This window comes from Ambystoma mexicanum, chromosome 10 (assembly GCF_040938575.1).
Source record: "Ambystoma mexicanum isolate Mex_15411 chromosome 10, UKY_AmexF1_1, whole genome shotgun sequence".
In the NCBI taxonomy this organism is placed as follows: domain Eukaryota; kingdom Metazoa; phylum Chordata; class Amphibia; order Caudata; family Ambystomatidae; genus Ambystoma; species Ambystoma mexicanum.
This window is the reverse complement of record NC_090932.1, coordinates 443,133,044-443,277,222: the sequence shown is the minus strand read 5'-3', so window position 1 is coordinate 443,277,222 and position 144,179 is coordinate 443,133,044.

The following is a 144,179-nucleotide window of genomic DNA, read 5'->3' as shown; positions in this document are numbered from 1 at the left end:
GAGCACCACAGGTCCCAAGGAACTAGGCCCCCACATTCTGCCAGCCATTCCCAAGCTCGCATAATCCAGGAGATACTAGAAGACCACACAGCCACCTCTGGTAGCAGTGCCTCTGAGTCAGAGGATGAGTGGACCAGGGTGACCCGAACAAAAAAACCCAACAAAGTCAAGAGGGCTTTACTCAAGGATCCCCTAAAACAAATAAAAGCTATTAGGAGTGTCATTACGCCCAACCACAAGAATGCTAAATATTTGGTTTGGGAGCACATTGAGTTATTTGAACAGATGATGGAAACTTTACATCTGAAGGACAGCCAAAGCTGTATGCAGTATGTAAAGTGAACATTTTCTCCTGAGTACTCCAGCTTCTTTGCAGGGCTGGAGGATCAGATCCATTCCAGATGGTCCACCTACAAGGAGGCCATCCTAAAACATGTTTCCATTCATAGGAACCCTCAAAAGGCTTGCAAGGAAGCCTACAACTTACAATGTGGGGAAGACCAGGCCCCAAAAGAATATGTTCAGGAATTAAAACGCGCCTTTGCGTAGACTACTAGAAGGGTGCACACTGACAGTAAAGAATTTGTGAACACCTTCTTTCATGCTCTCCCTAAGTATATTATGACCCAGCTAGTGAGGGACTTTCATGAGAAAAGATCACTAGACTGGGTCATTGAACAAGCAACGCGCATCTATGAAGTGCAGAAGCCGTTGGAAAATAAAAATAGTAGCAAAAGCCCCAAAACAACCAACACCCCTGCTGCTGCTAAGGTGTCAGAGGTGAAGGTTGCCCCCATTTTAGATCTGGAGATGAGGGGGCATAAAAACCTTCCCACACAGAATCCAAAAAACTCCAAACCCAGAAGGCCCCCCTCGGGCCAATCCCAAACAGGGAGCCAGGGGGGCAACCCCACAAATGGGACCCCTAACTTCCCTGAATACATCAGCCACACTACAAGGGAAATAGACCCATCCTGGGTTGTGTGTGGACTCCTCCAGCCCAAGGGGAGGGGATCCAACAAGACAGCAGGAAACCCAGCGAACTTCCCTCCTTACTTTCCCCAGGAGGGCAGTAATCCCCCAAATGCCAGACCATATTTCTTTCCCACGTACCTGCCAAATTTCAACCCCCAAAACAACCCATCCTTCTTTCCCCACTTTCCTGAGCCTAGAGAGCCCAATCCAGGAGAGGGGTTGCCAAGGGTGGAGGGGTACCAAAACTTCCCTAACCAGGGGTATTTTGTAAGAAGGGATAGTTACCCTTCCCAGGAACAACCCAGGGGAGACTTGAGGACCCCGTACCAGCCAGAGCGGGTGTCCCAACTAGAGCACCAGGTCCAGAACATGGCACAGGATCTGGGTCGCATGCTGAGGGCTCAACCGAACCCTCAGATGCGCATGGCAACTCAGAATGCCTCCAATCCAGGGTCTGGTGTTCCAGAACAATGACGGGGGAAGAAACCCGACAACCCACCGGTTCCCGTGGAGGAGGCACAAGGGGAAGCGGGGCGTAAAGTCTTGGAGGAAGCTTCCTTCCCCACTTGTGGAAAGCCCCTTGAAACCCAGGAACCGGAACCAAAATCTCCTGCCCCCGAAAGTCTGCCACCCAAGGAGCAGAGGGCGGGTAGGAGAAATAAAGAGCCCAAAAAGACCCATTTTGAGGAGGAGGTACACATCTTCCAATTTGAAGGAGAGGGATCCTTAGAGGATCCTGGGAAAAGGATCTTCTCCTTCAGGGATGGGGGAACTGCCAAAGAAAAATGGGTCCCAAAGGATCCAAATCCAGACTGGGTAGATGTGGGGACCGAGTTAGAACCGCCCATCATCAGTACCCAGAATGACCAGCATGAAAATTCCCTTCTTCAAACCCATCCTGGTGACGACCTCCAAAAAGGGTGGGGTAGCCTAGAATCAGAACCAGGAGAACTCAAACCTTCCCCCATATCTAGCTGTCACCTTTTTCTTACAGATTCCCAAGATCCCAGACAGAATCCTGCCCAAATCACCTCTCTGTCAGTCTCCAAAGAAAGGAAATTAACCCACCAGTTGGCCAAAAATGTGCATTATCTTTGCCCCCTTAAGGAAAAGGAGGGAACATATTATGCCCCGGTCCAAAGACAGGGCGAATGTACAATGTTGGCACCGGTAGACACTTGATCCCAAGCTACCCTTCTGTCAAAAATGGCATTTGATCAACTGAATTCAGGAAGGGGGGAGAGACACCAAATTTATCTCACCCCTATTCCTGCACAACTTCAGAACTTCGACGGGAAGGAAATTCCCATTGAGGGGACTGCGGATTTGGACATTAAAATTGGGCAACACAAGATGAAGCACCCGGTCATAGTTGTGACTCCAGAGGGCACACCTTGTTAACTAGGGAATGACATCCTGCGTAGGTTGTCTCCCCTCATAGATTGTGTAAACAAGGTCCTCTGCACCCAGACTAACTGACCAATAAAATTGAAACATAGGGCCTCATCACAAGTTGGGCGGTAACGCCCGCGGTATTATCGCCGGTGGTATTAGCCCTACCGCCAAACCCCCCAGCGCTATTAGCGCCAGATCACGGGTTTGGCGGTAATGGAATGCCCCATTCCCCATTGGGCTCAATGGGGAATTTTCACGCTCTTACCACCGGCGGATTTCCCTCCTCCTTTACCTCATGGGGTTCCATTGCCTCATTTGGCACTGAGTTAGGCAGGCTATTACAGACAGGAGGATGAGTAGGTGATGAAGGATTGACATGAGCCAGTCAGTACAGAAGAGGCAAGGCAGGCACAAGTGTCCCTGGTGAGAGCAAACCATGTGGTGGAAAGACCTGATAGCCCATAAAGTCCTTGGATCTGCCAATGTAAAAGACAGTTATAGGTGAGCAATGTGTGGTCATCTGAGTGGTGGACTGCTGTGATAAGAGGGTGAAGCAAAGAAACTCAAGCAAAGGCTGTGACCTGGAAATAACAGAAATGCAGAATCACATTGCCAGTGACACGCAGACATTTTGAGGGTGCATGAATCCCTGACCATCACTCACCCCACCATTGACTGTGATGCCACAAACCCTCCTACCAGTGGTCACAATATGGGTGCTAGCACCTCATGCAAACAATAAATTCAACGCCATACCTGCCAACCCTGCCAACCGTGACCAATAATTGTCAGAAGAATACATATTTATGGGCACCAGCAACCATTTGATGCCAAAACCACCACAGAACCGGCTGGTGGTAACATGCCACTGACAGCACACCATTTGGGCAGAATCCATGCAACCAGCTCATGAGGTATGCTGTGTGATGAATCATAGGTATTCGTCCATTCTCACCAAGCGGGAGACCCCTCTGTGGGGCTAGAGAGGTGAGCCTGCACCGCAAGACACTCTAACCAGAGGCATGTACTTAACTGCTATGAGTCAGAGCAGAAAGCGAGAAGAAGAGTACCATGTGCAGGGAAAGCCCCCGACATCATCATTCTGTGTGAAGGTGGAGTCAAGCCAGGTTGCATAGTCTCTGACTTTCAAAGAGCGAGAGAAAAATAGTGGGATATGCTGGAGACCCGGCATATGCAACCACAAAGGAATGAGAAGGAACACAGAGGAGAGTTAACTGGTAAAGGCTTGACTACACTTGCAGATTGGTGGGCAGGAGGCCTGAGGAAAAACACAGACTGCTGAGAAGGGAAACCTGAACAGCATCCATCTACCAGCGTGTGTCGAAGGAAGGCACCCAAAAGGGAACCGAGATTGAGACCCCGAGCAGTGAGATGAGAGAAAATCAGTACCCAATTTTGAGCCAATCCCGGCAACCCTTTTCAGCCCAACAATCATTATGTGCATGAAGGAACTTTTGGAACGAAAGTGTACAGATGAGTAATTGCAAATGTAAAAACCTGAGAAAGCAAATAACAAACAAGCCAGTTGGGGAAGACCAGTGTCACTTGAAGGGAGAGACTCGTCCCAGTCCCGGAGACGAGATAGTATTGAAGAAAGGGATGTGATGCGTATTTCAACAAGAGGATTAATCAACTCAGCTGGGGAGCCAACAGAGACTGGGAACTAAAACCCTTGGAGGAGGAGCAGGAACCCTATATCTTCAGAGTTGAAGGTTGCAGAAAGTACAAGCCAGAACTGCACAAGGAGAAAGTCGAGCTAAAGCTCACCAGTGAACACGATACGAAAGTAGACAACCTCAGAGAGAGGAACCTTGGAAAAGAATTCCAAAAAGAGAATCAATCAAACATAGTTTAGGAAGGCCTGCGCAAAGGGACTAAGAAGAACATATATGGGGTAACAAGTGTGTTAGGAACTACTGGAAGGAGAACGACTTAAAAGCTAAGACCACAGAAAGCACAAGACACAAGAGTCATTTTGAAGAACCAATGGAAGTGATAAGAAAGACAATCCAATGAGATTATGTTAAGACGTAGATGAGCCAAAAAGAAACTTGTATATAAAAAGACTATCCAAGAAGAAGAAAAGATATGGGGAAGGAGAGTCCATTTTATATTTAGTGGTAGGGTCAGATAGAGTTCGTTTGGACAAAGGACATACTTTCATTGGACTTCCTGACATCTGAGGCACACCTTTAGTTCCTTTAAATAGACAAAGTCCCTTTACAAATATGGAGACATAGGCATTAGTCTTATAATTTTCATTAAAGTGAGTGCAAATGTCCTCAACGTGTCCCACTGCTTCCTCCAAAAGATGTTACAAACTCTGCCGCATGGCATCCTTGCATACTTTGAAAGAGCCTCCTCGTGATTTTTTGCAAATATTCCTCCCCTGAGATTGGATGACTAAAAGTCCCCACTTATACCTTGAAACATGGGTCCAAAATGGAAGCTAGCAGGTACTGGATGTTTCCTTTCATTCCGGCTACCCATGGAACACCGTCTATGGTTGTAAGCAGATCCTACACTAGCTGTGCTGCCTTGTCATCACCTTTCAAGTTACTGGCCTTTTCCATGTTGGAGAGATTAAGATCAAGCAGGTATAACAGAGGGGCAATCTCACAGAGTGAGGAACTGTGGTGGCTAACCCATTTGCCAGCCTCCTCAAAAGGTCATAGTACAGAGCAGATATTGGACAGCAACTGCCACTCACTAGGTGAAAGAAATCCCTACCTAGTGTTCTGCTGTGTGTGTTTAAATGGTGTGAGAAGTAATGTCACTAGCCTATCAGTCTCCACAATAAGTGAAAAGTGGAGTTGCAACTAGTGGCCACTGAGGTCTTCATGTTATACTGAAGCAACTTGTGGTGCACTTGTAATTGGTTCAGGGCATTTTTCATATGATAAGCCCAGTTGAAATGGGATCTGATCTTCATGCCACTGTGAAAATGTTATTTACAGGCTGAAAGTTAGCAAATCGTGTGATGGCGAGGTGAAGTACATGTGCAAAACAGGGGATGTGTATAGTATCGACAATTCTTAAGGCGGCAATGACATTCTATTCATTGGGCCTCATTACGAGTATAGCGGTAAGGCAACAACGACGCCGGTATCACTACTGGCACCATTGCTACCGTACCGCCATACTAGGCGTGCTGCTCGCGGGTGTCCGTGCAGCCACCAGGTCTGACCTGGTGGCCGTACCGGCACCCACGAGCAGAACATGATGGTAGCACTGGTGGTACCACCCTCCCCATTCCCATTGATCCCTATGGGGCTCAAATGAGAATGGGGATATAATAGGAATGGGGATGTTCATGGCCTGGCACCCACAAAATGGTAATACCGGGTCCGGCTGGGCGGAGCCCGGTAATTGCCCATTCGCGGGTGCCGGACACGGATGTGAGTTTGGACGTAGCCTTGCCGGTACTCCAACCTCGTAATGAGGCCCATTGTCTACCGTGATAAAGCCCAACTACAAATTGGGCAGAATGAGACATTTTCCACCTTCTCACAGATATCAACTATCTGTGGCTTTTGCCTTGAAAACCTTGCAGGCTAAGGGCCTCATTACACGGACGGCGGTAGGGGTTAACGGTCACCGCTAATGGTACCGGTGACCGTTAACCCTTATGCCTTACTAGGAGGTCCCTTTGCAGGTTGGAGAATTTAATGCCTGCTTTTTGCAGGCGTTAAAAACCAACACGCAAAGGGACCAGGGAGCTAATTACGGTACCGCAATTTGCGGTGCCGTAATTAGCTCCTTCCCCATTCTCATTATGCCCTATGGGGCAAAAATGGGAATGGGGAAGGGCAATGGGGGAAGGGGGAATTACCGCCCCACCAACCTTGGAATAGGGCGGTAATTCCCCTTTCCACCAAGGCGGTGCCGGTATTTTACCGGCATGGACCAAGGTGCTATTAGCACCTTGGTCCACCGCCATCCGTGTAATGAGGCCCTAAGTGTTGTCTGGTGTCAGACAATCATGTGCTGCTCCCTTAATTTATTCTGGGATGCCTCGTGCATGTAAGAGAATGGAAAAGCCACTTAATGTGCAGTGATGGCCATGAAGTCAATTCTCTGACCACTGTTCCACATGTTGGTTGTAAGATATACGTTAAACCCTCAAACTGCCGTACCCATCCCAGTGTAGCAATAATGACATTGTGCAATTCACTTACCTCCTTGCACGAAAATGAACAGTAGCTGGGAATTTCCCAGCAACTAACAGTTCTTCCCAAAAGCCACTGGAATACAGTATTCACATCAAAAGAGTTTGGCAGAAAATATGTCACCAAAATAAAGGCAAAATTTGCAGTGAGCAGGCGCTCTCTGTCATGTGACTGGTGATATTTCTATCCATGCTGAAATGCTTCCACAGCATTGAACTGATTCGGTGGGGGCTACTTGAATGCATTGATGGTATGCTAGGGGACAGGCTTTGTGTTCCAAGCAAAGCAAGAGCGGAATATTTTTCAGGAGTTACTGTACGGAGTGGTGCTGGTATGCTGTTTGCCATTTGGTATGGTGTAGAAGGTACTTTGGGGCTTTTAACATTGTCCATGTCTATGCATGGTGCCACGTGAAATGGATCCACAAAGATATTTTGCCTAAGCTGGTCCCTACCTTTCCTCGGCACATAATTTGCAAATGGACAGATTCAGTTGCTTTTCATTCTGTGTGAAGTGCTGCCAAACCTTGCTGATAGTTTTGATGCTGGGAGTCATTTTGGTGTTCTTTTAGGTGGCATCTGATGATGCCTTCCACTGTTTGATTTGTGACAGGATGCCTATTATATTAAAGAGACTGTACACAGGTTCAGGCAAGCTCCTACGTCTTTTGACTCTGTGTCTGTAGACACATTCTCCTCCTGCTATTCACCACTAGTCGAATTTTCTTTCAGCAGCAATGCATGTTCCTGTCCAGACTCTGATGGATCATAATCTTTATCTTGATCATCATCATTCGTCATGCCTCTGTCTATTCCAAACATATTATTTGTCGTCAGACTCCAAGTCATTGGATCGGAGTTGGAGAAACAGAGGTCTGGAACTTGCGATTGCAACCTGCAGTTCAAGTGCACTGTGTATTCTTCAGATCTGCTTTTTCTCCCCTGGAATAATTGTTGGAATTGAAAGTGCCACCTCCTCTGAAAGTCTGGGTTCAACATTCTTGTGTTGCCCTAACTGTGTATGTATGTGTACTGCAATCCCCTCAGAATAACTTGAGGGGATTGGGATGGGATGTTGAGTTGGTGATTCTGTTGGGAAGGGGAAACGATCATCCCAGGCCCCCCAGTGCTTTTGGATGAAACCGAGGTCTGTGTATGTGCAGTAGGGGCTAGGGAGGTTACATGGGGAGGGGGTGTCGCTAGAGGACATAGTATGGAAAGGGAGGTGCATGTTTTTGCCCCAGTATACATGGGGAATCAGATACAATTTTAGATAGTCGTCCCGGGAGGATAGCTCAGCGGCAACATGCTTGCCTTGGAAGCAAGACGACATGAAGCAACACAGGTTCGATCAGTGGGTCAGCGCTTAGAAACCTCTGTGTATTTAAGCGCATTAAAAAATACGCAACTAAGACAAACAACTACGCAACTAAAAACAAACAATTCCTGTAACAGAGCCTCGAATCCCGCGGGCTGTGTGAGCGCTTTCAAAAAATGCAAAAGATAAAAAAATAAATAGCAGTAGCCATATTGGAATCGAGGCCTAGTCTTGCGATGAAGCCAGAGCCTCAGGCCCTAACCACACACATAGAAATAAAGTGTACGCAGACGGGAATAAGTTGTAGCTCGGGCACCAATGAGAAAGGTCAGAGCTGCAGAGATTCAGAGACCCTTCATTGTCTCACGTTGCCAACATCTCATATCACAAAAGGAATGTGCCCTGCAAGGCCACAAGGAGATTGAGAGGTCACTGTGAAAAGCGATCCCACGAGAATGAGGGCACAAAACTCTGATGCTTCCTGTCCCAGCTCTAAGTGATAGCACCTAAAATCCACAGCACCAAGACCACCAGCATTCCAAGATACAAGTCAGACCCAGTCTACCAACCATAAAACTGTTAAAGCCCCAATCGATCAGAAAAGATCTTGAAAGAGGGATTAGTTGCCTTCACCATAGGTTGTGTGATTTGTGCTGCGAGGTGCCGGGAGGAATAAAACAACATAGCTAAAACAAGGGTGGGGAACTTTGGTTGGGCGCCAACATGTCTGGAATCGAGTTGTAGTTTGTTAGAAGCAATGGCTTTGAAGTATACTCTTAGGCCATGTCTGCAGTACCAGGTGCACATCAGGTTAGAGATAGAGCCAGTATTGTTTCCTCTATATAATTGCAAATTAGTTACAGCTTTATGACTGAAGACGTGCAAGGAGGAGCCCATGTGGAAGAAGATGGACAGACAGGGCTGGGCCCAATGCCCTGGCAAACCTTATGGAGCAGGTAGCCTATGTTTAGGGTCTCGATGACCAACCAGCTACGTGGGTTTGCACATTATGTCATTTATGTCACTGATGACGCTGTATGCCTTGATAAAGTGTTTTTTTTATTCATTTCACCAGAACATTTTGTGGCAGCAGAATCCTTTGCTGGTGCATTTCTACTTTTGCATAAAGAAAACATTGTTTTCCTTGTGTGAGGTGGTCGAAGAGGCAACAGAATCAAGGGAGGATCCTATTCTAGTAATGAGACCCAGCCAACAAAAGGTTTACACAGCAAATCAAAAGAAAACTACATGTCCCAGAAACCACCACGAGAAACGAAACCAAGGAGGGGGCAGAGACAGAATTAAAAAGGGAAAACGGCATAGGTACAACCCAATCATACAGCATGGAAATAGGTGTACCAGAGATTGGCACTGGTATAATACAGTCAGCCCGCATGTAGATCGGTGGCCCCAGAGACATACAGGGTGGGGTGAAACAGTGCATGAAACTGGGTGGACTGAGGAAACAAAACGCCCTGCAGGTGTGGGGAATGGGAGGGAAAACTGGCTGGGGACTGAAGGGAGGGGAGGAGCAGAGAGGGGCTTAAATGCAGCAACAGAGAGCTCACCAGGTGTTTCTGATTACAGCTGCAAGCCGAGCCGGAGACCAGAGAGGAATGGAAAGGTGATTGTGACTGGGCGTACTAGAAGGCTCACTGAGAGGCACAGGGGAGATCCCTATCAGAGGCGGACTCGCTGAGGAGAAGCGCCAGCCGTCAACCATTAATCAAGGACTGTGCCTTCCATGTGGATTTTTGTCTTTTTTTGTTTTCTTAACCCAGTGAACAGAGGGTGAGTCAGTCCGTGGAGAAAAAGAATTAAGTTGACTTTATTTTCCCTTTTAAAGATGCGAGAAGCCAAGTGGAGCTTCTTTTGAACTCTGGACTGCATTAACCCTTTCACGGAAACCAAACCTCATGAAAACTAATACTGTTTGATGTGCACAAGGAGAGCTGTTGTTTAAGTTAACACCGCAATAAATCTTAAAATTGCTAAACCTACATACGACTACAGCCTACTATTTTACAGTGGTGGCAGCGGTGGGATTCAAGAGAATGCCCAAGCAGAAGACATGGAAGCTGTGGTAAAGGCACTCGCAGAAGGGCAACAGCAGCTGCAGCAACTTTTACAAGTGCAAAGTCACCAGGCGCAGGCGGACAGACAAGCCCTCCAACAGGCCATACAAGTGCAAAGTGCTGCCCAAGAGCAAGGACGGGAAGCTTTAAGAATACTGGGAGAAGCAGTGGCCACGAACCGGACGCATCCAGTAATACCGCCTACGGTATTACAAAAATACCAAGTAGGAGAAGACCCCAGTTTTTTCTTCGTAAATTTTGAGAGAATAGCTAGAGCAGCCCAATGGCCACAGGACAGATGGGCTTTCTATCTGGCTCCCTTGCTCACAGGGGTAATGCAGGGGGCATACCAAGCGGCTAACCCCACCGGAGACACTCCTTATACCGAGATTAAAAAAACTGTTTTGGAAAGACTCGGCATGGATGAAGAATCCTACAGGCTCAAGTTTCGAGAAACCCGATTGAAACCAGGTGAAAGTCCAAGACAATTGTTCTACAGAGTACAAGATTTGGCGGAAAAATGGCTGCAAACAGGCACAGCCACAATAGGACAGATTAAGGATAAAGTAATGATGGAACAGTTCATTGATGCCTTACCAGGACCAATTCAGAGGTGGGTGAGGCAACATCACCATCTATCACTGGCCGAGGCAATAGACGTGGCAACAGCATATCAGAAGGCAGGGAGCACCCGACCTTTCCCGACCACCCAATTGAGACCAAGTGTGGAAGCTTCCCAAGTACGTATCGGAACCTATAAAGGACCAGGAACCGAACCCAGGAACAAGGCCGAAACCCGACCCACTAATGGGGCTGGCTTAAGCAAAGGACAGGCACCCCAATGTTTTGAGTGTGGTGAGTGGGGGCATATTGCGCGTTTCTGTTCCAAAAAACCAAAAATTGAACCAATGGAAATCGGATCCATACAAGCACAAGAATACCGAAGGAAACGACTGCCTTACGTGATAGAGGTCACAGTCGATGGACATCCCCGTCAAGCAATGATGGACAGCGGAAGCCGACAGACGGCCATACAGCCCCATGTGAGCAAGCAAGATAGCGAACAGGTGAGAACCATTGACATAAAGTGCGTGCATGGGGATGTAAAAGGGTATCCATCTAAAGACATTGTGTTGGGAATACAGGGGCAGGAGATGCCAATCAAAGCCGCCGTTATTCCTACCTTGCCCGCTCCGGTGCTAATAGGAACAGATCGACCTGAATTAGATAGATGGTTGAGAGAAGCCCCGTTTTCAAAAACAGAACTATTGGGGGCATGTAGTCGGGAAAAATTATCTAAGGCCCAGAAAAGGAGAAACCGAGTGAATCAGGAAGCGTATAAAGACATTTCCATTATAGACTGGAAGGTGGGGGACCATATGCCTTCATTTCGAACAGAAACAGGGCTGGATGAAACATTAAAAAGGGCCAGGGAACAAGCTCTAGACACTAGTGGGGTCCAACCTCCTACTCCCTACTTTAAAGAGAAACAGGGGTTAATCTATCGAGTAACCCAAGGATCTGATACGATAATGAAGGAGCAATTGTTGGTTCCCCAGTCCTACAGGAAAGGGCTGATTCAGTTGGCACATGACCACACCACAGGGGGACATCTAGCTGAGAACAAGACCATAAAACGGGTGTTGCAAAATTTCTATTGGCCCGGAGTTTACGCTGAGATAACCAAATATTGCCAAGAGTGTGATATATGTCAGAAAACAAGCCCCCATATTCCAGCACGAGCACCTTTACAAAGAATGCCATTGATCAAAGAGCCATTTCAGAGGATAGGGCTAGACATTGTGGGTCCAATGGAGCCTACCAGCCGAGGATACCGGTTCATACTAGTGGTAGTGGACTATGCCACTAGATATCCAGAAGCATTTCCATTAAAAGGAATGTCTGCCAAACAAGTATGTGATGTACTTTTACCCTATTTCGCTAGAGTGGGGATTCCCCTGGAGATTGTAACAGACCAAGGACGTAATTTTATGTCGAACGTTATGAAAGAAGTATGCAAGACCCTTGGCATCAACCATTTAAGGACCTCGGTGTACCATCCACAGACTGATGGGCTGGTGGAAAGATATAACAAAACCATCAAACAAATGATAAACAGAGCAACCAGCCCCACTGGTCTGGGGTGGGAGAAAGTACTGCCATGGGTATTGATGGTTTTACGTGATACACCTCAATCCTCAACAGGGTATTCCCCATTTGAATTATTATTTGGGAGACAGCCAAAATCTATCTTGGGATTACTAAAGGACACTTGGGAACAGCAGGAAGAAACAACCCTAACGGAATATGTGAATGAACTAAGGGATCACCTGGGAAAACTCAAAGACTATGCTCAGGAAAACCTGGGGCGAGCTCAAGAAACGCAAGAGAAGTATTACGACAAAGAAAGCAGACCTAGGACGCTTAAAATAGGAGACAAAGTGCTGGTGTTATTACCCACTCACACGAACAAAATGCTCGCCCAATGGAAAGGCCCATATAGTATAACAAAGGTGTTGGGTCCAGTTAATTATGAGGTGGAGCAACCAGATAGACAAAACAAACATCAGAACTATCACATTAATTTACTCAAATTGTGGAAAGAAAGAGACTCAGCAATATTGTGTACGTCTCTAGTAGAGATGTCGGTCCCGGAACAAATGGTCACACATTCGGCTGGTAACCTACGAGATGTGGGCTTGGGGGAACAATTAAGCGACACCCAAAGAATTGAATTATTTGACACCCTGGGCCCTGTAGCAAAGACATTCTCGAGTCTACCTGGAAGGACTCATATGGCTACTCACTCAATCCCAACCGAGGCAGGCAAGATTATACGCCTCCGACCCTATAGAATCCCTGAAGCAAAAAGAGGGGAAATAGCACAAGAAATAGAGAGCATGCTGAAACTAGGTACCATTATTCCCTCCAAGAGCGCATGGTGTTCACCGGTGGTACTAGTACCCAAACCATATGGTACCACCCGGTTCTGTATGGACTTTAGGCAACTAAACGCCATTTCCAGATATGAAGCCTACCCTATGCCCCGAATAGATGAGCTAATAGAGAAACTGGGGGCTGCATCCTTTTTGAGTACATTGGACCTAACCAAAGGATATTGGCAGATACCGCTCAACCCAGCGGATCAGGAGAAAACAGCCTTTGCAACACCTCAAGGTCTATTTCAGTTTACGGTGTTACCATTTGGGTTGCACGGGGCTCCTGCCACTTTTCAGGCCTTAATGGATAAGGTACTAAAACCTCATGAACTATACGCAGCTGCCTATTTGGATGACATAGTGATTTTTAGTAAAACCTGGAAGGAACATTTAGAACATCTAATCAAAGTAATTACGTCCTTACAAGAGGCAGGACTGCATATCAACCCCAAGAAAACCAAGCTGGCAGCCAAAACTACCAAGTATCTGGGTTATTCTGTAGGAGGTGGAGTAATCACACCGTTGGTGGACAAAATACAGGCTTTGAAAAAATTACGAATACCGGAAACCCGGAAAGAGATCTGAGCCTTCCTAGTGTTCGTAGGGTATTATAGAAGATTCATACCGCATTTTTCTACCATAGCAGCACCACTGACAGACGCCTTAAAAACCACCGGCCACTTCAAATCAAGCCAGAAGCTGTGCAAGCTTTTCACCACTTAATTCAACTAATATCAACCCAACCGGTTCTACACTGCCCAGATTTCTCAAAAGCCTTCTATTTACAGGCTGATGCATCAGGATGTGGTCTAGGTGCCGTGCTATCCCAAGGATCAGAACAAGACCTCTGCCCAATAGCCTTCATCAGTATAAAACTCCTCCCACACGAGATACCATACTCCACCTTAGAAAAAGAATGTTTAGCGATAAAATAGGCTGTTGATCTCTTCGTTATTATTTACTAGGTCGAAAGTTTACCATCTTTACAGATCATGCCCCTCTTCGATGGCTAGCCACCCAGAAAGACTCAAACCATAGGGTCCTTAGGTGGTTTTTAACCCTTCAACCCTATCATTTTGTTACAGTACATAAACCCGGAAAATATCAGCTAGTAGCTGATTACTTGTCCAGGGCCTTGAACATGCCCGAACGGCCTAGTTTATTTATTTATTTATTTATTTACATTTATATAGCGCACAAGCAGCCCAGGGGCATTGAGGCGCTGTTACTTGCAGTGAACTTAGTTACATGGTACAGGTAAGATAGCGGATGTTGACACATTGTAAATGTTGCAGGATGACGTACTATTGTTACAAGTATTGCTTTTGATCATATGATACAGTATACATGGGGTAATCGTGCTAGTATGTCAAGCCTTAAGTGAACAGGGTAGTCTTCAGCGTTTTGCGGAAGGTGGTGAGGGAGGCCTCTCCACGGATAGTGTGTGGTAGGGCATTCCAGTGCGAGGGCGCAAGGTAAGGGAAGCTGGATCCGCCCGCTTTTGCTTTTTTTACTAGAGGCACTGAGAGCATGTTGGTGTAGGGTGATCTGGTTGGCCTGGTGGAGGAGACAGGGTGTATCCTTTGTGAGAGTTATGCAGGCGCAGTGAGGTGGATGCACTTGTGGGTCAATGTCAGGGCTTTGAATAATATCCTTTCTTTTATTGGGAGCCAGTGGGCTAGTTTTCTGGCCTCAGAGATGTGTTCTCTTTTTGCAATACCTTGGGCTGCCCGGAGCGCGTTGTTCTGTATTACTTGTAGTCTCTCTAGGTTTTTTTTAGAGGTTCCTAGAAAGAGTACGTTACAGTAGTCTAGCCTAGAGCCGGTGATGGCTCTGGCTATGTTAGTGCAGTTCTCTTTGGAGAGAAATGGTCTGACTGCATTGATGAGTTTGGCATGATATGCCGCTGCAGAAGCAATTGCATTGATTTGTCTGTCCATGGATAGGCTAGAATCCAGATAAACTCCCAGGGTTTTGACAGATTCGGAGACTGGAATTTTAATGGAATCAATGGTGAAGTGACTGAATTGGGCATCTAGATTCTTTAGGGTGTCGGGAGAGCCTACCAGTAGGAGTTCCGTCTTGTCAGAGTTGAGACATAGACCGATTTCTGCCATCCAGGCTTGGATGGTAATCTAAAGGTTGTTGAGGGCCAGGGAGTCAGTGTTGTAGTTGCCTGTGAGAGTGATGAGGATTTGTGTGTCGTCGGCGTAGTTGGTGTATGAGATGCCCATGGCGTCGAGGAGGAGGAAGAGGGGGCGTGTAAAAATGTTGTATAGCGTGGGGGAGAGGCAGGAGCCTTGGGGCACCCCACAGAGTATAGTGGTTGGTGATGCGGCGGCTAAGTCGGAGAATACTTGCATGGTTTTGTCTTGTAGGAAGAAGGTGATCCATGCTGTAGCCTCTGGGGAGAATTTGGCCGTGGTGGTGAGGTGGTGGCATAGGACGCCATGATCCACAAGGTCGAAGGCCGCTGAGAGGTCTAGGAGTAGGAGGAGTGCAGGTTTGCCCAAGTCTCTCGCATCGTCCATCTGGTTTTTCAAGTCAAGTAGGGCGGTTTCTGTTCCGTGTCTGGGGCGGAAGCCGGATTGGCGGAGACCAAGGAGTTTGTTCTCTTCAAGGAAGTGTTGAACCTGCAGGTAGGCTGTTTTGTCCAATATTTTGAGGAGGAATGGGACGGTGGTTATGGGTCTGTAGTTATTGGGGGAGGTAGGATCGAGCGTTGGTTTCTTTAGAAGAGGGCGGACCCAGGCTTCCTTGAGCGAAGCAGGGACTATCCCTGTGGTAAGAGAGGCATTTACAAAGGCTGTTAGGAAGGGAGCTAGTGGTTCTGCGCAGTCTCTGATAATGGAAGCTGGGCAAGCATCACCTTTGCAGTTAGAGGGTTTAATGTTCCTCATTAAGTTGATGACATCTTTTTCCTGAATGGGTTTGAAGGAGAAGGGTACGGGGGGATGAGGGGAAGGTGGTGGGACTGGGATGTGTTTACTCGGTAGGGCTTGTTTAGTGGCTAATATTTTGTTTTTGAGGAGGCTAATTTTAGATTGCATGGCCTTCTGTATTCCGTCACACCAGTCCTTGTCTTTGGTGAAATTCTGGGGGGCGGGAGTGGGTGTTTCGAGTTCTCTGAAAATGGCGAATATTTCTTTAGTACTGGATTGGGCTTCCAAGATTCTGGATTCAAAGGATTTGGCTTTGGCTTGGGAGATTGCCTTTTTGTATTTGGTGGAGAGGGCTTTGAAGATCATCTTATCTTTTTCAGAGTGGGACTTTTGCCACTGTGTGAGTGTGGCTTTTTTCTCGTTGCGGAGTGAGAGGAGGTCAGGCGTGAACCAAGAATTGGAATGTGCAGTGGGTTTGGATTTTCGAGGTTTGAGTGGGGCAATGGTGTTGATGGCTGCTTTGATGGCAGTATCATAGGTTGATGCGAGTGTTTCAGGGTCTGAAGAGAAAGGTGGTCTGAAGGCTGGGCCTTGGAGGAAGGGCAGTAATCTCTCCTTAGTGAGTTGGCGGGAGCTTCTGGCGAGGCAGGGAGGGAGTGGTTGGGGTGAAGGGGTAGCAGGGGAACTAGCGGTGGGGATGCTGAAGGTGATGGTGTGGTGATCAGACCATGGGGTAGGAGTGTTTCCAGTGATGGTGAGTGGACAGTTGTGCTGTGCTATCCAGTCCAGCGTTCTGCCTTGGGTGTGAGTTGGGTTAAGTATGGTGTTCTTGTACCCTAGCGCCTTGAGGGCAGAGTCGAGGGATTTTGCTGCTACGTCCTTACTATCCCGGAGCCCTAGGTTGACATCCCCCAGGAGAATGGCTTTAGACTGCTTTTTGAGGTTGTCCGAGAGGAGGTGGATGAGAGAGGCTTGAAAGTCTCCTGTTGGGCCTGGTGGGCGGTATACGGTGTGCACAGTGATTGTGCAGTGGGGGGAGAGGGTTATTTTGACTTGGAGATAGTCACTGTTGTTGTTCAGGGATTTCTCTACCTTTCTGACAGAGAGGTAGTCTTTGGCGATAATTGCTACACCTCCACCTTTGGAGAGGCGGTCTTGTCTAGTAATGGAATAGCCAGGAGGTAGGGCAAGTGAGAGCGCCGGGCCACAGGCCTCATGTAGCCAAGTTTCTGAGATCATAAGTAGATCTAGGTCTTGGGAGGTTAGGAGGTCGTGGATGTCTAGGGCATGGGCATTGACGGATCTAGCGTTAATCATGGCGCATTTCAGGTGGGGTTCAGTAGTGGCTGTGGGGGAGCTCGTGATGAGAGGTGGTGGTATGGAGGGGCTAGGTGCATCGAGCGTGTTGTGGGCGGTGCCCATCACAGGTTTTACAGTGAGCGGTTCATTTTCATGGGTGGTGGACACAGGTGGCATAGCATTTGGCACAATAGAATTCAAAATGGTCGTAGTAGATTTGCATAACACAGATTTTACACCGGGGGGCTCATTTTCATGGGTGGTGGACACAGGTGGCATAGCATTTGGCACAATAGAATTCAAAATGGTGGTAGTAGATTTGCATAACACAGATTTTACACCGGGGGGCTCATTTTCATGGGTGGTGGACACAGGTGGCATAGCATTTGGCAAAATAGAATTCAGAATGGTGGTAGAAGATTTGCATAACACAGATTTTACACCGGGGGGCTCATTTTCATGGGTGGTGGACACAGGTGGCATAGCATTTGGCACAATAGAATTCAGAATGGTGGTAGAAGATTTGCATAACACAGATTTTACACCGGGGGGCTCATTTTCATGGGTGGTGGACACAGGTGGCATAGCATTTGGCACAATAGAATTCAAAATGGTGGTAGAAGATTTGCATAACACAGATTTTACACTGGGGGTGGTGGTGGGCGCAGGATTAATTGAATTTGTAATGTGGGTATGACAGTTGTGATGCGGGTGAAGTACTTTGTTGGTTGCTGTAATTGTAATATCGTTGGAGGATACAGCCTTCAAGGTTGTGCGCTGGGGTCTGACCTTATCGGCACATATAGGGGTTTTTGCAGTACGCAAGCATAGCCGTGTATTACGGGTGCTCGTGGGGGTGGGGTGAGAGCTGCGGGCTGCTTCTTGAGTACGGGTGCGCAACCTGAGAAGTCTTAAGGCGAGACATGGTTCAGAAAGAAGCTTGCTAGAGTAGTGCTTCTTACCTTGTAGGTGCTGCAAGGGCATTGGGCAGACGGCAGACGAGCAGCGAAGAGCTGCAAAGAGCACCGGAGGCCTTTCCTTACGGCCTTCCCTGCTCGGCTTCGCCTCTCGGCCCTCTCCCCCTCCATTTAAAGCAGGAGGGGAGGGGCGGGCGGGGTGAGGCAGCGAATCGGGACACGGGCCCGCGGCAGTGATTTCTAAAGCACATTTAGTTGATTGTGCTGCCATGGAGACGGGGGCCATCTTGTCTGGGGCTTCGGTGCACGCGGCCTGCAGCGTGGGTGAAAGGGAGCACGCGGCCGCTCCGAAGTGGATCAAAGCAGCTGATCGGGCCCACAGCTGGTCGGGGATGCTTTGTGCTCGCAGCGGAGCTGCAAAGAGCACCGGAGGCCTTTCCTTACGGCCTTCCCTGCTCGGGGGAGTATGTGAGGTGGTCAAAGAGGCAACAGAATCAAGGGAGGATCCTATTCTAGTAATGAGATCCAGCCAACAAAAGGTTTACAGAGCAAATCAAAAGAAAACTACATGTCCCAGAAACCACCACGAGAAACGGAACCAAGGAGGGGGCAGAGACAGAATTAAAAAGGGAAAACGGCATAGGTACAACCCAATCATACAGCATGGAAATAGGTGTACCAGAGATTGGCACTGGTATAATACAGTCAGCCCGCATGTAGATCGGTGGCCCCAGAGACATACAGGGTGGGGTGAAACAGTGCATGAAACTGGGTGGACTGAGGAAAGAAAACGCCCTGCAGGTGTGGGGAATGGGAGGGAAAACTGGCTGGAGACTGAAGGGAGGGGAGGAGCAGAGAGGGGCTTAAATGCAGCAACAGAGAGCTCACCAGGTGTTTCTGATTACAGCTGCAAGCCGAGCCGGAGAACAGAGAGGAATGGAAAGGTGATTGTGACTGGGCGTACTAGAAGGCTCACTGAGAGGCACAGGGGAGATCCCTATCAGAGGCGGACTCGCTGAGGAGAAGCGCCAGCCGTCAACCATTAATCAAGGACTGTGCCTTCCATGTGGATTTTTGTCTTTTTTTGTTTTCTTAACCCAGTGAACAGAGGGTGAGTCAGTCCGTGGAGAAAAAGAATTAAGTTGACTTTATTTTCCCTTTTAAAGATGCGAGAAGCCAAGTGGAGCTTCTTTTGAACTCTGGACTGCATTAACCCTTTCACGGAAACCAAACCTCATGAAAACTAATACTGTTTGATGTGCACAAGGAGAGCTGTTGTTTAAGTTAACACCACAATAAATCTTAAAATTGCTAAACCTACATCCGACTACAGCCTACTATTTTACACCTTGCAAGAGGTGTGCTGGGCCTTTTTCCCCAGTTGGTTGTATTTTTTCTGGTGTGGTCATTGAGCGGCTTCTCTACATTTTTGGTGACCCCAATGTGATCCCAGCGACCCCAGTGAAGATGGAGTCTTCCAGGCCAAATCTCTGAAGGGGCCGTGCCCACATAAGTAACCAGTCCAGAGAGAGCAACCAGCTGTTTTCATAGTATTCCTGTCTGCTTTTTGAGGTGGGCGTGGCTCCTAGGAGAGTGCAGGCTTGTATGAACACGCAAACATAAATAAACCACTTGCCAGCAAGAACAAAAGGGTAAGAGTGAGTGGGGAAGTGAAGTGTCTGTGTGCGGGTGACAGGAGAGTGTGAAAAAGTCACATGGTGGGTTTTGTATTTTCTTATTACTATTATTATTATTATTATTATTATTATTATTATTATTATTATTATTATTATTATTAAGGAGAGTACAAGGACGAAAAAATGAGTGTCGGATCTTCTCTGAATAAGGGAGACGATGGTCTCATTTTCTTTTTACTGTGAAAAGGAGGATATAAAGGTAGGAGCTCCGTATAATTAGAGGACTCAGCTTCCTTTGCCCAATATATTTCAGGTGAGGAAAAGAGGAAAAATAGTGGCCCTGCTTAGAGAGGGTCTCTATCCAATCACCGTCCGCCCAGCCACAGACTGCACCAATCCAACATATGTGCCCTGACAGCCACTTCTCCACCCACATGTCAACCAACCCGAAATAGCATAACACAGCGGGAGACCAAATCACAGAGGGAGTTAGAGGCGGCATTGGAGGCAACGCAAGCAGAGTTGACCCAGTTAAGGGCAATAAAATGAAGGATTATAAACAAGGGTGTGGGTTGGACGAGTGGAGGGCTGGGGACATTGTGTTCAGACTGGATAGTACTGCCCAAAAGGATTTGCATGTCAAGAAGAATGGGAGTAAAGATTATGGGCCAGAAAGTGCAGGTTATGGGACAGTGAAGTCGGACATGGAGGTGCACCCAGAGGGACAAGAAGGAGAATGGGACAGTGTGAAAGAGTTCAAATACATGGGAGGTGAAGCACACGGTGCTCCAGAAATGATGGCTAAGGTAGAACGTTTGTGGGGCGAGTGATTGAGGAGCAGGATTGGGCGGGTAGTAGTGGCAAGGAAAAAGGGAAGTGGCGAGCGGGGCGAGGACTATGAAAGGAAATGCTCTTAATACACAAGGGACCTGGGATGGCAAACTAGGTGTCATGGGTGCAGACGGATACAAATAATTTGATGAAGGCGCTCCCGGCCCTTAATACTAGGATTGGGAAGTGAATATACACCTTTGAGAAACAGACAGCAGGGGTTCCTTTGGTGGTAGGAGATATGAAAAGCCTACTTGTTGCAATTGTGGGGGACCGATCTGGGGACATGTGGGTCCAAGCAGGGTACCCTAGAGTGAAAATGGATGATGATACGCACGATGGGGCACCTTTTAATATTAAGTGTGGGACGCACTGCAGCGGGCATACCCTGACACACCTCACTTACAGTCCATAATGCAGTATACTATGAAGAACGATGAATATGCCACTCAATATATTTTAAAAGTGCAGGAGATGTGGCCTGCAGAGACGTGTAACCAGTGGGATTAATCAGTTACTCTTTTTATTTCGTTATCAAAAGGGGGTTGCCCAAGGAAGTTCAGAAAACGCTTGACAAGATAGCGGGCATCGAGGTTGGCTGAGATTCAGTCTATAATAATAGAGCATTGCAAAAGAATTAAAGAACGAGAAAAGGAACAGCTCAGAGGTTGCAGGCAGAGGAAGCAAAACTAGTACAGAAGAAGTTATTATTTATTGTGCATTTGTAAGGCGCTTATACATCAAGTAAATTGTGTTTCAAAGTGCCCACAGGGCAACAGTTAGGGGACATGGGGATGAAGAACAAATGCAAAAGTGAAAGATAGAGGCAGGCCTACTAGGCCTTATGAGCATTCAGAATGTGCAAGTGCAGGGAGAGAGAGGGATGAGGGAGTTGGGGGGGAGCACGTGCTCGGTGATTCAAGAGCTAGGTACTGAGCAACTGTAGGTGCCTAGGTGGAGTGGTCAACAGCAAATAAATAAGTGCAGGCCTGTGGTGGCATAGGCCAATGGGTGCCAAGGCAAAGGTGAGAAAGGCCAGAGATTCATAGACCCTAAACTGTCACATGTTGCCAACATCTCGTATCCCAGAAGGAATGTGACCTGCAAGGCCACAAGGGGGTTGAGAGCTCACTGTGAAAAGCGATCCCATGAGCAGCGCCCAATAGAAAAGTAACACCCTACCGAGGGGTCAGTGTCATGGGAGGAAACCCCTTCACGTTACCAGGTACCAACACATATCCTGGTTACAACAGCCCACAGAGAGCTCTTGCGTGCCCAGTCTTGTTCATGACTACTCACCGTGATGAGGAACCCATGGTGGGTGCTGAGATAGGTAATAAGTGTTCACCTTTATGGTTGATAGAGGTGCAACTAAATCATGCATTAGTGGAGGAAACTTCCCACTATCAGCTGAAACGCTCTACACACGCTCTACACACAGTGATTCTCTGTGGCTGTCTCTACGGTTCCCAATACAGAAGAGATAGCTTTCAAAATAGGAGGGACAGTGATGTGTGCGCCCTTACTATACTAAGAGGCCTCCCCCATAAATCCGTTAGGACAGGATTTATTGAGCAAGCTAAACATTACCATTTTCTTTAGAGACCACAGAGTGGTATGCCCTATCCCAGGTATGTGTGCTTTAGCGGCAAGGGTCATCATTCAGGCTGAAGGAAGAGAGGTGGTGGTCCATGGCATCCCCTTAGACCTAGGCATGTGCGTCTATGAAATAACGGTGTTACTTGATGCAGTGCCCCAGATTGGCAAGGCGTGTTGGCGGGTACAATCATGTTTCATTTTCCAAACTGTGGTAACTCCAGAGCTCGTGGCAGGTACAATACTGTCGCTAGATCTGCAGGGCCTGTCATGTTGGCCACAAGGATTGCTTTGGTTGGGGCAGATTGTCAAGGGTACGAGTGGCAGACAGTGCTATGAATTGACCCAACATTGCCCCTCAAGGAATTGATAGATGCAGAGTTGTTTCAGGACAGGGATGACGATGGAGAAATTGTGTTAGCAAATTGTATCCCTTGTGACATTATGGTACAATACCAGAAGGTACAATGTTCCTTGATGGCCCTTGTCACCCCGCCCCTATTTACTGAGAGTGACTTAGAGCAAGTACCAGAAAGGTTATGGACAACCAGCGCCCACATTGTAGGGCTTTTGCAGGGGTGGCAGTGGCTAGAATTACTCTGAAGCCAGGTGCAGTTCTGCCCCTAGTTAAACATTACTTGCTGTCCAAAGAAGCAGAGGAAGGCATACAGGATTACATTGTGACACTCCTAAATCGGGGGATAATAATGACCTTTATCTCTCCATGTAACTCACTGACCCGTCTGTTAAAAAAGGCAAAAGGGGGAAGTTGCAGGATGATCCAGGACCTTCGTCCCATAAACTACATTATCCAGGCAGAATTTCCTGTATTACTGAAACCTGCGCCAATACTATGCAGCATCCCTAATGATGGGACCCACTTCACTGTGGTAGATCTTAAAAACTGCTTTTTCTCCATACCGCTGCAAACCAATTTGCAGTACCTCACTGTGTTTACACATGGGGGAATGCATTTCATGCACACAAGATTGCCTCAGGGGTACTGTGATTCCCCCAACATTTTCAACAGGAACTTACATGCTGACTTAGGAAACACCCAAGTGCCCAGTACTATCATTCAGTATGTTGATGATTTGCTGGTGTGCAGCTACAGGGAGCAGCAGTGCAGGAAGGATTCCAACACCCTCCTGAAGCTACTGGCGTACAATGGGTACAAAGTAGATAAGGGTGAAGCAGCAATATTGTCTCCAAGAAGTGCACTATTTGGAACAGCTAATATCTGTACATGGGGAGGGAATTATAAATGATCACATTGCTTCAATGCGCAGCACCCCAGAGCCCACAAATGTGAAAGAGATGTTTTAGTGTTGCATAATTATTGATGGGCATTGATCCTGGATTACGCAGCGTAAACCAGGCCCCTGCTACAGGGCCTTAAAGTGGCCCAAAAGAATGACCATAAGATTACCCAGACAGAGGATATGCTCACCAATTGTAATGCTCTAAAAGAAGTGATCAGGAGCTGGCCACCCCAGATTACCTGCAAGAGTTCAATCTCTTTTCCCATTCAAATGGCCAATTGATGACAACAGTACTGACACAAACGTGTACGATGGGCAGGGGTGGACTGGGAACTAAAAGAGGCCCTGGAATTAATTACTGGGGACCAAAAGAGGCCCTGGAAATAAGGTTCAAAGTGGCCCCATTTAACACATTTTCAGCAACCCCAATGCTTTTCCTATGAGAAAATTTGGAAATATCACACAAAAGAGGCCCAGGGTGCAGAGGCCCACCGGGAAATCTCCAGAGTTCCCTATAGGCCAGTCCACCCCTGACGATGGGCCACAAGCTAATGGCCTACTACAGCGGACTGATATATTCTGTAATGCACGGCCAGTTCCCATGTGAACAAGCGCTTGATGCAGATGTTTTTGCAATTGAAAAGAGCTCCACAATTGTTATGGGGTGTTTTGTAACCCTATATGTGGAGCATGCAGTGTTTGCCATTCCGAATGGTCCAAATCAAATGTGACTACGCAGTGGGCATCCGTGTATGAAATCATCATTTCCAGCCCCAACATTCACATCCCAAGGTGTAAAACTGGGAATCCAGTTACCTTCCTAAGAGGGCAATGCACCGAGGAAGATCTGGTAACACATGATTGTGTGTTGTTTGAAGGGGAGGAGGATGATTACCCGAAGGTTAGGGATATCCCTGTTGAAGGGCGGGAAGTACTTTCCGTTAATGGGTCAGCAACCATCGACCAGAGTACCAGTTTGAGGCATACTGGGGCAGTGGTAGTACACCTGGTGGATGGAGTATATGAGGTATTGGTGCAGAAGAGATTACCTATGCACTATTTGGGCCAAGCAGCAGAACTTGTAGTGATCATTGAGGCAATTTTAGTGTTTCAAGGGTGCTGTGTCACCATCTATTATGATTTGGTTTACGTCACCACCACAGCGCATGCATGCCTGATGCAGGGGAAGAGGAGGGGATTTAGGAGAGCTGACCATCCCAAGTACAACATGCATCACAGCTAGACAAATGAATTGACGCTCTATCCCAACCATCCTTGACATAGGTGGTGAAATTAACAGCCCATACTAACGATACAGACAAGGTCTCACTTGGCAACGCTGCTTCGGATGCGGCAGCCAAGCAAGCAGCGTGTTGACTGCTGCACAGTGTCCCTTAGTACCCAGTGGTAGCGCAGAGCAGGGAGCAATTGCCGACTCCTACAATTCCTTAACAATTGCCCGACTAATAGAATTGCAGGGACGGGCCGAACAGGAAGAGAAAGAATTGTGTTTAAAAAGAAGATGTAAGCAATCCCCAACTGATTTATTGTGGTGACAAAAATCATTGGGCAAAGGAGTTATGCCGTACCAGTTGCTGCGTGGTCCTGTTTGAATAACTATATCACCCATCCCATGTATCGAAGCAACACATCACCACAGATATACAGGAGGACTGGGTTGTCCCCAATCTGCAGGAGGCATTTACTAAAATGGCTGCCAACTGTACCATGTGTCAGAGTTACAGTACTGGTCTTACTTTAAAAACTACCTGAGGTACACTGCCCCGCCCAATTGGGCCATTCCGCGAGTTGCACATTGGCTACCTGATAGTGGTTGTATGTACTGCCTCACAGTACGTGAAGGCTGGTCCTTGTGCACATCCTGATGTGAAATGTGCAGCCACATTTTTGGTGAGAGTAGTCTTTCCTTGATGGGACGTGTCTGACGTTTTAAGGTCCGGTAATGGCATACACTTTTTCAATTAGTTTTTTAAGAAAGTTAAGGCATTAATGGGCATCAAGCATCGACCACCCTTAGGCCAATGGAGCATAAATGGTCTTCTCAAGAGTAAACTTTCCGAACTTTGCACCACCCTAAAAAGAATTGGGTGCACTGTTTGCCTCTTGCTTGTTCAGCATGCACACGCAGCCCTGTAAGGATCTTTATTTATCACCCAACGAGGTGGTAATGGGTGCCACATGCCTACATCTCCAATCAGGAGAGCATCCAATGCTCACAGAGCTGGGTCCATTCCAGGGGACGAATTTTGTAGCTTCTTGTGTGCCCTAACAAAAGCAAAATAAAATGTGTCTCTCAACTGATCGTACCACTAAGGACTGAAAAAACAACCAGCGCTGCATCTGATACTCCAGCCACATCGCCTCCTCTTCAGCTTTTCCCTGGTGACCAAATCTTTATTAAAAACATTGCCCATCAGTGGAACGAGAACAGATATAACAGCCCCTTTGAAGTGGTCAATGCTACCCCTCTTGCAGTAAATAATAGTGAATTCTGGTACTGGGTGCATTTATCTGATTTTCGCAAAGCACCCCAGGCCGCACCCCCGCCCAAACTCAATAAAGTACTAAACGGTGCACGTTAGGTGCCTGCCAAATAATATCTCGGCCCCAGTTGAAAAAACTATAAAGTAATGGTCAACTGCAGATTGATGGCTGGTCTCATTTTCTTTTTACTGTGAAAAGGAGGATATAAAGGTAGGAGCTCTGTATAATTAGAGGACTCAGCTTCCTTTGCCCAATATATTTCAGGTGAGGAAAAGAGGAAAAATAGTGGCCCTGCTTAGAGAGGGTCTCTATCCAATCACCGTCCGCCCAGCCACAGACTGCACCAATCCAACATATGTGCCCTGACAGCCACTTCTCCACCCACATGTCAACCAACCCGAAATAGCATAACACAGCGGGAGACCAAATCACAGAGGGAGTTAGAGGCAGCATTGGAGGCAACGCAAGCAGAGTTGACCCAGTTAAGGGCAATAAAATGAAGGATTATAAACAAGGGTGTGGGTTGGACGAGTGGAGGGCTGGGGACATTGTGTTCAGACTGGATAGTACTGCCAAAAAGGATTTGCATGTCAAGAAGAATGGGAGTAAAGATTATGGGCCAGAAAGTGCAGGTTATGGGACAGTGAAGTCGGACACGGAGGTGCACCCAGAGGGACAAGAAGGAGAATGGGACAGTGTGGAAGAGTTCAAATACATGGGAGGTGAAGCACACGGTGCTCCAGAAATGATGGCTAAGGTAGAACGTTTGTGGGGCGAGTGATTGAGGAGCAGGATTGGGCGGGTAGCAGTGGCAAGGAAAAAGGGAAGTGGCGAGCGGGGCGAGGACTATGAAAGGAAATGCTCTTAATACACAAGGGACCCGGGATGGCAAACTAGGTGCCATGGGTGCAGACGGATACAAATATTTTGATGAAGGCGCTCCCGGCCCTTAATACTAGGAGTGGGAAGTGAATATACACCTTTGAGAAACAGACAGCAGGGGTTCCTTTGGTGGTAGGAGATATGAAAAGCCTACTTGTTGCAATTGTGGGGGACCGATCTGGGGACATGTGGGTCCAAGCAGGGTACCCTAGAGTGAAAATGGATGATGATACGCACGATGGGGCACCTTTTAATATTAAGTGTGGGACGCACTGCAGCGGGCATACCCTGACACACCTCACTTACAGTCCATAATGCAGTATACTATGAAGAACGATGAATATGCCACTCAATACATTTTAAAAGTGCAGGAGATGTGGCCTGCAGAGACGTGTAGCCAGTGGGATTAATCAGTTACTCTTTTTATTTCGTTATCAAAAGGGGGTTGCCCAAGGAAGTTCAGAAAATGTTCGACAAGATAGCGGGCATCGAGGTTGGCTGAGATTCAGTCTATAATAATAGAGCATTGCAAAAGAATTAAAGAACGAGAAAAGGAACAGCTCAGAGGTTGCAGGCAGAGGAAGCAAAACTAGTACAGAAGAAGTTATTATTTATTGTGCATTTGTAAGGCGCTTATACATCAAGTAAATTGTGTTTCAAAGTGCCCACAGGGCAACAGTTAGGGGACATGGGGATGAAGAACAAATGCAAAAGTGAAAGATAGAGGCAGGCCTACTAGGCCTTGTGAGCATTCAGAATGTGCAAGTGCAGGGAGAGAGAGGGATGAGGGAGTTGGGGGGGAGCACGTGCTCGGTGATTCAAGAGCTAGGTACTGAGCAACTGTAGGTGCCTAGGTGGAGTGGTCAACAGCAAATAAATAGGTGCAGGCCTGTGGTGGCATAGGCCAATGGGTGCCAAGGCAAAGGTGAGAAAGGCCAGAGATTCATAGACCCTAAATTGTCACATGTTGCCAACATCTCGTATCCCAGAAGGAATTTGACCTGCAAGGCCACAAGGGGGTTGAGAGCTCACTGTGAAAAGCGATCCCATGAGCAGCGCCCAATAGAAAAGTAACACCCTACCGAGGGGTCAGTGTCATGGGAGGAAACCCCTTCACGTTACCAGGTACCAACACATATCCTGGTTACAACAGCCCACAGAGAGCTCTTGCATGCCCAGTCTTGTTCATGACTACTCACCCTGATGAGGAACCCATGGTGGGTGCTGAGATAGGTAATAAGTGTTCACCTTTATGGTTGATAGAGGTGCAACTAAATCATGCATTAGTGGAGGAAACTTCCCACTATCAGCTGAAACGCTCTACACACGCTCTACACACAGTGATTCTCTGTGGCTGTCTCTACGGTTCCCAATACAGAAGAGATAGCTTTCAAAATAGGAGGGACAGTGATGTGTGCACCCTTACTATACTAAGAGGCCTCCCCCATAAATCCGTTAGGACAGGATTTGTTGAGCAAGCTAAACATTACCATTTTCTTTAGAGACCACAGGGTGGTATGCCCTATCCCAGGTATGTGTGCTTTAGCGGCAAGGGTCATCATTCAGGCTGAAGGAAGAGAGGTGGTGGTCCATGGCATCCCCTTAGACCTAGGCATGTGCGTCTATGAAATAACGGTGTTACTTGATGCAGTGCCCCAGATTGGCAAGGCGTGTTGGCGGGTACAATCATGTTTCATTTTCCAAACTGTGGTAACTCCATAGCTCGTGGCAGGTACAATACTGTCGCTAGATCTGCAGGGCCTGTCATGTTGGCCACAAGGATTGCTTTGGTTGGGGCAGATTGTCAAGGGTACGAGTGGCAGACAATGCTATGAATTGACCCAACATTGCCCCTCAAGGAATTGATAGACGCAGAGTGGTTTCAGGACAGGGATGACGATGGAGAAATTGTGTTAGCAAATTGTATCCCTTGTGACATTATGGTACAATACCAGAAGGTACAATGTTCCTTGATGGCCCTTGTCACCCCGCCCCTATTTACTGAGAGTGACTTAGAGCAAGTACCAGAAAGGTTATGGACAACCAGCGCCCACATTGTAGGGCTTTTGCAGGGGTGGCAGTGGCTAGAATTACTCTGAAGCCAGGTGCAGTTCTGCCCCTAGTTAAACATTACTTGCTGTCCAAAGAAGCAGAGGAAGGCATACAGGATTACATTGTGACACTCCTAAATCGGGGGATAATAATGACCTTTATCTCTCCATGTAACTCACTGACCCGTCTGTTAAAAAAGGCAAAAGGGGGAAGTTGCAGGATGATCCAGGACCTTCGTCCCATAAACAACATTATCCAGGCAAAATTTCCTGTATTACTGAAACCTGCGCCAATACTATGCAGCATCCCTAATGATGGGACCCACTTCACTGTGGTAGATCTTAAAAACTGCTTTTTCTCCATACCGCTGCAAACCAATTTGCAGTACCTCACTGTGTTTACACATGGGGGAATGCATTTCATGCACACAAGATTGCCTCAGGGGTACTGTGATTCCCCCAACATTTTCAACAGGAACTTACATGCTGACTTAGGAAACACCCAAGTGCCCAGTACTATCATTCAGTATGTTGATGATTTGCTGGTGTGCAGCTACAGGGAGCAGCAGTGCAGGAAGGATTCCAACACCCTCCTGAAGCTACTGGCGTACAATGGGTACAAAGTAGATAAGGGTGAAGCAGCAATATTGTCTCCAAGAAGTGCACTATTTGGAACAGCTAATATCTGTACATGGGGAGGGAATTATAAATGATCACATTGCTTCAATGCGCAGCACCCCAGAGCCCACAAATGTGAAAGAGATGTTTTAGTGTTGCATAATTATTGATGGGCATTGATCCTGGATTACGCAGCGTAAACCAGGCCCCTGCTACAGGGCCTTAAAGTGGCCCAAAAGAATGACCATAAGATTACCCAGACGGAGGATATGCTAACCAATTGTAATGCTCTAAAAGAAGTGATCAGGAGCTGGCCACCCCTGATTACCTGCAAGAGTTCAATCTCTTTTCCCATTCAAATGGCCAATTGATGACAACAGTACTGACACAAACGTGTACGATGGGCAGGGGTGGACTGGGAACTAAAAGAGGCCCTGGAATTAATTACTGGGGACCAAAAGAGGCCCTGGAAATAAGGTTCAAAGTGGCCCCATTTAACACATTTTCAGCAACCCCAATGCTTTTCCTATGAGAAAATTTGGAAATATCACACAAAAGAGGCCCAGGGTGCAGAGGCCCACCGGGAAATCTCCAGAGTTCCCTATAGGCCAGTCCACCCCTGACGATGGGCCACAAGCTAATGGCCTTCTACAGCGGACTGATATATTCTGTAATGCACGGCCAATTCCCATGTGAAAAAGCGCTTGATGCAGATGTTTTTGCAATTGAAAAGAACTCCACAATTGTTATGGGGTGTTTTGTAACCCTATATGTGGAGCATGCAGTGTTTGCCATTCCGAATGGTCCAAATCAAATGTGACTACGCAGTGGGCATCCGTGTATGAAATCATCATTTCCAGCCCCAACATTCACATCCCAAGGTGTAAAACTGGGAATCCAGTTACCTTCCTAAGAGGGCAATGCACCGAGGAAGATCTGGTAACACATGATTGTGTGTTGTTTGAAGGGGAGGAGGATGATTACCCGAAGGCTATGGATATCCCTGTTGAAGGGCGGGAAGTACTTTTCGTTAATGGGTCAGCAACCATCGACCAGAGTACCAGTTTGAGGCATACTGGGGCAGTGGTAGTACACCTGGTGGATGGAGTATATGAGGTATTGGTGCAGAAGAGATTACCTATGCACTATTTGGGCCAAGCAGCAGAACTTGTAGTGGTCATTGAGGCAATTTTAGTGTTTCAAGGGTGCCGTGTCACCATCTATTATGATTTGGCTTACGTCACCACCACAGTGCATGCATGCCTGGTGCAGGGGAAGAGGAGGGGATTTAGGAGAGCTGACGAGTCCCAAGTACAACATGCATCACAGCTAGACAAATGAATTGACGCTCTATCCCAACCATCCTTGACATAGGTGGTGAAATTAACAGCCCATACTAACGATACAGACAAGGTCTCACTTGGCAACGCTGCTTCGGATGCGGCAGCCAAGCAAGCAGCGTGTTGACTGCTGCACAGTGTCCCTTAGTACCCAGTGGTAGCGCAGAGCAGGGAGCAATTGCCGACTCCTACAATTCCTTAACAATTGCCCGACTAATAGAATTGCAGGGACGGGCCGAACAGGAAGAGAAAGAATTGTGTTTAAAAAGAAGATGTAAGCAATCCCCAACTGATTTATTGTGGTGACAAGAAACATTGGGCAAAGGAGTTATGCCGTACCAGTTGCTGTGTGGTCCTGTTTGACTAACTATATCACCCATCCCATGTATCGAAGCAACACATCACCACAGATATACAGGAGGACTGGGTTGTCCCCAATCTGCAGGAGGCATTTACTAAAATGGTTGCCAACTGTACCATGTGTCAGAGTTACAGTACTGGTCTTACTTTAAAAACTATCTGAGGTACACTGCCCCGCCCAATTGGGCCATTCCGCGAGTTGCACATTGGCTACCTGATAGTGGTTGTATGTACTGCCTCACAGTACGTGAAGGCTGGTCCTTGTGCACATCCTGATGTGAAATGTGCAGCCACATTTTTGGTGAGAGTAGTCTTTCCTTGATGGGACGTGTCTGACGTTTTAAGGTCCGGTAATGGCATACACTTTTTCAATTAGTTTTTTAAGAAAGTTAAGGCATTAATGGGCATCAAGCATCGACCACCCTTAGACCAATGGAGCATAAATGGTCTTCTCAAGAGTAAACTTTCCGAACTTTGCACCACCCTAAAAAGAATTGGGTGCACTGTTTGCCTCTTGCTTGTTCAGCATGCACACGCAGCCCTGTAAGGATCATTATTTATCACCCAACGAGGTGGTAATGGGTGCCACATGCCTACATCTCCAATCAGGAGAGCATCCAATGCTCACAGAGCTGGGTCCATTCCAGGGGATGAATTTTGTAGCTTCTTGTGTGCCCTAACAAAAGCAAAATAAAATGTGTCTCTCAACTGATCGTACCACCAAGGACTGAAGAAACAACCAGCGCTGCATCTGATACTCCAGCCACATCGCCTCCTCTTCAGCTTTTCCCTGGTGACCAAATCTTTATTAAAAACATTGCCCATCAGTGGAACGAGAACAGATATAACAGCCCCTTTGAAGTCGTCAATGCTACCCCTCTTGCAGTAAATAATAGTGAATTCTGGTACTGGGTGCATTTATCTGATTTTCGCAAAGCACCCCAGGCCGCACCCCCGCCCAAACTCAATAAAGTACTAAACGGTGCACGTTAGGTGCCTGCCAAATAATATCTCGGCCCCAGTTGAAAAAACTATAAAGTAATGGTCAACTGCAGATTGATGGCTGGTTTCTCCCTGAAGTATTTTTAATTTTCATGAAAAAAAGGAAGAAACAAATATATATCACAGCAAGCATACCTCTTTGATAAATAAGAATCTGCTATGCATTATTTGCACTGAGAGTGCTCTCTTGTTCTTGCTATCTCCCCCCTCCCCCTCTCTCTCTCTCTCTCTCTCTCTATTGTTTTGTCTCCATTTATTTAGCTAGCAATCAATGTGCATGGCTCCGACAACTCTGTTTATAAGAAAGAATGTTTTCATTTTCAGCAAGCTCCTTTTGTAACTGTGTTTTCCCCACTGTACATATGTGTAATGCAATGGGTAGCAAGTATATTTGCTATTTCCAATTTTGGATTAGGAATATATTTAGGATGTAGTTTTATATGGAGTAGTGATATAAAAGTTGGGGGAGATAGGAAATGCAACTAGCACTAAAAGATTGCTTGCTAAGGGCTATCTGGGGTATCTAACACTTGACAATGATGCAACTGCAATTGCGAATAGTACTGACATAAATAATGCTGCAGCCACAGACCATGAGAAAAAAATGTGATGTATTTCTAGATAATACTCTTGTCACCCAACAACGTACAAGGAATGTTGCAAATTTGCTCATGATACCATTATTTCCTAATGTGTTCTCTAACATACGTGGGAATTACATTTTCTTTTCTAGTGGATTGAAACATCTTAAGATACAAATCAGAAGGGTTAAATAAGATCATTACCAATGACTTGGGTTAGATGCAATAGAAGATGTGCACCATCCACAGTTAAGTAATAGTTGGTACGCAGACATGAGCCCAGTGGGTAAAATGAAAGTGAATGGTAGTTTTATGTGTGCTCATTGATTCCACACATGTCAGGAGCCCCCAAAGTGTTAATGCCACATGAAATTCCAATTGTGGTTGCCCAATGTTTACTGCGGCTGACATTGTACAGGCTGTGAAGCACTTTGAAGCTGCAAAGCATACAATTAGAAGTGGCGGAGCCTGATCAACTGCAAAGTGCTCAAATCCCCAGGAGTGTGCAGTGCTTGCAACGGCCATATCTAAAACTGGAAGGTGTCAAGTTTGTGCCAAACAGATGGCAAGAAACAACAATGAGCTGCATGGCAGGAGGACTAGTAGGGTTTGGAGAAGAAGTGATAGATAAAGTGAACAGTGTGTGCGGCAGATACTACAATGAGCAAGTGGCAAAACTCACATGGATTGAGGCAATGGAAAAAACAGTCAAAGTGCAAAAGCAGGATGAATACGAAATGTGCTTTTACAACAAATAGAGTGTCCTCGTGGGGGTCAGTAGTAGATGCAACAACACGTTATACATTCAGGATCTCAAAAAAGGGACAGCTGCAGTTATGTATAACTACTGAGTGTGTGGCCAGCAGGCATTTGAGGTGCACCAGCTGGCTGGCTTTGTTGCATTCAAAGATCCTGGTGGTCCCAGAAGAACATTTAATAGTAGGACCATGGAGTTTGTCAGTTCCAACAGCTAGACCAAAGTCCGGCATCCCCACCACAGTGCCATATTTTTTGCATCTTGACAGAGAAAGAACAAAGAAAAAAAGTGTTTAGGAGGAGACAATCTAATTATCTATTGCAAGATTCCTCACAATTACTAAAAGAATACCAGATCAATTTTGGTTATACAGCAAAGAAGAAACATGTGTTGCATCAATGTTGCTACCAGGGGTGCAGACTGCCAAAAATGCGAAGTGGATCCAGATCATGCAGTGGGAAGTGATCCAGCTGGCCAATGACAAAGAGCAAGGCCTCAACGCAATCAAAAAGGAAATGCGCATAATATGGCTGATGACGCTGCAGATACGTGCTGGACCTGCTCACTGCCATGAAAGGAGGGGCCTGCAAAAATGTTGGTGATTCATGCTGTACCTACATACTACATAATGATGCAGAAAACAGGTCCCGTACCTATATAATAGGGGCCCTGCACATTCTCGGCACTCATATGCAAACAGAAGCGGGCATACACGAGATTGATTCGTTTGATGAACTTTTTTCTTGGGCACCATCTTGGATGGGGGCAATAGTGAAGATGTTGGTTCCTGTGGTCGTGATTGTTTTGGTAATATTCTGCACCTGCCAGCTGGGACTTCGGTGTTGTGCTAAAGCAATGCCTAGGAGCTCAATGATGATGGTTTCAATTGGGGTACAGGAGGGTACAGGAGGGGTACAAAAGATAACGCAGTTCAGACTGATGATCCAAATAAGCCATACATGGTTGCAACGTATTCACCCCCCGTCCCCCCACCCCCTGGAAGTTTACAGTCCGTATGTGAAGCATGGTACCCAAGTAAGTATCACCTCCATATTTGGAAGCTGAAAGACTGAAAAGGGAAAGAAGGGTCAATGATGATGGGGGCCTACATGGGAGTTTGTTAATGCAGTATTAACAAAAGGGGGAATCTTGTGAAGGGGAAACAATCTTCACAGCCCCCCCTCCCCCAGCGCTTTCAGTTGAAACATAGGCTTGTAAATATTCAGTAGGGGCTAGCGGAGGTTACAGGGGGGGTGTGGTGTATCGATAGAGGTCATACTGCAGGAATGGGTGTGCATGTTTTTGCCCGAGTATACATGGGGATTCAGACAACATTATAGATAGTAGTAGCCATATTGGAATTGAGGCCTAGTCTTGCGATGAAGGTAGGGCCGCAGGCCCTAACCACACATGTAGCAGTAAAGCATACGCAGGTGGGAATAGGCTGTAGCTTGGGCACTGGTGAGAAAGGCTAGAGATTCATAGACTGTAAATTGTTGCATGTTGCCAACATCTCGTATCCCAGAAGGAATGTGACCTGTAAGGCCACAAGGGGGTTGAGAGCTCACTGTATTTATTTATTTATTCTCATTTGTTAAGCGCACATCAGACCGAAGGCATCGTGGCGCTGGTTACAGTGTTTCTTAAACTTAGTTACAAACAGTTGAGCCCTTGGTTACATTGGGCAATGGTTATGCTTAAATACATGTACATGGTGAATACGTGAGTAGTCAGGTGCACTTGTTAGTTGAAGAGAGCAGTTTTAAGTTGTTTACGGAAAGAGAGGAGGGATGTTTCTGCTCTGAGGTTGGTGGGCAGAGCGTTCCAGAGCTTTGGTGCCAGGTAGGGGAAGCCTATACCTCCTGCTTTGGATCTATTAATGCGTGGTATGGTTAGACGGTTGCTGTATGTAGTTCTGGTTGGTCTTGTGGACTGGGATCTAGACAGGGTGTCGGATAGGTAAGATGGTGCTGTATGATTGATGCATTTGTGCGTCGTGGTGAGGATTTTGAAAGTAATCCTATCCTTAACTGGGAGCCAATGGACAGCTTTCCTAGCTGTGGTGATGTGCTCTCGTTTTGGTATGCTGAGTGCTGCTCTGAGCGCGTTATTTTGGGTGGTTTGGAGCCTTACTAGGTTGTTCTTGGATGTGCCGGCTAGGAGCGCGTTGCAGTAATCTAGTTTAGCTCCAATGGTGGCTCTTGCGATGGGTAAGCAGTTATCTTTTGTTAGGAATGGTTTTATTGCATTGATGAGTTTGGTGCTCAGTGCCGAGGCCGAGACTATTGCGCTTACTTGTTTATCCATAGATAGGGTGGCATCTATGTGAACTCCTAGTGTTTTGACTGATGATAGGACTGGGATAGAGCAGTTGTCAATGTTAAAGTTAATGTAAAGTGGGTTGAGGTTGGCGAGGGTGGGCTTCTGGCCTAAGATGAGGATTTCAGTTTTGTCCCCATTCAAGCAGAGGCCGTTAGTGGCCATCCAGGCTTGTATGGTGGAGTAGATTAGTTGGAGGGAGGTGGAGTCTTGATGCTAGTTACCAGTCATGGGCAGGAGTACCTGTGTGTCGTCAGTGTAATTCGTGTAGGTGATCCCCATAGAGGCCAGTGTGTCGAATAGGGGCTTGGTAAAGAGGTTGTATAGCGTTGGGGCCGTGCAAGAGCCTTGAGGAACTCCGCAGTGGATGATAGATGGCGCTGCATGAGCTGTGTTGGAGAAGACTTTCATCGCTCTGCCTTGTAGGAAGGAGGTTACCCATGAGGCAGCGTCTCTGGAAAAGTGTGCTGCATGTGTTAGATGGTTGGTGAGAGTGTTGTGATCTACTAGGTCAAATGCTGCAGATAGGTCGAGGAGGAGGAGGAGAGCGGGCTTGCCTTTGTCGAGGATGTTGTTGATTTCGTTTTTTAGGTCTAGAAGGGCGGTTTCAGTTCCGTGTCCCTTACGGAATCCAGATTGCCTTTTACCTAAGATTGCGTTGGATTCCAGGTAGTGTTGGATCTGTATATGGGCGGCTTCGTCAAGTAATTTTAGAAGGAATGGAACTGTGGTTATTGGACGGTAGTTCTTGGGGTTCGCGGGGTCTAGTGTAGGTTTTTTTAGGAGGGGGCGCACCCAGGCCTCTTTGAGGGTGTCTGGGACTATGCCTGACCTAAATGAAGCGTTAATGAATGCAGTGAGGAGAGGTGCAAGCTGCTCAGCACATTCTTTGATGATTTTTGGGGGGCATATGTCACCCTTGCAAAGTGAGGGTTTGAGATGTTTAAGGATGTTGATGACCTCAGTTATGGAGATTTCGGTGAAAGTAAACTTGGGTATGTTGTTGGCTTTGACACTATCAGGGTAATTCATAGAATTTCGCAGAAAAGTGTCGCAAGCGGCTGGCACAGAGTGTCCGCGTGCGATTGTCTGCGCCAGGCACGTGCCCTAAAACCGATTTCCGCGCACAGCGTATTCATGGATTTTAGGCTCCCAAACCAGCCGTGGCGCAGAGTATCGCAGCGACCCTGCAGCAGAGCCAGTAACGCCCCCAAGAACGCCCTCGCGCAAGGAAAAGCCATCAAAATCGCTAAATCATTGCAAAGGGCTGCGCTAACCCTGGACCAGTTTACAGGGCTGCCAAACAAGGAACGCAAAGCGGGTAACGTGCATATCAGGGGTACGCGTGAAGTTATGCACGCGATTAGCCAGGGTACGTGTATTACAGGGGTGCGCGGGAACTTTTACACGCGATTTCAGCAGGGTACGTGTATTTCAGGGGTGCGCGGGAAGTTCCACACGCGAATAGCCTGGGCGCGTGTATTTCAGGGGTGCGCGGGAAGTTCCACACGCGAATAGCCTGGGCGCGTGTATTTCAGGGGTGCGCGGGAAGTTCCACACGCGAATAGCCTGGGCGCGTGTATTTCAGGGGTGCGCGGGAAGTTCCACACGCGAATAGCCTGGGCGCGTGTATTTCAGGGGTGCGCGGGAAGTTCCACACGCAAATAGCCTGGCCGCGTGTATTTCAGGGGTACGCGGGAATTATCACACGCGATTTGGCTGGGTACGTGTATTACAGGGGTACACGGGAAGTTTTACACGCGATTCGGCTGGGTACGTGTATTACAGGGGTGCGCGGGAATTCTCACATGCGATTTGGCCAGGTACGTGTATTACAGGGGTACACGGGAAGTTTTACACGCGATTCGGCTGGGTACGTGTATTACAGGGGTGCGCGGGAATTCTCACATGCGATTTGGCCAGGTACGTGTATTACAGGGGTGCGCGTCAATTATCACACGCGATTTGGCTTGGTACGTGTATTACAGGGGTGCGTGGGAAGTTACACACGCAATTAGGCTGGGTGGGTCCTCACAGGTGTTCCCTGTACACCCTCGACGGCCCCTGCAGGCAGCCCACAAAACAGGGGACTAGCCTGCACACCTGCTCATGTCCCCCTGCACCCCCACCCCCCAGCAGTGCAGGGGCAGCCTCCACCAGGCCCCCACTCATGTCTCCCACCACCCCCACCCGCCAGCAGTGCAGGGGCAGCCTCCACGAGGCCCCCACTCATGTCTACCACCACCCCCACCCCCCAGCAGTGCAGGGGCAGCCTCCACCAGGCCCCCACTCATGTCCCCTATCACCCCCACCCCCCCGCCACCAGGGGCAGCCTCCACCAGGCCCCCACCCATGTCTCCCACCACCCCCACCCCCCAGCCACCAGGGGCACCATCCACCAGGCCCCCACCCATGTCTCGCACCACCCCCACCCCCCAGCCACCAGGGGCACCCTCCACCAGGCCCCCACCCATGTCTCCCACCACCCCCACCTCCCAGCCACCAGGGGCACCCTCCACCAGGCCCCCACTCATGTCTCCCACCACCCCCACCCCCCAGCCAACATGGGCACCTTCCACCAGGCCCCCACCCATGTCTCCCACCACCCCCACCCCCCAGCCACCATGGGCACCCTCCACCTGGCCCCCACCCATGTCTCCCACCACCCCCACCCCCCAGCAGTGCAGGGGCAGCCTCCACCAGGCCCCCACTCATGTCTCCCACCACCCCCACCCCCCAGCAGTGCAGGGGCAGCCTCCACCAGGCCCCCACTCATGTCTACCACCACCCCCACCCCCCAGCAGTGCAGGGGCAGCCTCCACCAGGCCCCCACTCATGTCCCCTATCACCCCCACCCCCCCGCCACCAGGGGCAGCCTCCACCAGGCCCCCACCCATGTCTCCCACCACCCCCACCCCCCAGCCACCAGGGGCACCCTCCACCAGGCCCCCACCCATGTCTCCCACCACCCCCACCCCCCAGCCACCAGGGGCACCCTCCACCAGGCCCCCACCCATGTCTCCCACCACCCCCACCCCCCAGCCACCAGGGGCACCCTACAACAGGCCCCCACTCATGTCTCCCACCACCCCCACCCCCCAGCCAACATGGGCACCCTCCACCAGGCCCCCACCCATGTCTGCCACCACCCCCACCCCCCGGCCACCATGGGCACCCTCCACCAGGCCCCCACCCATGTCTCCCACCACCCCCACCCCCCAGCAGTGCAGGGGCAGCCTCCACCAGGCCCCCACTCATGGCCCCTATCACCCCCACCCCCCCGCCACCAGGGGCAGCCTCCACCAGGCCCCCACCCATGTCTCCCACCACCCCCACCCCCCAGCAGTGCAGGGGCAGCCTCCACCAGGCCCCCACTCATGTCTACCACCACCCCCACCCCCCAGCCACCAGGGGCACCCTCCACCAGGCCCCCACCCATGTCTCCCACCACCCCCACCCCCCAGCCACCATGGGCACCCTCCACCAGGCCCCCACCCATGTCTCCCACCACCCCCACCCCCCAGGCACCATGGGCACCCTCCACCAGGCCCCCACCCATGTCTCCCACCACCCCCACCCCCCAGCAGTGCAGGGGCAGCCTCCACCAGGCCCCCACTCATGGCCCCTATCACCCCCACCCCCCGCCACCAGGGGCAGCCTCCACCAGGCCCCCACCCATGTCTCCCACCACCCCCACCCCCCAGCCACCAGGGGCACCCTCCACCAGGCCCCCACCCATGTCTCCCACCACCCCCACCCCCCAGCCACCAGGGGCACCCTCCACCAGGCCCCCACCCATGTCTCCCACCACCCCCACCCTCCAGCCACCATGGGCACCCTCCACCAGGCCCCCACCCATGTCTCCCACCACCCCCACCCCCCAGCCACCATGGGCACCCTCCACCAGGCCCCCACCCATGTCTCCCACCACCCCCACCCCCCAGCAGTGCAGGGGCAGCCTCCACCAGGCCCCCACTCATGTCCCCTATCACCCCCACCCCCCCGTCACCAGGGGCAGCCTCCACCAGGCCCCCACCCATGTCTCCCACCACCCCCACCCCCAGCCACCAGGGGCACCCTCCACCAGGCCCCCACCCATGTCTCCCACCACCCCCACCCCCCAGCCACCAGGGGCACCCTTCACCAGGCCCCCACCCATGTCTCCCACCACCCCCACCCCCCAGCCACCAGGGGCACCCTCCACCAGGCCCCCACTCATGTCTCCCACCACCCCCACCCCCCAGCCACCATGGGCACCCTCCACCAGGCCCCCACCGATGTCTCCCACCACCCCCACCCCCCAGCCACCATGGGCACCCTCCACCAGGCCCCCACCCATGTCTCCCACCACCCCCACGCCCCAGCAGTGCAGGGGCAGCCTTCACCAGGCCCCCACTCATGTTCCCTATCACCCCCACCCCCCACCATCCAGGGGCACCCTCCACCAGGCCCCCACTCATGTCTCCCACCACCCCCACCCCCCAGCAGTGCAGGGGCAGCCCCCACCAGGCCCCCACTCATGTCTCCCACCACCCCCCCCAGCCACCAGGGGCACCCTCCACCAGGCCCCCACCCATGTCTCCCACCACCCCCACCCCCCAGTCACCAGGGGCACCCTCCACCAGGCCCCCACTCATGTCTCCCAGCGTGCTACGTGTATTACAGGGGTGCGCGGGAAGTTCCACACGCGAATAGCCTGGGCGCGTGTATTTCAGGGGTGCGCGGGAAGTTCCACACGCGAATAGCCTGGGCGCGTGTATTTCAGGGGTGCGCGGGAAGTTCCACACGCGAATAGCCTGGGCGCGTGTATTTCAGGGGTGCGCGGGAAGTTCCACACGCGAATAGCCTGGGCGCGTGTATTTCAGGGGTGCGCGGGAAGTTCCACACGCGAATAGCCTGGGCGCGTGTATTTCAGGGGTACGCGGTAATTATCACACGCGATTTGGCTGGGTACGTGTATTACAGGGGTACACGGGAAGTTTTACACGCGATTCGGCTGGGTACGTGTATTACAGGGGTGCGCGGGAATTATCACACGCGATTTGGCTTGGTACGTGTATTACAGGGGTGCGCGGGAAGTTCCACACGCGATTAGGCTGGGTGGGTCCTCACAGGTGTTCCCTGTACACCCTCGACGGCCCCTGCAGGCAGCCCACAAAACAGGGGACTACCCTGCACACCTGCTCATGTCTCCCTGCACCCCCACCCCCCAGCAGTGCAGGGGCAGCCTCCACCAGGCCCCCACCCATGTCTCCCACCACCCCCACCCCCCAGCCACCAGGGGCACCCTCCACCAGGCCCCCACTCATGTCTCCCACCACCCCCACCCCCCAGCAGTGCAGGGGCAGCCTCCACCAGCCCCCCACTCATGTCTACCACCACCCCACCCCCCAGCAGTGCATGAGCACCCTCCACCAGGCCCCCACTCATGTCTCCCACCACCCCCACCCCCCAGCAGTGCAGGGGCAGCCTCCACCAGGCCCCCACTCATGTCTACCACCACCCCCACCCCCCAGTCACCAGGGGCACCCTCCACCAGGCCCCCACCCATGTCTCCCACCACCCCCACCCCCCAGCAGTGCAGGGGCAGCCTCCACCAGGCCCCCACTCATGGCCCCTTTCACCCCCACCCCCCGCCACCAGGGGCAGCCTCCACCAGGCCCCCATCCATGTCTCCCACCACCCCCACCCCCCAGCCACCAGGGGCACCCTCCACCAGGCCCCCACCCATGTCTCCCACCACCCCCACCCCCAGCCACAAGGGGCACCCTCCACCAGGCCCCCACCCATGTCTCCCACCACCCCCACCCCCCAGCCACCATGGGCACCCTCCACCAGGCCCCCACCCATGTCTCCCACCACCCCCACCCCCCAGCCACCATGGGCACCCTCCACCAGGCCCCCACCCATGTCTCCCACCACCCCCACCCCCCAGCAGTGCAGGGGCAGCCTCCACCAGGCCCCCACTCATGTCCCCTCTCACCCCCACCCCCCCGCCACCAGGGGCAGCCTCCACCAGGCCCCCACCCATGTCTCCCACCACCCCCACCCCCCAGCCACCAGGGGCACCCTCCACCAGGCCCCCACTAATGTCTCCCACCACCCCCACCCCCCAGCCACCAGGGGCACCCTCCACCAGGCCCCCACTCATGTCTCCCACCACCCCCACCCCCCAGCCACCATGGGCACCCTCCACCAGGCCCCCACCCATGTCTCCCACCACCCCCACCCTCCAGCCACCATGGGCACCCTCCACCAGGCCCCCACCCATGTCTCCCACCACCCCCACCCCCCAGCAGTGCAGGGGCAGCCTCCACCAGGCCCCCACTCATGTCCCCTATCACCCCCACCCCCCCGCCACCAGGGGCAGCCTCCACCAGGCCCCCACCCATGTCTCCCACCACCCCCACCCCCCCAGTCACCAGGGGCACCCTCCACCAGGCCCCCACTCATGTCTCCCACCACCCCCACCCCCCACCATCCAGGGGCACCCTCCACCAGGCCCCCACTCATGTCTCCCACCACCCCCACCCCCCAGCAGTGCAGGGGCAGCCCCCACCAGGCCCACACTCATGTCTCCCACCACCCCCACCCCCCAGCCACCAGGGGCAGCCTCCACCAGGCCCCCACTCATGTCTCCCACCACTCCCACCCCCCCCAGTCACCAGGGGCACCCTCCACCAGGCCCCCACTCATGTCTCCCACCACCCCCACCCCCCACCATCCAGGGGCACCCTCCACCAGGCCCCCACTCATGTCTCCCACCACCCCCACCCCCCAGCAGTGCAGGGGCAGCCCCCACCAGGCCCCCACTCATGTCTCCCACCACCCCCCCCAGCCACCAGGGGCACCCTCCACCAGGCCCCCACCCATGTCTCCCACCACCCCCACCCCCCAGTCACCAGGGGCACCCTCCACCAGGCCCCCACTCATGTCTCCCAGCGTGCTACGTGTATTACAGGGGTGCGCGGGAAGTTCCACACGCGAATAGCCTGGGCGCGTGTATTTCAGGGGTGCGCGGGAAGTTCCACACGCGAATAGCCTGGGCGCGTGTATTTCAGGGGTGCGCGGGAAGTTCCACACGCGAATAGCCTGGGCGCGTGTATTTCAGGGGTGCGCGGGAAGTTCCACACGCGAATAGCCTGGGCGCGTGTATTTCAGGGGTGCGCGGGAAGTTCCACACGCGAATAGCCTGGGCGCGTGTATTTCAGGGGTACGCGGTAATTATCACACGCGATTTGGCTGGGTACGTGTATTACAGGGGTACACGGGAAGTTTTACACGCGATTCGGCTGGGTACGTGTATTACAGGGGTGCGCGGGAATTATCACACGCGATTTGGCTTGGTACGTGTATTACAGGGGTGCGCGGGAAGTTCCACACGCGATTAGGCTGGGTGGGTCCTCACAGGTGTTCCCTGTACACCCTCGACGGCCCCTGCAGGCAGCCCACAAAACAGGGGACTACCCTGCACACCTGCTCATGTCTCCCTGCACCCCCACCCCCCAGCAGTGCAGGGGCAGCCTCCACCAGGCCCCCACCCATGTCTCCCACCACCCCCACCCCCCAGCCACCAGGGGCACCCTCCACCAGGCCCCCACTCATGTCTCCCACCACCCCCACCCCCCAGCAGTGCAGGGGCAGCCTCCACCAGCCCCCCACTCATGTCTACCACCACCCCACCCCCCAGCAGTGCATGAGCACCCTCCACCAGGCCCCCACTCATGTCTCCCACCACCCCCACCCCCCAGCAGTGCAGGGGCAGCCTCCACCAGGCCCCCACTCATGTCTACCACCACCCCCACCCCCCAGCAGTGCAGGGGCACCCTCCACCAGGCCCCCACTCATGTCTACCACCACCCCCACCCCCCAGCAGTGCAGGGGCAGCAGGCAGTCAGGCAGCAGTAGATGGCAGGTGGGAGCGTGCTCGGGGCTCTGGGGGGCAGTAGTTCGGCCTTCCGGGCAGGAGCGTGGTATTCCGTGTGCTTACGCGTGGCCAGCTTGGTACGGAGTGATTTGGCACGTGAAAATCCTGCACGTCAGTGTGAAAACCGAGGAAAGGCCCTTAGCGCGTAAGCGCGTCAGCACGCATACGCGATTCTATTGGACCAAAGGCCCTCAGCGCGTAAGCGCGTCTGTGAAGTGACCCGCACGGGTGTTTCCCACACAGCACGTGATGACAGAGCACACGTGGAAAGACTGCACGTCAGAGTGTAATCGCGTGTGATTGGTGGAAATGGCCCTACACGCAGAAGTGACAAAGCGTGTAATTGGTGGAAATGGCCCTAGCGCATACACGCCGTGTAAGTGACGCTGGACGTGTGGGCCTGTATAAAAGGTACGTGTAGAACACCATTTCCTTGTACGTGCTTTTCGTGGAGAGCGAGTGGGTGAATTCTGTACTTCTTGTTGTTTCACACGCGATTTACTTCACGGCGTTTCAAGTTCGTATTCCCTGTTACCTCTGACAGCTTTTTCTCTTTTTTCTCTTTTACTGGTTTACCTGGGCCTGTTCCCTCAAACAGTGTTCCCTTCTACTGTTGTCCTGTCTCCTCAGACAGCGTACAAATCTTCTTTTGACGGGGGTGTTGCCAACCAAACGCGCTCCTTATTCACGCTCTTTTACCTGGCAGACGGTGAGTCACGCACGTATCTAACATCTGTGCTTGCCCCGTGTGTAGCCTACCCCTTCAGAGGTCATTCTAGGCTGCGTGTGACACGCATACATTCATTCTTGTGTTACTGGGTGCCACAGCGTAGTGCAGGTTTTTCTTTCTGCACACGTGGTCTAGGAGGGGTTGCGTGCACGTCATCTCCCTTTTTTGGGGCTCCTGTGCGTAGCGTGACCCGTCATCTTTCCCCAGGGGTTACAATCAGCCTTGCAAGAGCACTAGGGTACAATTACCATCTGGTACCCAACCCCTTTGACTCCCAATTGCCCAGGACAATATTTTACAGCCACTCCCTTACGCACATTAACATCAGTGCCATGGCTGGGAGGCGAGGATTCCGTAAGGGTGGCAAAGGTGGAAGAGCCACAAGTGGTGGCCGTGGTGGATCCGGTAGGGGACGTGGTTGTTACTTGCAGGGTGAGCCTGTCCCCCCATGTGTGGAGGACCAGTCAAGGGCACCCATAACCCCCCCCCCCCTCCTGTTGAGGCTGCTGTGGCTGACACCATCCATGCTCAGCCCTTGTTGGACCAGCCCATTGTGGTACCAGACCTGGCTGACTCCATGGCTGACTTCCAGGTCAGCAGGCCTATGACACGTGCGCTGGTGCACGTTGATGTCACCATGCCACGTGCATCTGGGGCAGCAAGGTCATCTGCTGCACCAAGTAGGCAGGGCGGAGAGGCTGCAGGGGCAGCTTTGGCTCCATCCACCCCAGCCCTCACACACCCAGCCCGGACAGTGTCGGTCCTAGTCCATGCTGCTGACATTCCCCCTGACACCATCACACTAGAGCCAATGCCTGCACCAACTCCCATGCTGAGTGTGCAATCCCACACTCCTGATACAGAGTCCACCAGGGCTCCTGCCCCTAGTGTCCAGAGCGGCGCAGGACACTCAGGATCACCACCACCTTCCAAGCGGAAGAGGAAGAGTGCTCGTCCGGCACAGGCTGATGCCCCAGACACGGCTACACAGTCCGGCCCATCCAGGAAGCCCAGCTTCACGGATGACGAACTGAATGCACTTGTCGAGTATGTGTCCGCACATGACAACGAGATGGTCATTGTTGCAGGATCCAAGACCACACCTGCACAACGCCAGGCACACTGGCAGACCGTTGCGGACATCGTAAGTGCCCTTGGAATCGTGAGGCGCACAGCCAATGATTGCTATAAGCGCTGGAATGACCTAAAGCGCAGGGCAAAGAGTAAGCTGGCCTCAAGTCATTCCGCAACTCTAGTGACTGGAGGTGGGTCTCCAGTAGTAGACATGGAACTCACTCCACATGAGTCAGTCGCTGGGACCTACGTCACGGAGGAACAGATCCAAGGCGTGGGAGATCTGGCTGATTACGAGGCATTGTCCGGTGAGTGCACATGCATGTGTGTGTCATCCATGTGCATGGTGTGTGTGAGGGCTTCTGTTTGTGTGACAGGTGAGAGTGTGTGCGCCTGAGTCGTATGGGTCAGCCATGTGCTTCATGCAATACATCCTGCGCAGCTGCATTTGGCCATAGCAGTATCCCTTCTGCCAACAGTAGACATCTAGCCCAACTGCACGCCAGTTGCCCTTGAAGTGTCACCTTGCCACAACATTGTTGCTTGATTTTTCACTGTTCATTTAGTCAGATTGTTTGCATTCCACCACTATTACTAGGCATGTCGCAGTCCTCTAGTCACATGTCTGACATGGCTATGGTAAAGTGGAGTGACTTTGTTACCTGGATATCATTTGTACAAACATGTCCCTGTGCAATTGCACCATTTCGGACTGGCAGCTCCAGGTGAAGAATCTGACCTGTTTGAATTAGAAAAGCTATTACATGCGGGAACTGGACTGAATGAATAGGTGCTGCCCTCCTCTCCATCTTCACTCAATAGCAATGGTACATACCATCTGTGTGATGGCATGTGTGTTTCACCTGCCAATCACAGGCCAATGTGTGATGCCACTGCCAGGCAGCATGCAGAAAATGTGTTCATCTTCCATCTTGGTGTCATCAGTGTGTGCCATTTGCCTGCCCTTCATACGCAGTGAGGGTGCATGCATGGGAGGGTTTTAGTCATGTGGGACATGTGTCAAACAAGTACTGGTTCTCTTGCTTCTCAGCCCTCATTGTGTGCCATGGTGCTAATGCCTGTTTCCATTTCTTTGTTTTTATGTCTTTGCAGGGGAAGACGCACCTGATACTGCTGGGGTTGTGGAGATGGTGCAGACCCAGGAGGGGTCCGAGGGCCGACCAACCACCAGTGAGGGACGTGGTGTGGTGGTGGGTGAGAACCCACAAGTGCTGCAGGTCGTGCTCTCAAGGGGTGTCTCTGGCTGCACCTCCCCCGAACTGTACTCAGGTGTTGATTCGGATGAGACCTACGTGCCGTTGCAGGTGAGTGTTCCAGGGAGGGATTCTGTTCTGTCTCACCCACCTGCACCAGTGTCAGAACCCTCAATGGGGATGTCAGTGTTGGCAGCTACGCCTTTGGTGGTTACGGATGCAGGGTCACACTCCGCGACATCTGATCCTGTTCCTGGGCCAGCAGATCAGAGGGGGAATGCAGTCCTGCAGCCTCAGGCAGTGCCGGCACAGCAAGGCGCAGTTCGCCTTGCCCCAGACAGGTGTGGTGCCCGCCGACGTGGTGGCCGTACGCCACCTGGCAATACCGCATGGGAGCAATCCATTTACGGTATGGCAACACAACAGGCAGCATCATCCGAGATGATGGCTCAGGCCATGGATAGGGTGGCCACTTCCATTGTCCCCCCTGAAAGGCTGATGGAGCGACTAGAGCAGGCAACCGACTCCATCTGCCAGTCACACAGGGAGGACATGTTGGGGTCCAACAGGGACAGGCGGGCGGCACTGGCGACTCTGCAGGAGGCCATCTCCATTGAGTCCCAGGGCCACAGGGAAGCCCTGAGGCAGGAGCCCCTTCACCTCAGGACGACTCTTGTTGAGCTTGAGGCTTCAACACACCAAAGGACAGAACAGCAGCTGGAGCGTCTCACCCGTACGATCTCAGCTGAGATGCAGGCAACGAGGGCGGAGGTCCGGGCATCCCGTGAGTTGTTGCATGGGGACCTCCGCACACTCATCCTCCAGAACCAGACCTACCACACCCGCATGCTTGCAGCCATGGAGGAGCAGACTAGGGCCTTGCGTGGGCTGCCTCCCATAGTGCAACCACCTCCGGATGCAGCTGCACAGGGTGATAATAGCGACAGCAGTGATACTCCCACAATAGGGTAGCCGTGTGGGCCATGAGCCCATGGAGGTGTTTTTTTTTCCCAGGATCCACGCAGGTGGGTTCTGGTGTGCATCCTGTCCTCGGACCTCCTGGGTGGCCTCCCCAACCCCCCGGGGCCCTTCAATGGCCATTTTTGATTTTTTTTAATTTTTATTTTTATTTATTTTATTCACTATTTTTTTGGGAAGACTTGTTGGCTTCCGTGGTTCCTGTGGGCATACGCTGCATTGTGGCTGGGCACATGCAGGCTTGTAATGTATTTGGTTCAGATGCTTGGGTTTGAGTCACACACACCCCTCCTGCTTCCCATTGCCATGGGCTTGCAAAGGGTGTGCCCAAGTGACAGTGAATTACACAGTGACGTTGGACTCCCATGAGCTGTGTGGGCAGTCTGTAGTCAATACTGTGTATACATTCCTAGTGCATATTGCTGTTGTGTTGTACACTGCATGTTGCATTGATGTGTAACTCATCTTCTGTGTCTACCTCCCAATTTGCAGGTCCCTTCCTCATGTCTACACAAGGACCTCTAGTCTGGAGATGTGGTCCATGTTGGCAGCAGTGCACCTACAACTCTACATGGCGCCAACACTGCACAGTTGGTAGTGGTGGGAGTGCAGGCATTTCCAGGTGGTGAGACTACTAATATTTAACATTAGTGATGTCATATTAATGGTAGTACGTGCTCAGGTTTGTTGTTGGTCCGGCATTACTGTGAGCATTTCAGGTGTTGCAAGTATCTAATAGGGACACTGTACATTGTGACACTAGTGTCATGTTGTGTGGATTACTTTGTTTACCTGCAAATAGCATGACATGGCACGGTGTGTGGTGTGGCGGTGCTGGGGTTGGGTTGGCTGACATGGCACTGTCCTCTTGTTGCATTTTGCAAGTGGGCATTCATTTTAGCTGCTTGAATGTGCAACTTCACAAAACTGCATTGGTGGTGTCTGTGTGGGTAGGGATGCACACATTGTGACACTTCCAGGTGAATAATCTCAGGCTGATATGGTTTTCACGGTTCTTTCTCCAGACATTCAGGGTTAGTGTCAGGTTGAGTCATCATTGATTGTCAGATGGAATGTGGCAGGGCAGTGTGCACTCCACAGGGGTGTGATTTCTATGTGAAGTAATTAGCCACTAGCTGTGTACGGGCTGCCTCCCCCGTGCCCTTTCCCCTCCCATGCGCAGCGGCTGTGCATGTGGTTGGGGATGGGGGGGCACCACCATGTCCACGGCCAGGCCCCGGCGTGTTGCAACGTTGTGCAGGACACATGCTGCCACTATGATCCTGCACACTACTGGGGGAGCGTACAACAGCTGCCCACCAGAACGGTCAAGGGAGCAAAAGCGTGACTTCAGCACTCCGAATGTGCGCTCCACTATGCCCCGGGTTGTAATGTGGCCTGCGTTATATCTTACCTGGGGTGGCGTGGTGGGGTTCCGAATTGGCGTCATCATGTGGGGGCTGAGAGGGTAGGCACTGTCCCCTGTGGAGGTGGTGATTGGTATCATTGGTGGGGTTGTGACCTTGCTCAGTATCTGACATGCATGCATGTGCAGAGGCATTCATACTCACCAAGCAGCCATGTATCGCCATGCCGCCCAGCTTCTAGGTCCCGGCTTAGGGTGGACATTCGGTAAATGAAGCTGTCATGGGTGGACCCGGGATAGTTGGCATATACTGAGGTGATGATTCCCTTGGCATTACATACTACCTGCACGTTGATGGAATGCCAGTGCTTGCGGTTCCTATAGATGTGCTCAGATGCCCTGGGGGGACGTAGAGCCACATGGTTGCTGGCACCTAACACTTTGGGGAATCGTGCCACAGCGTAGAAATCCAGGGCGGCAGCATGCCTTTCTGCAGGGGTTCTGGGCAGGTATATGTGCCTGCGGACTGATGGGCGTGCAGTGATGATGTTCAAGACCTGGTGTGGGCAGCGTGACTGGGTGGCCTGTGATACACCACCCACAATGGCACTTGTCCGCTGAAATGATCCAGTGGCTAAGAAGTGCAGTACATTGAGGACCTTCTCCAGGGGGCTGAGTGCTTGGGAGCACAGGGTGGGTGATGTGAGGTCATCCTCCCACTCACTCACCAGGTCCAGTATGATGTGTGGTGGAAACCTGTACCTCCCATGCACCTGGTCATCAGGCATCCCGAAAAGGCTGGTTCTGGGTGTGAATATTCTGGCCCTGACTATCCTCCTCCTCCTCCTCCTTTGGTAGGCCATGCCCACTGCTGCTAGGAATGGTATGTTCATCCTGGGTCTGAGCTTGTTATTTTTTTAGCGCGCAAATTAATGCGTTGCGCGTGTTGTAGGCAAGCGTGTGACCCGCGCACCCCTGAAATCCAGTACCCAGTCCAATAGCGTGTGGAAATTCCCGCGCACACCGGGATACAGGTGCGCTGACGTACTTGCGTGTGTAAGTGTCCGCGCACACCTGATATACACGTACATAGGCCAATCGCGTGTACGCGCACTTTTGTCCAATTACACGCGATGACACCCTGACGTGCTGTCCAATTACACGCAATGAGACTCTGCCGTGCTGTCCAATTACACGCGATGACACTCTGACGTGCAGTCTTTCCACGTGTGCTCTGTCATCACGTGCTGTGTGGGAAACACCTGTGCGGGTCACGTCACAGACGCGCTTACGCGCTGAGGGCCTTTGGTCCAATAGATTCGCGTATGCGTGCTGACGCACTTACGCGCTAAGGGCCTTTCCTCGGTTTTCACGCTGACGTGCAGGATTTTCACGTGCCAAATCACTCCGTACCAAGCTGGCCACGCGTAAGCACACGGAAGACCACGCTCCTGCCCAGAAGGCCGGACTACTGCTCCCCAGAGCCCCGAGCACGCTCCCACCTGCCATCTGCTGCTGCCTGACTGCCTGCTGCCCACGTGCACTGCCATTTGCTGCCTGCACATCAGCCAGGGGTGCTATTGCTGTGACCACCCCTGCTGGAACCGAAGACTCCCGACTGGAATTCCATCACTCCACAGCCCAGCCCCAGGACCCAGTTGCCCACCCACTCCTGCCTCTGGGGTTGTCATGTCGGGGCAAACACCATCTGTGACCACTGACAACCCCCGGCCAGAGAGGCAGAGGGGCACCAGCTTCAGTGCCACCGAAGTTGGTGTCCTGGTGGAGCAAGTCCAGGGGCAGTATGATGCCCTCTTCGGAAGTTCCCGCGGCGACAAGGAAGGACGGACTCGGATCTGGACTGACATCGTGACTGCCATCAACGCGGAGGGGGTGGCAGTCCGGGACTTACAACATGTCAGGAAGCGCTGGGAGGACTTCAGGTCCAGGACCCTGAACAAGGCCCGGCGCCTCTTGAAGGCAGCGGATGCCAAGGGGCGCCGGGGCCACTTGTCGGAAGAACAGATGGGGGTCCTGGAACGCATATCCCCAGCGCTCCACGTCCAGGTCCTAGAGAAGCAGACCCGTCTGGAGTCGAGCGGTGAGTGTACATGCATCCTGATTGTGAGCAGTGTGTGTGGTGATTATTCGGCATTGTGCCGGTTGCACATCTGTCTGTATGGGGTCGAGTATGGGTGGGGGTGTACAGGGCCGTGGGTCTGACATATGCGAGGGCTGTAATGTGTGAGACATGGATGGTGCTTGTGTGTGTGGGCTTGCATGGCAAATGCAGTTGTGCGTGCACACATGTTTGGATGAATGTGTATGTAAGTAGACATGTCCGTGATGTCAGGCATGTATGTTGTTTTCGGCTGCATGTATGAGCACTGTGTACATGTGCATGTGTGTGTATTTGTCAAGGGTGCAACAGTGATGCAACATGGATGCATGTGACAGCGGTATGTGGAAGCCTGATAGGCAGATGTGACATGGATGCCCGTCTGAACAGTGCAACACTTGGCAGAGGTGTAGACATGCATGCAAGTGTGGTGCTGTGTGTACATGTGTGGTGCACTTCCTGTGTTGCATGTGATGTCTGGCTCCCCTTTGGCTGCTGATGCTGTTGTATGTGTAGGGATGGTGGTGGCAGTTGCGATATGGCTGTGGTATGGCTCATGTGTGTGAGTTGCAATGACATGTGTGTTGGGGATTGTGATGACATGTCTGAGGTTTGCCAATGCCACTCATGTGCAACTGTCATGCTTGTATGTGTCCATTGTACAGTGCCCTGATGCCTGTGTTTTGTTTCTCCCTGTCTGCAGCGTCAACTGATGAAGAGGGCGGAGAAGGTGCTGTGGAGCACAGCGCCGGGGATCCGACAGCCAGCCGGAGACGCAAGGCCCGGCTCCCCTCCCGTGTTGTCATCTCGTCGGGGAGTGAGGAGTCCGGTGCCGCGTCCCAGGCCGCAGCTGCCGGGAGGAGGTCCAAGAGGCGGAGGTTGCAGTTGGACTCCTCGGCAGCAGAAGGGGCAGCTGGGACCCCACAGGGCCCAACAGGGGAAGATGGCACGGAGTCATCCAGGTTGGTGGGGGGTTTGGTGGAGGAGGGGGCCGTGCAAGCACCAGAGACGGGGTCTGGAGGTGGGGATCCCACTGGTGCTAGTGGTGCAGTGCAGGACCAGGGACAGGAGGCAGCACAGGCGGCCGCGGAGGTGCCTGTGTGCAATCCTGTCCCCGATCCTGTCCCTGCATCATCTTGCACCAGCAGGGATGCCTACGTCCAGACCCGTTTTCAGGCAGGGGATGAGCTGACGTCAACTGGCCTTCCTCTGCCTGCGGACGTGGCCATCCAGGTCCGGGTTGAGCCTGTCCTGGCTGGTGTGGCGTTGCGTCAACGGGCCATGCGAGGTGACCTGCAGTCTTTTCATGGAGAGACTGCACGTCATCTCGAATGGCTCGTTGACCACGTCAGCCTGCTGGGACAGGTCACCCAGGCCGGATTCCTCCATCTGATGGGGCTTGCTCCGACCCCCTCCTCAACTGGACCCCCTACGCGCTAGTCGTCCTCTGTGCCATCTTCCCACCCATCAGTCACCTGGGTGCCCTGTGGAGCTGCCTCTGACGGTGCGGCCAGGCTGGTGGAGGAGGCATCCCTGCCACAGTCGGGAGTCGGAGGTCCAGCAGGGGTGGCCACATCAACAACTGCACCCCAGCCGGCGGAGAATGTGCAGGCAGCAGGAGGCAGTGCACGGGCAGAGGCAGAGCAGCAGCAGCAGCAACATGGTGGGAGACATGAAGGCTCGGGGCTTTCGACATCGGAGGGGCAGGCATCGGCCGGAGGGCAGGGGGACCCAGGACAGAGAGTGTCTTCCGTGTGGCAGCGGTTGGGCCACGCCTTAGGTGCGGAGCGGCGGCGGGCGGAAGAGGCGCGGCTCACAATGGTCAGGGCGGAGAACTCCATGCGGAGGGCACTGAGGCGGGCCGAGTGCCTCGAGGCAATCCGCAGGGGGTTTGACGAGGACACGGCGTCGTCCCTGCGGACCCTCGGGGCCATGGAACTGGACCGCCTCCGGGACATCGAACAGGTGTTCGATGATGCCCTGGCCCGGGACACCACGGAGTGAGCCGCTGGACTTGCCCGCCGCCTTTGTATATAGTTCTTTAGTTTTAGGTTTCCTTTCTTTCTTATTATGATTTGGAGTCGACGGACACTGCTCCACTTTTTGTATATAGTTGATTTTTAGGTAGGTTTTTTAGTAGGTTTCCTTTGTTCAGTTGGGCTCATGGACCCTTGGTAGTTTTTTACATAGTTCTTTAATGCATGGAGATTTTTTAACTTTTGACTTTGGGCAAATATTTTTTGGATTCTGATTTGCAGTTTTGTGTTTTTATACGGACATGCAGCTTTTTTTTTCTCATTCACATTGTAGTTTGTTTTCTTTCTTTAGCATTCTTTATTTTTTTCAATACAATTTTGTTTCCATACTTCACTGTGTGGTATCATCTCATTGGTTTCATGCATGTCATGTTGTGTGTTTTCCCATTCAATTGCAACCATTGTGTGTGACGGACATGGGTTCATTAGCTTAATGAACATTGGGGGTGTAACATGTGATTTCCATTTCCATGTGGGTGAATGGGTTACTTGGTAGGGCTTTTTGGCTGTGGAGGCTGTCCATTACGCACATGATTGGGGATTGCGAGGACCTGGTGGGGGCTGCCCATGGTGGCTGGGGGGTGGGGGTGGTGGTAGACATGACTGGGGGCCTGGTGGAGGCTGCCCCTGGTAGCTGGGGCGTGGGGGTGGTGGGAGACATGAGTGGGGGCCTGGTGGAGGGTGCCCCTGGTGGCGGGGGGGGTGGGGGTGATAGGGGACATGAGTGGGGGCCTGGTGGAGGGTGCCCCTGGTGGCTGGGGGGTGGGGGTGGTGGGAGACATGAGTGGGGGCCTGGTGGAGGGTGCCCCTGCACTGCTGGGGGGTGGGGGTGGTGGGAGACATGAGTGGGGGCCTGGTGGAGGGTGCCCCTGGTGGCTGGGGGGTGGGGGTGGTGGGAGACATGGGTGGGGGCCTGGTGGAGGGTGCCCCTGGTGGCTGGGGGTGGGGGTGGTGGGAGACATGGGTGGGGGCCTGGTGGAGGGTGCCCCTGGTGGCTGGGGGGTGGGGGTGGTGGGAGACATGGGTGGGGGCCTGGTGGAGGGTGCTCATGGTGGCTGGGGGGTGGGGGTGGTGGGAGACATGGGTGGGGGCCTGGTGGAGGGTGCCCCTGGTGGCGGGGGGGTGGGGGTGATAGGGGACATGAGTGGGGGCCTGGTGGAGGCTGCCCCTGCACTGCTGGGGGGTGGGGCTGGTGGGAGACATGGGTGGGGGCCTGGTGGAGGGTGCCCCTGGTGGCTGGGGGGTGGGGGTGGTGGGAGACATGAGTGGGGGCCTGGTGGAGGGTGCCCCTGCACTGCTGGGGGGTGGGGGTGGTGGTAGACATGAGTGGGGGCCTGGTGGAGGCTGCCCCTGCACTGCTGGGGGGTGGGGGTGGTGGGAGACATGAGTGGGGGCCTGGTGGAGGCTGCCCCTGGTGGCTGGGGGGTGGGGGTGGTGGGAGACATGAGTGGGGGCCTGGTGGAGGCTGCCCATGGTGGCAGGGGGGTGGGGGAGGTGGGAGAAATGAGTGGGGGCCTGGTGGAGGGTGACCCTGGATGCTGGGGGGTGGGGGTGATGGTAGACATGAGTGGGGGCCTGGTGGAGGCTGCCCCTGCACTGCTGGGGGGTGGGGGTGGTGGGAGACATGGGTGGGGGCCAGGTGGAGGGTGCCCATGGTGGCTGGGGGGTGGGGGTGGTGGGAGACATGAGTGGGGGCCTGGTGGGGGCTGCCCCTGCACTGCTGGGGGGTGGGGGTGGTGGGAGACATGAGTCCTGGTGGAGGGTGCCCCTGGTGGCGGGGGGGTGGGGGTGATAGGGGACATGAGTGGGGGCCTGGTGGAAGCTGCCCCTGCACTGCTGGGGGGTGGGGGTGGTGGGAGACATGGGTGGGGGCCTGGTGGAGGGTGCCCATGGTGGCTGGGGGGTGGGGGTGGTGGGAGACATGAGTGGGGGCCTGGTGGGGGCTGCCCCTGCACTGCTGGGGGGTGGGGGTGGTGGGAGACATGAGTGGGGGCCTGGTGGAGGGTGCCCCTGGTGGCCGGGGGTGGGGGTAATAGGGGACATGAGTGGGGGCTTGGTGGAGGCTGCCCCTGCACTGCTGGGGGGTGGGGGTGGTGGGAGACATGGGTGGGGGCCTGGTGGAGGGTGCCCCTGGTGGCTGGGGGGTGGGGGTGGTGGGAGACATGAGTGGGGGCCTGGTGGAGGGTGCCCCTGCACTGCTAGGGGGTGGGGGTGGTGGTAGACATGAGTGGGGGCCTGGTGGAGGCTGCCCCTGCACTGCTGGGGGGTGGGGGTGGTGGGAGACATGAGTGGGGGCCTGGTGGAGGCTGCCCCTGGTGGCTGGGGGGTGGGGGTGGTGGGAGACATGAGTGGGGGCCTGGTGGAGGCTGCCCATGGTGGCAGGGGGGTGGGGGTGGTGGGAGACATGAGTGGGGGCCTGGTGGAGGGTGACCCTGGATGCTGGGGGGTGGGGGTGATGGTAGACATGAGTGGGGGCCTGGTGGAGGCTGCCCCTGCACTGCTGGGGGGTGGGGGTGGTGGGAGACATGGGTGGGGGCCTGGTGGAGGGTGCCCATGGTGGCTGGGGGGTGGGAGTGGTGGGAGACATGAGTGGGGGCCTGGTGGGGGCTGCCCCTGCACTGCTGGGGGGTGGGGGTGGTGGGAGACATGAGTGGGGGCCTGGTGGAGGGTGCCCCTGGTGGCGGGGGGTGGGGGTGATAGGGGACATGAGTGGGGGCCTGGTGGAGGCTGCCCCTGCACTGCTGGGTGGTGGGGGTGGTGGGAGACATGGGTGGGGGCCTGGTGGAGGGTGCCCATGGTGGCTGGGGGGTGGGGGTGGTGGGAGACATGAGTGCGGGCCTGGTGGGGGCTGCCCCTGCACTGCTGGGGGGTGGGGGTGGTGGGAGACATGAGTGGGGGCCTGGTGGAGGGTGCCCCTGGTGGCGGGGGGGTGGGGGTGATAGGGGACATGAGTGGGGGCCTGGTGGAGGCTGCCCCTGCACTGCTGGGGGGTGGGGGTGGTGGGAGACATGGGTGGGGGCCTGGTGGAGGGTGCCCCTGGTGGCTGGGGGGTGGGGGTGGTGGGAGACATGAGTGGGGGCCTGGTGGAGGGTGCCCCTGGTGGCGGGGGGGTGGGGGTGATAGGGGACATGAGTGGGGGCCTGGTGGAGGCTGCCCCTGCACTGCTGGGGGGTGGGGGTGGTGGGAGACATGGGTCGGGGCCTGGTGGAGGGTGCCCATGGTGGCTGGGGGGTGGGGGTGGTGGGAGACATGAGTGGGGGCCTGGTGGGGGCTGCCCCTGCACTGCTGGGGGGTGGGGGTGGTGGGAGACATGAGTGGGGGCCTGGTGGAGGGTGCCCCTGGTGGCGGGGGGGTGGGGGTGATAGGGGACATGAGTGGGGGCCTGGTGGAGGCTGCCCCTGCACTGCTGGGGGGTGGGGGTGGTGGGAGACATGGGTGGGGGCCTGGTGGAGGGTGCCTCTGGTGGCTGGGGGGTGGGGGTGGTGGGAGACATGAGTGGGGGCCTGGTGGAGGGTGCCCCTGCACTGCTGGGGGGTGGGGGTGGTGGTAGACATGAGTGGGGGCCTGGTGGAGGCTGCCCCTGCACTGCTGGGGGGTGGGGGTGGTGGGAGACATGAGTGGGGGCCTGGTGGAGTGTGCCCCTTGCTGGCTGGGGGGTGGGGGTGGTGGGAGACATGGGTGGGGGCCTGGTGGAGGGTGCCCCTGGTGGCTGGGGGGTGGGGGTGGTGGGAGACATGGGTGGGGGCCTGGTGGAGGGTGCCCCTGGTGGCTGGGGGTGGTGGGAGACATGGGTGGGGGCCTGGTGGAGGCTGCCCCTGGTGGCGGGGGTTGGGGGTGATAGGGGACATGAGTGTGGGCCTGGTGGAGGCTGCCCCTGCATTGCTGGGGGGTGGGGGTGGTGGTAGACATGGGTGGGGGCCTGGTGGAGGGTGCCCATGGTGGCTGGGGGGTGGGGGTGGTGGGAGACATGAGTGGGGGCCTGGTGGGGGCTGCCCCTGCACTGCTGGGGGGTGGGGGTGGTGGGAGACATGAGTGGGGGCCTGGTGGAGGGTGCCCCTGCACTGCTGGGGGGTGGGGGTGGTGGTAGACATGAGTGGGGGTCTGGTGGAGGCTGCCCCTGCACTGCTGGGGGGTGGGGGTGGTGGGAGACATGAGTGGGGACCTGGTGGAGGCGGCCCCTGGTGGCTGGGGGGTGGGGGTGGTGGGAGACATGAGTGGGGGCCTGGTGGAGGGTGCCCCTGGTGGCTGGGGGGTGGGGGTGGTGGGAGACATGGGTGGGGGCCTGGTGGAGGGTGCCCCTGGTGGCTGGGGGGTGGGGGTGGTGGGAGACATGGGTGGGGGCCTGGTGGAGGGTGCCCCTGGTGGCTGGGGGTGGTGGGAGACATGGGTGGGGGCCTGGTGGAGGCTGCCCCTGGTGGCGGGGGGGGTGGGGGTGATAGGGGACATGAGTGTGGGCCTGGTGGAGGCTGCCCCTGCACTGCTGGGGGTGGGGGTGGTGGGAGACATGGGTGGGGGCCTGGTGGAGGGTGCCCATGGTGGCTGGGGGGTGGGGGTGGTGGGAGACATGGGTGGGGGCCTGGTGGAGGGTGCCCCTGGTGGCGGGGGTGTGGGGGTGATAGGGGACATGAGTGGGGGCCTGGTGGAGGCTGCCCCTGCACTGCTGGGGGGTGGGGGTGGTGGGAGACATGGGTGGGGGCCTGGTGGAGGGTGCCCCTGGTGGCTGGGGGGTGGGGGTGGTGGGATACATGAGTGGGGGCCTGGTGGAGGGTGCCCCTGCACTGCTGGGGGGTGGGGGTGGTGGTAGACATGAGTGAGGGCCTGGTGGAGGCTGCCCCTGCACTGCTGGGGGGTGGGGGTGGTGGGAGACATGAGTGGGGGCCTGGTGGAGGCTGCCCTTGGTGGCAGGGGGGTGGGGGTGGTGGGAGACATGAGTGGGGGCCTGGTGGAGGGTGACCCTGGATGCTGGGGGTGGGGGTGATGGTAGACATGAGTGGGGGCCTGGTGGAGGCTGCCCCTGCACTGCTGGGGGGTGGGGGTGGTGGGAGACATGAGTGGGGGCCTGGTGGAGGCTGCCCCTGCACTGCTGGGGGGTGGGGGTGGTGGGAGACATGAGTGGGGGCCTGGTGGAGGCTGCCCCTGGTGGCTGGGGGGTGGGGGTGGTGGGAGACATGAGTGGGGGCCTGGTGGAGGCTGCCCATGGTGGCAGGGGGGTGGGGGTGGTGGGAGACATGAGTGGGGGCCTGGTGGAGGGTGACCCTGGATGCTGGGGGATGGGGGTGATGGTAGACATGAGTGGGGGCCTGGTGGAGGCTTCCCCTGCACTGCTGGAGGGTGGGGGTGGTGGGAGACATGAGTGGGGGCCTGGTGGAGGCTGCCCATGGTGGCAGGGGGGTGGGGGTGGTGGGAGACATGCATTGTTGATCAGTAGTGCAAGGTGACATGTGGGTTGGCTGGGGGGCATGCCCATGGTGGATGGGCTGCCTGCGGGACATGAGCATGGGTGCAGGGTAGTCCCCCGTGGAGGTTGTGGAGCGTACACCTGGGAGGGCCCACACGGCCAATTCACGTGTGGTACTCCCCAGAACCCCTGAAATACACGTACCCTGATGAAATCGCGTGTGGAACTTCCCGCGCACCCCTGAAATACACGTACCCTGCTGAAATCGCGTGTGGAAATTCCCGCGCACCCCTGAAATACACGTACCCTGCTCGCACTGGGCCAATCGCGTGTGGAACTTCCCGCCCACCCCTGAAATACACGTACCCTGATGAAATCGCGTGTGGAACTTCCCGCGCACCCCTGAAATACACGTACCCTGATGAAATTGCGTGTGGAACTTCCCGCGCACCCCTGAAATACACGTACCCTGCTGAAATCGCGTGTGGAAATTCCCGCGCACCCCTGAAATACACGTACCCTGCTCGCACTGGGCCAATCGCGTGTGGAACTTCCCGCGCACCCCTGAAATACACGTACCCTGATGAAATCGCGTGTGGAACTTCCCGCGCACCCCTGAAATACACGTACCCTGATGAAATCGCGTGTGGAACTTTCCGCGCACCCCTGAAATACACCTACCCTGCTGAAATCGCGTGTGGAAATTCCCGCGCACCCCTGAAATACACGTACCCTGCTCGCACTGGGCCAATCGCGTGTGGAACTTCCCGCGCACCCCTGAAATACACGTACCCTGATGAAATCGCGTGTGGAACTTCCCGCGCACCCCTGAAATACACGTACCCTGCTGAAATCGCGTGTGGAACTTCCCGCGCACCCATGAAATACACGTACCCTGCTGAAATCGCGTGTGGAAATTCCCGCGCACCCCTGAAATACACGTACCCTGCTCGCACTGGGCCAATCGCGTGTGGAACTTCCTGTGCACCCCTGAAATACACGTACCCTGCTGAAATCGCGTGTGGAACTTCCCGCGCACCCCTGAAATCCACGTACCCGGCCAAATCGCGTGTGAGACTTCCCGCGCACCCCGGTATACACGCACACGTATTTTTTGTCAGCGGGTGTCCGTGTTTGTGGGTACCCCTTTGCACGTCATTTGTCCTGGAGGGCCACAGTATAGGACATTCATCATGGCAGTATATAGGTGCTATTTGTTGGCGCACCTTTTGGCGCACATTTCTTACAGCCGCAGAGACGCTACCGCCTGCTTTCTTGTGGCGGTCGTGTTTGTGCCTGTGCGCTGGTTTGAGCGTGCGCTTTTTTGCCCTATTCTATTCCATGAATACGTGTTGTAGGCGAGCGTGTGGGCGTTCCGCGCACTTGTGCCCTGTACTTCCCCCGTGACGCCCACGTTTTGGCAAGTTGTTCCCCATTCCGAGTGTTACGCCCGTGTTCCGCCTACTTTTGTTGCGTGCGCCGCGCTATGTGCGAATTTCGCTGTGGCCTGTGCGATTTTCGCTGTGACCTGGCGCACGCTGTTAGATGGCCTGTGCGCCAACGTGCGCCGCACACTTTTTTATCGCACATCCGCTGGTTTTCTCGCGCACGGACTTCCATGAATCGACATGCGCTGCTTTTCGTGCGATTTTCGCACTTGCACTGCGATTTTCGCTATTCCACTGCGATTCGCACGTTTTTGCCCACTTGCGCCGCGCTAATTATTCCATGAATCGGCCTGTGAACTTTGCTTGGGTAGGGAGTTGTAGTGGTGTGATATCCTTTTTTGGAGGAGGTTTATTTTTTCTAGCATGGCTGTTTGTATGCCTGTGCACCAGGCCTCGTCCTTGATGATCTCGTCTGGGCAAGTGGGAGGAATGGTTAGTTCTTTAAAGATACAAAATAGCTCTTTAGATTGAGAGTTAGCTGCAGTGATGCGTTGGTTGTAGGCTTCGGATTTAGCTAGGAAGATGGCCTCTTTGTATTTTTTGGCTATAGTTTTGAATATAGCTTTTGTGTTGTTGCAGGGATTGCATTAGTTCTTAAGCGCTTGGCGTTTGTCTGTGCGCATTGATTGGAGATCCTCTGAGAACCAGGAGTTGGAGTGGAAGGATTTTTTTTCCTTTTTACTTTCTAGGGAGGCGGCAGTGTTGACTGCCTTTGTGATAGAGTCTTTAAATATTTCAGCGAGAGTATTAGGGTCTGATGAAAAAGGGGGCTTTAGACAGGGCACGTTAAGTAGTGCGCTGATATTGGCTGCTGTGAGTTTTTTGGCACTTCTAGCTAGAGTAGCCACAGCTTTGGTGGGCACTCTGCTGCTCGTAGTGCTGGGGATATCGAATAGGATGAGGTTATGGTCTGTCCACGGGAGGCTGGTGTTGGCGGTGATTGCTATGTTACAGTTGTGGTCAGAGATCCAATCTAGGGTGCGTCCTTTAGCGTGTGTGGGCGCTACGATTCTTTGAGAGAATCCTATGTTGTGGAGGTCCTTGGCTAGAGATAGGGCAGCTTTGTCCTTGGGGTCGTTGAGTCCTAGGTTTAAGTCACCTAAGAGGAGTGATTTTGTGGATTTTTTTATGTTGTTTCCTACGAGGTGGTTAATTTGGCCTTGGAAGTTGGTGGCGGGGCCAGGTGGCCGGTAGATAGTATGAATATTAATAGTACAGTTAGGCGATGGTGCTAGTTTGATAGATAGGATGTCAAAATTTCCCTCCTCTAGGTGCGGTATGGTTCTAATGGGTAGGGTTTCTTTGTGTATAAGGGCAACCCCCCCTCCTGTTTTGGTGATTCTGTCTTGTCTGATGATGGCATACCCCGGAGGTAGGGCTAGAGCAATGGCAGGGCCAGACGCTTGGTGAAGCCAGGTCTCGGTAATGGCTAGCATGTCTAGGTCATTGGAAGTTAGTAGGTCATGTACTTCTATGGCGTGAGCATTGAGAGATCTGACATTGAGGAGAGCGCACTTGTATGGGGTATGGCTGGCGTTCTGTGGTCCTTGGGTAAGAGGGTTTGGTGTAGCGGTGGGGTTAATTGGGGCGCAGGGATTACTGCTGGGTATATTGACTGTAGACTTACTACTGTGATATAGGGTAGTGTTCCTTTGAGAGTGTGATGTATTAGCTTTCATGGTACGTGAACTAAGTCTGTAGTTTCTGAGTTTTATGTGTGCAGTATTGGCCTGGTGTAGGAAGGGAGCTGTGCGGGCTCTGAGTCTGCCTGATCTGAGGTTCGTGTCTGGTGTTAGTGCCTTGAGTTGTAGTGGTGGTGTGGGCGTACGCATATGGTCCATTATATTAGGGTGTCTCTGTGGTTGTTGGTCGTGAGAGTGGTGCTATCTGTTGTTGCTGAGTCGTGTGAACATGAGGATTAGTAACGCACACAATAGGCAGGTGTGGAGGAGCGAGGAGAACATACTGAGCGTGAGTTAGATTTAGGGGCAGACTATCACAGTGCTGGCAGGCTATCACAATGCTGGCGGACTATCACAATGCTGGCGGACTAACACAATGCTGGACTATCACGATGCTGGCATACTAACACAGTGCTGGCAGGCTATCACAATGCTGGCGGACTATCACAATGCTGGCAGACTATCACAATGCTGGACTATCACAGTGCTGGCAGGCTATCACAATGCTTGCAGATTATCACAATGCTGGCGGACTAACACAATGCTGGCAGATTATCACAATGCTGGCTAGGGCAGTGCTAGGCATTAACATTAGCAGGCAGCGGATGTGACTTACGATTGCTCTGCATTCCGTGTGGTAAGACTGTGCGCATTGTATCCAATGGTTATTGGTTCAAATGCCAGAGTTCAATGATGAGTGGCTTCGTTAGAGGGGTGCAGGACTGCAAGAGGAATCATGGACTCACAGTGATAACGAAGGGAAGTGTGCCGTGTTTGGAGGGGGGAGGCGATAGGTTGCAGGGCAGCGTCTCGCGCCGTAGCGCAGTGGCGGACAGGGGCAGACAGGAGGGGCCTTTGGCTCACGGGCCTTAGGCTGTTTGCGCCGGCTTCCGCCTCCGGTCTCACGGCCCTGTTGATATGGTTGCTAGGCAACCAGAGTGAGCGTCGGGATGTCGTTCTTTATGGCGGCCATCTTGATGCTGGGGGGCTCGGCAAAATGAAGGCTGTGGCGGCGGTGTAGCGAGAAAATTCAGGCTAATGGTGCGTGGTGCACTACTGTACAGGCACTCCAGTGCTGCCAATTTATGAACAGGCAGGTCGGAGGGATGCAGTGCTAAGTCCGTGTCCCAGCTGTTCCTGCAGCATGGGAGCGGCGTTGGGGCTCCGGGCACGATCTGGTGCAGGGAGAGGTGCAGGTGAATGTATTGAAGATACTTTTGAATTAGTCGCAGACCACTTGACACAATCGACACCCGCCAAAAAAGGGCCACTCAAAATCAATCAACATTGATGATTTCTCTGATTAACGTTCAAGTAACAGACACGCTCGCATCGTTCCTCTCTGGATCCTTGGGATCACCGCCTCCGTTACCGCCTCTTTTAGTCTTTCGCCTGATCCACTGCTATTTCCACCATAGTGTCGATCTGGAAATCCAATTTCTTGCTGTTTCGGTGAGTTCTGAGCTTGCCTGCAGTACTGTATACTGTTGGGTTGTGGTGAAAGCCCAGGAGTCGTCTTTGTTGCTGTTCCCCTTTTGTTTCAATCCAAACTGGATCTGTGAAAAGCAATCCCATGAGAAGGAGGACGCAAGCCTCCTACCCTTCCTGTCCCTGCTCTAAGTAATAGCACCTGAAAGCCCCAGCACTGACCCCCAGCATTCCAAGATATCAGGCAATCCCACACCACAACCATAAAACCTTAGAACCCCCAATCGATCAGAAAAGGTATGAAAACAGGGATCAGTTGCCTTCACCATAGGTCAGTGATTTGTGCTGCGAGGTGCTGGGAGGGATCACACAACATAGCCAAAACAAGGGTGGGGAACTTTGGTTTGACAACAACATGTCTGGAATCGAGCTATAGTTTGTTAGAAGCAATGGCCTCGAAGTATCCTCTTAGTCCATGTCTGCAGTACCAGGTGCACATCAGGTTAGAGATAGAGCCAGTATTGTTTTCTCCATATAACTGCCAATTAGTTACAGCTTTATGCATGATGACATGCAAGGAAGAGCCCACATGGAAGAAGATGGATGGACAGGGCTCGGACCAATGGCCTGACATTCCTTATGGAGCAGGTAGCCTATGTATAGGGTCTCGAGCAACCAACTATGCGGGTTTGCATATTATACGATTTACATCACTGATGACGCTGTAAGCCTTCATAAAGTGCTGTTTGTACTGATTTCGCCGGAATGTTCTGTTGCGGCAGAATCCTTTGCTGGTGCATTTCTATTTTTGTTGAAATAAAACTTTCTTTTCCGTGTGCTGGCCCTTTTTCCCTACTGGTTTGCATTTTTCCTGGTGTGAGCATTGAGGGGCTTCTCTACAATAACTGTAGTTTGTCTTGTGATAATCTGGCATCCCCTGTGCACACAGAAATTGCTGCAGCCGGTGTAAAGAGACCATGAGCAGCATGTCACACTTTGACTCTAGATTGTTTTGGTACACCAGGCATATTGTCAGCATGTGCACCTTAAACTCACTTCAAGAGACGGACACTGACAGGTATCATTAGCCTTCCTGAATGTCTTTAACTTTCTCCCACCCCAATTGTCATGTTCACACAACGTTGACTCAGGGATTATCTGCTACTCCCTGCAACCAAGTGTCACCCAAGGGCATCTGCACAGTTCAATCAATTCAAAAGATGGACACTGATAGCTACCTGTTGCCTCCCTGAAAATCAGTAGCTTTCTCGGACCACAAGTGTAATGTTAGAAGGTCAACACAGTAACAAAAGCTATGCTAAAGGATTCTCTGCTCCTTACTGCAACAGAGTGTCTCCCTAGGGCATGTGTATTCATTCACTTCTAGACTTTCTCTTTCTTTCCACCATGATGGCCTTACGCTTCAGTACTGTTATTTTCTCCAGACCCCAATAAGTCTCACATAAAATCAAAGGTATTGATGTGTATTCCACAAACCAGACCCCAGAGCTAATTTCAATTTCAGGGATCACCTCCCCCTACACTAATGCCACTTTTGTAGTTAACTGGTGAAAGACTAAATGTGTCACACAGCAAAATTAAATATGTCAAAGAAATATGGTAATAACCGATTTGTTTTATTTTAAAGCTGGCTCTCCAAACAAACACACTCACACATCATTACCACCTCTCTCATCTCTTCCCCCACTGAACTACTGTAACTGTGCTTTCCCAAATGTCTAAAGCCTGTTTCACAATAAACTCCTGCTTATCTGTAAACTGCCCATGAATGCATGAAATTGAAGAACAAAGCTCCTTATATTGCCAGAGGGTTCAAACATGTGTTTCAATCTTTTCGTAAGTACTGCATTGGTGTGAATTTTTCAAACACTTTCAAGCACACAACTTTGGGTGGTTAGAAATGTAAACAAATACATTCACCCATCATTACTAGTGACTATGGCTAAAATTAGATGATACATGTAACAGATGGCATCACGAACACACCAACCATGAAGATGGTTCAAGAGTTTCTATTAGAATGTTTGAATAGGCTCTCACTAAGTGCTGCCCCTTTCTCTCTTGCTCATCTTTTGTGGGCTTGTCCCTCCGTGGCCAAGGCATTCCTAAATCCCAAGGTGCACACTAGTCATTGATAAGCCCTGCTAGCTAAAGGTCTAGTTAATCTTTCTCATCTTTCATCTCTCTTCCTCTATCTAGCATCATGTCTAGATGGAGACTAACTTGGGATCACACAATAATAATGTTATGAAGAAGTGCTGCAATCAACAAGGTCGCAAAAGGTCCTGGTCTCTCATGCTCCTTGCCCTGATGTACTTTCCTCCTGTCCCCTCCTGTCTATTATGTTCCCTAATCTTCCTCAGTCTCTATCTCTACACTTTTCTCTGCCCCTACAATGTTCGTCCTTCTACTGCTATTCTCCCCCAATTTCTATTATTCTCCACCCACTACCTACCTACTCTGCAATCCCGTGTCGACTACTCTCCACTCTCCTCTCTACTACTCTATCCTCCCCTCTATATTTCTCTCCACTCCCTACTCTACACTGCACTCCATTCATCTTTATCTCACTGTTACCCCGCTTTCACTCTTTTATTCACTTGTTTCACCCTAATTTACTTGCCCCTATTCTTCACTTTTCTCCCATGGCCAATTGTTGTTCTGTTTTTTTTATCCTGATGTTACAGATGTCAAAAAGCATAAAGCATCCTTTAACTCACACCTTCTATTTGAACGTGATTTGGCCAGTGTCTCCTAAAGTCGGGCTGATATGTGGAAAGTCAATTTTAGAGTTAGTTTTTTGTGCAAGATGGGTTTCCTGATCGCCGGTCCTCTGTGAGCATTTTTCCACTCACTGGACATTCACCCCTGCCTCCACTGATGGGGGGCCTAGAGGGTTAGTTGTATTTGCCATTCTTCTCAGCATGTGTTTCTGGAAAAGGAAATCATATAATGGAGAGAGAGAACCCTGACCAGCATTTTCAGAGGTAGGTATGGCGTGGTACTTGACAATTGCAGCCAAGCACATGCTGAAGGAACACAGATTGGGACCCTCCAAACTCCCTCACCCCTCCTCAGGGGCAGTACTGGCTCTGACAAACACCCTGGTAGTCCTTCTGCCCTAGGATGACCTAGGGTCGAGTGAGCTCCTTGCAAGATATGCACACACTTGAAAATAGTTTTCAGTGTCTAGTGATTGGGGAGAACACTCCAGATTTTTTTGGAAGCAGGCAGGAGATTGCTTTCAAAGGATGCAACGGAGGTGTGATCTTTTTGTATCAAGATACAATACTAGTTTACATCAATAAAACCTTCACGTTTTTTGGAGGCAAATGAAGATTATTTTTAGTGGCAACCATTCAGCGTGGCAGTTTTTGTTGATGAGAGAACATTCTAGTTGCAGTGATTAAGTCTTTGAATGTGCCAACTTTTTATGACAACACCAAAATGTAACAGTGCGGTCTCTCAAGGTAATCCAAGAAATAATCCAAAAGTAGTCAAAATGGAGTCTACAAGTTGCAAGATAAAACAGGTTTATTAACAAAACAGCCAGGAGAAAAACAGACAGCTCTGTAGAATTGTACTGGAAACCATTTCCCAACATTTTTCTTCCACGATACACCTTTTAAAGCAGAACATTGTAAGTCAGCAATTTCTATGATTGCAGCAATTAGTATAATACTAACATGTTGATTGGCTGCTCAAGATCAGGCGCGTAAAGAACGTTATACATTAACAAATCTAACTGTTGGTTTTCTTTATCGTGGAAAAAAAAAACATACGGCTGCTTGAACATTACCCAATGCGATAGTCAGTACAAAAACATAACACTCTGATTGGTTGGCATCATTCATAGCGCAATCTGATAAATGCTAGGTGCTGATTGGACAGTTATGCTGGAGATAGCTTCAAACAATAGCATCCCACTTAGAAGGACTAATGACCTTAGGAGTGGAAATCAGCAAGGGCAAAATGTTGTTGCTTTCCCAAGAACACAGCAATCCCCTAGCCCTGATTGGATCCCTTAGCCCCTCAGCCCCTGCACCTGCTCGCTCCCCACCTCCCGTTTTGATACATGTTACCAATGTCGGTCCCATCCTTCTAGTTATCTTCTCACAACGGGCAGCTTTATGGAAAAACGTGTGCACAGCCCTGCTGCTGGAAAATAATCCCTTCTATTTATTTGTTCTACCACACACACACTTTTATTTCCGAACCAAATCCATCTCACAAAAGGAAAGATAACGAGCTAGACTTTATGTAGGTCAGTCAAAACTCCACTGAACCTGCTGAATTGACAGGTCTTCTTCATCTTTTCTGATTGTCTGGAATACGTTAAACCTGTGCCACCAAACATGGATGTGAAATATGGCTTTATTGAGGCCTGCTGGATAGTCCCGCAAGATCTCCTATTTCCACCAAATGTATTGCATGGGATTTTTTTCTCCATGAGATAGGCAGGTGGGAATTTCTCACAGTATTATCTATGAGGGGCATACCTAATAGGGCTTCTCTATACATTTTAGGGGACGGTGGTAGATGGCAGAAAGAAAGGGTTGCTGCCCTTGTTTCTCCTCTCTTCGGGAATTCAGAAGGTATGATTTCAATGACCCTTCCTTTAAAGGTTTTCCTACTACCTAATCCCTGTCAAATACAATATCAACAATGAGAATAAACCACCTATTAATGGAGGCTGTACATAATTAGCAAAGTCAATACCCCAGCTAGCCTTCGTATTTATTTATGGCAGTGATAAACCTACTGGAGACATGACAAATATTTTCGGTATGGGCCACTATGACCTCCATACAGTGAAAGAGCTGTGGGCATTTAGTACATAATAAGCTGTCAGAGTGTTGTTCGATAGCACAAAGAATGTTCAGGCTTCATGCTGTGTTTTTGCATCAAACATCACTTAGAATACCTCCTGTTGTGCAACCATGGCAATTTGTCCCTATATGTTTTCTAACCCTTTTCTGTTATTTATGGCATAGCATGATCGACAGGCACGCTGCATGTGTGTATCTATACTCAGCCCTGTACGTTTATTTTTTTAAAATTCTTTTTATTGGAGCTTCTGGCAGGATAGAGCTGGGGGAACATAGAATGTAGTAACAACATTAAAGCACTCTCGATTTTCAGCCTGAGAAACATAAAATGCAAACATCATTAAACACAAAGAACAATTAAACTATGTAGGCAGTGATTACAGGTTTGGCAGTATCACCTTTGTTAACACTGGCAAATAGAATTACTTGTACTGCTAATAAAAAACAGGAGGTAACTTGAAGGCTTTTGTGTCTGTTATGTGTTCGACCTCAATAAAAGCACTCAGCTTTTGAGTCCTCACCATTTGTGGCTCGATGTCAATTTTCACCAGCACCAGGCAGCTATTAACAGGTGGCCAATAAGCACTAGATTGGCATACATGTTCTAATTGTTGTTCTATGTGTCAGACAAAGCACGCTCTCATTGGCCCAGGACAAGTAATTCTGGATCACTTGGATAGTGAAAGTCTAATAGCATTCATCGAACCAATTACTTGCGGCTAGGAGCCTCTAATGATACGGAATGGCCACCACATATGTAGAGCAGCCCCCCATTGGCCATAGTGTTTCCAGCATGTTTCAGATGTGTTCAGTTACTTGTTATGTAGCCATCTCCTTCTCATATCATCATCAGATGATTCGATCATTTTCTTAGGGACAGTGGGCCTCATTACGAGGTCGGCGTAAGAGTAATGGCAACGGTAAGGGTGCCGTTGCCGTTAACCCATTACCGCCGCATTAAGACGTCCCTTAGCGGGAGCCGCTAAGGGGCCAGGGAGCTAATAACGGGCCCGCTAATCGACCAAACTAATCCTGGCTGAGTCCCCCCAGGCGTGGGTGGACACAGAATTATGACAAAATCTGTGTTTTTGCACTTGAGAGTTTTATTTTTAATGCAGTTCGGTGTAGACATACACTGTAGTTTTTTGAAAAACATAGGACAATCAACATTTAAAACGTACAGAGTGTAGTACCTGAGTTCTTAACAGTCAAATGATCAATATTTGAGTAAACAAATTCTGTGTTTGCACATTCTCTACAGGTTGCTTGGGAAGGAAACTAGAGAATTTAGGGGAATCATAATCAGGTCAATCACCCTTTGAGTGTGGGCACAATTACGAATTGAACAACAACATCATATATAACATGTCAACACGGCGGTGTTTCAGCCATTTTGTGAGGAGCTGGGTGAACTCTGGTAGTGTAGGCCTTCATCAGGACAAAGGTTTCTTGAGGGTAGAGTATCTATTTTCTCTCACAAATTGCATTCACTCTATGAGAAGCACTTGGATTGGTCTATAATATTAATGCAACATAACTAAATTGCTATATCCGGTCTTGTCAAATGGTAAAGTTTACATATGAAATATATGCAAGTAGTACAGGTACATCTTCTACAAGCGTTGAATAAAATGAACTCAACCGCTATCTCATGGTTACAGCTCCAGTGTTAGCGGAGGGCAAAAAGGTAATAATGCAAGTTACCTGTTGTAGCCCTGTACCTTCAATCTCGTGGGCTGGAACGCCATCCAAATACGGCAACATCACAAGTGAAGTTTGTAAACTCTGTCTGGGCGCAGACACCTCAGTAGAGTAAAGACAGTCAGAGAGGGTTCTTGGAATCACTGGCTGTGCATTCTCACGGTGGAGTAATGGATAAGGGCGACCCTGAACATTCATAGATGGGAAAGCAACATCATTCCTTGCAGCTGCACAATGCAGGCACCTTTTGCAACAAATGAAGTGGTGCATACTGTTTACATCATTACTGTTTGTGCAATTGTTCAAAATCCCCAACAGTCGAAGAGTAAAATTAAGCAATGGAACGGGTGTTCCAGCACCATATTACCTTTATGGGTGTAGTTTAGACTATGGGTGTTGCCCATAGTTTAAGGTAATTTAAAATGTGTGTTAATCCCGTAGAGTTATTTGGACTGTGCAATATATAGGAACGTTTTGAGATGTGTGGGTATAGATGTCCTGCTGTCATTTGAAGTACTGTTTCCCAGTACAAGTCCTACCTTGTATTAAAATATAAGTAATGTAAACATTACTTATAAACATCACCGTTTTGCATTGTGTGACATACTTTGCAGTTGGTTCTTATAGTAGTAATGAGCATGCAGCAAAATATAATCAAAGACACATGATACACCCAGCAGGGATGCCATTTGCTTCTTAACACTGAGCAGCTTCTGTAAAGATGGCGGACCGGATATCTTTATGGGACAGCATCTGCGAAACAGTGTATACCTTTGGCACACCGTTTTTGTTCTCATCCTTCTATGTTTCCTGATGAACTTGCACACACAAATGTACTGTTCACCAATTTAACTAACTTCTCCATGATCTATTTTATGCTTGTACCTTTTGGGCTGCCACAGACCTCTGAAATGTGGGCAGGGATTAGTGCTTGCTTCTGAACATAATTTTACTGCCAGCTGTGGATACTCTTAAGCAGAGGCATGTGTTTATTGTTGTAAAATGATGCATCATTTTTAACCTTTACTTTCTGGAGGGAAAACTCTAATTTGTTCAACTGTTTAAAAGATGCATGTTGTGTATTTGAATGTAAAAGTAATTGCTTAACACAGTGTATATGTGTAATGATTAGAAAGAACTCCAAAGAAAATGTAGATAATGCCAACCTAGTACACTGGGGCACTTTACTCATACTACTGGAACTTCACCCTTTACAGGAACTATAATACAACAACCCATGATACAATGTAACATAGCCGAGAGAAATGTAAGATTACGAGCACGACTACCGAGAATCTTTGATCCTCTTATCAAATATGAAACAAACAACCTTTGAACCAAAATGGCCACTGAACCCAATCCCAAACCTAGCTTTCACAACTACAAAAGGCAGAACAACCTTCAAATAAATAGAGAAAAAAGCTGCACCTCCACAGTGTCAATAAACCTTGCCTCACTCCCACCTACAAACTCCACACCCAAACTTAAAGGAGCCTTAATAAACGCTAGATCTCTAGTCGCCATAAAAGCATAAAAGAAACATGGCTGCATGAGGCATCAGGCCCAGCACTATCCCTAGCTGTTCCTGACAACTACACTATCCTTAGAACGGATAGATGTGGATCTCGAGGTGGCGGACTAGCCATCATCGCTAAAACTAAGCTTGGTATGAGACTTACTCCTTCACCAACCATTGAATCTTGCGAGATAATGTCCACTAAGACTCCCACAGCTAACTCTCAAACTCTTAACCTCCATCTGATATATAGACTATACACCCAAAGAGTGTTTGAGCCTACAGATATGAAAGGGAGAACCCTAGATTGGATTGCTGACCATAACTGCAAAATCTCTGCCCTCACTATCTCACCGCAAATATGGACAGATCACCATCTCATTTCATTCTCATTGGACGCTACAACTCCTAAACTGCAACAACCTTGTGCACCACCTGCACTCACCAGAAACAAAAAAAATATGACACTAGACAAACTACTCCCCGGTATCATGCCCACTTTGAACGCTTTACCTAACAACCTAAATCCCAACGAATTCGTGGAAGAATTTAATAACATTATGAACAAAACCATCAATGATATCGCTCCACTTAATCTTAGAAACAGTAAACCACAGAGCCACCTGAACAACTGGTTCACCCCTCTCCTAAAAAATCTCAGATTAGAAAAAAGGAAATGGGAAAATACGTGGAAAGTCCACCCCACTCCGCAAAACAAACTGAAATTAACTAACATCTCATCTCAATATAAAAAAGAAATCATCTGAGCTAAACAAGAGACCTACAACAACAGAATTACACAAGCTAATTCAAGCACAAAAGAACTGTTCTCCATACTCAGAGACCTGGAAAATCCAATAACACCTCAAGATAACTGCACTAAAGATAAAAAATGGTGCTCCGAAATCCAGCATGAATTATCCAATAAAGTCCTAAACCTCCAAAAGAAAATAGAACTAAAACGAGAGACCTTAGCATCGGCCACATCCCCCTCTACTAAAACGCTTCCCAACCTTAATCCAACCACCCAATTCCACTTCTCCAAAGTCTCTATACTAGAGTTGGAGAAAGTAATACTTGGTCTAAAACCATCCAATTGCAAAGGAGACCTCTGCCCAGCACAACTTATCAAAGATGCTGCACGAGACCTAGCACCGTTCATCACAAAGTTGATTAATGCCTCCTTTACCACAGGTACCATTCCGAGCAACCTAAAAGAGTCCTGGGTGCTCCCACTCCTTAAAAAGGCAACCTTAGACCTAGCTATTCCCACTAATTATAAAGTGATTACCACCGTACCGTTCCTACTGAAGATTCTGGACAAGGTGGCATATATCGAAATCCAGAACTTCCTGGAACAAAACCAACTACTTGGCTCCCGTCAATCCGGTTTCCGTCCACTACACAGCACAGAAACTGCATTGATTGATCTAAAAGCCCAAATAGATAAAGTACGAGATTCTGGTAAACCGGCACTTCTCCTCCTATTAGACTTATCTGCCGCATTTGACTTAGTAGATCATAAAGTCTTGTGTAACCACTTAGACACAGCAGCACATTTCTCTACTGAGGCTATAGTGTGGATTCAATCATTCCTTAGCGACCGCACCATGAGGGTCGTCTCACCCACTGCAGCTGCAGACCCCATCCCCATCACCTGTGGCGTGCCACAGGGCTCTTGCGTTTCACCAACGCTTTATAACATTTTCACTAAGTCCCTGTTTGATGACTTGGACCACCTGGGTATCGTGTATACTAACTACGCTGACGATACCCAAATCCTCCTACCACTCACAGGGGACTACAAAAAGGACTCAGCAATAGTGAACAAAACCTACATCATCGTTCAAGCATGGATGGCAACCCATGGCCTATGCCTGAACGATGAGAAAACCGAGCTACTTATCCTAGGCACTACTTCCCTCATTAAAAAACTAAATACAAACTACTCCTCCTTCATCATCTATGAGAACTGCATACTAGTAGCCAAAGAAGAAAAAACGTTAGCTATATACCTTGACTCCACCTTATAATTCTCCAAACAAGTAAACACCCTAGCCTCATCAACAGCTTACACATGTAAACTAATCAGAGCAGGAAACCAATTCTTATCTCAGCACAGTTGTCTAACACTAGCCAGAGCCCTAATCATCTCCAAACTAGACTACTGCAACGCACTGTATATAGGAGCTACTAAATCCACCATCAACAAAATTCAGATACAGCAAAACAATGCCCTCCAAGCAGCATTGAACATTCCCAAGAGAGAACACATCTCAGAAACAATGTGAAGTGGCACTAATAAAACCAATGAGGTTTTGGCTGTTTTGCATTTTAAAGAGCATTTTGGGAAGATGAAAATGACCAAAGAGCTTTATATCTGTCATATATGTCTTTGAGAGTTGTATGACTGAAACACTAACAGGGTAATTCATAGAATTTCGCAGAAAAGTGTCACAAGCGGCTGGCGCAGAGTGTCCGCGTGCGATTGTCTGCGCCAGGCACGTGCGCTAAAACCGATTTCCGCGCACAGCGCATTCATGGATTTTAGGCTCCCAAACCAGCCGTGGCGCAGAGTATCGCAGCAACCCTGCAGCAGCGCCAGTAACGCCCCCAAGAACGCCCTCGCGCAAGGAAAAGCCATCAAAATCGCTAAATCATCGCAAAGGGCTGCGCTAACCCTGGACCAGTCTACAGGGCTGCCAAACAAGGAACGCAAAGCGCGTAACGTGCATATCAGGGGTACGCGTGAAGTTATACACGCGATTAGCCAGGGTACGTGTATTACAGGGGTACGCGTGAAGTTCTACACGCGATTAGCCAGGGCACGTGTATCACAGAGGTACGCAGGAATTATCACACGCGATTTGGCTGGGTACGTGTATTACAGGGGTACACGGGAAGTTCTACACGCAATTTGGCCAGGTACGTGTATTACAGGGGTGCGCGGGAATTATCACACGCGATTTGGCTTGGTACGTGTATTACAGGGGTGCGTGGGAAGTTCTACACGCGATTGGCCAGGGTACGTGTATTACAGGGGTACACGGGAAGTTCTACACGCGATTCGGCTGGGTACGTGTATTACAGGGGTGTGCGGGAATTATCACACGCAATTAGGCTGGGTGGGTCCTCACAGGTGTTCCCTGTACACCCTCCATGGCCCCTGCAGGCAGCCCACAAAACAGGGGACTACCCTGCACACCTGCTCATGTCCCCCTGCACCCCCACCCCCCAGCAGTGCAGGGGCACCCTCCACCAGGCCCCCACTCATGTCTCCCACCACCCCCACCCCCCAGCAGTGCAGGGGCAGCCTCCACCAGGCCCCCACTCATGTCTCCCACCACCCCCACCCCCCAGCAGTGCAGGGGCAGCCTCCACCAGGCCCCCACTCATGTCTCCCACCACCCCCACCCCCCAGCAGTGCAGGGGCACCCTCCACCAGGCCCCCACCCATGTCTCCCACCACCCCCACCCCCCAGCCACCGGGGGCACCCTCCACCAGGCCCCCACTCATGTCTACCACCACCCCCACCCCCCAGCAGTGCAGGGGCAGCCTCCACCACGCCCCCACTCATGTCCCCTATCACCCCCACCCCCCCGCCACCAGGGGCACCCTCCACCAGGCCCCGACCCATGTCTCGCACCACCCCCACCCCCCAGCCACCTGGGGCACCCTCCACCAGGCCCCCACTCATGTCTCCCACCACCCCCACCCCCCCAGCAGTGCAGGGGCACCCTCCACCAGGCCCCCACCCATGTCTTCCACCACCCCCACCCCCCAGCCACCAGGGGCACCCTCCACCAGGCCCCCATCCATGTCTCCCACCACCCCCACCCCCCAGCCACCAGGGGCACCCTCCACCAGGCCACCACTCATGTCTCCCACCACCCCCACCCCCAGCAGTGCAGGGGCAGCCTCCACCAGGCCCCCACTCATGTCTCCCACCACCCGCACCCCCCAGCAGTGCAGGGGCACCCTCCACCAGGCCCCCACCCATGTCTCCCACCACCCTCCACCAGGCCCCCACTCATGTCTCCCACCACCTCCACCCCCCAGCAGTGCAGGGGCAGCCTCCACCACGTCCCCACTCATGCCCCCTATCACCCCCACCCCCCCGCCACCAGGGGAACCCTCCACCAGGCCCCCACCCATGTCTCGCACCACCCCCACCCCCCAGCAGTGCAGGGGCAGCCTCCACCAGGCCCCCACTCATGTCTCCTACCACCCCCACCCCCCAGCGCTGTGGGGCACCTGCCAGCAGGCCCCCACCCATGTCCAACCCATGTCTCGCACCACCCCCACCCCCCAGCCACCAGGGGCATCCTCCACCAGGACACCAACTTCCCTGGCACTGAAGCTGGTGCCCCTCTGCCTCCTTGGCCCGGGGTTGCCACTGGTGCCAGATGTTGTAGTGCCCGACATGGCAACCCCAGAGGCAGGAGTGGGTGGGCAACTGGGTCCTGGGGCTGGGCTGTGGTGCGACGGAAAAGCAGTCGGGAGCCTTTGGTTCCAGTAGGGGTGGTCACAGCAACAGCACCCCTGGCTGATGTGCAGGCAGCAAATGGCAGGGCACGTGGGCAGCAGGCAGTCAGGCAGCAGCAGATGGCAGGTGGGAGCGTGCTCAGGGCTCTGGGGGGCAGTAATTTGGCCTCCTGGGCAGGAGCGTGGTCTTTCGTGTGTGAACGCGTGGACAGCTTGATACGTAGTGAGTGATTTTGCACGTGAAAATCCCACACGTCTGCGTGTAAATCGATGAAAGGCCCTTAGCGCGTAAACGCGTATGCGCGTCTATGAAGTCACGTGCACGCATAGGAAAAAGTTGCGTGACACGTCCGAGTGTCAAAGCGTGTTATTGGTGGAAATAGCCCTACACGCAGAAGTGTCAAAGCGTGTAATTGGTGCAAATGGACCTACACGCAGAAGTGTCAAAGCGTGTAATTGGTGCAAATGGACCTACACGCAGAAGTGACAAAGCGTGTAATTGGTGGGAATGGGCCTAGCACGTACACGCCGCGTAAGTGACGCTGTACGTGTGGGCCTGCATATAAGGTACGTGTAGAACACCAATTCCTTGTACTGCTTTTCGTGGAGAGCGAGTGGGTGAATTCTGTACTTCTTGTCGTTTCACACGCGATTTACTTCACGGCGTTTCAAGTTCGTACTCCCTGTTACCTCTGACAGCTTTTTCTATTTTTTCTCTTGTACTGGTTTACCTGGGCCTGTTCCCTCAAACAGTGTTCCCTTCTACTGTTGTCCTGTCTCCTCAGACAGCGTACATATCTTCTTTTGGCGGGGGTGTTGCCAACCAAACGCGCTCATTTTTCACGCTCTTTTACCTGGCAGACGGTGAGTCACGCACGTATCTAACATCTGTGCTTGCCCCGTGTGTAGCCTACCCCTTCAGAGGTCATTCTAGGCTGCGTGTGACACGCATACGTTCATTCTTGTGTTACTGGTTGCCACAGCGTAGTGCAGGTTTTTCTTTCTGCACACGTGGTCTAGGAGGGGTTGCGTGCACGTCATCTCCATTTTTTGGGCCTCCTGTGCGTTGCGTGACCCGTCATCTTTCCCCAGGGGTTACATTCAGCCTTGCTAGAGCACTAGGGTACAATTACCATCTGGTACCCAACCCCTTTGACCCCCAATTGCCCAGGACAATAGTCTACATCCACTCCCATACGCACATTAACATCAGTGCCATGGCTGGGAGGCGAGGATTCCGTAAGGGTGGCAAAGGTGGAAGAGCCACAAGTGGTGGCCGTGGTGGATCCGGTAGGGGACGTGGTCGTAACTTGCAGGGTGAGCCTGTCCCCCCATGTGTGGAGGACCAGTCACGGGCACCCATAATCCCCCCTCCCCCCCTCCCGTTGAGGCTGATGTGGCTGACACCATCCATGCTCAGCCCTTGTTGGACCAGCCCATTGTGGCACCAGACCTGGGTGACTCCATGGCTGACTTCCAGGTCAGCAGGGCTACGACACGTGCGCTGGTGCACGTTGATGCCATCATGCCACGTGGATCTGGGGCAGCAAGGTCATCTGCTGCACCAAGGAGGCAGGGCGGAGAGGCTGCAGGGGCAGCTGCGGCTCCATCCACCCCAGCCCTCACACACCCAGCCAGGACATTGTCGGTCCTAGTCCATGCTGCTGACATTCCCCCTGACACCATCACACTAGAGCCAATGCCTGCACCAACTCCCATGCTGAGTGTGCAATCCCACACTCCTGATACAGAGTCCACCAGGGCTCCTGCCCCTAGTGTCCAGAGCGGCGCAGGACACTCAGGATCACCACCACCTTCCAAGCGGAAGAGGAAGAGTGCTCGTCCGGCACAGGCTGATGCCCCAGACACGGCTACACAGTCCGGCCCGTCCAGGAAGCCCAGCTTCACGGATGACGAACTTAATGCACTTGTCGAGTATGTGTCCAGACATGACAATGAGATGGTTATTGTTGCAGGATCCAAGACCACACCTGCACAACGCCAGGCACACTGGCAGACCGTTGCGGACATCGTAAGTGCCCTTGGAATCGTGAGGCGCACAGCCAGTGATTGCTATAAGCGCTGGAATGACCTAAAGCGCAGGGCAAAGAGTAAGCTGGCCTCAAGTCATTCCGCAACTCTAGTGACTGGAGGTGGGTCTCCAGTAGTAGACATGGAACTCACTCCACATGAGTCAGTCGCTGGGACCTACGTCACGGAGGAACAGATCCAAGGCGTAGGAGATCTGGCTGATTACGAGGCATTGTCCAGTGAGTGCACATGCATGTGTGTGTCATCCATGTGCATGGTGTGTGTGTGAGGGCTTCTGTTTGTGTGCCAGGTGAGAGTGTGTGCGCCTGAGTCGTATGGGTCAGCCATGTGCTTCATGCAATACTTCCTGCGCAGCTGCATTTGGCCATAGCAGTATCCCTTCTGCCAACAGTAGACATCTAGCCCAACTGCACGCCAGTTGCCCTTGAAGTGTCACCTAGCCACAACATAGTTGCTTATTTTTCACTGTTCATTCAGTCAGATTGTTTGCATTCCCCCACTTTTACTAGCCATGTCGCTGTCCACTAGTCACATGTCTGACATGGCTATGGTAAAGTGGAGTGACTTTGTTACCTGGATATCATTTGTACACACATGTCCCTGTGCAATTGGACCATTTCAGACTGGCAGCTCCAGGTGAAAAATCTGACCTGTTAGAATTAGAAAAGCAATTACATGCGGGAACTGGACTGAATGAATAGGTGCTGCCCTCCTCTCCATCTTCACTCAATAGCAATGGTACATGCCATCTGTGTGATGGCATGTGTGTTTCACCTGGCAATCACAGACCAATGTGTGATGCCACTGCCAGGCAGCATGCAGAAAATGTGTTCATCTTCCATCTTGGTGTCATCAGTGTGTGCCATTTGCCTGCACTTCATACGCAGTGAGGGTGCATGCATGGGAGGGTTTTAGTCATGTGGGACATGTGTCAATCAAGTACTGGTTCTCTTGCTTCTCAGCCCTCATTGTGTGCCATGGTGCTAATGCCTGTTTCCATTTCTTTGTTTTCATGTCTTTGCAGGGGAAGACGCACCTGATACTGCTGGGGTTGTGGAGATGGTGCAGAACCAGGAAGTGTCCGAGGGCCGACCAACCACCAGTGAGGGACGTGGTGTGGTGGTGGGGGAGAACCCACAAGTGCTGCAGGTCGTGCTCTCAAGGGGTGTCTCTGGCTGCACCTCCCCCGAGCTGTACTCAGGTGTTGTTTCGGATGAGACCTACGTGCCGTCGCAGGTGAGTGTTCCAGGGAGGGATTCTGTTCTGTCTCACCCACCTGCACCAGGGTCAGAACCTTCCATGGGGATGTCAGTGTTGGCAGCTACGCCTTTGGTGGTTACGGATGCAGGGTCACACTCCGCGACATCTGATCCTGTTCCTGGGCCGGCAGATCAGAGGGGGAATGCAGTCCTGCAGCCTCAGGCAGTGCCGGCACAGCAAGGCGCAGTTCGCCTTGCCCCAGACAGGTGTGGTGCCCGCCGACGTGGTGGCCGTACGCCACCTGGCAATACCGCATGGGAGCAATCCATTTACGGTATGGCAACCCAACAGGCTGCATCATCCGAGATGATGGCTCAAGCCATGGATAGGGTGGCCACTTCCATTGTCCCCCCAGAAAGGCTGATGGAGCAACTAGAGCAGGCAACCGACTCCATCTGCCAGTCACACAGGGAGGACATGTTGGGGTCCAACAGGGACAGGCGGGCGGCACTGGCGACTCTGCAGGAGGCCATCTCCATTGAGTCCCAGGGCCACAGGGAAGCCCTGAGGCAGGAGCTCCTTCACCTCAGGACGACTCTTGTTGAGCTTGAGGCTTCAACACACCAAAGGACAGAACAGCAGCTGGAGCGTCTCACCCGTACGCTCTCAGCTGAGATGCAGGAAACGAGGGCGGAGGTCCGGGCATCCCGTGAGTTGTTGCATGGGGGCCTCCGCACACTCATCCTCCAGAACCAGACCTACCACACCCGCAGGCTTGCAGCCATGGAGGAGCAGACTAGGGCCTTGCGTGGGCTGCCTCCCATAGTGCAACCACCTCTTGATGCAGCTGCACAGGGTGATAATAGCGACAGCAGTAATACTCCCACAACAGGGTAGCCGTGTGGGCCATGAGCCCATGGAGGTGTTTTATTTTCCCAGGATCCACGCAGGTGGGTTCTGGTGTGCATACTGTCCTCGGACCTCCTGGGTGGCCTCCCCAACCCCCCCCGGGCCCATCAATGGCCATTTTTGATTGTTTCTTATTTTTATTTTTATTTTTATTTATTTTAGTCCCTATTTTTTTGGGACGATTTGTTGGCTTTCGTGGTTCCTGTGGGCATACGCTGCATTGTGGCCGGGCACATGCAGGCTTGTAATGTATTTGGTTCAGATGCTTGGGTTTGAGTCACACACACCCCTCCTGCTTCCCGTTTCCATGGGCTTGCAAAGGGTGTGCCCAAGTGACAGTGAATTACACAGTGATGTTGGACTCCCATGAGCTGTGTGGGCAGTCTGTAGTCAATACTGTGTATACATTCCTAGTGCATATTGCTGTTGTGTTGTACACTGCATGTTGCATTGATGTGTAACTCATCTTCTTTGTCTACCTCCCATTTTGCAGGTCCCTTCCTCATGTCTACACAAGGACCTCTAGTCTGGAGATGGGGTCCATATTGGCAGCAGTGCACCTACAACTCTACATGGCGCCAACACTGCACAGTTGGTAGTCGTGGGAGTGCAGGCATTTCCAGGTGGTGAGACTACTAATATGTAACATTTGTGATGTCATGTTAATGGTAGTACGTGCTCAAGTATGTTGTTGGTCCGGCATTGCTGTGAGCATTTCAGGTGTTGCAGGTTTCTAATAGGGACACTGTACATAGTGACACTAGTGTCATGTTGTGGGGATTACTTTGTTTACCTGCAAATAGCATGACATTGCACGGTGTGTCGTGTGGCGGTGCTGGGGTTGGGTTGGCTGACATGGCACTGTCCTCTTGTTGCATTTTGCAAGTGGGTATTTTTTTTAGCTGCTTGAATGTGTAACTCCACAAAACTGCATTGGTGGTGTCTGTGTGGGTAGGGATGCACACATTGTGACACTTCCAGGTGAACAATCTCAGGCTGATATGGTATTCACGGTTCATTCTCCAGACATTCAGGATCAGTGTCAGGTTGAGTCATCATTGATTGTCAGATGGAATGTGCCAGGGCAGTGTGCACTCCACAGGGGTGTGATTTCTATGTGAAGTAATTAGCCACTAGCTGTGTACGGGCTGCCTCCCCCCGTGCCCTTTCCCCTCCCATGCGCAGCGGCTGTGCATGTGGTTGGGGATGTGGGGCCACCACCATGTCCAGGGCCAGGCCCCGGCATGTTGCAACGTTGTGCAGGACACATGCTGCCACTATGATCCTGCACACTACTGGGGGAGCGTATAACAGCTGGCCGCCAGAACGGTCAAGGGAGCGAAAGCGTGACTTTAGCACTCCGAATGTGCGCTCCACTATGCCCCGGGTCGTAATGTGGGCTGTGTTATATCTTACCTCGGGTGGCGTGGTGGGGTTCCGAATTGGCGTCATCATGTGGGGGCTGAGAGGGTAGGCACTGTCCCCTGTGGAGGTGGTGATTGGGATCATTGGTGGGGTTGTGACCTTGCTCAGTATCCAACATGCATGCATGTGCAGTGGCATACATACTCACCAAGCAGCCATGTATCGCCATGCCGCCCAGCTTCTAGGTCCCGGCTTAGGGTGGACATTTGGTAAATGAAGCTGTCGTGGTGGACCCGGGATAGTTGGCATATACTGAGGTGATGATTCCCTTGGCATTACATGCTACCTGCACGTTGATGGAATGCCAGTGCTTGCGGTTCCTATAGATGTGCTCATATGCCCTGGGGGGACGTAGAGCCACATGGGTGCAGTCGATGGCACCTAGCACTTTGGGGAATCGTGCCACACCGTAAAAATCCAGGGTGGCAGCATGCCTTTCTGCAGGTGTTCTGGGCAGGTATATGTGCCTGCGGACTGATGGGCGTGAAGTGATGATGTTCAAGACCTGGTGTAGGCAGCGTGACTGGGTGGCCTGTGACACCCCACCCACTATGGCACTTGTCCGCTGAAATGATCCAGTGGCTAAGAAGTGCAGTACATTGAGGACCTTCTCCAGGGGGCTGAGTGCTTGGGAGCACAGGGTGGGTGATGTGAGGTCATCCTCCCACTCACTCACCAGGTCCAGTATTATGTGTGGTGGAAACCTGTACCTCCCATACACCTGGTCATCAGGCATCCCGAAAAGGCTGATTCTGGGTGTGAATATTCTGGCCCTGACTATCCTCCTCCTCCTTTGGTAGCCCACTGCCACTGCTGCTAGGAACGGTATGTTCATCCTGGCGTCTGAGCTTGTTATTGTTAAAGTGCGCAAATTTATGCTTTGCGCGTGTTCTAGGCGAGCGTGTGACCCGCGCACCCCTGGAATCCAGTTCCCAGTCCAATAGCGTGTGGAAATTCCCACGCACCACGGGATACAGGTGCGCTGACGTACTTGCGTGTGTAAGTGCCCGCGCACCCATGAAATACACGTACATAGGCCAATCGCGTGTACGCGCACTTTTGTCCAATTACACGCTGACGTGCAGTATTTCCACGTGTGCTCCGTCATCACGTGCTGAGTGGGGAACACCCGTGCGGGTCACGTCACAGACGCGCTTACGCGCTGAGGGACTCTGGTCCAATAGAATAGCGTATGCGTGCTGACGCGCTTACGCGCTAAGGGCCTTTCCTCGGATTTCACGCTGACGTGCAGGATTTTCACGTGCCAAATCACTCCGTATCAAGCTGGCCACGCGAAAACACACGGAAGACCACGCTCCTGCCCAGAAGGCCGAGTTACTGCCCCCCAGTGCCCCGAGCAGCCTCCCACGTGCCATCTGCTGCTGCCTGCCTGCCTGCCTGCTGCCACCGTGCCCTTCCATTTGGTGCCTGCACATCAGCCATCTGCAGGGGTCCAGTTGCTGTGTCCACCCCTGCTGGAACGGAAGACTCCCGACTGGGATTACATCGCTCCACAGCCCAGCCCCAGGACCCAGTTGCCCACCCACACCTGCCTCTGGGGTTGCCATGTCGGGCACTTCCACATCTGGCACCAGTGGCAACCCCAGGCCAGAGGGGCAGAGGGGCACCAGCTTCACTGCCACCGAAGTTGGTGTCCTGGTGGAGCATGTCCTGGGGCAGTATGATGCCCTCTTTGGATCGTCCAGCACCAGCAAGGAAGGACGGGAGAGGATCTGGGCCGACTGTGTGGTTGCCATCAACGCGGAGGGGGTGGCAACCCGCAACGTCCTGAAGATCAAGAAGCGCTGGGAGGACTTGAGGTCCAGGACCCTTGTGAAGGCCCGGCGCCTCATGGAGGGGGGCCGGGGCCGCATGAGTTCCATCCAGATGAGGGTCCTGGAACGCGTACGCCCAGCGCTCCACGCCCAGATCCTTGAGAGGGAGGCCCGTCTGGAGTTGAGCGGTAAGTGTCCAAGCATTACTGTGTGAGACAGGGCATGTTGCGGTGTGCTGGTTCTATGATACTTGCCTGTATGTGTGCCATAGGCCATGTATGCATGTATGTGTGCAGGGACATTATAGTAATGCATGTGCGACCAGTGATGTGTGACCCACATGGTTGTTGCATGTGTTCAAATGCCGCATGGGGAGCCCTATGCAGATTTTGAACATGAGAGCATGCCAGTCTCTGTACCTGGACATGGGTGGGGGTGAGGGATGGGTGCTGATGCCAGGTACATATATGGTAGCCATGTCTGTGTGCCTGACCTGCGTGTCTGTGACTTGTGCATGCCATGGATGCATGACACATGTGTGTGACAATGCACAGATTCAGTGAAGCAGCCAAATTACCCTTGTATCCGCTGTGTTTGGTGTGTTTGGGGCCAGATGGATGTGACTGAGGTGAAGTGTGTGCATGTGATAGGCATGAGCCATGATGCATGTGAGTTACATATCATTGAATATTTCAAGAGTCCATTGGACATGCATGGAAATGTCCATGGCATGCACCATGCCTGTTACTGTGTGTGTTTTGCCTGGACTGACCCATGTGTTGTGGAGGGACATGATGGAAGTGTACTTTGACAGTGTTGCTCATCTGCTATTGCTTCCTGTCTAGGGGACCATTGTACAGTACCCTGATGCTTGTGTTCTTTGTCTCCCTCTACGCAGCGGCTAGTGAAGAAGAGGGCGGAGACGGCGCTGTGGAGCAAGGCGGCGGGGATGCCCCCACGGCTGCAGCGGAAGGGGTGGGTGAGCCCCCACAGGGGCCTGCTACGGTGGGAGACGGTGAGGAGCCATCCAGGTTGGTGGTTTGCACAGAGGAGGAGGAGGCTGCCACTGGGGCACACATGGGGCCTGGTGGGGGCATCCCTGCTGGTGCAAGTGGTGCAGTCCAGGGCCAGGGGCAGGAGGCAGCACAGGTCACCGTGGAGGGGCCTGTGCATGTCGCTGTCCCTGACCCTGTGAGTGCACCACCATGCACCAGCAGGGATGCCCCGTCCCAGGCCCGTCCGCAGGTAGAGGGGATGTCCATGTCACCTGACTCCCCTCCACCTGCGGACGTGGGAACCCCTGGCCGTGTGGAGAAGGTCCTGATTGGGGTCGCGATGCGCACGGGTGTGATTCGTGATGCCATGCATGCTTCCCGGGAGAAGCACGCACGTTATCACGAAGTGCACCGTGCCGACGTGGCCCAATTGGGATCGGCCATGTTCGGGGGTTTGCTGCATGTGTTGGCCAATCTGGCGGCCCTCTCCTCCTCTGTGCAGGCTATACACCAGTCGTTCTCCTTGCCGTCTTCCGGCCCAGATGACACCAGGGCCCCCTGTGGACCTGCCCCGACCAATGCAGTCAGCTCGGTGGGGATCCCATCCCTGCCACAGTTGGGAGTCGGAGGTCCAGCAGGGGTGGACAACACAGCAACTGGACCCCAGCAGATGGAAGATGTGACAGCATCATCGGGCAGGGCACGTGCACAACGGCGTCGGTGGTTTCCATCAGCCTGGATGCCGTCGTGCTGGCAGAGGCAGTGGCGTCGGAGGCAGCAGCAGGCTCGACGTGGGAGGCATCATGGCTCGGGGCCATCAAGATCAGAGGGGCAGGCATCGGCCGGAGGGCAGGGCAACCCTGGGATGGTGGTGTCTTCCGTGTGGGAGCAGTTGGTCCAGCGGATAGGTGCGGAGCGGCAGCGGGCGGAAGAGGAGCGGCTCACCATGGTCAGGGCGGAGTTCTCCATGCGTCGGGCGTTGAGGCAGGCTGAGTGCCTCGAGGAAGCTCGCAGGGAGTTTGAGCTGAACATGGGGTTATCCCTGCGAGACCTCGGGGCCAGGACAGAGTCCCGCCTCCAGGACATCGACATGGAGTTCGATGATGCCCTGGCCTGCAACATCACTGAGTGAGCCGCAGGACTTGCCCGCTGCCTTTGTATATAGTTATTTAGTTAGTTAGTGTTAGGTTTCCTTTATTCATTTTTATCTTTTTTGGACCGCTCGGACAATGGCCACTTTTTTGTAGATATTTTTTTCATTAGGTAGTAGTAGGTTTCATTTATGGTGTTGGGCTCATGGACCCTGGAATATTCGTGTATATAGTTTGCTTTTTGAAGAATCATTTTTTTTATTGATTATTGTGTTCACCATGAGGAAATGGTTTTTCATTATTTTCCTTCCACATGACATTGCTTTGGACTACATTTGTTTTTGGATTACTTTTTTTTTTTTATTTTTACATTTGTTCTCGGACATGGACCATTTATTTTGTTATCCCCATTGTTGTATGTTTGATTTGTTTACTTATTTTTCATCTTTAATACATGTTTTTTTAACTTTCACTTGTGGTATTTTCTCATTGGTTTCATACATGTCATGATATGGGTTTTGACATTCACTTGCACCCGTTGTGTATGTGTGTGTGACGGACATGTGTTCATTTACATACTTGCCATTGGGGTTGTATCATGTAATTGCATTCACTATGTGGGTGGATGCAATCCTTGCCTGGGTGTTTGTGCTGGGTATGCTGCCCATTACTGCCATGATTGAGTATCGTCAGGACCTGGGGGCAGGGGAACATGTGTGGGTGCCTGGTGGAGGCTGCCCCTGCACTGCTGGGGGGTGGGGGTGGTGGGAGACATGAGTGGGGGCCTGGTGGAGGCTGCCCCTGCACTGCTGGGGGGTGGGGGTGGTGGAGACATGAGTGGGGGCCTGGTGGAGGGTGCCCCTGGATGGTGGGGGGTGGGGGTGATAGGGGACATGAGTGGGGGCCTGGTGGAGGCTGCCCCTGCACTGCTGGGGGGTGAGGGTGGGGGGAGACATGAGTGGGGGCCTGGTGGAGGGTGCCCATGATGGCAGGGGGTGGGGGTGGTGGGAGACATGAGTGGGGGCCTGGTGGAGGCTGCCCCTGGATGGTGGGGGGTGGGGGTGGTGGGAGACAAGAGTGGGGGCCTAGTGGAGGCTGCCCCTGCAATGCTGGGGGGTGGGGGTGGTGGGAGACATGAGTGGGGGCCTGGTGGAGGGTGCCCCTGGATGGTGGGGGGTGGGGGTGATAGGGGACATGAGTGGGGGCCTGGTGGAGGCTTCCCCTGCACTGCTGGGGGGTGGGGGTGGTGGGAGACATGAGTGGGGGCCTGGTGGAGGGTGCCCATGGTGGCAGGGGGGTGGGGGTGGTGGGAGACATGAGTGGGGGCCTGGTGGAGGCTGCCCCTGGATGGTGGGGGGTGGGGGTGGTGGGAGACATGAGTGGGGGCCTGGTGGAGGCTGCCCCTGGTGACTGGGGTGGTGGGGGTGGTGGGAGACATGAGTGGGGGCCTGGTGGAGGGTGCCCCTGGATGGTGGGGGGTGGGGGTGGTGGGAGACATGGGTGGGGGCCTGGTGGAGGCTGCCCCTGGATGGTGGGGGGTGGGGGTGGTGGGAGACATGAGTGGGGGCGTGATGGAGGCTGCCCCTGGATGGTGGGGGGTGGGGGTGATAGGGGACATGAGTGGGGGCCTGCTGGAGGCTGCCCCTGCACTGCTGGGGGGTGGGGGTGGTGGGAGACATGAGTGGGGGCCTGGTGGAGGGTGCCCCTGGATGGTGGGGGGTGGGGTGATAGGAGACATGAGTGGGGGCCTGCTGGAGGCTGCCCCTGCACTGCTGGGGGGTGGGGGTGGTGGGAGACATGAGTGGGGGCCTGGTGGAGGCTGCCCCTGGTGACTGGGGGGGTGGGGGTGGTGGGAGACATGAGTGGGGGCCTGGTGGAGGCTGCCCCTGGTGACTGGGGTGGTGGGGGTGGTGGGAGACATGAGTGGGGGCCTGGTGGAGGGTGCCCCTGGATGGTGGGGGGTGGGGGTGGTGGGAGACATGAGTGGGGGCCTGGTGGAGGCTTCCCCTGGATGGTGGGGGGTGGGGGTGGTGGGAGACATGAGTGGGGGCGTGGTGGAGGCTGCCCCTGGATGGTGGGGGGTGGGGGTGATAGGGGACATGAGTGGGGGCCTGCTGGAGGCTGCCCCTGCACTGCTGGGGGGTGGGGGTGGTGGGAGACATGAGTGGGGGCCTGGTGGAGGGTGCCCCTGGATGGTGGGGGGTGGGGGTGATAGGGGACATGAGTGGGGGCCTGCTGGAGTCTGCCCCTGCACTGCTGGGGGGTGGGGGTGGTGGGAGACATGAGTGGGGGCCTGGTGGACGGTGCCCCTGGTGACTGGGGGGGTGGGGGTGGTGGGAGACATGAGTGGGGGCCTGGTGGAGGCTGCCCCTGGATGGTGGGGGGTGGGGGTGGTGGGAGACATGAGTGGGGGCCTGGTGGAGGCTGCCCCTGGTGACTGGGGGGGTGGGGGTGGTGGGAGACATGAGTGGGGGCCTGGTGGAGGGTGCCCCTGGATGGTGGGGGGTGACATGAGTGGGGGCCTGGTGGAGGCTGCCCCTGGATGGTGGGGGGTGGGGGTGGTGGGAGACATGAGTGGGGGCGTGGTGGAGGCTGCCCCTGGATGGTGGGGTGTGGGGGTGATAGGGGACATGAGTGGGGGCCTGCTGGAGGCTGCCGCTGCACTGCTGGGGGGTGGGGGTGGTGGGAGACATGAGTGGGGGCCTGGTGGAGGGTGCCCCTGGATGGTGGGGGGTGGGGGTGATAGGGGACATGAGTGGGGGCCTGCTGGAGGCTGCCCCTGCACTGCTGGGGGGTGGGGGTGGTGGGAGACATGAGTGGGGGCCTGGTGGAGGGTGCCCCTGGTGACTGGGGGGGTGGGGGTGGTGGGAGACATGAGTGGGGGCGTGGTGGAGGCTGCCCCTGGATGGTGGGGGGTGGGGGTGATAGGGGACATGAGTGGGGGCCTGCTGGAGGCTGCTCCTGCACTGCTGGGGGGTGGGGGTGGTGGGAGACATGAGTGGGGGCCTGGTGGAGGCTGCCCCTGGTGACTGGGGGGTGGGGGTGGTGGGAGACATGAGTGGGGGCCTGGTGGAGGGTGCCCCTGCACTGCTGGGGGGTGGGGGTGGTGGGAGACATGAGTGGGGGTCTGGTGGAGGGTGCCCCTGGATGGTGGGGGGTGGGGGTGGTGGGAGACATGAGTGGGGGCCTGGTGGAGGCTGCCCCTGGATGGTGGGGGGTGGGGGTGGTGGGAGACATGAGTGGGGGCCTGGTGGAGGGTGCCCCTGGTGACTGGGGGGGTGGGGGTGGTGGGAGACATGAGTGGGGGCGTGGTGGAGGCTGCCCCTGGATGGTGGGGGGTGGGGGTGATAGGGGACATGAGTGGGGGCCTGGTGGAGGCTGCCCCTGCACTGCTGGGGGGTGGGGGTGGTGGGAGACATGAGTGGGGGCCTGGTGGAGGGTGCCCATGGTGGCAGGGGGGTGGGGGTGGTGGGAGACATGAGTGGGGGCCTGGTGGAGGCTGCCCCTGGATGGTGGGGGGTGGGGGTGGTGGGAGACATGAGTGGGGGCCTGGTGGAGGCTGCCCCTGGTGACTGGGGGGGTGGGGGTGGTGGGAGACATGAGTGGGGGACTGGTGGAGGGTGCCCATGGTGGCAGGGGGGTGGGGGTGGTGGGAGACATGAGTGGGGGCCTGCTGGAGGCTGCCCCTGCACTGCTGGGGGTGGCGGTGGTGGGAGACATGAGTGGGGGCCTGGTGGAGGGTGCCCCTGGATGGTGGGGGGTGGGGGTGGTGGGAGACATGAGTGGGGGCCTGGTGGAGGCTGCCCCTGGATGGTGGGGGGTGGGGGTGGTGGGAGACATGAGTGGGGGCCTGGTGGAGGGTGCGCCTGGTGACTGGGGGGTGGGGGTGGTGGGAGACATGAGTGGGGGCCTGGTGGAGGGTGCCCCTGCACTGCTGGGGGGTGGGGGTGGTGGGAGACATGAGTGGGGGCCTGGTGGAGGGTGCCCCTGGATGGTGGGGGTGGTGGGAGACATGAGCAGGTGTGCAGGGTAGTCCCCTGTTTTGTGGGCTGCCTGCAGGGGCCGTCGAGGGTGTACAGGGAACACCTGTGAGGACCCACCCAGCCTAATCGCGTGTGTAACTTCCCACGCACCCCTGTAATACACGTACCAAGCCAAATCGCGTGTGATAATTCCCGCGCACCCCTGAAATACACGCGCCCAGGCTATTCGCGTGTGGAACTTCCCGCGCACCCCTGAAATACACGCGCCCAGGCTATTCGCGTGTGGAACTTCCCGCGCACCCCTGAAATACACGCGCCAAGGCTATTTGCGTGTGGAACTTCCCGCGCACCCCTGAAATACACGTACCCTGCTGTAATCGCGTGTGGGACTTCCCGCGCACCCCTGAAATACACGCGCCCAGGCTATTCGCGTGTGGAACTTCCCGCGCACCCCTGAAATACACGTACCCTGCTGTAATCGCGTGTGGGACTTCCCGCGCACCCCTGAAATACACGCGCCCAGGCTATTCGCGTGTGGTACTTCCCACGCACCCCTGTAATACACGTACCAAGCCAAATCGCGTGTGATAATTCCCGCGCACCCCTGAAATACACGCGCCCAGGCTATTCGCGTGTGGAAATTCCCGCGCACCCCTGGAATACACGTACCCTGCTGAAATCGCGTGTTAAACTTCCCGCGCACCCCTGAAATACACGCGCCCAGGCTATTCGCGTGTGGAACTTCCCGCGCACCCCTGAAATACACGCGCCCAGGCTATTCGCGTGTGGAACTTCCCGCGCACCCCTGAAATACACGCGCCAAGGCTATTCGCGTGTGGAACTTCCCGCGCACCCCTGAAATACACGTACCCTGCTGTAATCGCGTGTGGGACTTCCCGCGCACCCCTGAAATACACGCGCCCAGGCTATTCGCGTGTGGAACTTCCCGCGCACCCCTGAAATACACGTACCCTGCTGTAATCGCGTGTGGGACTTCCCGCGCACCCCTGAAATACACGCGCCCAGGCTATTCACGTGTGGTACTTCCCGCGCACCCCTGAAATACACGCGCCCAGGCTATTCACGTATGGAACTTCCCGTGCACCCCTGAAATACACGCGCCCAGGCTATTAGCGTGTGGAACTTCCCGCGCACCCCTGAAATACACGTACCCTGCTGTAATCGCGTGTGGGACTTCCCGCGCACCCCTGAAATACACGCGCCCAGGCTATTCGCGTGTGGAACTTCCCGCGCACCCCTGAAATACACGCGCCCAGGCTATTCGTGTGTGGAACTTCCCGCGCACCCCTGAAATACACACGCTCAGGCTATTCGCGTGTGGAACTTCCCGCGCACCCCTGAAATACACGCGCCCAGGCTATTCGCGTGTGGGACTTCCTTCCCGCGCACCCCTGAAATACACATACCCTGATGGAATCGCGTGTGGAACTTCCTGCGCACCCCTGGAATACACGTACCCTGCTGAAATCGCGTGTTAAACTTCCCGCGCACCCCTGAAATACACGCGCCCAGGCTATTCGCGTGTGGAACTTCCCGCGCACCCCTGAAATACACGCGCCCAGGCTATTCGCGTGTGGAACTTCCCGCGCACCCCTGAAATACACGCGCCAAGGCTATTTGCGTGTGGAACTTCCCGCGCACCCCTGAAATACACGTACCCTGCTGTAATCGCGTGTGGGACTTCCCGCGCACCCCTGAAATACACGCGCCCAGGCTATTCGCTTGTGGAACTTCCCGCGCACCCCTGAAATACACGTACCCTGCTGTAATCGCGTGTGGGACTTCCCGCGCACCCCTGAAATACATGCGCCCAGGCTATTCGCGTGTGGTACTTCCCACGCACCCCTGTAATACACGTACCAAGCCAAATCGCGTGTGATAATTCCCGCGCACCCCTGAAATAGACGCGCCCAGGCTATTCGCGTGTGGAAATTCCCGCGCACCCCTGGAATACACGTACCCTGCTGAAATCGCGTGTTAAACTTCCCGCGCACCCCTGAAATACACGCGCCCAGGCTATTCGCGTGTGGAACTTCCCGCGCACCCCTGAAATACACGCGCCCAGGCTATTCGCGTGTGGAACTTCCCGCGCACCCCTGAAATACACGCGCCAAGGCTATTCGCGTGTGGAACTTCCCGCGCACCCCTGAAATACACGTACCCTGCTGTAATCGCGTGTGGGACTTCCCGCGCACCCCTGAAATACACGCGCCCAGGCTATTCGCGTGTGGAACTTCCCGCGCACCCCTGAAATACACGCGCCCAGGCTATTCGCGTGTGGAACTTCCCGCGCACCCCTGAAATACACGCGCCAAGGCTATTTGCGTGTGGAACTTCCCGCGCACCCCTGAAATACACGTACCCTGCTGTAATCGCGTGTGGGACTTCCCGCGCACCCCTGAAATACACGCGCCCAGGCTATTCGCGTGTGGAACTTCCCGCGCACCCCTGAAATACACGTACCCTGCTGTAATCGCGTGTGGGACTTCCCGCGCACCCCTGAAATACATGCGCCCAGGCTATTCGCGTGTGGTACTTCCCACGCACCCCTGTATTACACGTACCAACCCAAATCGCGTGTGATAATTCCCGCGCACCCCTGAAATACACGCGCCCAGGCTATTCGCGTGTGGAAATTCCCGCACACCCCTGGAATATACGTACCCTGCTGAAATCGCGTGTTAAACTTCCCGCGCACCCCTGAAATACACACGCCCAGGCTATTCGCGTGTGGAACTTCCCGCGCACCCCTGAAATACACGCGCCCAGGCTATTCGCGTGTGGAACTTCCCGCGCACCCCTGAAATACACGCGCCAAGGCTATTCGCGTGTGGAACTTCCCGCGCACCCCTGAAATACACGTACCCTGCTGTAATCGCGTGTGGGACTTCCCGCGCACCCCTGAAATACACGCGCCCAGGCTATTCGCGTGTGGAACTTCCCGCGCACCCCTGAAATACACGTACCCTGCTGTAATCGCGTGTGGGACTTCCCGCGCACCCCTGAAATACACGCGCCCAGGCTATTCACGTGTGGTACTTCCCGCGCACCCCTGAAATACACGCGCCCAGGCTATTCGCGTGTGGAACTTCCCGCGCACCCCTGAAATACACGCGCCCAGGCTATTCGCGTATGGAACTTCCCGCGCACCCCTGAAATACACGCGCCCAGGCTATTCGCGTGTGGAACTTCCCGCGCACCCCTGAAATACACGTACCCTGCTGTAATCGCGTGTGGGACTTCCCGCGCACCCCTGAAATACACGCGCCCAGGCTATTCGCGTGTGGAACTTCCCGCGCACCCCTGAAATACACCTACCTTGATGGAATCGCGTGTGGAACTTCCCGTGCACCCCTGAAATCCACGTACCCGGCCAAATCACGTGTGAGACTTCCCGCGCACCCCGGTATACACGCACACGTATTTTTTGTCAGCGTGTCCGTGTTTGTGGGTACCCCTTTGCACGTCATTTGTCCTGGAGGGCCACAGTATAGGATATTCATCATGGCAGTATATGGGTGCTATTTGTTGGCGCACCTTTTGGCGCACATTTCTTACAGCCGCAGAGACGCTACCGCCTGCTTTCTTGTGGCGGTCGTTTTTGTGCCTGTGCGCTGGTTTGAGCGTGCGCTTTTTTGCCCTATTCTATTCCATGACTACGTGTTGTAGGCGAGCATGTGGGCGTTCCGCGCACTTGTGCCCTGTACTTCCCCCGTGACTCCCACGTTTTTGCAAGTTGTTCCCCATTCCGAGTGTTACACCCGTTTTCCGCCTACTTTTGTTGCGTGCGCCGCGCTATGTGAGAATTTCGCTGTGGCCTGTGCGATTTTCGCTGTGACCTGGCGCACGCTGTTAGATGGCCTGTGCGCCAACGTGCGCGGCGCACTTTTTATCGCACATCCGCTGGTTTTCTCGCGCACGGACTTCCATGAATCGACGTGCGCTGCTTTTCGTGCGATTTTCGCACTTGCACTGCGATTTTCGCTATTCCACTGCGATTCGCACGTTTTTGCCCACTTGCGCCACGCTAATTATTCCATGAATCGGCCTGTAAATACTTATAGCAAGCTGTGTTTAAAGCACTGCTTTTTGTAATAAACAAAAGTCACCCTAAAAAGAATGCTTTTGTAAATATCAATAATAATTGGCCACCAAACAATAGAGATGTTTAGTTGTTAGAGTGGAATGACTACTAACAGCTCAACATTACTCACAGTGTTGTAGATCAACCAGACTCAAAATTAGCATTATATTTGAAAAATGACAACCAGTAAAGTGAAAATAAACTGCAATAAATCTGCTGCCGTAGGCCTCAGCCTAGTCTGCCTTGTTGTAAATATGTCTATGATGCTGCAATAAGATGTAAATTGAGTGTCTATTCACTAGTTCCTCAACCCTTGAGACAACCCAATAGAATTCCACTTAAAATGTTGTAATCTAGCACCCACTGTTCCAGTTTAGCCAGTATGATTTTATTTTATTTAGACATTTGTATAAGCGCACCAAGCCTAAAAGCATCTAGGCACTGGTTACAATCAGACAGGATAGCAGAAGAAGAATAGAAGAATAGGGAGTGGGCACAGGGCGAGGGAGGGGAGTCTTAGTTGAAGAGTTAGGTTTTGAGCTTCTTTCTGAAGTTGTCATAGGATGGTTTGTTACACAGGTGGCCAGGGAGCTTATTTGAGAGTGTAGGGGCATGGACTGGGAAGCTAGCCTCCCCTTTTGTGATCGAATCTGGGGCTGACAATGCAGTATTTGTAGGCGATGTTTTGTGGTCTTGCTGTTGTGTGTCTGGAGATTTTTGTTCCCTGGTAGGAAGGGGTGTCGTTGGAGAGACAGCAGTGCGTGATGGATAAGATCTTGAAGTTGATCTTATCCTTGACCGGAAGCCAGTGAGCGGATCACCTAGCTTCAGATATGTGGTCCCCCTTTCCAATGCCAGGTGCCGCTCTCAGATTGTTATTTTGTACTGATTGAGGTTTGCACAGATTTTTGGAGGATGTGCCACAAAAAAGTGAGTTGCAGCAGTCAAGTTTTGAGCAGATGAGGGCTTGAGCAACTTCAAGCCAGTTTTTAGGTCACATGCAGAGTCTACTGTTGGTGATGAAGATAGATACCAAGGGCTTTGACAGTGGAGGCAATGGGGATGATGTGGCCATTGATACTGAAGGTGTCACAAGTCTCTCCGCTTCTCACCTGTTTTTGTTGTTTGCTTGAGACCTTCTTTGGTGACTTCTTTCGCACGGTCCGGGATTTGTATAGACTCGTGTGCCGTTCTTTTGATTCCAGCGTGAGGATGACAATCCAACTCCAGGATACGTTCAGATGTCCAGGACAGAGACCAGGAAGGAGCAATGTCCAAGCCGGAGACACGGAACGCCGTGACCCGAGCGCGAGTGAAAATCCAGGAAGTTCGAAGGTAAGTTTTGAGGGAAAGAGGGAAGGAAGGGGGATTCAAGGGACCGGGAAACAGGATGCAGATGAAAGCCCCGAGCGAACTCCGGCAACACATGTCCAACTACAGCAAGTGGTAACGTTGAGATGCGCAGAGCCGTGGGGGCGTGTCTGTTTAGTAGAACGCAGAGCGTGGAGCGCAAGGACTGCCAAACAGCGTTCCATGTCCGGTGGCCATGTTGGAAGGATTACTGCATTCAATCCCCTATGTGTCAGGGACCTTGAAGTCCAGAAAGGGCATAGGCGATGGTTCATGACAGAAGGATGTGTAGGTCTAGAGAAGCAATACCAACATTTGTAATCCTGTGCTAAAATCACAGGATTGAGTGGTGGTAACAGTAGATGATTTTTGCAGTGAATCGACTCTTATACAGAAAATGTGCTACAAACCATGTAATGAAGCTATATATGTTACTGCACTGTAGACCTGAAGTTTAAGTTAAGGCAAGAACAATGTGCTATTGTCTCAGGAGGATAGCTCAGGGGCAACACAGTCGCCTTGGAAGCAAGATGATGCAGAGCAACACAGGTTTGATCCCCGGGTACACGCTTAGAAACCTCCAGGTATTCAGCACGTTATAAATAACCAATTATAATCATAATCTATACAATGCAGGAATTCACCTTGAGGTGTTAACCGCTCTCTAACTCTCCCATCATACTGCTAAAGACTGACTGTACTGCTGGACAAAATAAATCATTGACCAGACAATATAAAAGGTAACAATGAGCTTCTCAAGGTGCAGCTACTCTCATGTCAATTATTGATTTGAGGTTCCAGGGGTGGAATCCAGGTGCCCTTTTTTGAGGATGGGAGCAAGAAAGGTGAGGGTCCATAAAGCTGCAAGACCCTCACTACAATAAGCATCCCTGTTTCTGGGTGCAATGTGAGGTTCCTAGCTCCAATGCTTAAGAAACAATGGGGTAGTTGTCCCCTTAGTGCCCCTGTGCCTAGCACTAGTAACAAAATATATGATATACAGTTGTAATATGGGTAGAAAGGTATTGGAAAGCATGAAAGGTGATACCTAATGTCCTTTTTGTTATGAAAATGGGACAAGTTGGGACCCGGCTAGAAGACACAGTTAGCAAGCATAATACGTATCGTCATGGAAGAAGATACAGTCAGTTTTATTACGTCTTAGATGAAGTGAGTCGAATGGCATCTGAAGATAACACAAGATGGACATGGAGCAAAACATTCATGAGGAAAGGTACAGATGAAACAGTAAGAAATATAATTCTGAAAAACATATCATTTATTGTTTTACTTTTTTACTTTTTCATTTGTTTGTTGTGTATTTTGTATACAAGTTGTATATTTTACACAAATTTAAAAGAAAAGAAAAACAAAAAGCGTTTTTTAAAATTCTCAAAACAATGTGCTGATTTCCAATTCCCATTTTAACATAGTCCATTCAACCTTACAAACTTCCACATTCCAGAGCTTGACCTAGGGTTTATAATATAACAGCATAGGTAGAATGGATAATATTTGTTGCTTTTTTAGAGTACAATATAGAACTGAACTAACCATTTCCAAGTCCTTAATACCTTGCTCAGTGACCGTATCAATGGCTGAAAAAATCCCAATCAGAAGGTTTACTAAAGATAGGAGTAATGACAGTTGTGAGGAGGTCATGAGTCGATATTACAATTCATTTGACAGTACAATGGAGGATGGGTTAATGAACTGTTCAAAGTACCTTATCCTATTGCTCAGAAATGTAGGGCACTCAATTACCAGATGGAAAAGTGACTCAGTCTTATACGAGTGGCACACAAGTCGCACATTCCGCACCTTCGCCTGTCGTAGGGTACTCCTAGTTTAGGACCGACCACTTCTAATTTTGGCAAGCAGTTTAGCCTACATTGTAAGTACCACTCGCGATAATGGGTGCTGGGAAATTTGTCTAGGTAAGCTCTTAATTAGGGCTGTGGAAGGTAGTGTAATTCTTTGCCTTCGTAAAGTTTCAGATGACTTAAATTAGACAGGTCCGTAGATTTGTCCCATATTTTGATTTTATTCTTTAGAGTTTTTTCTGATTCAGAGCCATCAAGGCTGATCATTATTGCAAAGCTGTCACATCTTTTTTCAGCTTCTTTAAGTAGGGGTTGATATTTTTCTCTATTTGAGTATTTAATTAAAACCCTAAGAAATTCTGGTCTGATTTTTCTATACTATTGAACGGAAAATGGTTCTACAAATATCCTGGGCCCACCAAGATGATAAACTCAATTCTAATTTAATATCGCTTAAAAGTGTAGAGACTGGAACCCTCAATACTTCTTTTAGGATTTTACCTTCCCGTACATCGAAGAACTGCCTGTTAGAAATATTAATGAGTTCACACCTGTACCGAACAATTGGTGAGATCTCTGTTCTGTAACACTCAATTAAAGGTACTGCCAAATAGGTACACAATTTGCTTTTGGCCCTTTTCAGCAAAGACAGTGATTAGGCTATCTTTTCATCCATTCTGGCCGTATCCATTTCAGTCTGTTTTTTTACAGCTATGTCCCAAATATCTTATTCAGACGACTTGTTTGATTGGGATGTTGTTTAATTCCCACATGTATTTATTACCCTTCTTTTTAGAAGAACTGACCATTATGTCTGATTTTGCTGTATTTATTTGTAGAGAGTTGCCCTATAGATATTTGTGGAGCCCGTTCAACTGGCGCTACAGAACAGCTGGAGTATAATCCATTAAAAGGATGTCATCAGCAAAAGCTATCTATCTTAATTTAAGCGCTGACCAGTTGGGTACATATCCCCCCACTCTCTACTAGACTCCCACAGGTCAGCCAGATAGAAATTGAAAAGAGTGGGGGCCAAGACGCACCCCTGCTGTATGCCTTTTTTTAAAGGTATTGCTCTAGATAAATCGCTTGTAGTGTTGATTCAAACTCTTGTAGAATTATTTGTATAAAGGAGATGTGTAAGTGCTAACAAGGAAGGGTCTATGTCCCGTTTCCTCAATTTAGACCAGAGCTTTGAAGATGTCTACATTGTCAAAAGCGGAGGTTAAGTCCACAGCCGTCAAGTATAGGGTGCACCCTGAGTCACCTCCCACATCTGACAGGCAAGCTGTGAGTGTTAAGCCACTGATAATTGTAACAAAAACCTGTCTGTACCCAGATTTTAAGGGGCTTAGAAGACCGGTCTGTTTTCCCAGACCCTCAGATCTCTGAGTACAAAATTCCTTGATTGCTTGCTTGTACACTACAGTAAAGCCATCCCAGACGGAGATTGACATTAGCCGTCTTCCTGCAGAAGTACAAGATTGAAGTCTTCCCCTTTAACTTTGGTTTCTCTGTTAAAGAAAGAGTTATGGCCTGTGGAGTTCCAACTAAGAATGTTCCAGGAACTAGGCGAGACCTGGTCAGGTTTGTCCTGTGGTAGATAGCACTGAGGGGAGCCAACCCCAGATCCTGTCTTCGTATTTAGTAAAGTGATCGTACTTATAGTCCCAGTCAAAATAATGTGTGACTGTTAACCTTGGTTTATCTGAAAATATATTGTGGCCTACTTTGAGGCTATAATTACACTCAAAATCCTCTAAGAGGATAGCTTCCCGTGGTTCAATGATAGATTTCTCAACCAGCTTTCAATGAAAATATACAGCGCATTTCCCCAACTGAGTGGGGGTCAAACAAATGCACAAACTTGATATAGGCTGAAGTTATGGACTTGAGCTGCTGAATTGACCAAAGACGTGAGAGCAGTGTATGTCAATTTAGAGAAATGTTGTCATTGCACTCTCGAATCAATTCAAAGAATAGGAAATATTATTTTCCTATTCACAACCCACTTTCTATCCTTTCCTCAGGTTGTGATGAGATTTTAAGTTTTTCAGCCATTTTGGAAAGGACACAGTTTTCTTTGGGTTGGGGGTTTGGAGTCTGAACTTTTGGAAAAATCGAGCCTGATGTTGATTTTATTCCAGGTGATATATTTTTGTTTCCATAATTCTGGATCACGGAAGAGGTTCATTTCTTTGTGCTTTTGGGTTGAGTAGACTGGCTGGGGGGTCTTGCATTGATATTGTTCGGGCGGCTATTGAGCCTATTTTTTTTTGGATGTCGATGTTGCCAGTATTGTAGAGATTATATATGCCACATCAGTACTACTCAAAGTATTACTCCTAGTGCCTGCCTCAATTTGTTGTTGAAGGGATTGTTTTCCCCCTTGTAACATTGTACGAAGAAATTTGTGAGATCCTTTATTTGAGATGTCGCTCACTCCTGTCATGTATTTCATTTTTCTTTTGTTTGAACAGCTGTTTCTTAAGTTTGACATTGCCTTGTCTTTCATCTCCTATTCCATTGGACACTGGAACAATCATCACAGAAGAATTTTGCACACCTTCTTATGGTGCATCGCCGATAAACGTGACTTCTTGTGTACCTGTACAAAGTGTAAGATCCTCAGAAGGACTTGTGTGGAGTAGGTTGGCAGCGTTCCCAGTGAAATGGGGCTTGGGTAGCGCTAAAACCTGTATGAGTAAAGCTTTGATGTCTTTTAAAGACTGAGAGTTGCTGCGTACCTCATGTTCGACTGTATTGTAGCACAATGTTGAGGGCTGCCAAAGACGAGTGGCAACCTTCCAATGTTTGGTTGTTGGGTGAAATGTTTCATTCAAAATGTAAAGAGGTATGGTCATGTAAAGTTGAAGAGTCATTCATGTATGTGTTAAATGGGAGCAGTGAAGGTTCTGCCTCAGCAGATACGTTGGGCTGGGTATGAAAGAGTATGGTTGTCATGCTTAACTTTTCTTGAAGTTCCACGTTTGCCTATATCTCCTCTCCTAAACTGACACAGGCATAACAAATGGTGGTGTTTGCCTGCTGTTCTATTTCCGTTAGCACCTGACCTGAGATTTCTATCTCAGGATTTGCTGAACAAGGAAAAGTAGACTCTGTGACAAATGTCAGCAAATCTGTGTTTTCGGAGCCCAAGCCTCCCACCTTTTTCACTTTGCTGAACAATTTTAAGGGCTTATGGGGAAAGAAGGCTGAGATCTTTCCCAAATCCTTAATCAGTTACAGAAAAATGGTCCCCCTGAAAAATGTGGGCTGGGGGATTATTTAAGGAGTTAGTCTGCTCTGGGTCTGTTGCGTGTAGAAGACCACTGCAGGCAGCATGAACACGCTATTGGAAGCATTGCAGAGGTAAGAATATAGCTACACTCATGAAATCTAACTTTGAGCATAGTTTAAGTAGCTTAATAGGAGCTCTTTGGATTTCATTGTTAAAGAATTGAATTTAAAACCTTCTGTTAAACTCTTACCATGGGAAATTAATTAAAGGGTAATGTTATTTAGAACAAGTTAAAATGATCTTAAGTAATATCTAGCATACTAATGGGATTCTATATCTAATATTTGTAGGTTAAGAAGCGCAACACCAATCCAAGGAAACATAATTGTTTTTCTGAGTAAACAAAGGGGATTAGATCTCTTAGTCCAGCCAGTAGGACATGCTTTATTCAGACAATCTATTAATTTGAAAGAGTCGAAGGGTGGTAACTGATGTTAAACATTTTATATTATAGGTTATATGTAAATTGCTGGACATCGTTCAATCATTTAGTTAGAATATTTAAACAGGAGTAAGGTAAAGTATTACCCCACATTGGGATGATTTAAATACACATCAGGGCATTGGTGCACCATGAATTGTTAGTTCTCACGGGTGAGACCAAGGCAGGAGACATTTGGGGTCATTTGTAGAGCGCAAGGTGATGTGAGATAGCTTTGCACTACAATTTGCCTGTCTCAATAAAATGGCATGGGGAATGCCCAAGGGTAACATTAACAAGGTTATACCCACTTATAACATGAATCGCATTGGACATGGCTATGTAATGTGAACTCAAAGGTTTTTTATTTGAAAATGGGAAATGTGTAGTAAATACTCATGAGGTATTTCATTAGCTAATGTAAAGATATTACAGTAGTATTATTGTTTTTCTTTCTTTTTATATCAATGGTTGATAATGACACCTCATCCCCTGGATGTGAAATGTTTCCTGATTCGCTTGGTATGCAGTATTTATATTTCTGACAACAAACACCGATCACTTTTTGAATAATATTGTTTACATGTGTTCTGTACTTTGATCGTGCTTGGTAAATTATGTTGATTTTCTATTTTGTGTATTTTATGTTGACTATTATTAATCATTGTAATGTTAAAAGGTGATACATTGGCCCTGAAGAAGACCTGTGTTCTGTAAGGTCGAAACATGTGTTGGCAGGAGCATATTAATCACCAATTGAAATTGGATTTGAACGTGAAGTATCTGTTGAAAACTCTAATTTGTGAAACATTGGAGATAAAACTGATAGCTATTGATAACATTGGGCCTCATTACGAGTCACCCGGCATGGAAATAACGGTGGCGGTAAACCCGCCGCCACCGTTGTTTCCATACCGGGTGATCTCGAGTCCTGCAAGCGGAGGTGTCACCATCCGCATGCAGGCGGACGTGGAAACACCGGCACCATCACGAGATGGTGCCAGTGTTTCCACTTCCCCATTCCCATTCAGTCCTATAGGACTGAATGGGAATGGGGATTTACCTAATTCCGCCTCCGGAATTCCCGGGTCACCGGGGTCGTAATGCCCCGGTAATTCCGGGAATCACAGAGGTGGAATGGTAATACGAGTTGTATATTAAGGAGAGGATTGATCAATTGTCTATGCGCAGTGGTTGAACCGATAACTTGTCTGTTGATTTACCCTTTATCAGTTACACTTCACACTAATTAACCTCCATATTAGGAGGTGTATTGCCCTTTGATCGAGAGTTAGCGCTTTGAAGCGCATACATTTTTGTTTTTCCTCACATTATGGTGGTGTAAGCTTGAGGGATCAAAGGGAAAACTCTGCAGTCTCCCTCAAGTTACACACACAGATGTTTGAATTTTAGTAGGTGTGGATGTGTTTGTGCAGGCAGTTTGTCTGATCACAGTCTTTTTGTGAGTTGTTGACTGCTTGAAGATTCGAAGGGCAACCCTGCAGTCTCCCTCAAGTAAACAAAAGGAGCTGAATTGAAAAAGTGAGTTGAATTCCTAATGAGCGGGAATGTATTAAAAGCAAACCCTCGTTCACACTCTGTTTATTTATTGCCTGCGAGTTTCTGCATATCCTTGATTGCTACAAAGTCACACGTTCTCCATCAAATTAAACATTAAAAATAATGAAGCACTTGCAAGCATGAGTGTTTGTTAACAAACCGCTTGTTCCCACGTTCCGTTTGATTAAATACTTCGAGCTAGTTTCTCTTTGTCCGCATTCACTTTGAAATAGTGAAAGTAAAGCATCCAACGGCAAACGTGAATGCAAAAGCCGCCCACAGCACTCACCGTTGGCTGGCTGTGTGTAAGCTTTTCTTCTTGTTGCAGTCCAACGATGGGAAGAGGCTGACTTGCTGTTGCTTTTCTCCTGCTCGGACTGCAGGACCTGTACTGATGCTGTACTGCAAACCACTCTCCCCCACTCTGCGGCCACAGGGACCGTGCTTAGAAAGAGCTCTGCCTCACAACAACAGGAAGTATGCCTCACTCTGCTGCTATGGTATGGTAATTTTTACTCTTATAGCGCCTATACACAGGCAAGTGTTTCAAAGCGCTCAAGGAGCGAAGGAACAAGGGGAAAAACAACAGTCACTCCGAGCCCTTGAATTTCTGAGATGATAACGGTCTGCACAGGCAAATTAATTAAATAGTATACATTTAACAGTTGAGATACAGCAAATAGGCTTGTCGGCGATTCTGCAGTTTTTTCAAGTGCACATTAAGGGGTGAAGACAAAGGAGAACAGACAGAACGATCTTCAGGCAGGGCTGTATACAGATTGTGCAAGTGCAGAGGGCAAGGTAAGGGCATGGGACCAAGTGCGCCCAGTCAGGAGAGACTGGGAAAGTAAGGAGAGAGAAGCTCTCACAGTTTATTACAAGTGCAGTGGGGTGTAGGGTCTTGCAGCAGGTGCTGAAATACTGGCAAGGGTGGCTGGGACCTGGTGGACTCTGAGGTACACCAGGTGGCCAGTCAGTAAGCTGTGTGAAGGAAGGAGAGAAGGAAGATCAGAGAGCTAGGTTAGCAGGGTAGGGTGAGAGAAGGAAGAGGAGAAGAGGAAGGTCTTGAGGAGTTTCTGGAACTTGATAATTTTAGGCTAAGGTGGAGGGTGGCAGGGAGGCTGTTCCAGATGGAGGCGCCTGCTGAGGAAAGGGATCTCCCTCCAATCTCTGTTTGGAGAACCGGCTCACTCGCAGAAGGTTGGAGGTAAAAGGGCAGAGGGCTCGAGAGGGACAGTATTTAGGAAGGCAACATTTAAGGTAGGTAGATCCCCAGACCCAGAAAGCCGTTTGGACAATGCACAGGGTCTTGAATTTGATCCTTGCAGCCACGGGGAGCCAGTGAAGGGATTTCAGCACTGGAGAGATGCCGTCCCTGGGCTTGATTCAAAGGATACGTCTTTTGATTCTGTTTTGGGTGAGTTGCAGAGGACGCAGGAAGGTTGAGGAAGAGGCTGTTGCAGTAGTCCAGCATGGAGAGAACTAGGGTGCTGGAGACAGTCAGCCCTAGAGGGAAAGTTAGAAAAGGTAGAGTGCCTCTAAGGAGGTGTAGTTGATAGACTTTTTTCAAATGTCAGAAATGTGAGAGGAGAAGGAGAGAATGGAGTCGAAGATGACCCCAAGGTTTTTGGCCTCACAGGTGGGGATAGGTGCAGAGCCAATGGTGTCCTTTCTGCCTATATCATTATAGTTATAGGAAAGATATAAAGATATATTAAGCCAAAAAAGGTGGAGTAGATGAAAAAGAGAAGTGACCATTAAACTGAACCTTGAAAAACTCCTTATCAGAGAAGTCAAAAAGAGGAAGAAATATATAAGAAAGAGTATTACTCATGAGAGGAAATGTGTCTGGTATAAAATATAATATATGATTGTGGTCAACTATATAAAAAGTACCAAAGTGATCTAAAATAATAAGTAGCATATATAGGAATGATCCATAAGTGGAGAGAATGTAATCTGTTATGTCGAACACACCATTTTTGGTTGAGTTGAGAGACAGAAGATAACCCAAAGAGCTGATAGTTGTCAATGAACCATGTGCTTGAGGAACTTCTACAAAATGGAAGCAGAGAAATAGGTTAGAGTTAAGTTGAAAGAAGAATGATCAAAGCATGATTTTTGCAAGAATAGAAATTGCCCTTAAATAAAGCAACAGGCTAAAGGAAGAGGAGAGATTAACTAAAAGTAATGAAAAAGAAGGAGGAGGTTTTGTCAGCACAGCTGAAGAATTGGGTCATGCTAGAGAAAGAGCAGGATCTGATTCTGAGAACGGAGAAAGATCAAATACAGGAGCATGTAGGGTGCAAAAATGCAGAATGTCATTTCTTGTAATAAACAATGTTTTACTTTAGAATGTATTCCATTCAGCTTAAAATCTGCATACTTCAGTAATACGGTCCGTTGAACAGGACAATATGGCAGGGTTACATGTTATCATAAAAAGGAAAAGAAAGGGAGGTTGTTGGGGTGAAGATCTCCTGAAGGAATGGTGAAGCTGAGTACAAATATAAACACGCATTGACAATGCCAAGAGATTGGGCTTTTGTGTAGGCATGGGAAAGTCACTTTCTATGCATTGTCATAGTGGTATTAACTGGCTATTGATGGTAGCAGGTGCAAAATGGTGGAAGTACCTGAGCACCTAATAGCAGTGCCTGGCAAATGGCTAATACCTGTACACAAGACTAAACTGTTGGCTCTGCTAGTGCTTGTTTCTAACAGTACTTCAGCGAAGGACACAAATTGTGCTCATGAATCGCGTGGCTGAAGGCAGACATGGTTACAAGATGGTCATTACAGCAATAGCACATTTACAGCTCCAATTAAGCCAAAAACTCTCTGAAGACTGCTTTGAGGAAACACTGAAAAGCACTTTCACTGAAAAGTTTGAAGGTTAGGCTTGATTAAAGCGAGCTCAAAGACTTCCCATTAGGAGGTGTTTTGGATATGGAGCAGCAGGAACTGGGTGGAAATGGACATAGGGATTAGCAAGGTCATGGGAAGTCAATGGGTCGGCAAATAACCCAACAATAGCTACACGCTGTGTGTTCTGCTAATACACCATTTCTCCCTATCTGTACTCTAAAGCAAATAGTTTTGTTAATAGGTAGACTACAGTGCCAACTAAGAGCCCAAACTAAAAAAGGATAATTGAGGTAATTGTGGCAGACCTAAATCTCCAATTTTAACCTTGTTTGTTTGTTTATTTATTTGATAATGCGCTCCGAACCCATGGGTAGCTGGGCGCAACAGAAATAAGAATAAGCTTAGTTACATCAGGTACAATCAATACAATATAAACAAGACCTTTGTCACCACATGCAGGTTACAAAGGTGAGCAGGAACAATGGGTCGTGAGTTGTGGATACATAGTACAGATAAAAAGTGGCTAGGTTACAATATTTATAATATACAGAATATAAAATAGGTACAATAGTGCCAAAGTAAGGAGAGGATAATAGAGTTGGGGACGTCATTTGCCGGGAGCCTGAGGTCAATCCGGAGTGTTAATGGTCATTAGTACAAAGCCAATTTAGCATATTACGTCTAAAGTCGAGGTAGGGTAATTCTGATCTTTGGTCTAGGGGAAGTGCATTCCAGGTTATAGCCGCTTTGACCGGGAAGCTAGATCCACCTGCTTTAGTTATTTTAAATCCCGGAATTTCAAGAAAGTGGGCATTGGCTGATCTGGTAGGCCGTGTAGCGTTTCTTCTTTTTATCTTTTCCGTGAGGTATGGGGTTGCTATGTTATTCAGGCACTTAGAGGTGAGCGATACAGTTTTAAGTAGGATCCTGTCATTTATTATTAGCCAACGGCATCTTGTCTGAAGTTGGAGATGTGTTCTCTGTTAAGGATGTTTAAGGCTGCTCTTAGTGCATTATTTTGAAGTCGTTGAATTTTGTCTACAATATATTTGCTGGCGCCTAAGTATAGGGCATTGCAATAGTCCAGTTTGGACATGATTAGTGCATTTGCTAGTGTGATGCAGCTAATTTCAGAAAGGGAGGGACGACAGGCTCTAATAAGTTTACAAGTGTAAGCCGTCGAGAATGCTAGGGAGTTGACCTGTTTTTTTAGTGTTAGGGTGGAGTCCAGGTGGAAGCCGAGTGTTTTTACTACAGGCATCACCTTAATTAGTTTACCATCAATATTGAAGGAAGTGTAGCTGGAACTAAGCCTTTTTAGGTTAGAATCTGAGCCCAGGATCAGGATCTCGGCTTTATCGTCATTCAGGCAGAGGCCGTGAGATGCCATCCATGCCTGAATGAGGAGGTATATCTTGTTTGCTAAGGCCATGTCCTCAACAAAATTGCCCGAAAGGAGAATAAGGATCTGGGTGTCATCTGCATAATTCGTGTAGGTGACACCCCTTCTGTCCAATTTGTCAAAGAGGGGCTTAGTAAAGATGTTATACATAGTGGGTGAAATGCAGGAGCCCTGTGGCACACCACAGGAAATTTGGATAGGGTCTGCAGACGCTGATGGAGAGAAGACTCTCATCGTGCGGTTCACGAGAAAGGACTGAACCCATGCTGTAGCATCACTTGAAAAATGGGCTGCTGACTCAAGGTGTTTGCATAAGAATGCATGATCCACCAAGTCGAAAGCTGCAGATAGATCAAGGAGGAGTTGCATAGCTGTTTTCCCGTTATCCTTTAGGTCATCAATTTATATCTGAGGTCTATTAGTGCAGTTTCCGTACCATGTTGTGGACGAAAGCCAGACTTTCGTGATCCTAGTAGGTGATTAACCACTAGGTAATCCGAAGGTAGGGTACTCGATCAATTATTTTGAGGAGGAAAGGGACAGTAGTAATGGGTCTATAATTGGTCGGTCGGGATGGCAGGGTGTAGAGTTTTTTTTTTTCAGAAGTGGGAGAACCCCTGATTCTTTAAGGGTGACAGGCACTGTGTTGGTCCTGAATGAGGAGTTAATACGCTTGGTAATAAAAGGGGCTAAATCTCTAGCAGCATCCTTTATAATTTGTGTGGACAGCTGTCGCATTGGCAGTTTGAAGGCTTCAAGGAGAGCATTATTTTTTCAGTGTCTTTGATAGAAATTTCGGTGAAGCTGAATGGCGTGAGGGAACTATCTGCAGTAGTTGTGGAGGGAGGCTCCGAGGTAGTCTGGTCATACAAAATCTTTTTTTTTGTTTGCTATTTTAATATGGAGGGATGTGATTTTATTTGATAAGGCATTTTGGATGTCAGTACACCATTGCTTGTCTTTAGGGGCATCATCAGTGGAGGGGGCTAAGGGATTCCATATCACGTAGAATGGTGAACAATTCCTTAGTGTTAGAGTTGGCCTTTGAGATTCTGTCATTAAACATGTTCTTTTTTGTGAGGATAATTTCCTTTTTATATGCATTAGCAAAGTTAGTTAATTTGACTTTATTCTCATCCATAGGTGCGTGGCGCCAGGTGGCTTGGAGTTTTCGTTTTTGGAGTCTAAGTTCTTTGAGGTGGGGTGTGAACCAGGTATTCAGGTGTGCCTTTTGCCTACATTTATGTAGTTTAATGGGTGCAATAGTATCTAGGGACTTTGTCATAGCGTTGTTGAAGCCCTCCACTAGGAAGTTGGGGAAGGCATTGCTGGCGAGGGTATTAATGGATGGGAGGAGGTGAGCTAGAAGGTTTTCTACTGTACTGTAATGTTCTTCTTGCTTCTGGTTTGGAGTGGAGGTGCCATGGCAGTAGCTCCAGAGCTGTGAGGTTCAATAGAGGATGGGAAGCTGATGAGATGGTGGTCAGTCCAAAACTGTGGGGCGATATTGGTAATGGAAATGTTACAATTTAATTCAGCCACCCAGTCAAGGATTCTTCTTTTGTTGTGGGTCGGGGTAAGAACTTTTTGAGTGAGGCCATGGTTAACTAGTGTGGCTGCGATTGATTGTGCGTGTTTGTTTTCAGGGTCATTGTAGTCCAAGTTGAAAATCACCCATCAGTAAAATATGTGAGGATTCTTTCAGGTTGTTGGCTATAAGGCTAGATAAGTCCTCCTCAAAGGTTCCCAGTGGTCCTGAGGGACTGTTTACCAAGTGTATGGTTATGGTTTGGTTGCTAGATATAGGTAGTTTGGCTGTGAGCACCTCACATGGATGGCATGTATGTGGGGTGGCAAGTCTCAAGGCCAGGCTGGTTTTGGAAATTATAGCTTGGCCGCCTCCTCTGGTGTTCAGTCTGTCTATTATAAGTATCTGGTAGCTATCAGGGATAGCTAACATAAGGGCGTGGCCTGCTGCATCATGGAGCCAGGATTCTGTTATTGCTAAGAAGTCCAGATTATCATTAGTAATGACATCTGCAATTTCAGTGGCATGTGCCACAAGGGATCTGACGTTAATGAGAGCTCCTGATGGGGTAGGTGCGATACTCAGTTTAAGTAGATGATTCGTTCTAGTGTGTGTATGAGAGGGTAGAGCATGGGTCAGGTTGGGTGTTCTATGCCTGTTTACCTGCTCAGGAATGGATGTAAGGTCCTGCACTAGGGGGATGTCATTGAGTTTAGGGTCGTTTTTTGTATGGAACTACTACTAGATTTAGGCTCATATAGACAGGAAAGTCTTGATCTTAGTCTATTGTTTCTCAACTGAGTAGAGCAGGGTGCAAGCTTAAAAAAGGCCATGATAGTATAGAGGCAGAGGATGAATAGGAGTGGCAGGTTTAACTGGATCTTGTTTCTAATCATGGCTATATGTAAGCCGCTTACAGAGAGTGGCTAATAATGCAGTGCACAGAAAAACTGGCCAATTCTAAACGGGTAGTCCACAGATCAGATAAAAATGTTAGGTATTACAATGCATAAATGGGCAAGGCATAACAAGCAGTCAGTTCACAGTTAGGCTAGACCTCTAGGGAGATTCAGTGCTCAATTAGTCAGGCATAACAAACAGTCAGATCACAGTTGTTAGGCTAGTCCCTGGGCTGATACAGTGCACCAATTAAGATGGGTGAAGTTGTACCGCGTGGTTCACCATACATGCTAGTACAGGTATTAGGCTTGTATAAAAGTAGTTCAAGCTTAAGAAGCAGTTGTGCAGTAGCAGAGAAGCAGTATGAGTATGGAGCACTGCACAGAAACATCACAATTGCTAGGTATAGAGCAGTTATAGGTACATTACAGTGTGGCAGTAGCAAGTTAGTTGATGCCAAGGGGAACAGACCATAGTGGTCGCAGAGCAGAGGTGTGCAGCAGACAGTCTATGATGGCATTAGCGTGGTGGGTCGCAACTGGTACTTTGCCCCCAGTGCACCGGGTGCTTAGGGTGGGTGTAACAGCACAGGGTTGAAGTGTTTAACCCATGCAAGGCACAGTTAGCAATTCAAAGATGCTTCTTCCAATTATTATAAATTCAAGGTGAGGCGAAAAACCTGAATTCTGCTGGAAGCTGCTGGATGAATAGGTACGGGCAGGTATGTCATAAGATATCTAGATAAGCGGAAAGTGTACGTTATATGACAAGGCTCACAGCACGGTATAGCATAATTATACAATTGAGGCAGCAATAAACATCAGTCAGGCAGCTGTACAATAAACAGAGCCTCAGTCTGTTAAGATGAAATGCAGTGGTTAAGATAGGTTATGCACATTATAGTGATGATATTAATAGGTACAGGCACATCATGAGGTACAATGCTATTAAAGCGATAGCTCAACCAGAATAGAGATGCAGCCAGGTATCGTAGTTTATGACTCATGGGAGTGCAAGCAGGGTGATACTACGAAGAAGAGACTTGTCAGAGGGCCTTACTAATCTAGGTGTAGTCGACGGGGAAGCTGGATATATGGCACACAGATAGTGTACATGGAATTAACAAGCGCGAGGCAGGTTAAGCGGTGAACAAAATGTCAAGTTAGTGGTCGAGGGTGTGAGCGGGATAGCAAAATTATATGAGAGAGAGAGAAAAAAATGCAATACAGCATAGCATGCTAAATCTGCTATCTGCGGGCTGAGGGGCGTACTGTTGATGCTTACCAAATGGCGCAAGACTTACATGGTGGCAAGTAAGAGCAAATTATATGTATGTCTTTGACACAGCAGACAGCTGGGTGATGCTAGGCAGTGCGGACGGTTAGATGCGGAGAGCAGCAGAGTTCTTGGGCCTGGCTCTTGGCAGTTCTGGACAGGCTCGGGACAGGAAATGAGCCTTATTCTCATGTGCCTTTTCAGAGTGGGCTGGCTTCGCCAACCGGTCGTTGATTGGTGCACATAAACTCTATGCTGCCCAATCAGGATAATAGCTGAAGTCTCCGGCGAGCTCAGACTGTCGAGGCGACTTAAAAATTACGGTTGGCCATCTTGGAAGGTGGTCTGCCTTGTGGTGGTCAACGGGGGCAGGTGGATGGTGTCAGGGTAAGCACCCGGAGCAGTTTAATACAAGATTAGTTTATAAGGCAGGATGACTTGATGAAAAGTGAGGGCGGATGGCAAGGTGCAGTGCATCTTGGCGGATGGCCAGGCATCAGCTGTAATTATGCTGCGAGCAAGAAGGAGCCCTTTGGCTTGCCTCGCGCTGTGTGAGATTCGCTGGATGCCAGAGTACACTGCTCCTGCAGTGTTGGGGGGAGCTCCTGCTCCACCCACTGCTGAGAAATACCTTGGGAAAACCAAAAGGAATTTTTAGACGATGAGGAGGAAAAACAGAATATTTGATGTTAATTGAAAGTAAACCTAAGAATGAAAATCGCTTTGCATTGGGAGTGACTGAAATGTGGCTAAGCTTGGGTTTTAGAGCCTGTAATGGAGGACTTAATGACAGCATTCCTGCACACCTGACATTTGCACCCAGTAAATGTAATACATATTTAGATTATATACTATTATATATTATAGAGTGAGTAGGGTGGGACTCTCTCAGTGGAAATTCTGGAGAGAACTGAAAGCAATCATAGAGCAGTGAGAATAAAGTATTGTCTGAGGCTAGAGAAAATCGCCCGAGCAATTTGCAAAACCATAACCCAAAGATCAAATTTACCACTAGAAGAAATGACCTTAATTGGGAAAGAATTAGGCAGGATAAGATCTTACCACACCTGTATCAACCATTGCTACCTGTAATGATATTTTGGGAGACCACCGTTAACATGGGTAGTAACCACCTTCCCCCAATTAAGATGATCAACAGCACAACCATTATTTGTGTTCTTCTTGCCTGCTCTATGACTCACATAGATCCACATAGATCTGTCCCCCTATGCAAACAGTGAGCCAAGAACCAGGGCAGTGTACATAAAGAATATATATTTATTTAAATTAGAAGTTCAATTAAGCTTTTACACCAAATGATCACACATGCCACCTTCTCTGTGGCACAAAACAAAGCTTCAATACAAAACACACTTGTTCCTTTTTGTCTCAGGTGCTGGGAACACATACCAAATAAACAATTCAAAACCCTTGTCCCACAAACCCCTTTGATGTCAAAATTAAATATTACAATGGAACATTACTAGCATTTATTGATAAGGGTTTAGTTTGAAAACACATGCAGTGATTTGTTTTTCAAAAGCAAATTACACATGCAACACTTTGTATATTAGTTTCCCAGAGCACTAAACGTGCTAGCTGGTTTGAAATTAGACAGACTTTTAAGATACATTTTGGAATGATAGAACCCTCCTTCCTGCTTCACACCACCACAATGCAATGCCATTACGCGATCAGGGTCACTTTCTCACTCTCGGGAAAGAGTGTGCATATTTAAATGGTGAATTAAACTTGGTTTCGCTTGGCAAAGCAATTCCCTTCCCAGCACTAAAACCCCAAACTTCAGTTATATTCAGCACCCCTATACATAATGGCAGTTCTGGGGAGCGGTGACAGTGAGGAATTTCGTTTTTGGTCATGGACATCCCTTTTCTTTAGAGAAGTCTTGGATTGACAGGAAAAATAGATGTACTCAATTACTCTAACTTACTATAACGTAACTTCTGGCTAGGAAAGAGGGCAGAGGTTTTGAACTCCCTCGAGCCCCACTGCATCAATCTATACGGGAGTGAATTAAATTATTATTTAGTAAAATATGATAAGGGTACTAAGTCTGTCCCCTTACCCACTATTAATGGGAAGGCATTAAGTCAAGCTGATCCCCCACACCCACTTGGTTTTGTTGGACAATATATTTACATTGGACATCTCTGTTTTTGGTGCTCAGGAAAAGACACCAGCGTTTCAGGACACTCTTATTGAGATGCACAGAGATCTGGTCAGGGACATCAGTCAAAGACAGCGGCCAGCATGCATCCTGCTCTCCTTACAAAAATCCAAACATCTGATGTCTTTCTCAATTGCTGTCTTCACAGGTAAAAGTTAATGCTGCAGCAATGTTTAAACTTTCCTCTCCTATAATATGTAGTCAGTTATCTCAGGATTCACCTGGATGGTCCTTAGGCAAGTCTCATTGAAAATGTTTAAACGTCTTCCCTTTCAGGCTAATGCAGTCACCCTTTAACCTCATAAGTCCCACCCACAAAATATTAAGATCAGAAGGTGTTAACTTATTAGCACTGGATTTTCATAGGACCTTTATGGTCCTCTCCTGCTCCAAGGTTCAACCCCACTCTACTGATAGGTTTTTGGAGTTCTGAAGTTGAATTGATGGGACAGAGGCACACACCGACTAGCATTAACCTTTTTTACACATGTAATTTTGCACTGAAAAAGAGGGGGTAAACGATCAAGAAAAACCCAAAGAACAGAGTGGCAGATTTAAAAAGAACATCCAATATGAAAATAAAACACTGACAAGGGTTTAGGATCAACAGATATATTATCCTTACTCGATAGTCAAAATACTGTTGATACCCATAGAGAGAAAATAGTGCCCCAAAAGGAGGGTGCAGGTCAGTCACCTCAGGAGTATTTTCAACCACGGATATTCCAAGCGACAGAAATGACAGGTTCCATGCAAAACACACATACGTGACATGCACCAGAAGTTGACATGCAGCCACGTGACACTTGTGAAAATACACAGTCAAAAGGTTGCAGTGTAGAAAAAACTAGTGAGGCCCCAGACAATGAGAAACGTACAATGAGAAATTGGGGTGTGAACACTAGTGGTCCCAAGTCAGAGAGGCAGTCAGTGACTACACTCCATAGGTTCTGAGCCCTGGAGAATAGACAAATAAATTAAAAATAAAGTGGGCAAAAAGGAGGGTAAAATATATTTCATATGCCCATTTGCCTAGAAAGAGTAAAAAAGAGCTAAGGAAAGTAAGTCCTGAAATCAGCGAAAATTCTAATGTTTTATGTGTACTAGAAGAGGTTGAAGGTAGGTACTATGCTCCTATTACTAATGGTATGGTAATGTTTATTTGTAAAGCACCCATACACAAGGCAAGTGTTTCAAGGCGCTCAAGGAGGGAGGGAACAAGGGGAAAAAAACAACAGTCATTCAAAGCCTTTAATGATACAAGTCTGCACAGGCAGAGTATGATCATATGATACAATTAACAGTGTAGATGACAGCAATAGGTCTGGTGACAATTCTGCAGTTTTTCCAAGTGCATTGAAGGCCACCATGCAGGGAGGGGAGACAGGGAAGAAAGATAAACAATCTTAAAGGCATGGTACGTTCAGATTGTGCAACTGCATAGACGATACAGAAGGGGGGGACAAGTACAGGGGGGAATCAAAGTGTGAACAGTTAGTCAGAGAACTGTGTAAGTGCTGAGAGTTGCAATTCACATGGGTGATTGACCAAGTCCAGTTGCCCTGTGGCAAATGTAGGCCCGGAGGCAAGTGCGAGAGGACGGTGCCGGGCACTTGTGAGACTCTGAGGTACACCCGACGGCCAGTCGGACAAACTGTGTGGAAAAGGAGGGAGAGAGGGATAGAGCAGAGAGAGCGATTAGCATGGAAGAGGGAGAGAAAAGGAAGGAGTTTCCAGAATTAAGGAGATCAGGCTCAAGACGGGGGGGTGGCTGGGAGGATATTCCAAAGTGAGGCCACATCTGAGGATACAGATCTACCTCCAAATCACTGCTTGGAGAACCGGCTCAATCATAGAAGGCTTGAGGTAGATGAGCAGAGTGCATGGAGGGACAGTATGTAGGTAGGCATCATTGCAGATAGGTAGGCCCCAGGCCCAGGAAAACTTGTGGCCAATGCAGAGGGTCTTGAACTTGATAATTGCAGCCACGGGGAGCCAGTGGAGGGATTCCAGCGCCAGAGAGATGCAGTCCTGGGCTTGAGGCCAAGGTTACGTCTCATGGTTCTGTTATGGATGAGTTACAGAGGGTGCAAAGCAGAAGCAGAGAGGTTGAGAAAGTGGCTGTGGAGTAGTCCAGCCTGAAAAGAACCAGGGCTATGAAGACAGTGAGCCACTGGGGGAAGGTGAGAAAAGGAAGAGTACCTCTGAGGAGGTGCAGCTGGTAGTTGGACTTTTCAGAGATGTCTGGGATGTGAGTGGAGAAGGAGAGAGTGGACCCGAAGATGACCACAAGGTTTTTTGCCTCGAAAGGTGGGTGCGAGTGCAGGAACAAGGGAGGTCGGTCAGAGGGAGAGTGGGAAAATGGAAGCAAAGTCCCAATGCACACAATATCAGTCTTACTGGCGTTGAGGCAGAGATCGTTTGCAGCACACCATGAATGAATTGCAGACAGTCAGAAATGAACGAGGTAGAAGAGGTGGCTGAGGGTAACCTGAAAGAGAGTTGCGTGTCATTCGCATCACACTGGAAGTTAAGGATGAAAGTGCCAATAACAGGTGACAGGTCCACCTTGTACATATCGAAGAACCAGGGTGATAGGTTAGAACCCTGGGGAACACCACACGTTGAAAGTATGATAGTGGAGAGATAAAACCCAAGTTCCACCTGGGATCGGCGGTCTGAAAGGAAGGAGGTTAACCATGCCAGAGCCTGACCTGGGATTCCCAAGATGTCACAGCACCGTTCAATCCGGTTATTGTGGTTTATCGTGATAAAGGCAGAGGAGAGGTCAAGAAGAATGAGGACAGAGGGAGTGTTAGTATAAAGTTTTAAGAGCAGGTCTTAAAGAAAGAAAGAAAGAGTGTCTAATGAAAGCACCATGATTTGCATGCCCAATGAAAGCTCTGGCTCTGGACTTCTTTGTAGAAATAGGATTTACAGATCAATGCATGTCAGCAGTTTTGTATCAAAAACATGATGCAAATAACAAAACTATTGCATATGCTAGCAAAGCATTGTCACAGGTAGAGACCAAATTTAGTGAATGCAAAAAAGCATTTCTGACCACTGTCTGGGTATTACAACAATTCCATCCCATAATTCAAGGGGAGCGAGTAATTGTTGATACAAATCACCAGCCTCTGCAATTTTTGCAAAGTAAGAGAATCAGATCCTGGAATTTGGCCCCGTCAAGAATTACTTCCTGGACATTAGCACTTCAGGGATTTCCTGTAGAGGTAAAATATGGACAAAATGAAAAGAGCCCAGTTGCCCAAGGACTAGCAGAGTTGCATGACTGTGCAGCTGTATGTGGGCCTTATGACACAGAACTGGAGACAAGCTTGAATGAATTTGAGCAATCCCCACACAAGGCATTCAAGGAAGAAACATGTAAGAATTTACCAGCTGTGTATGTAGATGGATGTGCATACCATGTAGAAAAAGAAACAGAAAAAGAGCTTGTAGCGGGAATAGGAACCATATGGTTTAAATACGACAACATTCCAAGAGTAAGCATGAGGATAGACCCCAAAAGTAGTCAAGTGGCAAAACTGGCTGCTATTTATAAGGCAATATCTACAGCAGTAGAAAAAAAAACTAAAATAAATTCTTATGATGCGCGAAATATTTGTGTGAAGTATTTGCCTGGCTGGAAAGTGAAAGGTATGCTCACCTATAACAAGAAGCCACTTAAACATGGCCAGATGATTCAGGCTATAGACAAGCTTGTGTCAGAAAATGACCTGATAAACCATTGGTGGAAAATACATGGTCATTTGCAAATACCAGGTGAGGATGAGGAAAGAAAGGATAACGCAGATCAATTAGACACAATTGGAGCTGTAATGGGGGAGTTATGTCCTATTGAACACCTGCTTGGTGAAATACAGGTAGATGTGATAAAATGTTCCAAAACTCAAAAAGCAATTGAACAGCCTGTAATACAATGGAGTTTGGATACTCCAGAACAGGACTTCATCAAAGCGCAAAACTAAAATCTTCTTCTAGGGCCATTTTACTGCCATTTGCTTGATGCAGAACAAAATCCTATGACTGAACAGGAGTGCAAAGGGAAAGAGGAATTAAGGGTGCTATTAAAAAACAAAAAGATAATTAGTTTACTTGTTGGACTGATCATTAGATGATCTGTGACAGGCCAAATCCAATGGGTAGTGACTTTGTCATTTCAGGGATTGATGTTACATCATGCCTACAATGACATAACTGCAGTACACAGAGGTTCACAAAAAACCTTGGAAATATTAAAAGCTTACGCCTATTTGCCACACATGTCCCAAGACGTTGAGCTCTAAACCAGAGGGTGTTCAGTGTGTGCACAGTTTCAACCCCCGTCACCGGCTCTTAGAGCATCAGTGATGAAAAGGGGCTTACAATCCCATGGTCTGATTTACAAGTTGACTATGTCGGGCCCGTGAGGAGATCAGCGATGTGAAACAGATACATGCTGACAGACCCTCGTCTAATGTCCAAGTGGGTGGAGTGCATTCCAGCTCCAGATTGCAGTGTGCAAGCGGTGGCCACTTTACTTGTAAATCATATTTTTTAAAGATTTGTTTTACCTCAAAGAATAGAGTCAGACCATGGAAGTCATTTCACTAGTGCATTGATGGCAAACATATGGCAAATTCTGGGTGTAAAAAGAAAGCTACAGATTTCTTACTAGCCCTTTTCTTCAGGGGGGGTAGAACAGTGTAACAGGTCAATAGTTGATATGTTGAAAAAGTTTGTAGATGAAGCAGGATCTAGTTGGGATTTGCGGCTTCCATTGGTATTAATACATACCCCATGAAATCTTGACAGGAAGGAAAATGGTTCTGCCACAACACTTACTTTACCGAACAAATGAGCAGGTGCTTATAAATGCATTCAAAATTTATGAATATGTGGAAGAATTGAGAAAGCACTTGCAACATGTGTTTGCATTTGAGCAGGGACATTTAGAAAAGGCTGCTGATGGTGCAAAGACATATTATGATAGGAAGGCTTCTGTGAGAGAATATGAAATAGGAGAATAGGTGTACAAGTTTAATGTTGGGGAGGGGAAACATACAAACTCGAAATTAAAAGGGACATATAGATTTGTAGAGAAGGTTTCACCTCTGGTCTACAGAATTGCTAAAAAAGGAGGGAGGATTAACAGTGGATCAGTTTGTCCATGTTAATCAAATTGAGCCCTTTCACCTGAAACATGAAGTGAAATGATTAGAGCGAGTTGAAAATAGCAGGCAGTAAAATAATAAAAGAAACAGAAGTGCCTTTGCAAGTGGATAGGTGTAAATCATGCGAAGATGTCAAAAGGAGATTTAAAGAGGTAAAAAAAGGAGTAAGATATATCAAGGTAGTGAACAAAAATGCAATTGAGTAAGCAAATTAGAGAAAGGAGTGTTCTGTTTGAGACTATTATCTGAAAAATACCATATAATGTTAGTGATGGTGCTGTTTTCATCATTGGCATTGGCTGCATGGCAAGTTATTTGATATAGTCTGCATTTGTGTGCATAACTGGATTTGATTCAGATATCCCAATGATAAAGGAAAAGTAAAGGGTTTGATGTGCTTGAAATGTAAGTTGTCTTTTCTTTTAACTCTAGAAAAATAACTGTGTTCCCTGTCAGTGCCGGATCCTTGGAGCACCAGATCCCTGGAGAATACCACTGGATTGTAATCCCCTGGAGACCTCCTGGACCAAAGAAGTGGCTGAAGATGATGACCTCAAAAGATGTGAAGATGATGACCATGAAAGAAGTCCCATGAAGTCCCGGAATGAAGGAGTTTCACCAAGAACGTTTTCCTTTGTGATTTTTCTTTAATTATCACTTTAATTATCACAGACTATTTTTACAATGTTTATCACAGACTATTTTTACTATTTTTCTATCACAAACAAATTTTCATCATGAACTGATTTTTACTGGTTATTATATCTGACTGAGGCCAATGGCACCGTTTTATGGACTTATGTTTTCTGGAAATGATAATGTTTTTTAATGTTTTTTTTTAAAAAAATGATCACCAATTAAAAGAAGATAAAAGATAAAGGCGATCAAGAGATAATAAATGAGAAAAAAAGGTACATTAAAAAAGCCACTTTTTAAAATTCATTTGTTAAAGGTTTTGTTTCTTTCTTTTGATCAAGAATCAAGACTAGTTTGCTCAAGACTAGTGATATATATTACATGGCCATGGTAGTGGCCATGTAGTTATGGATAAGTTGCTGTTTCCATAGGAAGAACACTTTTTGGGCGGCTTATAACTTTGCATCCCCTGGACGAATCCTCACCGAACTTGGCAAAAAAAGTTTATGGCCCACTCTGAATTCGTCTGCAAAGTTTGGTGAGGATTCGTCCAGGGGGGGTAAAAGCTATAGGGGGGGTCCCAAAATTTCTTTTTTTCCCATAGACTGAATGGTAAAAAATGTTTGCTCGCGCCTACCGCCCAAACCGCTGGACAGATTTTCACCACATTTGGACCAGGAGCAGCGGCTTGGTCCCGAAAGCGTGCTTTTGCAAATTTGGTGAAAATCTGTCAAGTAATTTTTTAAAAAAGTACCAAAAAGTAGGTCAAAAAAATGAGTGATATCTGTGTTCGCTTTGCGGACACACTTCCCTGTTCGCTCCGCGGACAGGACAGGGATTGGGCAAGCAGGTTGCGTCATGTCCCGGACATGTTACATGCTTTCCCATTGGCTGCAATGCAGCGTGCAGTGCGTCGTATATTCAAGACGCCCGACATCTTTGTTTGTAGTTTGCGGTGAGAGCCCGGCTAGTAAGTGTCTTCCTTCCATTCCCCCCACCCCCGTTCATGCCCGTGTCTTCCTCCTGTTCCCCCCACCCCCGCTCATGTCCGTGTCTCCTTCCTGTCCCCCCCCCAACCCCCACCCCGTGTCTCCCCTGTTCCTTTAGCCCCCATTCACGCCATCGGCACAGGGTGGCCTGCGGAGGGCCGAGGAGCGGGATCTGCCCCTGCACAGTTAGCTCAGGTCCCGTGTCTTCCTCCCGTTCCCCCCACCCCCGCGTCTCCCCTGTTCCCCCCCACCCCCGCTCATGTCTCTGCTCATCCCTGTGTCTCCTCTGTTCCCCCCCACCCTCCGCTCATCCCTGTGTCTCCCTTGTCCCCCCCACCCCCCGCTCATGCCCCGTGTGTCTCTCCCCTTCCCCCATCCCCCGCTCATGCCCCGTGTGTCTCCCCTCCCCTCCCACCCCCCACTCATGCCCCGTGTGTCTCTCCCCTCCCCCCAACCCCTGCTCATGCCCCATGTGTCTCTCCCCTCCCCCCACCCCCCGCTCATGCCCTGTGTGTCTCCCCTTCCCCCCATCCCCTGCTCATGCCCCGTTTGTCTCTCCACTCCCCCCACCCCCCGCTCATGCACCGTGTGTCTCTCCACCCCACCCCCGCTCATGCCCCGTGTGCCTCTCCCCTCCCCCCACCCCCGCTCATGGCCCGTGTGTCTCTCCCCTTCCCCCCCACCCCCGCTCATGCCCCGTGTGTCTCTCCACTCCCCCCTCCCCTGCTCATGCCCTGTGTCTCTCCCCTCCCCCCACCCCCTGCTCATGCCCCGTGTCTCTCCCGTCCCCCCCACCCCCCGCTCATGCCGGGTGTGTCTCCCCTCCCCCACACCCTTCGCTCATGGCCCGTGTGTCTCTTCCCTTCCCCCCACTCCTCGCTCATGCCCCGTGTGTCTCTCCACTCCACCCCCCGCTCATGCCCTGTGTGTCTCTCCCCTTCCCCCATCCCCCGCTCACGCCCCGTGTGTCTCTCCCCTTCCCGCCCACCCCCCTCTCATGCCCCGTATGTCTCTCCCCTCCCCCCACCCCCTGCTCATGCCCCGTGTGTCTCTCCCCTTCCCCCATCCCCTTGATCATGCCCCGTGTGTCTCTCCCCTCTCCCCCACCCCCTGGTCATGACCTGTCTCCCCTGTTACCCCCCAGCCCCCGCTCATGCCCCGTGTGTCTCTCGCCTCCCCCCACCGCTCAAGGCCCGTGTGTCTCTCCCCTTCCCCCCACCCCCGCTCATGCCCCGTGTGTCTCTCCCCTCCCCCCCACCCCCCGTTCATGCCCTGTTTGTCTCTTCACTCCCCCACCCCCCGCTCATGCCCCGTGTCTCTCCCCTCCCCCACCCCCCGCTCATGCCGTGTCTCTCCCCTCCCCACCACACCCATGCCCTGTGTCTCTTCCCTCCCCCCCACCTCCCGCTCATGGCCATTGTGTCTCTCCCCTTCTCCCCCACCACCCGCTCATACCCGTGTGTCTCTCCCCTTCCCCCCACCCCCGCTATTGCCCCGTGTGTCTCTCCCCTTCCCCCCACCCCCGCTCATGCCCCGTGTGTCTCTCCCCTTCCCCCCCACCCCCCGCTCATTCTCGTGTGTCTCTCCCCCCTTCCCCCCGCTCATGCCCCGTGTGTCTCTCCCCATCCCCCCAAACCCCCGCTCATGCCCCGTGTGTCTCTCCCCCTCCCTCACCCCCTGCTCATGCCCCATGTCTGCCCTGTTCCGCCACCCCCTGCTCATGAACCATGTCTGCCCTGTTCCCCCACCCCTGCTCATGCCCCGTGTCTCCCCTATTCCCCCCACCCCTGCTCATGCCCCGTGTGTCTCCCCTTCCCCCCACCTCCCCGCTCATGTCCCGTGTGTCTCTCCCCTTTCCCCCACCCCCCCGCTCATGCCCTGTGTGTTCCTCCCCTTCCACCCCACCCCCTGCTCATGCCCCGTGTCTCCCTACTGTTCCCCCCCTGCTCTTGCCCCATGTGTCTCTCTCCCCCCCCACCCCCGCTCATGACCTGTCTCCCCTGTTACCCCCACCCCCTGCTCATGTCCCGTGTGTCTCTCCCTTCCCCCACCCCCTGCACATGCTCCATGTCTCTCCCCTTCCCCCCACACCCCGCTCATGCCCCGTGTCTCTCTCCCCCTCACCCCCTGCTCATGCCCCATGTGTCTCTCCCCTCCCCCCACCCCCGCTCATGCCCCATGTGTCTCTCCCCTCCCCCCACCCCCGTTCATGTCCAGTGTGTCTCTCCCCTCCCCCCACCCCCGCTCATGCCCCGTGTGTCTCTCCCCTCCCCCCACCCCCCTGCTCATGCCCCGTGTGTCTCTCCCCTTCCCGCCACCCCCGCTCATGCCCTGTGTCTCCTCTGTTCCCCCCCACCCCCGCTCATGCCCTGTGTCTCCCTCCTCCCCCCCACCCCCGCTCATGCCCTGTGTCTCCCATCTTTCCCCCCCCACCCCCAGCACATGCCCCGTGTCTCCCTTCTTCCCCCCACCCCCCGCTCATGCCCCGTGTCTTCCTTCTTCCCCCCACCCCCCACTCATGCCTCGTGTCTTCCCCTTCCCCCACCATCCCCTGCTCATGCCCCGTGTCTCCCTTCTTTTCCCCCCACCCCCCGCTCATGGCCTGTGTCTCCCTTCTTCCCCCCACCCCCGCTCATGCCCCGTGTCTTCCTTCTTCCCCCCACCCCTGTTCATGCTCGTGTCTCCCTTCTTCCCCCCAACCCCCGCTCATGCCGCGTGTCTCCCTTCTCCCCCCAACCCCACTGTTCATGCGCTGTGTCTCCCTTCTTCCCCCCCACCCTCCGCTCATGCCCCGTGTCTCTCATCTTTCCCCCCACCCCCCGCTCATGCCCTGTGTCTCCCTTCTTTCCACCCCCACCCCCCGCTCATGCCCCGTGTCTCCCTCCTGTACCCCCCACCCCCGCTCATGTCCCATGTCTTCCTTCTTCCCCCCACTCATGCCCATGTCTCCCTACTCCCCCCCACTCCCTGCTCATGCCCCGTGTCTCTCTTCTTCTCCCCCACCCCCCGCTCATGCCCCGTGTCTGCCATGTTCCCCCAAACCCCGCTCATGCCCCGTGTCTCCCTTCTTTCCCCCACCCCCCCGCTCATGCCCCATGTCTCCCTTCTTCCCCCCACCCCTTGCTCATGCCCCGTGTCTCCCTTCTTCCCCCCCACCCCCTGCTCATGCCGTGTGTCTCTCTTCTTCCCCACCCACCCCCCCGTTCATGCCCCGTGTCTCCCTTCTTCCCCCCCACCCCCCGCTCATGCCCCGTGTCTCCCTTCTTTCAACCTCCACCCCCCGCTCATGCCCCGTGTCTCCCTCCTGTGCCCCCCACCCCCCGCTCATGCCCCGTGTCTTCCTTCTTTCCCCCCCGCTCATGCCCCGTGTCTCACTTCTTCCCCCCACCCCCGCTCATGCCCCATGACTCCCTTCTTCCCCCCACCCCTTGCTCATGCCCCGTGTCTCCCTTCTTCCCCCCCACCCCCCGCTCATGCCGTGTGTCTCCCTTCTTCCCCACCCACACCCCCGTTCATGCCCCGTGTCTCCCTTCTTCCCCCCCACCCCTGCTCATGCCCCGTGTCTCCCATCTTCCCCCCCACCCCCCACTCATGCCCCGTGTCTCCCTTCTTCCCCCCGACCCCCCGCTCATGCCCCGTGTCTCCATTCTTTCAACCTCCACCCCCCGCTCATGCCCCGTGTTTCCCTCCTGTACCCCCCACCCCCCGCTCATGCCCCGTGCCTTCCTTCTTTCCCCCCCGCTCATGCCCCGTGTCTTCCTTCTCCCCCCATCTCCTGCTCATGCCCCGTGTCTCCCTTCTTCTCCCCCACCCCCCGCTCATGCCCCGTGTCTCCCTTCTTCCTCCCCCTCCCCCCGCTCATGCCCGTGTCTGCCCTGTAACCCCCTCCCCCCGCTCATGCCCCGTGTCTCCCTCCTGTACCCCCCTCCCCCGCTCATGCCCCGTGTCTCCCTTCTTCTCCCCCCACCCCCCCGCTCATGCCCCGTGTCTTCCTTCTTTCCCCCCCACCCCCGCTCATGCACCGTGTCTCCCTTCTTCCCCCACCCCCGCTCATGCCCCATGTCTCCTTTCTCCCCCCACCCCCCGCTCATGCCCCGTGTCTTCTTTCTCCCCCCAACCCCCCGCTCATGCCCCGTGTCTCCCTTCTTCCTCCCCCACCCCCCGCTCATGCCCTGTGTCTGCCCTGTTCCCCCACCCAACGCTCATGCCCTGTGTCTCCCTCCTGTACCCCCACCCCCCGCTCATGCCTCGTGTCTCCCTCCTGTACCCTCCACCCCCCGCTCATGCCCCGTGTGTCCCTTCTTCCCCCCACCCCCACTCATGCCCCGTGTCTCCCTTCTTCCCCCCACCCCCCCGCTCATGCCCCGTGTCTTCCTTCTTTCCCCCCCACCCCCCGCTCATGCCCCGTGTCTTCCTTCTTTCCCCCCCACCCCCCGCTCATGCCCCGTGTTCCCTTCTTCCTCCCCCACCCCCCGCTATGCCCCGTGTCTCTCATCTTTCCCCCCACCCCCCGCTCATGCCCTGTGTCTCCCTTCTTTCCACCCCCACCCCCGCTCATGCCCCGTGTCTCCCTCCTGTACCCCCCACCCCCGCTCATGTCCCATGTCTTCCTTCTTCCCCCCACTCATGCCCATGTCTCCCTACTCCCCCCCACTCCCTGCTCATGCCCCGTGTCTCTCTTCTTCTCCCCCACCCCCAGCTCATGCCCCGTGTCTGCCATGTTCCCCCAAACCCCGCTCATGCCCCGTGTCTCCCTTCTTTCCCCCTCCCCCCCCTCATGCCCCATGTCTCCCTTCTTCCCCCCACCCCTTACTCATGCCCCGTGTCTCCCTTCTTCCCCCCCACCCCCTGCTCATGCCGTGTGTCTCCCTTCTTCCCCACCCACCCCCCCGTTCATGCCCCGTGTCTCCCTTCTTCCCGCCCACCCCCCGCTCATGCCCCGTGTCTCCCTTCTTTCAACCTCCACCCCCCGCTCATGCCCTGTGTCTCCCTCCTGTACCCCCCACCCCCCGCTCATGCCCCGTGTCTTCCTTCTTTCCCCCCCGCTCATGCCCCGTGTCTCACTTCTTCCCCCCACCCCCGCTCATGCCCCATGTCTCCCTTCTTCCCCCCACCCCTTGCTCATGCCCCGTGTCTCCCTTCTTCCCCCCCACCCCCCGCTCATGCCGTGTGTCTCCCTTCTTTCCCCCCCACCCCCGCTCATGCCCCGTGTCTCCCATCTTCCCCCCCACCCCCCACTCATGCCCCGTGTCTCCCTTCTTCCCCCCCACCCCCCGCTCATGCCCCGTGTCTCCCTTCTTTCAACCTCCACCCCCCGCTCATGCCCCGTGTTTCCCTCCTGTACCCCCCACCCCCCGCTCATGCCCCGTGCCTTCCTTCTTTCCCCCCCGCTCATGCCCCGTGTCTTCCTTCTCCCCCCATCCCCTGCTCATGCCCCGTGTCTCCCTTCTTCTCCCCCACCCCCCGCTCATGCCCCGTGTCTCCCTTCTTCCTCCCCCTCCCCCCGCTCATGCCCGTGTCTGCCCTGTACCCCCCTCCCCCTGCTCATGCCCCGTGTCTCCCTCCTGTACCCCCATCCCTCGCTCATGCCCCGTGTCTCCCTTCTTCCCCCCCACCCCCCCGCTCATGCCCCGTGTCTTCCTTCTTTCCCCCCCACCCCCGCTCATGCACCGTGTCTCCCTTCTTCCCCCACCCCCGCTCATGCCCCATGTCTCCTTTCTCCCCCCCAATCCCCGCTCATGCCCCATGTCTTCTTTCTCCCCCCAACCCCCCGCTGATGCCCCGTGTCTCCCTTCTTCCTCCCCCACCCCCGCTCATGCCCTGTGTCTGCCCTGTTCCCCCACCCAACGCTCATGCCCTGTGTCTCCCTCCTGTAACCCCACCCCCCGCTCATGCCTCGTGTCTCCCTCCTGTACCCTCCACCCCCCGCCCATGCCCCGTGTGTCCCTTCTTCCCCCCACCCCCACTCATGCCCCGTGTCTCCCTTCTTCCCCCCCACCCCCCCGCTCATGCCCCGTGTCTTCCTTCTTTCCCCCCCACCCCCCGCTCATGCCCCGTGTCTTCCTTCTTTCCCCCCACCCCCCGCTCATGCCCCGTGTTCCCTTCTTCCTCCCCCACCCCCCGCTCATGCCCTGTGTCTGCCCTGTTCAACCCCACCCCCGCTCATGCTCCGTGTCTGTCTCCCTCCTTTTCCCCCTGCTCATGGCCCGTGTCTCCCCTGTTCACCCCCACCCCCCGCTTATGCCCCGTGGCTCCCTTCTTCCCCCCACCCCCTGCTCATGCCCCGTGTCTCCCTTCTTTCCTGCTCATGACCCATGTCTCCCTTCTTTCCACCCCCCGCTCATGCCCCGTGTCTCCCTTCTTTCCCCCAACCCCGCTCATGCCCATGTCTCCCTTCTTCCCCCCACCCCCGCTCATGCCCCGTGTCTCCCTTCTTTCCATCTCCTGCGCATGCCCCATGTCTCCCTTCTTGCCCCCGACCCCCCACTCATGCCCCGTGTCTCCCTTCTGTCCCTGCCACCCCCGCTTATGCCTCGTGTCTTCCTTTTCCCCACCCCTGCTCATGCCCCGTGTTTTCCTTCTTTCCCCCTGACCCCTGCTCATGCCCCGTGTCTCCCTTCTTCCCCCCACCACCCGCTCATGCCCCGTGTCTCCCTTCTTCCCCCCACCGCCCGCTCATTCCCCGTGTCTCCCTTCTTTCCCCACCTACCCCCCGCTCATGCCCCGTGTCTCCCTTCTTCTCCCCACCCACTGCTCATGCCCCATGTCTCCCTTCTTTCCACCCCACCCCCGCTCATGCCCAGTGTCTCCCTTCTTTCCCCCCACCCCTCGCTTATGCCCCGTGTCTCCCTTGTTCCCCCCACCCCCGCTCATGCCCCGTGTCTCCCTCCTGTACCCCCACCCCCGCTCATGCCCTGTGTCTCTCTCCTATACCCCCCAACCCCCGCTCATGCCCCGTATCTCCCTTCCTCCCCAACCCCCGCTCATGCCCCGTGTCTGCCCTGTTCCCCCACCCCCCACTCATGCCCCGTGTCTCCCTCCTGTACCCCCACCCCCCGCTCATGCCCCGTGTCTCTCTCCTGTACCCCCCAACCCCCCGCTCATGCCCCGTGTCTCCCTTCTTCCCCCCGACCCCCGCTCATGCCCTGTGTCTCCCTTCTCCCCCCGCTCATTCCCTGTGTCTTCCTTCTTCCCCCCACCCCCTGCCCGTGTCTTCCTTCTCCCCCCCACCCCCCGCTTATGCCCCGTGTCTTCCTTCTTGCCCCCCACCCCCCACTCATGCCCCGTGTCTCCCTCATGTTACCCTCCCACCCCCGCTCATGCACCGTGTCTCTCTCCTGGTCTTCCCGAGCCCACGCCGATGCCTGTTGTGTTCTCTTTATACACCCCAGCTTCCCTTTCCCTGGTGTCCATCTTGGTAAAAGATTTTCCTTCCTACACTGGGACGCCTGCCTGTGGCGTCCCGGTTTGGGAAGACAAATCTTTTTTATACTACCCCAGGTTCCCACTTTGAGGACCTAGGATGCTAGTGGTCTTCCTCCATTGAAAAGGATGTTATGGTTACGTTGCACTAATAAAAACCTATGAAATTCAGTAAAAAAACTTTGTTAAAGGGACGTTATGGTTCAGTTGTGCTACTAAAAACCTATGAAATTCAGTAAAAAAACTTTGTTAAAAGGACGTTATGGTTAAGTTGCGTTATTAAAAACCTATGAAATTCAGTGAAAAAACGTTGTTAAAGGGACATTATGGTTAAGTTGCGCTACTAAAAACCTATGACATTCAGTGAAAAAACTTTGTTAAAGGGACGTTATGGTTAAGTTGCGCTACAAAAACCTATGAAATCCAGTAAAAAAACGTTGTTAAAGGGACATTTTGGTTAAGTTGCGCTTCTAAAAACCTATGAAATTCAGTAAAAAAACTTTGTTAAAGGGACGTTATGGTTAAGTTGCGCCACTAAAAACCTATGAAATTCAGTGAAAAAAACTTTGTTAAAGGGACATTGTGGTTCCAAGTAAAACCGAAAAACCCTTGAAATTCGCCAGTTATGGTAAGCTAAGCAACCATAACTCGCGCCACCACCGTGCACTGCTAAGCCTAACACCTAGGACATCAAAGATGACATCACAAATGTCATTGATGACATCACTGATGACATCACATGTCTGACTCCGCCTTTTTTTCCTTTCCTGACATATCTAGGCCACATGATTTTATTCAGTAACAGTCAGGAACTAAAAATTGTAAATGTACTATTTTCGTAGAGGTATCCTTCAAGTATGTTCTTACAATAATTCCCTTAGGGTCCAGTCATATCATATGAAACATATACATAGGGGAAGACAGAACCTTGAAAGACAGCAATCCTTTTTGTGCATTAAAATTATCAGTAGATTTATCAGCACTTTCTGATACTTTTGATGTTTTTTTTTTATTACTGTACTTTCCCTGTATATGCTCATATTTTTATATGTTGTACTCACCCTATTTTCCTTAGGGTCCAGACGCATCATGTGATATATATAGATAGGGTAAGTAACAGCTTTGAAAAAGAGCAATCATTTCTCTGCATAAAGGTAATCAGTTAGGTTATGAACATGTTCTGCTACTATTGCTGTTTTTTTTCTAGCTTCAATTCCCTTGTATATATTCATATTTGTATGTGGTGTTGTCTCTTTGTGATTTGTCTATAATAATGCAATTATGTAGTAAGTGGGTTTTATTACCTACTTATGACAAGTTCCACTGTACGCAAAACTCTAATATGAAAACAGTTATCATTTCACTATTCAACATGGCAAGCTTATGAATATTGCACCTCCATCATGTATGCTGCACACAATGCCTATGTTTCTACATGAGTACCTTAGTATACTTGATTGAAGTTAATAATAGAATGCTATTTATATCAATGCATAGCTTAATGCACTGATTAGCACTTGATATTTATTCCAATAATCTTTGACACTTTTTTTATTAACATTACACTAAGAATCCCTTGTACAGACTTTTCATGAAAGGTAAATGCACTTGTGATGTCATCAGTGATGTCATCAATGACATTTGTGATGTCATCTTTGATGTCCTGGGTGTTAGGCTTAGCAGTGCACGGTGGTGGCGCGAGTTATTGTTGCTTAGCTTACCATAACTGGCGAATTTCAAGGGTTTTTCGGTTTTACTTGGAACCATAACGTCCCTTTAACAGAGTTTGTTCAGTGAACATATATATATATATATATATATATATATATATATATATATATATATATATATATATATATATATATATATATATAATATAGTTATGGTTAAGTTGCTGTTTCCATAGGAAGAGCACTTTTTGGGCGGCTTATAACTTTGCTCCCCCTGGACGAATCCTCACCAAACTTTGCAAAAAAAGGTATATGGCCCACTCTGATTTTTTTTTTTGCAAAGTTTGGGGAGGTTTGGTCCAGGGGGGGCAAAGTTATAGGGGGGTCCCAAAACTTTTTTTTTCCCCATAGACATAATGGGAAAAAATTTTGCTCACGCCTACAGCCCAAAGCGCTGGACGGATTTACACCAAATTTGCAGCTGGAGCGGTGGCTTGGTCCCGAAAGCGTGCTTTTTTTATTTGGTGTAAATCCGTCCAGTAGTTTTAAAAAAAAAGACAAAAATGGAGGTGAAAAAAATTAGTGATATCTATGTACGCTTCGCGTACACACTTCCCTGTTCGCTTCGCAGACAGGACGGGGATTGGGCAAGCGACTTGCGTGATGTCCGCGGACATCTGACGTGCTCTCCCATTGGCTGCAGTAAAGCGTGCAGTGCGTCTTATTTTCAGAGACACCCGCCATCTTAGTTTATTGTTCGTATATTGGCATCTGTGGCAAGCTCTGCGGTGACTTCAGACTTCACAAGTGATTATCACAACGTAACAAGCGAAAATTCCAATGCAATAAGATCACAGGACAGCGGGGCCTCCAATGGGGCTGTGTGAGGTTCATGTGGATTACACTTCCTGAACATCCCAGGCTGCTGCAGACTTGCAGGAGACACGCCATCGGTACACGGTGGCCTGCGGAGGACCAAGGAGCGGATATCCCATTCCCCCCACCCCTGCTCATTACCTATGTCTCCCTCCAGTACGCCCCCACCTCCCGCTCATGCCCGTGTCTCTCTTGTTTCCCCCACCCCCTGCTCATGCCCCGTGTCTCCCTTGTTCCCCCCCACCCCCCGCTCATGCCCCATGTCTCCCTCCTGTTCCCCCCACACCCCACTCACGTCCCATGTCTCTCCCTGTTCCCCCCACACTCCATTCATGCCCATGTCTCCCTCCTGTTCCCCCCACCCAACGCTCATGCCCTGTGTCTCCCTCCTGTTGTCCCCCACCCCCCGCTCATGCCCCGTGTCTCTCTCCTGTTAAACCCCACCACCTGCTTATGCCACTTGTCTCTCTCCTGTTAACCCCCACCCCCTGCTCATGCCCCGTGTCTCCCTCTTGTTGCCCGAAATCCTTGCGTATGCCCCGTGTCTCCCTCGTGTTCCCCCCCACCACCGCTCATGCCCGTGTCTCCCTCGTGTTCCCCCTACCGCCACTCATGCCCCATGTCTGTCTCCCTGTTGTTGCCCCCACACCACCCGCTCATGCCCCGTGTCTCCCTCTTGATGCCCCCCACCACCACTCATGCCTGTGTCTCCCTCGTGTTCCCCCCACCCCCGCTCATGCCCCATGTCTGACTCCCTGCTGTTGCCCCCCCACCCCCCGCTCATGCCCCGTATCTCACTCATGTTCCCCCCACCCACTGGTTATGCCCCGTGTCTCCCTGCTGTTGCCCCCCACCCCCACTCATGCTACGTGTCTCCCTCGTGTTCCCCCCACCCACGGCTCATGTCCCGTGTCTCCCTGATGTTGCCCCCCAACCCCGGCTCATGCCCTGTGTCTCCCTGCTGTTGCCCCCCACACCGGCTCATGCCCCGTGTCTCTCTCCTGTTAGCCCCCACCCCCGCTCATGCCCTGTTTCTTTCTCGTGTTCCCCTCACCCCCCGCTCATGCCCCGTGTCTCCCTGCTGTTGCCCCCCACCTCCTGCTCATGCCCCATGTCTCCCTCCTGTTGCCCCCACCCCCCGCTCATGCCCCGTGTCTCTCTCCTGTTACCCCCAACCCCCGCTCATGCCCCATGTCTCCCTGCTGTTGCCCCCTACTCCCGCTTATGCCTTGTGTCACTCTCCTGTTACCCCCCACCCCCGCTCATGCCCCGTGTCTCCCTGCTGTTGCCCCCTCACCCCCGCTCATGCCCCGTATCTCACTCATGTTCCCCCCACGCCCTGGTTATGCCCCGTGTCTCCCTGCTGTTGCCCCCCACTCACACTCATGCCCCGTGTCTCCCTCGTGTTCCCCCCACCCCCTGATCATGCCCCGTGTCTCCCTCCTGTTGCCCCCACCCCCACTCATGCCCGTGTCTCCCTCGTGTTCCCCCCACCCACGGCTCATGCCCCGTGTCTCCCTGATGTTGCCCCAACCCTGGCTCATGCCCTGTGTCTCCCTGCTGTTGCCCCCCACACCCGGCTCATGCCCCGTGTCTCTCTCCTGTTACCCCCCACCCCTCGCTCATGCCCTGTGTCTCCCTAGTGTTCCCCTCACCCCCCGCTCATGCCCCGTGTCTCCCTGCTGTTGCCCCCCACCTCCTGCTCATGCCCCATGTCTCCCTCCTGTTGACCCCCACCCCCCGCTCTTGCCCCGTGTCTCTCTCCTGTTACCCCCACCCCCGCTCTTGCCCCGTGTCTCCCTGCTGTTGCCCCCAACCCCCGCTCATGCCTTGTGTCTCTCTCCTGTTACCCCCCACCCCCGCTCACGCCCCGTGTCTCCCTGCTGTTGCCCCCCACCCCTCGGTCATGCCCTCTGTCTCCCTGCTGTTGCCCCCCACCCCCCGCTCATGCCCCGTGTCTCTCTCCTGTTGCCCCTCACCCCCCGCTTATGCCCCGTGTCTCCCTGCTGTTGCCCCATCCCCCGCTCAATACCCGTGTCTCTCTCCTGTTACCCCCTACCCCCCGATCATGCCTCGTGTCTCCCTTCTCCCCCCGCTCATGCCCTGTGTCTTCCTTCTTCCCCCCCCCACCCCCTGCCCGTGTCTTCCTTCTTCCCTCCCGACCCCCTGCTTATGCCCCGTGTCTTCCTTCTTGCCTCCCCACCCCCCACTCATGCCCCATGTCTCCCTCGTGTTACCCTCCCACCCCCGCTCATGCACCGTGTCTCTCTCCTGGTCTTCCCGAGCCATCGCCAATGCCTGTTGTGTTCTCTTTATACACCCCGCCTTCCCTTTCCCTGGTGTCCATCTTGGTAAAAGATTTTCCTTCCTACACTGGGACGCCTGCCTGTGGCGTCCCGGTTTGGGAAGACAAATCTTTTGTATACCACCCCAGGTTTCCACTTTGAGAACCTAGGATGCTAGTGGTCTTCCTCCATTGAAAAGGACGTTATGGTTACGTTGCACTAATAAAAACCTATGAAATTCAGTAAAAAAACTTTGTTAAAGGGACGTTATGGTTCAGTTGTGCTACTAAAAACCTATGAAATTCAGTAAAAAAACTTTGTTAAAAGGACGTTATGGTTAAGTTGCGATATTAAAAACCTATGAAATTCAGTGAAAAAATGTTGTTAAAGGGACGTTATGGTTAAGTTGCGCTACTAAAAACCTCTGAAATTCAGTGAAAAAACTTTGTTAAAGGGACGTTATGGTTAAGTTGCGCTACAAAAACCTATGAAATCCAGTAAAAAAACGTTGTTAAAGGGACGTTATGGTTAAGTTGCGCTACTAAAAACCTATGAAATTCAGTAAAAAAACTTTGTTAAAGGGACGTTATGGTTAAGTTGCACCACTAAAAACCTATGAAATTCAGTGAAAAAACTTTGTTAAAGGGACATTGTGGTTCCAAGTAAAACCGAAAAACCCTTGAAATTCGCCAGTTATGGTAAGCTAAGCAACCATAACTCGTGCCACCACTGTGCACTGCTAAGCCTAACACCCAGGACATCAAAGATGACATCACAAATGTCATTGATGACATCACTGATGACATCACATGTCCGATTCCGCCTTTTTTCCTTTCCTGACATATCTAGGCCACATGATTTTCTTCAGTAACAGTCAGGAACTAAAAATTGTAAATGTACTATTTTCGTAGAGGTATCCTTCAAGTATGTTCTTACAATAATTCCCTTAGGGTCCAGTCATATCATATGAAACATATACATAGGGGAAGACAGAACCTTGAAAGACAGCAATCCTTTTTGTGCATTAAAATTATCAGTAGATTTATCAGCACTTTCTGATACTTTTGATGTTTTTTTTTATTACTGTACTTTCCCTGTATATGCTCATATTTTTATATGTTGTACTCACCCTATTTTCCTTAGGGTCCAGACGCATCATGTGATATATATAGATAGGGTAAGTAACAGCTTTGAAACAGAGCAATCATTTCTCTGCATAAAGGTAATCAGTTAGGTTATGAACATGTTCTGCTACTATTGCTGTTTTTTTTTCTAGCTTCAATTCCCTTGTATATATTCATATTTGTATGTGGTGTTGTCTCTTTGTGATTTGCCTATAATAATGGAATTATGTAGTAAGTGGGTTTTATTACCTACTTATCACAAGTTGCACTGTATGCAAAACTCTAATATGAAAACAGTTATCTTTTCACTATTCAACATGGCAAGCTTATGAATATTGCACCTCCATCATGTATGCTGCACACAATGCCTATGTTTCTACATGACTACCTTAGTATACTGGATTGAAGTTAATAATAGAATGTTATTTATATCAATGCATAGCTTAATGCACTGATTAGCACTTGATATTTATTCCAATAATCATTGACACTTTTTTTATTAACATTACACTAAGAATCCCTTGTACAGACTTTTCATGAAAGGTAAATGCACATGTGATGTCATCAGTGATGTCATCAATGACATTTGTGATGTCATCTTTGATGTCCTGGGTGTTAGGCTTAGCAGTGCACGGTGGTGGCGCGAGTTATGGTTGCTTAGCTTACCATAACTGGCGAATTTCAAGGGTTTTTCGGTTTTACTTGGAACCATAACGTCCCTTTTACAAAGTTTTTTCACTGAACATATATATATATATATATATATATATATATATATATATATATAGTTATGGTTAAGTTGCTATTTCCATAGTAAGAGCACTTTTTGGGCGGCTTATAACTTCGCTCCCCCTGGACGAATCCTCACCAAACTTTGCAAAAAAAGGTATATGGCCCACTCTGATTTTTTTTTTCCACAGTTTGGGGAGGTTTGGTCCAGGGGGGGCAAAGTTATAGGGGGGGGGTCCCAAAACTTTTTTTTTTCCCATAGACATAATGGGAAAAAGCTTTGCTCACGCCTACAGCCCAAAGCGCTGGACGGATTTACACCAAATTTGCAGCTGGAGCGGCGGCTTGGTCCCGAAAGCATGCTTTTTTTATTTGGTGTAAATCCGTCCAGTAGTTTTAAAAAAAAGACAAAAATGTAGGTGAAAAAAATTAGTGATATCTATGTACGCTTCGCGGACACACTTCCCTGTTCGCTCGGCGGACAGGACGGGGATTGGGCAAGCGACTTGCGTGATGTCCGCAGACATCTGACGTGCTCTCCCATTGGCTGCAGTAAAGCGTGCAGTGCGTCTTATTTTCAGAGACACCCGCCATCTTAGTTTATTGTTTGTATATTGGCATCTGTGGCAAGCTCTGCGGTAACTTCAGACTTCACAAGTGATTATCACAATGTAACAAGCGAAAATTCCGATGCGATAAGATCACAGGACAGCGGGGCCTCCAATGGAGCTGTGTGAGGTTCATGTGGATTACACTTCCTGAACATCCCAGGCTGCTGCAGACTTGCAGGAGACACGCCATCGGTACACAGTGGCCTGCGGGGGACCAAGGAGCGGATATCCCATTCCCCCACCCCCGCTCATTCCCCGTGTCTCCCTCCTGTACGCCCACATCTCCCGCTCATGCCCGTGTCTCTCTTGTTTCTCCCACCCCCGCTCATGCCCCGTGTCTCCCCTGTTCCCCCTCACCCCCGCTTATGCCCCGTTTCTCCCTGCTGTTGCCCCCCACCCCCCGCTCATGCCCCGAGTCTCTCTTCTGTTGCCCCCCACCACCCGCTTATGCCCTGTGTCTCCCTGCTGTTGCCCCATCCCACGCTCATGACCCTTGTCTCTCTCCTGTTACCCCCCACCCCCCGCTCATGCCCCATGTCTCCCTCGTGTTCCCCACACCCCCTGCTCATGCCCCTTGTCTCCCTGCTGTTGCCCCCACCCCCCGCTCATGCCCTGTGTCTCTCTCCTGTTACCCCCCACCCCCCGCTCATGCCCCGTGTCTCTCTCTTGTTACCCCCCACTCCCTTTTCATGCCTGTGTCTCTCTCCTTTTGCCCCCCACACCCGGTCATGCCCCATGTCTCCCTGCAGTTGCCCCCACCCCCTGCTCATACCCTATGTCTCTCTCCTGCTGTTGCCACCCAACCCCCGCTCATGCCCCATGTCCCTCTCCTGTTGCCCCACCCCCTCTCATGCCCCGTATCTCCCTGCTGTTGCCCTCCACTCCCAGGTCATGCCCTGTGTCTCCCTGCTGTTGCCCCCCACCCCCCGCTCATGCCCCGTGTCTCCCTGATGTTGCCCCCACCCCACGCTCATGCCCCGTGTCTCCCTCCTGTTGCCCCCCACCCCCGCTCATGCCCCGTGTCTCTCTCCTGTTACCCCCAACCCCAGCTCATGCCCCACATCTCCCTCGTGTTCCCCCCAACCTATTGCTCATGCCACGTGTCTCCCTGCTGTTGCCCCCAACCCACGCTCATGCCCCGTGTCTTTCTCATGTTCCCCCCAACCCCCGCTCATGCCTGTGTTCTCCCTCCTGTTACCCCCAGCCCTGCTCATGCCCCGTGTCTCCCTGTTGCTGTGCCAACCCCCCGCTCAGGCCCCATGTCTCTCTCCTGTTGCCCCCCACCCTCCAGTCATGCCTTATGTCTCCCTCCTGTTGCCCCCCACTCCCTGGTCATGCCCCCATGCCCCATGTCTCCCTCGTGTTCCCCCACCCCCTGCTCATGCCCCATGTCTCCCTGCTGTTACCCCCCACCCCCTGCTAATGCACCATGTCTCCCTGCTGTTGCCCCCCACCCCCTGCTCATGGCCCGTGTCTCTCTCCTGTTGCCCCCCACCACCGGTCATGTCGCATGTCTCCCTGCTGTTGCCCCCCACCCCTCGGTCATGCCCCGTGTCACCCAGCTGTTGCCCCCACCCCCCGCTCATGCCCCGTGTCTCTCTCCTGTTGCCCCCCACCCCCCGCTCATGCCCTGTGTCTCCCTGCTGTTGCCCCCTACCCCTCGCTCATGCCCCGTGTCTCTCTCCTGTTGCCCCCACTCCCTGCTCATGCCCCGTGTCTCTGTCTCCCTTGTGTTACCCCCACCCCCGCTCATGACCCGTGTCTCCCTGCTGTTGCCCCCCAGCCCACACACATGCCCCGTGTCTCCCTGCTGTTGCCCCCCACCAACCGCTCATGCCTCGTGTCTCCCTCCTGTTGCCCCCCACAACCCGGTCATGTCCCGTGTCTCCCTGCTGTTGCTCCCCACCCCCGGTCATGCCCCGTGTCTCCCTGCTGTCGCCCCCCACCGTCCACTCATGCCACATGTCTCTCTCCTGTTGAACCCCACCCCCCGCTCATGCCCCGTGTCTCCCTGCTGTTGTCCCCACCCCCCGCTCATGCTGTGTCTCTCTCCTGTTACCCCCTGCCCCCGCTCATGCCCCGGGTCTCCCTCGTGCTCCCCCCACCCCCCGCTCATGCCCGTGTCTCCCTGCTGTTGCCCCCCACCCTCCGCTCATGCCCCATGTTTCCCTGCTATTGTCCACCGCTTATGCCCCGTGTCTCTCTCCTGTTATCCCCTCAACCCCCTCTCATGCCCCCTGTCTCTCTCCTGTTACCCCCACACCCTCTCATGCCCTGTGTCTCTCTCCTGTTGCCCCCACCCCCTGGTCATGCCCTGTGTCTCCCTGCTGTTGCCCCCACCCCCTGCTCATGCCCTGTGTCTCTCTCCTGTTACCCCCACCACCTCTCATGCCCAATGTCTCTCTCCTGTTGCCCCCCTGCTCATGCCCGTGTCTCCCTGCTCTGTTGCCCCTCACCCCCGCTCATGCCCCGTGTCTCCCTGCTGTTTTCCCCCACCCCCGCTCATGCCCCGTGTCTTTCCTGTTACCTCCCCCCAGCTCATGTCCCGTGTCTCTCTCCTGTTGCCCCCCACCCCCGCTCATGCCCCGTATCTCTCTCCTGTTACGCCCCAACCCCGCTCATGCTCCGTGTCTCTCTCCTGTTACCCCTCACCCCCCTCTCATGCCCCGTGTCTCCCTGCTGTTGCCCCCCACCCCCTGTTCATGCCCTGTGTCTCTCTCCTGTTACCCCCAACCCCCCGCTCATGCCCCTTGTCTCCCTGCGGTTGCCCCCCACCCCCTGCTCATGCCCCATGTCTCCCTCCTGTTGCCCCCCACCACCCGCTCATGCCCCGTGTCTCTCTCCTGTTACCCCCCACACCCCGCTCATGCTCCGTGTCTCCCTCGTGTTCCCTATACCCCCCGCTCATGCCCCGTGTCTCCCTGCTGTTGCTCCCCACCACCCGCTCATGCCCCGTGTTTCCCTCATGTTCACCCCACCCCCGCTCATGCCCCGTGACTCCATCCTGTTGCCCCCCCACCCCTCACTCATGCCCCGTGTCTCTCTCCTGTTACCCCCACCCACGCTCATGTCCCGTGTCTCTGTCTTGTTGCCCCCACCCCCCGCTCATGCCCCGTGTCTCCCTCGTGTTCCCCCCACCCCCCGCTCATGCCCCGTGTCTCCCTCTTGTTGCCCCCCACCCCCCGCTCATGCCCCGTGTCTCTCTCCTGTTGCCCCTGCGCCCTGGTCATGCCCAGCGTCTCCCTCCTGTTAGCCCCACCCCCCGGTCATGCCCTGTGTCTCTCTCCTGTTACCCCCACCGCCTGCTCATGCCCCGTGTCTCCCTTGTGTTCCTCCCACCCCCTGATCATGCCCTGTGTCTCCCTGCTGTTGCACCCCACCCCTTGCTCATGCCCCTATGTCTCTCTCCTGTGGCTCCCCACCCCCCGGTCATGCCCCATGTCTCCCTGCTGTTTCCCCCCACCCCCGGTCATGCCCCGTGTCTCCCTGGTGTTGCCCCCCACCCCCCGCTCATGCCCGTGTCTCCCTGCTGTTGCCCCCCACCCTCCGCTCATGCCCCATGTTTCCCTGCTATTGCCCCCCGCTCATGCCCCGTGTCTCTCTGCTGTTACCCCCTCACCCCCCTCTCATGCCCGCTGTCTCTCTCCTGTTACTCCCCACCCCCTCTCATGCCCCGTGTCTCTCTCCTGTTGCCCCCCACCCCCGGTCATGCCCCGTGTCTCCCTGCTGTTGCCCCCAACCCCCCGCTCATGCTCCGTGTTTCCCTGCTGTGGCCCCCCACCCTCTCTCATACCCCGTGTCTCTCTCCTGTTACCCCCCACCCCACGCTCATGCCCCGTGTCTCCCTTGTGTTCCCCCAACCCCTGCTCATGCCCCGTGTCTCCGTGCTGTTGCCCCCCACCCCCGATCATGCCCGGTGTCTTCCTGCTATTGCCCCCACCCCATGCTCATGCCCTGTGTCTCTCTCCTGTTGCCCCCCACCCCCTGGTCATGCCCCGTGTCTCCTTGTTGTTTCACCCCACCCCCGCTCATGCCCCGTGTCTCTCCCCTTTTGCCCCCAACCCCCGTTCATGCCCCATGTCTCCCTGCTGTTGCCCCACCCCCTCTCATGCCCCGTGTCTCTCTCATGTTACCCCCACCCCCGCTCATGCCCCGTGTCTCCCTCATGTTCCCCCACCCCCCGCTCATGCCCCGTGTCTCTCTGCTGTTGCCCCCCACCCTCCGCTCATGCACCATGTCTCCCTGCTGTTGCCCCCCACCCCCTGCTCATGCCCCGTGTCTCTCTCCTGTTACCCCCCACCCCACTCTCATGCACCGTGTCTCTTTCCTGTTACCCCCTATCCCCCTCTTATGCCGCGTGTATCTCTCCTGTTGCCCCCCATGCCCCAGTCATGCCCTGTGTCTCCCTGCTGTTTCCCCCCACCCCCCGCTCATGCCCTGTGTCTCTCTCCTGTTACTCCCCACCCCCCGCTCATGCCCCGTGGCTCCCTCGTGTTCCCCCCACCCCCTGCTCATGCCCCGTGTCTTCCTCTTGTTGCCCCCCACCCCCTGCTTATGTCCCATGTCTCTCTCATGTTGCCCCCGAGCCCCCGGTCATGCCCCATGTCTCCCTCGTGTCCCCCCCACTCCCTGGTCATGCCCAAATGCCCCGTGTCTCTCTTCTGTTACCCCCATCCCCTGCTCATGCCCCGTGTCTCCCTCGCGTTTCCCCCACCCCTGCTAATGCCCCGTGTCTCCCTCCTGTTCCCCTCACCCCTGGTCATGCCCCGTGTCTCCCTGCTGTTGCCCCCCACCACCCGCTCATGCCCCGTGTCTCCCTGCTGTTGCCCGCCACCCCCTCCTCATGCCCCGTGTCTCTCTACTGTTGCCCCCACCGCTGGGTCATGCCCTGTGTCTCCCTGCTGTTGCCCTCCACCACCCTGGTCATGTCCCGTGTCTCCCTGCTGATGCCCCCCACCCCCGGTCATGCCCCGTGTCTCCCTGCTGTTGCCCCCATCCCCGCTCATGCCCTGTGTCTCTCTCCTGTTGCCCCCCACCCCCCGTTCATGCCCCGTGTCTCCCTGCTGTTGCCCCCCACCCCCGGTCATGCCCCGTGTCTCCCTGCTGTTGCCCCTTACCCACGCTCATGCCCCGTGTCTCTCTCATGTTGCCTCCCACCCCCTGCTCATGCCCCGTGTCTCCCTCGTGTTCCACCCACAACCCGCTCATGCCCCGTGTCTCCCTGCTGTTTCTCCCCACCGCCCACTCATGTCCCGTGTCTCCCTGCTGTTGCCCCCCACCAACCGCTCATGCCCCGTGTCTCTCTCATGTTGCCTCCCACCCCCTGCTCATGCCCCGTGTCTCTCTCGTGTTCCACCGACCCACGCTCATGCCCCGTGTCTCCCTGCTATTGCTCCCCACCACCCAGTCATGCCCCGTGTCTCCCTGCTGTTGCCCCCCACTCCACGGTCATGTCCTGTGTCTCCCTGCTGTTGCCCCCCACCCTCTGCTCATGCCCCGTGTCTCTCTCCTGTTGCCCCCCACCCCCTGCTCATGCCCCGTGTCTCCCTGCTGTTGCCCCCACCCCCCGCTCATGCCCTGTGGCTCCCTCGTGTTCCCCCCAGCCCCTGCTCATGCCCGTGTCTCCCTGCTGTTGCCCCCACCCTCCGCTCATGCCCCAATTCTCCCTGCTATTGCCCCCCGCTAATGCCCTGTGTCTCTCTCCTGTCACCCCCTCATCCCCCTTTCATGCCTGGTGTCTCTCTCCTGTTACCCCCCCACCCCCCTGTCATGCCCCATGTCTCCCTGCTATTGCCCCCCGCTCATGCCCCGTGTCTCTCCTGTTACCCCCTCTCCCCCCTCTCATGCCTGGTGTCTCTCTCCTGTTGCCCCCTACCCCCTGGTCATGCCCTGTGTCTCCCTGCTGTTGCCCCCACCCCCTGCTGATACCCTGTGTCTCTCTCCTGTTACCCCCCACCCGCCTCTCATGCCCCGTGTCTCTCTCCTGTTGCCCCCTGCTCATGCCCTGTGTCTCCCTGCTCTGTTGCCCCTCACCCCCCGCTCATGCCCCGTGTCTCCCTGCTGTTGCCCCCCACCCCACTCATGCCCCGTGTCTCTCCTGTTACCCCACCCCAGCTCATGCCCCGTGTCTCTCTCCTGTTGCCCCCCACCCCGCTCATGCCCCGTGTCTCTCTCCTGTTAACCCCACCCACGCTCATGACCTGTGTCTCTCTCCTGTTACCCCCCACCCCCCGATCATGCCCCGTGTCTCCCTGCTGTTGCCCCCACCCTCCGCTCATGCCTCGTGTCTCCCTGCTGTTGCCTCCCACCCCTCGCTCATACCCCGTGTCTCTCTCCTGTTACCCCCCACCCCCCTCTCATGCCCCGTGTCTCTCTCCTGCTACCCCCCACTCCCCTCTCATGCCCCGTGTCTCTCTCCTGTTGCCCCCACCCCCGATCATGCCCCGTGTCTCCCTGCTGTTGCCCCCCACCCCCGCTCATGCCCTGTGTCTCTCTCCTGCTGTTTCCCCTCACCCCCCGCTCATGCCCCGTGTCCATCTCCTGTTGCTCCACCCCCCGCTCATGCCCCATGTCTCTCTCCTGTTGCCCCCACCCCCCGCTCATGCTCCGTGTCTCTCTCCTGTTACCCCCCACGCCCCTCTCATGCCCTGTGTCTCCCTGCTGTTGCCCCCATCCCCCGCTCATGACCCATGTCTCTCTCCTGTTACCCCCCACCCTCCGCTCATGCCCCATTTCTCCCGCGTGTTCCCCCCACCCCCCGCTCATGCCCCGTGTCTCCCTGCTGTTGCCCCCACCCTCCGCTCATGCCCCGTGCCTCCCTGCTGTTGCCCCCCACCCCCTCTCATGCCCCCGTCTCTCTCCTGTTACCCCCCACTCTCCTCTCATGCCACGTGTCTCTCTCCTGTTGCCCCCTACCCCCGATCATGCCCTGTGTCTCCCTGCTGTTGCCCCCCACCCCCGCTCATGCCCTGTGTCTCTCTCCTGCTATTGCCCCCCACCCCTGCTCATGCCCCGTGTCCCTCTCCTGTTGCCCCACCCCCCGCTCATGCCCCGTGTCTCTCTCCTGTTACCCCCACCCCCCTCTCATGCCCCATTTCTCTCTGCTGTTGCCCTCCACCCCCAGGTCATGCCCTGTGTCTCTCTCCTGTTACCCCCTCACCACCCTCTCATGCCTGGTGTCTCTCTCCTGTTACCCCCCACCCCCCTCTCATGCCCCATGTCTCCATGCTATTGCCCTCCGCTCATGCCCCGTGTCTCTCTCCAGTTACCCCCTCTCCCCCCTCTCATGCCTGGTGTCTTTCTCCTGTTGCCCCCTCACCCCCTGGTCATGCTCTGTGTCTCCCTGCTGTTGCCCCCACCCCCTGCTCATACCCCGTGTCTATCTCATGTTACCCCCCCACCCCCCGCTCATGCCAGGTGTCTCTCTCCTGTTGCCCCCCGCTCATGCCCTGAGTCTCCCTGCTCTGTTGCCCCTCACCCCCCGCTCATGCCCCGTGTCTCCCTGCTGTTCCCCCCCACCCCTGCTCATGCCCCGTTTCTCTCCTGTTACCCCACCCCAGCTCATGCCCCGTGTCTCTCTCCTGTTGCCCCCCACCCCGCTCATGCCCCGTGTCTCTCTCCTGTTAACCCCACCCACGCTCATGACCTGTGTCTCTCTCCTGTTGCCCCTACCCCCCGCTCATACTCCGTGTCTCTCTCCTGTTTCCCCCATGCCCCTCTTATGCCCTGTGTCTCCCTGCTGTTGCTCCCATCCCCCGCTCATGACCCATGTCTCTCTCGTGTTACCCCCCACCCTCGCTCATGCCCCATGTCTCCCGCGTGTTCCCCCCACCCCCCGCTCATGCCCCGTGTCTCCCTGCTGTTGCCCCCACCCTCCGCTCATGCCCCAAGTCTCCCTGCTGTTGCCCCCCACCCCCCGCTCATGCCCTGTGTCTCTCTTCTGTTACCCCCCACCCCCCTCTCATGCCCCGTGTCTCTCTCCTGTTACCCCCCACTCCCCTCTCATGCCCCGTGTCTCTTTCCTGTTGCCCCCCTCCCCGATCATGCCCCGTGTCTCCCTGCTGTTGCCCCCTACCAACCTCTCATGCCCTGTGTCTCCCTCCTGTTGCCCCCCACCACCCGGTTATGTCCCGTGTCTCCCTGCTGTTGCTCCCCACCACCGGTCATGCCCCGTGTCTCCCTGCTGTCGCCCCCCACCCTCCACTCATGCCACGTGTCTCTCTCCTGTTGCCCCCCACCCCCTGCTCATGCCCCGTGTCTCCCTGCTGTTGTCCCCACCCCCCGCTCATGCTGTGTCTCTCTCCTGTTACCCCCTACCCCCGCTCATGCCCCGTGTCTCCCTCGTGTTCCCCCCACCCCCCGCTCATGCCCGTGTCTCCCTGCTGTTGCACCCCACCCTCCGCTCATGCCCCATGTTTCCCTGCTATTGTCCCCCGCTCATGCCCCGTGTCTCTCTCCTGTTACCCCTCACCCCCCTCTCATGCCCCCTGTCTCTCTCCTGTTACCCCCACCCCCGCTCATGCCCTGTGTCTCTCTCCTGTTGCCCAACACCCCCTGGTCATGCCCTGTATCTCCCTGCTGTTGCCCCCCACCCCCTGCTCATGCCCCATGTCTCTCTCCTGTTACCCCCACCGCCGCTCATGCCCATTGTCTCTCTCCTGTTGCCCCCCTGCTCATGCCCGTGTCTCCCTGCTCTGTTGCCCCTCACCCCCGCTCATGCCCTGTGTCTCCCTGCTGTTGCCCCCCACCCCTCGGTCATGCCCTCTGTCTCCCTGCTGTTGCCCCCCACCCCCCGCTCATGCCCCGTGTCTCTCTCCTGTTGCCCCTCACCCCCCGCTTATGCCCCGTGTCTCCCTGCTGTTGCCCCATCCCCTGCTCATGCCCCGTGTCTCTCTCCTGTTACCCCCCACTCCCCTCTCATGCCCCGTGTCTCTTTCCTGTTGCCCCCCACCCCGATCATGCCCCGTGTCTCCCTGCTGTTGCCCCCTACCCCCGCTCATGCCTTGTGTCTCTCTCCTGTTACCCCCCACCCCCGCTCATGCCCCGTGTCTCCCTGCTGTTGCCCCCCACCCCTCGGTCATGCCCTCTGTCTCCCTGCTGTTGCCCCCCACCCCCCGCTCATGCCCCGTGTCTCTCTCCTGTTGCCCCTCACCCCCCGCTTATGCCCCGTGTCTCCCTTCTCCCCCACTCATGCCATGTGTCTTCCTTCTTCCCCCCCACCCCCTGCCCCGTGTCTTCCTTCTTCCCCCCCGACCCCCTGCTTATGCCCCGTGTCTTCCTTCTTGCCTCCCCACCCCCCACTCATGCCCCGTGTCTCCCTCGTGCTACCCTCCCACCCCCGCTCATGCACCGTGTCTCTCTCCTGGTCTTCCCGAGCCCCCGCCGATGCCTGTTGTGTTCTCTTTATACACCCCGCCTTCCCTTTCCCTGGTGTCCATCTTGGTAAAAGATTTTCCTTCCTACACTGGGACGCCTGCCTGTGGCGTCCCGGTTTGGGAAGACAAATCTTTTTTATACCACCCCAGGTTCCCACTTTGAGAACCTAGGATGCTAGTGGTCTTCCTTCATTGAAAAGGACGTTATGGTTACGTTGCACTAATAAAAACCTATGAAATTCAGTAAAAAAACTTTGTTAAAGGGACGTTATGGTTCAGTTGTGCTACTAAAAACCTATGAAATTCAGTAAAAAAACTTTGTTAAAGGGACGTTATGGTTAAGTTGCGCTACTAAAAACCTATGAAATTCAGTGAAAAAACTTTGTTAAAGGGACGTTATGGTTAAGTTGTGCTACAAAAACCTATGAAATCCAGTAAAAAAACATTTTTAAAGGGACATTATGGTTAAGTTGCGCTACTAAAAACCTATGAAATTCAGTAAAAAAACTTTGTTAAAGGGACCTTATGGTTAAGTTGCGCCACTAAAAACCTATGAAATTCAGTGACAAAACTTTGTTAAAGGGACATTGTGGTTCCAAGTAAAACCGAAAAACCCTTGAAATTCGCCAGTTATGGTAAGCTAAGCAACCATAACTCGCGCCAACACCGTGCACTGCTAAGCCTAACACCCAGGACATCAAAGATGACATCACAAATGTCATTGATGACATCACTGATGACATCACATGTCCGATTCCGCCTTTTTTCCTTTCCTGACATATCTAGGCCACATGATTTTCTTCAGTAACAGTCAGGAACTAAAAATTGTAAATGTACTATTTTCGTAGAGGTATCCTTCAAGTATGTTCTTACAATAATTCCCTTAGGGTCCAGTCATATCATATGAAACATATACAGAGGGGAAGACAGAACCTTGAAAGACAGCAATCCTTTTTGTGCATTAAAATTATCAGTAGATTTATCAGCACTTTCTGATACTTTTGATGTTTTTTTTTATTACTGTACTTTCCCTGTATATGCTCATATTTTTATATGTTGTACTCACCCTATTTTCCTTAGGGTCCAGACGCATCATGTGATATATATAGATAGGGTAAGTAACAGCTTTGAAACAGAGCAATCATTTCTCTGCATAAAGGTAATCAGTTAGGTTATGAACATGTTCTGCTACTATTGCTGGGTTTTTTTTCTAGCTTCAATTCCCTTGTATATATTCATATTTGTATGTGGTGTGGTCTCTGTGATTTGCCTATAATAATGCAATTATGTAGTAAGTGGGTTTTATTACCTACTTATCACAAGTTGCACTGTACGCAAAACTCTAATATGAAAACAGTTATCATTTCACTATTCAACATGGCAAGCTTATGAATATTGCACCTCCATCATGTATGCTGCACACAATGCCTATGTTTCTACATGAGTACC